The sequence below is a fragment of the Alexandromys fortis genome, unplaced genomic scaffold (genome assembly GCF_014885135.2).
Source record: "Alexandromys fortis isolate MF-2015 unplaced genomic scaffold, M_Fortis_MF-2015_v1.1 scaffold_33, whole genome shotgun sequence".
Lineage (NCBI taxonomy): Eukaryota > Metazoa > Chordata > Mammalia > Rodentia > Cricetidae > Alexandromys > Alexandromys fortis.
Window position 1 is genome coordinate 5,332,227 of NW_026067917.1, and position 144,179 is coordinate 5,476,405.

General features: G+C 37.2%; 2 protein-coding genes across 5 annotated transcripts; one reads left to right on the forward strand and one right to left on the reverse strand.

Annotated features, from left to right (window-relative positions):
• Positions 1-5,813: 5,813 nt before the first annotated feature.
• Positions 5,814-43,606, forward strand: Orc4 (origin recognition complex subunit 4). Of its 4 annotated transcripts, XM_050139949.1 has the most exons (15): positions 6,833-6,975; positions 12,707-12,796; positions 17,543-17,616; positions 20,475-20,551; positions 21,126-21,216; positions 22,715-22,790; positions 23,348-23,433; positions 24,998-25,046; positions 26,910-27,061; positions 30,825-30,998; positions 36,257-36,343; positions 37,095-37,203; positions 37,954-38,049; positions 38,137-38,204; positions 41,479-43,606. In XM_050139949.1, the coding sequence occupies exons 3-15, from the start codon at positions 17,560-17,562 to the stop codon at positions 41,665-41,667; spliced, it is 1,311 nt and encodes a 436-aa protein (XP_049995906.1). In that variant the 5' UTR covers positions 6,833-6,975; positions 12,707-12,796; positions 17,543-17,559; the 3' UTR covers positions 41,668-43,606. The 4 variants fall into 4 exon arrangements, with proteins under 4 accessions (XP_049995905.1, XP_049995904.1, XP_049995903.1 ...); XM_050139948.1 differs by lacking the exons at positions 6,833-6,975; positions 12,707-12,796 and adding an exon at positions 5,814-5,931; XM_050139947.1 differs by lacking the exons at positions 6,833-6,975; positions 12,707-12,796 and adding an exon at positions 6,026-6,142.
• A 426-nt stretch (positions 43,607-44,032) lies between these two features.
• Acvr2a (activin A receptor type 2A) lies at positions 44,033-119,341 on the reverse strand. The gene is made up of 11 exons (XM_050139945.1): positions 119,007-119,341; positions 75,169-75,376; positions 74,328-74,437; positions 74,040-74,194; positions 58,352-58,495; positions 56,531-56,674; positions 55,111-55,256; positions 53,744-53,858; positions 50,870-51,008; positions 48,583-48,713; positions 44,033-47,681 (listed from the first exon to the last, which is right to left on the reverse strand). Exons 1-11 carry the CDS (start codon positions 119,059-119,061, stop codon positions 47,487-47,489), a joined length of 1,542 nt encoding a protein of 513 aa, XP_049995902.1. The 5' UTR covers positions 119,062-119,341; the 3' UTR covers positions 44,033-47,486.
• Positions 119,342-144,179: the final 24,838 nt, after the last annotated feature.

Sequence of the window (144,179 nt, forward strand, 5' to 3'; positions counted from 1 at the left end):
GAAAAGTTCTCTAAGAAGAGGTTTTACAGGCCAACTATGCTAGATGAAAATTACATCATATCTAAAGAAGTATAAGCTTTACAGCTTCTTCAACATCATTAGCATTTTTATTTCCATTATGTCCACTATATTAAAAAATAAATATTAATGTGTGTTAGTCTATAAATATCTCGCCTTTTTTCTCTACGAAGACATACTGAGCTATTCCAACATTAAAGGATTATGTAATTCCTCAAACAGAAATGCTAAAGAGTTAGGATTCTTACTTTTCACTTACTTTTAGGTTATCTAAAAGAATTATTTTGGATCAGACTTATTCTTTTCCATTTTTTTATTGTTCTCATATGTCAGAAATCATTTGTAATTATCTATTCTTACCTATAACAGAAAAACAGATTCTTTTAGCACTTCAAAATGTTCCCAAGGACTGGCATACTGCTTATAGAATGACACTCAAAGTGAGTATACAGTATGAATATGCATTTAGTAAGACAGAACCTCCAGATTAACTCATTAACAAAATAGTAAATTTTGACTTAACTCCTGTTTTTCTTAAAGAAAGCAAAAGAAGCCAAAAAAAAAAAAAAAAAAAAACAAAACCCAAATCTGGTTTACTGCACTAAAAATCATATTAATTTGGTAGCTGCTTTTTAAATAAAAACCCTGTTGTTTTGTGGCATTTCATTAATAAAATATTTGTATAAAAATTGTTAGAAGAAATACCTTGTTACATACTGTTAGATACTGTTGTAATCTCCAAGTTCATTTAGCAAAATGCTAAATATAACTCCATGCCAGTTAAAGGAAGGTCAAATAAAGAATTCTGTCATGTTATGATTCTTTTTGTAACGGGAAGACTGACTACATATGCTTTAAGTTGCACACTGGATTGTATCCTATAAGAGACTTCGATTTGGTCTGTTTTCCCATCCATCCTGTACACTTTGAAAAATTTTTTATCATCCTACTTATAAAGCTATCGGTGCCATCATTTTACTAATTCTTTCCACAGTACAGATAGATAAAACTCTTTATTATGATTGTATTGTGAAGTAAGAAGTACCCTATGTCTAATGCAATACAGAGCTTAGTGCCGTCTAATGGTAAAAGATACTTGACTGGTAAACGATTTCCTCATTTGGAACATGACACAATAATACAAATGGAAAGATTGGGTAAAAATGATATATTCATGAAGGTGCTACACACTTACAATAAGTCCTGAGTATTACTAAAACACGAACAATGAATGTGAAAGAGTTCTGAATTTACCATTTAGAGTCAATTTACTTCTCATGGCATTAAACTAGTCAGCAGAGGCATCCACTCCTTTACTTCAATTGCAAATCAACATTATTCTCAAACATACATGGCCAAAACTGAGAAGCGAATGTAGCTTTTTCTCTCCAAGGTACTGTTCAATTATGTATTAAAGCTATTAAAGAAACTGATACAGGATTCTTTGCTTTTTAAAGAACTCATCTATTGAGAAAATTCTGACTCATTTTATTAAAACTATAGCAGCAGTATCACATAAGCAGTATTAAACATTGCAACTGATTTAGAAATGAAAAAAATTTTTCATCAGGATCTTGAAGAAATATGCCTAGAATATACTAAAAATTCTAAAACTTAAAAAAAGTCAGTACTAAATTACTGGACCTCAATTATATTTTAAGAGTTGCTTAAAGTATGGCACAAAATACTTAAGCACTCAAAATGAAAATGTATACTTTTCTATAAACCATGAAAGATTATCTGCTGTCTGATGTTTAACAGAAAAAAATATATTGAATGCAAAACATTAAATTTGGAGAAAATTGCTTTTTATTTGAAAACATTTAATGAACATTCTTAATAATCTTCAAATTAAAGAATTATATTTAGAATAAAAACTCAACAAAGTAGCCAAATAAATGACTTTCATAGTCTAAAGCTCATGAATTGTGTATGAATTGAAAATCTCTAAAGTACAATATTAAGTAGAAATTTTGTTATATTAGTCTATTCTAATAAAATACAGTAATAATCTTCTGGAACATTCATTTTCTCACCTAACAATATTATTATTATTAATATAAAATTTTAGTTATAAGAAAAATACTTCACCAATGCATCTGTGGGATACAATTAACTCTCTTAACATGGAATTGCAGGTCTACCCTTGTTTTCAGATGCCTACCACAGGCCTAGCAGAAGAAGACATTCTACAGATGTTTAATTTCTAAGCACAATCTATTTATCACAGACATGCAAAAATCCAACAAAGTCTGCAAAGACACGTAAGTGGATATAGGCTTTCTGGCTGACTTCATTGGGTCCCACTGATGACTAGGTGTAAATCTTCATATCCATAGAGAACTGGAAAGCTGATAATTGTCTGGGTAAGGACCAAAAAAAACAAAGTCAGGGACACATGTCACCTAAGTAAGGACTGCGACAGCTTTATAGAGCTGGTGAAGGTGGCCTACTCATCCCAACATCCTACAGTATCATTCGCTCACTGAGATGAAACAAGGGAACAGTGAACAAATACATGTTTAATCAAGTTTTTAAGTAATTGCTTACTCAAAATAAGCCACTTTTCTCAAATTCTAGCCTGATGAGGATTAGAAGGAAATATGTTTTTAATTCTTATTATGAGTACTACATTTTTAACAGCATTTAATTTAACCGTTAATTAGAAAATGTGAGAGCCACAGCAAATATCAAGAAAAAAAAACTCTCAAGGAAAAAAAAAACTTTCATGGTAATGAGAATTATACCAGGCAGGAGGGGGAGAGAGGAAAAGGAATTAATCTCACACTTCTTGAGTGGAAAAAAAAAACAACTATATTTATTTTTAGAATTCAATGGATTATGTCAGCCAGTTGGCCCTACTATGAACCTACCATGTTTGCTATGAATGAGGTGCATACAAGGTCTAATCAGATGAAAAGTTTTGTCCTTACATAGTTCATTAAGTCAAACTCATAAGTAAACATTCATAATTCTAATTGATTTTGTAAATAAGGATTTTCACTTCAAGAGTAAAAATTTATTTACTTAGCTGATTAACTGGGGGTGAGGGGATGAGGACTAGTAGTAGAGAAAGCGAAATGATTCTGAAGAAATAATCCACAGCCAGTGAAATTAGTGCCTCTCAAGAGGCAACATCAAATTACTGCTTTGTAGGTGGGCAAATCGTAGCTCTAAAGCTATGTACCTTAACACTCATAGGAAGGATCAGTCTAGACAGGCATGCTGGCTGCTTGCTTTTAATCCCAGGACTGAGGAGGCAGAGTCGGGTGGATCTCTGTGAATTAAGCTAGTCTGGTCTAGATAGAGCTTTCCAGATCACAGACTCTGTCTCGAGAAAAGTCTCTGTGTAAAACTTTGAACTGCTGTACATGGAATTAGGCATGAAAGTTTTCATTTCTGACCAAAAACCCTTGGTCATAATCTTGGAATCTTGAGTAAATTCTTCAGGTCTTCTAAATATCACAGCTTGGAAAGTGACGAGTTATATAATGTGACCTCCAAGGTATTATCAACTTGAAAAATTATTCTCCTAAAATATCAACAGTACTTAACACTTAAAATATAAGCATTCTAAAAATATATAGAAGGTTTTCAGGCCATAAGCTTTATCTCCTTTACAGAAAATACAGAGTGGTCTAACCATAGTAGGGATTAAGTAAGAACTAGGAGAATAGGAACACTTTCAAAGGAAAATACAAACAGCTGGGTATGGTAGCAAACGCTTGTAATCCCACCACTCAAAAGGCTATATGCAAAAGACCCTGTCTCAAAACAGAGGAAACGCAAACTAAACACAGGCATTAAGTTCCTGCCTGCAAATTCTTACTCAGCTGCCCACTAGACAACTACTATCTCATTGTCTATACAAGGTGCATAATTAACATAGGTGACTTTAATAAGTTCTCCTTCCTATCCATTGTATTATGACTGCTAAGTGTGTAAAAAGACAGAAAAGCTTAGGAGTATTAGTATTAACAATATTACTAATATTTATGATGGGAGACAAAATTGAAACTAGCACAGATTTCTGCTCAAGTGCAGCAATCACATCTCAGAGAAAGGCTAAAAAAGGTGTTCAAATTTATAACAGAAATGAAAGAAAAAGGACCATACTGTATACTGCTACACAGTTCCCAGCCGGTGTGTAAATGTCTATTTTACACACAGTTGATAATTAAAATTTTACTGCACAAGTTTCTACAGATGTACTGACTTTCAGTCACTAAAATATGAGTATAAAATGGTTTGGTTTTACCATTAAGAAAACAAAATAAAGCAAACAAAAAGGATCATCACATTGTAAGACTATATCAAAGATACTATGTCAAATATCATTATAGATTTCTATTTCTTCCATCCTTCTTGCTGATCAAATTGCTATTCCCCTATTGTTGACATAAATTATAGAATCAGAGAAACCAAAGCAGTGTTTAAAAATGGAGAGAGAGGCACAGAGACAGAATAGGGAGATGAATGTGTGCATCCATCTTCAAAAAAGGGGAAAGAAATCCATAAATGAAACAAAATACCACTTCCCAATGTAAGATGCAGCTATGAGGCCTACAACAGAAATGTATTTTTAGTATTTATGAAATAAAACATAGCACTATTTTTGAAATATAAATGATAAATAAATATAAATAAAATACTGCACTATAGAATGAAACCACTAAGAACATACCACACAGAATGCAGAATTTTTATCAAAACTGTTATTCTATAAGTCTAAATCCACATTTACCTTTCGATTTGTATCTAACTATAACATACTAGCTACAACTTGATGATTTTTTTTAGCTCATGAAAGTGAATTTTAAAAATTTATTTTCTTTCACATGTTGTGAACAATTCGGTCACTACCTCTGGATGAAAAACGCGTCTCAATTTACAACAGTGAATAAATAATTCAGTTAAAATTGAAAGTGGTACCAACCCAGCAAAATATTGATGGGGAGGTTTGGCCTTCTATGCAGCAAGAACAACATAAAGTTTTCAATGGGGATGACTTGTTCAGACAAGTTACAAAGATCAGAGTTAAAAAAAAAACCACTTAGTTATGAAATAGCTAATATTCTCATGTTATGGAAAATAAATACCAGAAACGTATGTGGGCAAAGATATTACCAGTGGCATTTAAACTTCAAGTATTTTAAGCTTTGAACTTTATATAGTCCAACATGAAACAAATATTTTCCAAAAAAATACAAGTGTAAAACCCAACCAAAGGCCTCATGAACTAAAATTTGAAATTTGCTATGCAATTCAGACAAAATTTTAAAAAAAATGGTGAAACTAAACACTTAACATGAACACCAGTCAAGTCTTCCAACCCTAAAGTCAATATCCAAGCCACAGACAGAAGCAAAAAGAGAAACACTCAGGTCTACAACTGCATAAGCAGTTCCAATACAATTCACATCCCGACATTTTCCCACTCAGAAACAAATGCAGGCAGCTTTTCCTGGGGAGAGAGAAGAAAGCTCTCGAAACGTAATTTTTTAAGTGACATCTAGAAAGTATGCCTCTTTCTGTCTCTTTCCCTGGCGCCTCATTGGAGGAAGGAGGGGGTTGTTTTTGTAGTCTCCCCCACTGAAGCCAGGCACAATCAGATGGTAGCTGGAGAAACCACTTTTGACAACAGCAAAGGAAAATAAAAGTGTCCTCCCTTCCCTGACAGGGTGGACACCCCACCTCACACACCCCTCCTCACTCCAGCCCCTCCTTCACTCACCCCCCAGCACCACCCCCTCCTCACCCCGGAGCTCCACTGCGTATGAGGTTTGGTGCTCCTGCCGCCCAGAGTGAAAGTCAGAGCTAGAGGAAGGCAATGGAGCCCCCCCAGACGCACTTACCTTTCCTGCCCCCCACTTTTGAGTGCCTTCCCTGGAGCTGTGGAGGATGACACAAAGGGTAATAAAGGGGGGGAGTGGAGGAGGAGGAGGCAAAGGAGGAGGAGGAGAGCTGGGGAAGTGGCTGCTCCCAGTGTAGGGAGATGTCTCCAGCCAGGGCCAAGCAACAGCAGCAGCAGCAGCAACAGCAGCAGCAGCAGCAGCAACAGCAGCAGCAGCAGCAGCAACAGCAGCAGCAGCAGCAACAGCAGCAGCAGCAGCAACAGCAAAGGGTCTGTGTTGCTAAGAGGCTTTTGGTCTCTTTCTCTCCTCCTCTCACGGCCACTGAGAAGGAGGGTGGAAGGGGCTCAGGGAGCAGGCGAGTAGAGGGGCTGAGGGGGTAGGAGTCGTGGATGGGGGTTTTCTAAGAAGAAGAAACTCCTCTCCTCTCTTCGGCTCAATCCCCCACTCAGGGCTCGGAGCTGGAGGGTGGGGGAGGAACTCAGCCGCCTTCCCCCCACCCCCCTCAATTCAAGGTTGAAGTGGGGTAAAATGAGTGTCCTGTCCCTTTAAAAATAGAAATAAAAGGTGCCCCCCCTCTGCCACTGCCTCTCTCTTCATCATCAGCTGCTGCTGCTGCTGGGGTCTCTCTGCTTGGGGGGGAGGGGGGGCTCGGGTAGAAGAGACGGGAGGCACTCACTGCGCATGTCCCTTTCTGACGGGAGGCTGGTTGGTTGACGGCAGGAGGAGGGGGAGGGGAGGAAATGAGATGTTTTCCCAGAAGGCTCCAAGGCGCTGCCGACCCGGAAGACATTGTAGCAGGGGGTAGAGGGGCGGGGGCGGGAGGAGGGAGGAAGTTGCTACTCTTTAACACCCCCAGCCGCCTCCTTCTTCCTTAGGGAAAGCGGAGGGACGGAAGTAGGCGGGGCCCGAAGGGGCGGGAGGTCACGTGACAAGCCGGGGCGGGGCCGGGGAGGCGGTGGGAGCGCGGCGCATGCTGGGAGTAGCGGTGGGTGCTTGGCAGCAGGAGGGGGAAAGCGGAGCCGGGAAGGAGGTGACCGTCCTGGGTCCTCACTGTCGGCGGCGGCCGGCGTTGCCCCGGGGTAGGCAGGCTTTTCAGCGAGAGGTAAGGCGGGTCCCGAGGCGGGGTCGGGTTGGCTGTGGCCGCAGACGGGCGGAAGGAGCGAAGATGTCGGGCTGAGGGAGACTGGGAGAGAGGTAGGCTCGTGCAGGCCAGGCAGGCCCGGAGCCGATGGGCTGCTGCAGGCTCCCGGATCCCCGGCGATGCTGAGGACGGAGCCCCGAGCGGGGCAGAGTGCTGCTGATCTGCTGAGACTCGGTGCAGAAGGCTCGAGGGGGAGGTACATGATTGGCCAGCGTGGAGAGGAAGCCGGGGGTCTCTGCAGGTGACCCCCCCCCCCACTTCACCCTTGTTTCTGAGCCTGGGACCCTTCTGGAAGAGCCAATCCGGATGTGTGAATTTGGATCAACTTCTAGTTAGCCTTGCCGGGGCCGCATCCTGCATCCCCTCCTTTTCTGTCGTCCTAGGGATTTTTGGAGAAGCAGTAGGCAAGGAACGGGCAGGGGAGGATTGAGGGAAGGCTCCCTGCACGCTCTGCCGGAATGCTGCCACACAAAAGGCTGCAGGCTCTGAGGGAGAATGCCTGGGATTGTGTGGTTCCCTCATGCTGAGTTTTGTCCTTAAAGAAGAGACACCTCCAAATTTTCTTTCCTTGTTGCGTAGAAGAGAAAGTTTTTTATCTGGGTGTTTCTTTTTTTTTTAGATAGTGAATTAACGGTTTCTTTTCCACCTTCACATTCTTTACAATTAAAGTCGTTAGTTTTTCATTGCTTTTTATAAAGATACTTTAATGAGCGAAATCCCTTAATAGGATTTTTTTTAAAGAATCGAAGATCCTCGAATTGTTAGTATCAATTTTAGTTCTGCTTAGTATGATTCACCGTCCAAGTTATTTTATTTTACAAATTTTATTTGGTGCAAGTTCATACAATGGACCCTATTCATGTATCCATTACCCTGTGCTTACCTTTTCTTTGTGTGAGGGAGGTAATTATGTCAGATGGGCCCAAAACTTCTTTATTAGAAAATCAATTTTTCTTTTCTCGAGACAAAGGTTCCCAGCTGTCTAACTATCTCTTGGAGACCAGGCTGGCCTCGAACTCACAGAGATCCTTCTATCTCTGTCTCCCTAGTGCTGGGATTAAAGGTGTGTGCCATCAGCGCCTAGCTTTTTCAAGATATATATTATGTGTAGAGTGCTCTGCCGCTAGGAATGGCTGCACTTCAGAAAAGGCCACCAGACCTTATTCAGGTGTTGTGTGCTACCATGTGGTTTCTGGGAATTGAACTCAGGAACCCTGGAAGAGCAACCTGTGCTCTTAATCTCTGAGACATCTCTCCAGCCCAATACAAGCTTTTTAAAAAAAAAGTCACAGTTAGTCTTGATGGATATTAGACTTATGTTCGTTTTTAACTACTTATAAACGATCTAGTTTAGAATATTTATGAATATCTGCATAAATGTTTTCTTATGCACATAGTTATCTATTTTTGTAGATTTGTATAAGTCTGTCTTCAGTTTCACCAAATTTTAAAATGGATATGACATTTTATACTCCTGCCTCAGTGTGTGATAGACTCTTGACTTGTGCCATCTCACCAACGATATTTTAATTTTGCCGATCTGATGAATCTAGTTTTATAATTTGTAATGCCTTGATTACAGTTCTGTACTGAAGACATTTCTTTTTCAGAAACTTACTGGATTTATTCTTTCAAATTGTGGTTTTGTTTTTTGCTTTTTGTTTGTTTGAGAAAGTTCTGGCTTTCCTGTAGACCAGGCTATCTGGAACTCACACAGAGATCTGCCTGCCTCTGCCTCCTGCGTACTGGGATTAAAGATGTGCGCCACCACCACCTGACTCCAGAAATTGTTTTTTTTTTCTTTTTTTTTTATCATCTTTTTAAGTCTTTTGTGTAGTTTTTGTTTTGTTTTTTTTTTTTTTTTAGTTTGCTGTTTCCCATAGGGATTTGTAGCATTGTGGCAGATAGCTAATCTGTTATTGGAGTATTACTTATCTTCTGGATAGTATGTTTAACAGTCTGAGTTTATATGTTGTTATTGTTCCTTAAACTTTATTTTTAGCTTTATTTCCAGGAAACAAGTTTTCTTCTCGTGCTATTCAGTACATTTGTCATCAACTTCATGTGGCTTTTGAGCACTTGAAATGTATGTAAACAGTACAAATGAGTAGGAATTGTTTTTATAGTGTTTATTAAGTATATTAGAAAATATTAAATTACTTGGAATTTACACTTACGTTGGACAGCAGTGTTCTCAACTTTGAATGTTGAGTTAGTTTCCTCATCTTTGCCACTTCTGATTACTGTACTGTCTTTCTGACCATCCTATTGGTATCTTCTTCCTCTTACATCAGTATGTTCTCTAGAAGTTCCTTAATGCAGACAACCACCCACTTTTCTTACTCCTTTGCTTCTAAGCCCTGTTCTGGTTCTGTTTTGAGGGGTTAAGGTTTCTTGCAGCTTTCTGATTGTTTTTCACCACTTTGAAGATAATATTCTGCTGGTTTGTTTGTTTGAGGGGGGTGACTTCTGTTACTGTTTTCCAGCAATTAGCTCTCAATCTAATTCCAGGTACATTGAAAAAGTTGTTTTATTTTTTAAAAATATTTTTTGGAATGATTTTTCAGCCATTTTACTATGATGAGGGGAGGTGGAATTCTTTGTATGCTTTAGAGAGTCCTTGTGGTTTCTGGTATCAATATATCATTGTTGTAAAAACATAAATGAACTGTTTGTGATTACCTCCTGAAAATTGAAACCTTGACTTTGATTTTCATGTATTTATAGTTAATGTGTTGTCTTTTTAGTACAGGTTCTAAATTGATTGTGTTTCTGCTGACTTGCAATGTTTCCTTATTTCTTGGGTATTTGTTCCAGCTGTGGCCTATGGAAAATTACATGAATATGCGGTAGGATAATCTCTTTGTACACTGTGAAGAAGTGTCTTTACTAAGGAGCCTTCTGATTGGTTGTATGAAGAGCTGAATGGCCAATGACTTTATTCATACCAAGATCTTAGGATTTCCCGCTATATGTATAACATTTAGCAGGACTTAAAATTATGCCATTTTCCTTTACCCTAATTACATTGCCCTTAATTTCTCAACTTAAGTTAAGCGATTGTCTGAGTACCTTTGGTGGGCCGTGGGCTCTGATATTTTACCATAATCCAGCAGTATCAAATGAGTCAGCCTTTTTACCAGCCATATCTTTTGTATATGTCATCAGCATGGAAATGACTGGATATGTAACTTACCTCTGATTTACCCTTTTTAGATTTGGGCTTGTAGTTTCAGAGTACTTTATTTCTTTCAATGTCAGTGTGTGCAAGTGAGAGTGTTTTGGCCTAGCAAGATGATCTGTCCAGCCTGCCTCGAACCATAACTTTAAACCTCATGTACGCTGTTTGTTGTTTTATTAAGTGATAGAAGTTCCTGATTTTTCTGAGTGTGTGGGAAGGATACCTTGACAAGTAGCATTTGCTTAGGACTGGACAACTGATACGTAGGCATTACAGAGACATGTAAGTGGTTGGAATATTTGTATTAAAAGGCTAAATCTACATCAGCTTTAATAGTGATTCCTAAAATTGAAAAACAATGTCATTTAAGGCTGTATAATTTAATACCAGAAGAATTAGCCAAAGTAACTGAAAACTGTTCTGAGACAGAAAATACAGACTGTGACAACTATCTTACCCAACACCGTAATTGTCCAATACTAAGAAAAGTGCCAAGTAAAGTCTCCCTGTAACAGAGTTGTGAGGCAGTTTTAAATATAAACCATGGAAAAGTACATCATCTTTTGTTTGTCTATTTTGTGTTTTGTTGGTTTTGAGACAAGATAGCCTATGTAGCCCCAGGCTGTTGTAGCACTCCCTGTGTTACCTAGACTGGCTTTGAATTTACCATGATTCACTTGATCCAGATTCCACAGAATTAGAGCCTGGACTGCCACAAGAAGTGGTCATTTTTACTCTTGAAATCATTACCTTAGACAGGAAATAAACTGCTTAAAAATATTTTCTAGTCTTAATATCTTGTCTTCTTGTACATAGAGGCAAATTTGGTTTCAGAATTAGACTAATGTGTAAGGTAAGTTAAACATGCAATTTTAAACAGGAGTAAGTTCCTACACCCCTGCTTGTCAGCCCTGTCCAGCACTCTCTACTATTGACCTATTTTCTAGTATGAACTCCTGCCTTAGTTTGTTATATTAGTTACAGTTAATGAGCCAATGTTAAAACATCAATGCAAGTCCAGAGTTGACAGTGGAATTGTCCGTGTATTACACACTCTGGGAGATGTCATATGGTATTTCTAGTATGCTGTCATGGAGGAAAAATACCTCTTGTGACTGCTGTCAGTGTTTCTATAGTTTTGCCTGTTTCATCAGCTATATAGTTAGACAGTCTGTAGCATTTCCCACTTGGCTTCTTTCTTAACTTAGGAGTAGCTATCTAAAGTTTATTTCTGTCTTTTCATGGTTTCATAGCTTCTTTTTAGCACAGTAAAAAAATCATTGTAGGACTGTATAAGTTTATTATACTGAAAAACATGCTGCTTCTAAGTTTCCATGGTTACTAGTAAAAATTAATTGTGGATATGGTAGCATGTAGCTTTAATCTCAGCTATTTAGATATTTAGGTAGGAAATAACTTGAATTCAGGTGTACCCAATGAGAGACTAGGCATCAATTTCAAGTAAAATACATATACCATGAGTGTCTTAACTGCTGTTATAAATATTCGAACAAAAGCACCCCAACTCAGCTTCAGGTTCTAGTCTATCATGACGAGAAAGTCATAGCAGCAGTAACTTGAAAAGTCAGGTTACATCCACAGTTAGAAGCAAAGAGCAGTAAATTAATAAGGCCCTGATGCTAGGGTCCTGCCTTCTTTTTACTACTATTGCGTGTTAAATAATACAAGCAGCGTTATCATTAACTCAAAGACTTTCCAGCAATTAATGAAATTGTTGTTTTAAATTTTCTAATAGCTGTGGAGTGATAGAAAACTTTCTGACTATTAATTTCTTTAAGGATATGATATTGAACATCTCATGCTTTCTTGTCACCCTATTTGATGAGATGTGAGTTTAAATCATCGGCATTTTTAAAATAGGTTGTTTTCATGATAGCATTTTAAGAGTTTTTTATGTATTTTGAATCTAATCAAATAGGATCAAATATTTCCTCCCAGTTGGAGTCTTTTTGTTTACATATTCCAAACCATGAAAGAGCAAAACCTTTTAGTTAAGTCCAGCTTAACACTGGGTTCGGGAAACTGAGTTAATTTTGTAATTTGAATATTGTGGTTTTTCTTTTATAGATCTTGTACATATCTTACTGGATTTGTACCTAGGAATGTGTGTGTGTGTGTGTGTGTATGCACGCACAAATAGGCACCCACATATGTATGCAAATGTGAATAGTATCATTTTAATTTGGAAATTATGTTGTGTCATAAGAAAGCAATGGGAAATTTTACATTTCTTACTCATAAACTTAACACGATAGGTATTTGGCAAAGTCCATTTTCCCCCTTCATGTGTATGTCCTTGACTTTTCTTACCTTGCATTTTATAAGGATTTTAATACCATTTGAATAAAAACGGTGGAAACTTTTGCATTTTACATTAAAAGTAAGTCTGCCAGCTCTAGTTCTTTTTTCTTTCTTTTTTTTTTAATTTATTAAAGTTTTCTGTCTCTTCCCCACTGCCGCCTCCCCTTTCCCTCACCTCCCCCAATCAAGTACCCCTCCCTCGTCAGCCCAAAGAGCAATCAGGGTTCTCTGCCCTGTGGGAAGTCCAAGGACCACCCTCCTCCATCCAGGTCTAGTAAGGTGAGCATCCAAACTGCCTAGGCTCCCACAAAGCCATTACGTTCAGTAGGATCAAAAACCCATTGCCATTGTTCTTGAGGTCTCAGTAGTCCTCATTGTCCGCTATTAGTTCTTTTTTTATAAATAGTATTTACCATGTCAGAAAAAAAACCCAACTTTGCTTCATTTTTTTTAATATCATGGATCAGTGTTTTATTTTGTCAAATGTTTTTGAGCATCTGTTTATAAGATCATGATTATTTCCTACTTTAGCATTAGTGTGAGTTTCATTGGTGCTTTGCAAGAATTGGTATGTGTTTGAGGAGTGATGGTAAATAAATCTTTAGTAGATTTTATACTAATTAGTTCAAAGTTAGACTCTGTTTACTGCTGGTTTAAGAAACAGGTCCGAAGCTAAAAGTTCCTCTTGTGTCTTTAGTGTTGTTCCTATATTTTATTAAAGTTTTGCTTGACATTTCTTAAGATCTGTGTCAGGAATAGGAACCCATATAAATGTGTCAAGGTAGGGAAACATCCATTTTCTGCTCCTGCTCCATTAAATTTATATCCTCAGTGTCTGTCATTGATTCTCAAATGTGGGAAGAAACTGTTTACCTTGTTACCTTGGTATTTTTGTGGATCTAGGAGTTAAAATTTGTTTAACATTTTCTTTATTAATATTTGTTTATTATTGAGATTATAATTTTGTTAACATTTCTTGCTTCCCCTCCTCCCTCTAAACCCTCCCATATACTCTCCTATTCTCTTTCAAATTCATGGCCTGCGGTTTTTTTTTTTTTTTCAGGAATTGTTATTGCTGACATATATAGTCCTTCATATGGCCCGTTGAATCCATATTTAATGCTATTTGTATACATGTTTTCACAGTTGACCATTTGGCACTGGGTGACCAGTTGGTGTCCTCCTACCTGGGAAAGACCACTGTGTTCGTTAGAGTTACTATTACTGTGATGAAACACCACGACCAGTGCTACTCTTATAAAAGAAAGCATTGGGAGCTTGCTTACAGTTTCCTGGGTTTAGTTGGTTATCATCATGGTGGCATGCATGGCTCTGGAGCAGAGCTAAGAGCTACATGTTGACCCACGGGCAGAGAGAGAGAGACACACACACAAAGACAGAGACACTGAACCTTAACATTGCACAGGCTTTTGAAACCTCAAAGCCCACCCCCAGTGATACATTTCTTTCAACATGACAGTACCTACTTGAAGGCCATACCTATATGAGCCTATGGGAGCCTTTCTTATTTAATCTACCACAACCACCTCTCACACTCCCAACTTTATTAACTTGCCTATAGTTCTTGTATAGTGTTGAGACCTTGTGGTCCTTTCCCAGTCCAGTTTGGAATGTCCATTGGTATCATTCGTGTTTCAACTTATGTTTCGGCAGTCATGCTGGTGAGACTTTATGAGTATAGCTTCTAATTTTACTAGAAGACATAGTCCTACAGCAAACTTCCTGATCTTTTAGCTCTTAAAATTTTCCCCCCTCCCCTCATTACACAATGTTCATTAAGTCTTAGGTGCCTGGAATAATTTTTGTATATATCCACTAGAACTAGACTCCACGACTCTATATTTTGATTGATTGTGGTTTTCTGTAGTAATCTTCATCTTTTTCAGAAAGAAATTTCCTTATTGAGGTATGAAGACTACACTTATCTTTGCGTATAAAAACCATCGTTTATAGATTTTTTGTTAAGGGATTATTCTGGTCTAGCAAATTAGTGGTTGTAGATGCTTCTCTAATAACCATTATTACTAGTTCTGAGTAGTTACTAGGTTTCTAGTGCTAGGCATGGTATCCCATTTGTTGAGTGAGTCTTAATTCCACCAAAATATGTGTGCCACCATACTGGTCACTGACGTGGTTCACAGGTATCATAGCTGGGTAGGATTGTTGGTTGTTTCCCTCCTTTGGAAGCTTGTGTGGCAATTTCTGGTACCATGAATGCTAGTCCTCGGGGAGAGGGTGTTCAGGTCAGTTCAAGCTCAGATGTCTCTGGGCCCTGTTTCTGAAGTGCATGCTGTCTTCAGCAATAAGGACTTACCTTCCACCTTGAGCTTGTAGCAAAAGACAACAGCTTTGGCTGTATTTGGGGGACTCTGTTAGGCAGCTCTAGCCAGCTTTAAAAGAGGGCTTCTTATGTCTGCTGTTGGGGTTTTTGGCTTCTGGCTACTGTCAGCTGAGATAAGAAAATCAAGACAGTGAAAGACTTCTGTAAGTAAATCTTTAAGACACTGAATAAAGAAATTGAAGACATCAGAAGATCTAAAGGTCTCCTATAATCATGGATTCATGAGATTATAATTCTGAAAATTGCCATTCTACCAAAAGCAATCTACAAATTCAACATAGTCATCATCAAAATCCCAATACAATTCATCACAGAAATAGAAAAAAAGTTTCAGCCTCATATGGAAACATACATACAAAAACAGGATAAGTACAACAATCCTGAATAATAGTTTTTAAAAAAATGTTAGAGGTATCACCATCCCAGATTTCAAGCAAAAGAGTGTGGTATTGTCATGAAAGAAGGCACATTGATCAATGGATTTAAATTTAAGACTCAGACACATTCGTACACACAACTATAGACACCTTATTTTATGACAAAAAAAAAAGCTAAAAATACAACTTTGGAGAAGGGACAACATCTTCAACAAATGATGCTGGACAAACTTGATGGCTGAATATAGAAGAATGCAAATAGATCCGCATTTATCAACATGCACAAAACTCAACTTCAGATGGATCAAAGTCACCCCCCCCAGCATAAGACATGACAACCATGAATCTGATAGAAGAAGAAAGAGTGAGTAAAGGTCTTAACTAATTGGCACAGGGAAAGATTTTCTAAACAGGATACCAATAATATTAGCACAGGTGCTAATTAAGACCAACACACTATTTCTAAGTGTCCAGTAGAACTTACATCGTGGCAATAACCTACAGCAGTCTAATTTGACTTAGAACATGACTTTAACTTGTTTCATTCACTGAACATTTTCTTCCTACTTCCACTATTACAGGTAGTTTTGTTGGGTACAGTAGCCTAGGTTGGCATCTGTAGTCTTTACAACTTGTCCAAGCCTCTTTTGGCTTTAAAAGTTTCATTTGAGAAATCAGCTAGTATTGTGGTAGGTTTCCTTCATAGATAACTTGTTGGCTCTTATTCTTGCTTTTTTAGTATCCTCTCTGTTGTTTATTTAATGTTTTGACTATAATAGGCCATAAGGACTTTTCTAGTTTTACTTGTTCTGTATGTTTCTTGCATCTTGTATTGTCTGGTTTTGTGTATCAACTTGACACAAGCTAGAGTCAACAGAAGAAGGAGCCTCTGATTGAGGAAATGCCTCTGTGAGATCCAGCTGTAAGGCATTTTCTTTATTGATCAGTGGGAGAGGGCCCAGCCCAAGGTGGGTGGTGCCATCCCTGGGTTCATAAGAAAGCAGACTAAGCATGTCATGGGAAGCAAGCCAGTATGCAGCTCCCCTTCATGACCTCTACATCAGAACCTGCCTCCAGGATCTTCCCCTGTTTGAATTATTGTCCTGACTTCCTTCAGTGATGAACAGCAATGCTGAAGTATAAACCTAATAAACCCTTTCCTTCCCAGCTTGCTTTTCGGGCATGGTGTTTCATCACAATAATAGAAACCATAACTAAAACACTGTGTGTGTGTGTATGTGTGTATACATATATATGTATGTATGTATGTATTTTTCCTTAATTTGGGGAAAGTTTCTTCTGTAAGCAGAGTTTCTCATTGCAGCTGCTTCATAATAATCACATTGAGCCTTAATAATAATTATAAATGTTCAGCCAATAGCTCAGGCTTGTTACTAGCTAGCTCTTACAAGTTAAGTCATTTCTATTGCTCTGTGTGGCTTTTACCTCTATCCAATTTTGTATATCCACCTTGTTATCCATATGACTGGCGACTCCTCTGATGCTGCCCTTCATTATCCCATCATTTTCGTTTGACTTTCCCACCTAACTTTATCCTGTTCAGCTATTGGCCTGTCAGCTTGTGAATTAAACCAGTCATACCAACATATATTCACACAGTGTACAGAAGGACCATTCCACAGTGTTCTTCTATATATTTTTAAGTTATGCTTTATTCTACTGGCTTTGGGTTCTTGTCTTCATCTATGTCTATAATTTAAGATTTGGTTTTTTCCTGGTGTTCCACAGTTCTTTCATTTTGTCATCTTTGCTTGCATGGTCCAAGTCTTCTACTTCAAGATCTTATATTCTTTGTTTTTCTTGGTCAATTCTACTCAAAAGATTTTCTCTGAGTTTTCTATCTGGGCTTTTAAGGTTATTCCATCTTAATTTAAGTTTGCATTATGTATATGTATTGTGTTTTCTTGAACTAAGACTTTAACTCTTATTGTGTAGATTGTGTAGTTTTCCTGAGTAGAACAAGAAATGGAAGGTGTTCTGTAAGAAGGATTCCATTGGATGGTTGGACAGGAGAAACATTCTATATGAAAGAAAAAGTACTTGCTTGAATTGTATCTTTAGGGAGAAGGGAGGAATAATCAGGAGAATCATATCAATTGTGAGAATACCATTTAAAGTACATGAACAAATGGACATGTTTGTAGGTTTCTTGTTTGAAAATTTTAAGCATTTTTTACATTTAAGAATTTGTATCTGATTCTATAAATGTAATTTTTAAATAATCTTTTAAAGCAGTATTTATTCATCTTATTTTTAATTTTTTAGGATTTGAGTTGGTCAAAATGAGCAATCGTAAGACCAAGAGTAACAACGTAATACATGCAGAATGTCTTTCAGAGGTTAGTATGTATGTTCCTTAATCTCAGATCCTTGTTAAAGATGATCTTCTGATTTTTTTTCCTTTGCACTTTTTAGACTGCTTTATATTATTAGAGGAGGTATCTTTGTAAATTCCTGAAAGAGTAGCTAAAAACAAAGTTGTCCAAATTGGAAAAATTGTATGTGAAGTGATACGCCATGTTTTTATTGTTAAAGTTCTTAAAGGCTTCTGAAGTATTTTTATTCTGTTGGATGATGTTGTATATGAAACTCTTTTCTTAATTTTATCTTTGTTTAGGTCATCGTTTATAGAAATACTGATATATTGCAGAACTCAATAGATACTATTTTTTACATTATTTTGGAGGTTTTTTTTATGTTCAACATTTTGTTTCATTTTTACATGGGGCAAGTTTTATTTTCTCCTTTTCAGTTTGAATGTGCTTGCCTTAGAAAGTGTGATGCTGAGGATATCACCAGAGCTTTGACCATGGAAGACACATATTGTGCTGAGCTACATGCTTCTGATGACAAAGGGAAAAAGGACATTCTATCCTCACTGTACTTTGTTGAGTCTCTTTACCAATAATTGAGTATTATACTAAATGCTAGGTAGTATCTTAATAGCACATTATTTTCAAGTACTAAAAGTGTGTAAATATATATGTTTACTATAAGAAGCCTATAATCCATGATAATTGTACTCTAGCATGTTTATCAGTTGACTGCAGCTACATTTACTTTTAAAAATCAATGCTAAATTTTGACATACTTAAAAAGATCATTTTTTCTTACATATCTCTTTGTGTTATATGTGTGTATGTGAGGCAGTAGTGGATGCTAAGTATCTTCCTCTGTCATTCTCCATGGTACTATTAAATGGGGTCTCTTGTTGGACATGGCAATTGCCAGTTAGCTAGACTGATTGGCCAGCAAGCTCCAAATTCTCCTGCCTCCACTTTTCAGGTCTGAAGTTGCAGGCATGAGTTTGCTGTACCTGACTTTTGATGTGGATTTTGAGATTCTAAACTAAGGTCCCCATGCTAGCACAGCAAAAAATTTACCAACTGAGCCATCTACTCAATGTTTACCTCCTCCTTTTTTTTTTCTTTTCTTTTTTTCCCCTTGGTTCTTTGAGACAGGGTTTCTTTGTGTAACAGCCCTAAATGTCCTGGAACTAGTTCTTGTAGACCAGGCTATCCTCGAACTTATAGAGATCCGTGTGCCTCTGCCTCCCGAGTTTTGGGATCAAAGGCCTATGCCACCACTGCCCGGCTATCACTCGTTTAAAAGAAATTACTACTTAAAAATAATTAGCTTTTTTTTGTATGTGAAGTGAATAGTTCTTCCATGAATTGATTCTAAACACCTGTTTAACCTACGTTCTGATAACTTTGGAACTTTTGAACTCTGTAAGGTTTTAATAGGTTCATTTCCTTTTTTCCTTTTCCTTATTTTAGGTTTATACATAGTTTTCTATCCAATAAATTTTAATAAGGTTTTCATTTATTTAAGGAAAGGGTTGAGGTTTGTCTTTATTTCTAGTGATCTTAACTAGGTAGAGGAATAGATATAATTCATTGATTCTTTAGATGTCTGTGGTCTATTTTATTGATTAACAGGTATCAACTATTATCAGTATAATCCATGTATTGTATTATAGATAACTGTTTTAATCTTCAGAATAGGCCTTACATAAATGTGTTAATATTCCCTTATTTAGATGTTTAGATCTAGAAAACATTTAATCATTTAATTGTAACTTTAATGATTTTGGCACCAATCCTATTGCTGTTTGTGCTTCATCTGAAATAATAACCATGTGAGTCATTTCTTATACCCTTCCATACACATAAAAAATTCACATTTTATCTTTGGTACTTTAAAATCTGACAGCTTAGTCTGGGAGAAATAAATAATCTTATAGTCTTCTTAGTCAGCTGAGTATTGTCCTTGAATGATTACTATATTAATACCAGATACTGAAAAAGAATAAGTTTATAATGGCTTGGTTTTTAAAAGACTACATGATTATTTTGACATGTTTTTCCCAACTAAATCTAAGACAATAATTCTAAACCAATTTGAAAAATGGCTACTTTTAACAGATTCTTTTCTGGCTCGCTCCAGTGATATCTTACTTTTCTGTTCTTTTTTTGTTTTCACTTTATTTATTTATTTTTGCAGTTATGGTGATAGAAACCAGAGTCTGGGCATATATACTAAGCAGTTGGTTTATCATGGAACTACATCCATGGGCCTGATTGCTTACTTTATAGACCAGTGGAATCTCATTTCTTTCACATAATTAAATAGTGGCTTATAAGTTGATGTAGTACTGTTTTATAGTTTGGTATTTGAATTTGTCATTTCTTTCTGCCTTTTTTGTAGGGTCTTTTTGAATCATATCCCTATAGTGTTTTTATGCTCAGAATCTAATGGGTATTTCAACTACATGAACCTTTAAGTTTAATTTTCTGCAGAATCCTGACTTCAAGGCAGGTACAGATTGATAGTGATTACACTAAGCCATTTTAGATGTATTATTCTCTAGAGAGACCATTGACTGTGTAGTTGCACTATTGGATTGGATTGCATTGTTAAATTTTTCTAGTCTTTGATCTTTTAATGATATAGTAAAACACTTATTCACATACATTAGAACAGCCTTCAGAGTGGTTATATGTTGAAACAGTTCTCCCACTCATTGACATGATCACAACCAAATTCTCATTATTAATCTGAGACTAGATAAATGGAGAATCTAGTTATAACTCACAAAAATGATGCCAAAGCAGTTAGTTCCTGACTGCTATAAATAAGCTTTCTTTTTATTGTATGTGTAATATTTAAATTCGTGTATCTTATGTTTTTTCAGGTACAAAGAATCTTACGTGAAAGATTTTGTCATCAGAACCCACATAGTAACCTATTTGGAGTGCAAGTACAATACAAGTAAGTCTAGCTGTGCGCTCCTCTATTATAAATATATTTACATTTGCTCTCCAAGTTTTGTAAGTAATGCACGGATCTTAGTGATGTTAAAGTTCTGTTTTCTATATAGAAACACTGACCATTGTGAAACAAGAGCATATACCAGTACTTATATAATGCAATGGTCTCTTGGTGTTTCTTACATTTCTTTTCTGTCTATTATCTGATAATGAGAAAATTCTGACACTCTTTTCCTTAACTTCACAGACAATTCAGGTGATGGTGACCCAAGTTATAGTTATCTCTAAGCCCAGGGAATCAAAAAATTAGCATGATTGTCTCTTCTCCTCTACCACTATGGAACCCAATATATTCCAGCCTTCCTGGGTTTCCTCTTCAGGTCTCTAGATATTCTCAACTGGGCTATGTTCTTTTCTCTGTATTCTTCTATCTGGGAAATCTTAGATCCTTCACAGCATAGAAAGCCCAAAGGAGAAAAGTAATGTGCACCTTCCAGTTTAGCTTTTTAAAGCTATGACACAGTAAATTATTATACCCTTATTTTTAATTTTTTGACCTTTTCATATCATTATAGGCATTTAATTGAGCTACTCAAAAGAACTGCTATCAATGGAGAAAGTAACTCTGTACTCATTGTTGGACCACGAGGATCAGGAAAGACCATGGTAAAAGATTTTCAGATGTATCATTGCTTTAATAAACATTTGAAGTTTCTTACATCACATGACATTGGAAATGTTTTTCATTTCATTATATTTCAACCTTCTGTGTTTTTTGTGCCTTTTAAATTGCAAAAGACATGCATAGGTCCTACAAATTTAGGATGTGGTATTGAAATTAATCTTGCTTTTTTTAAAACTCATCATTGCTCAAAATGACAAGTTTTTTTCTCAACATTGGTTCTGTCATTATCATTTATCCTCTGTATTATATTAAGACTACTAGTTGACAAACAGGAAGTCCTGCTCATCTACTGCTCAAAGAGTGTGTGTGTGTGTTTCTGTTTACTATCCTTTTGTGGAAACCAGCAGCTTACAATGTGTGTAAAACTTTGCTAGTCCTTTTGCATAATGTTGTAGTGACAGATAACTTTAATATATTGCAAATGTAAATATGTTTCATTTCTAAAAATAGTTTACCAGTTATGTCTATGTCTTTATTAAATAGTTTTTCTATCTTTGCTTAACTTTTCTATCTACTCTAGTTTACTTATATCTGTCTTCCTGTAGCATTTATGTTTGGAACAGAAGGGATAGTCCTTATTCCTCTTTGAAAGATTTTTAAGTTTTCCTTAATTCATTTACAAATTTAATGGATATGCAGTGGTAATCAAAACAGTTGTATGTGGTGTTATGATAAAACACTACAAATGTTAGAAGAATATAATTATGTGACACACAGCCATTATCCAAAAAATGTGAAGCCTGTAATTAAACATTTTGAGGCTTTGTAATACCTTCTGAGTATATTTCCATAGTAATTATAATTAGTAATCTTTTAATTGCAGCCTTTTCCTTTAACTTTCCTATTATTTTGTGGTGGTAATTTTTGTTTGTTTTATTCGTTTGTTGTGTGGTTTGTGAAACAGAATCTCATATAGCTCACATTGCAAATCTTGATCCTTCAGCTTCTTATCCTTATTAGTATGTTTTATCTCTTTCGTTAGCCATGAGCAAATACTTTATTTTTTTTCTGTTTGATTAATTGTTCTTCCTTGTTTCATGAAGTGTGCAGAGTATTTAGCAGTATTCTGTAGAATTGGCATTGCAGGAAAAACTTTGAAATCATTTATGTTTATTTTTTTCTATTCATTTTAGATGCTTTCAGTGATACTTAGTAGAGAAAATGTAAATAGAAAATGTAGTATTAAAGTAAAATATACTGAGACATAAAGATCACCTAGGACAGGAGTTTAGTCTGTAATGTGTAGAAAACTTGAGGGTTGCTTCGAAAGTTTATTAGTTTGCTAGATTGTTAAGATCTTATAGTATCTATTAGGCTCAGTGTCTTAAGACTTGGACATAATAAATAGGTCCTATATAGTTAAACCTTTTAGCTATAAAGTGATTTCTTTATATTTGATTCTTAGCATTCATGATTTTAAAAAATGATGGCTTCATTTCATCTTTTTCCTACTAAACATTTTGCATATTTTATATTTAGTTAATAAATCATGCTTTGAAAGAACTAATGGAAATACAAGGAATGAGTGAGAATGTGTTACAAGTTCACCTAAATGGTAAGTATATCATCATTTTCCCATTAAGAAATGATGCAAGGGGCTGGAGAGATGGCTTAGTGGTTAAGAGCTCTGGCTCCTCTTCCAGGGGAACCGAGTTCAATTCGCAGCACCCACATGGCAACTCCCAACTATCTGTAAAGTAACTTCAGTTCCACAGGATCCAACACTTTCACATCGGTACATATAAAATAAAGATAAATAAATTCTTTTTAAGAAAAGAAATGATGCAAACTACATAGGTTTGCATATTATGAACATAAATTCATTTGTGTTTTAGATCTGTTCAAATACTATATTTTGAAAACTGTATGGAAGTATAAGGGCCTGTAGAAATTGGAAAGGTTAATAGAACTTTTTAAGAGTAGTTTTTTTCTTAAACAGTACTGTCTCAAAAGAATGGTTGTGTGCCATTTTTTAGAGGAAGTAATAAAAAGTCTGATTTTTTTTCTTTCTACTTAAATTTAAAAAGCACTAGAAAATATACTTACCTGGAAAATAGTCCATGCCAAATACTTACATCATTTTAATTGTACTTTAATTGGGCTATATTTCAGGACTGCTGCAGATAAATGAAAAAATTGCTCTGAAGGAGATCACACGGCAATTAAATCTAGAAAATGTAGTTGGAGATAAAGTTTTTGTGAGTATCATTTCAGATGTTTTATTTCTAGAAAGTTAGGAGAAACATATTAGACAGTTATTATATATATTAGGATTTGTAATATTTTTGTCGTTAAAAGATGTAATGTATAGGATATATTTAGTCATCAAGCATTTATTTCAGAAATTGTCATGAATTTTTATGATTATTCATTGAAGTAAAAGTGTTTTTAAATCACCACTTGTAAATTAGCATGGGCAGTGTGGATAGATACATGCTGAATTTAAAGCTGGCATAGTGGGTTGGTTGACACCTTTGTTATTATGGTTCCCTGGTGATATCAGACTATTAGGCTATTGAATGTTTCTCAATTTCAGATTCTTGTCTTTATTTTGTGTATTTCACAAAATTCTTCTAAACAAGGGAGAAAGCATTAAATTTCCACCTGATTAAAAATATTGGATGGTAGACTGGGTGATTGTGGCGCGCACCTTTAATCCCAGTGCTCTGGAGGCCATGGCAGGTATATTTCTGTGAGTTCAAGGTCAGCCTGGTCTACAGAACAAGTTCCAAGACAGCCAAGGCTACACAGAGAAAACCTGTCTCAAAAATAAAATAAAATAAAATACTGGATGGTATTGTGTTGTATGTTTATTTGTTATTTCATATCCATAACTTAGAGTGTAGTCTTGTAGTCTCAAGACACTGATAGTGCTTCAGACTGACTTGAAGTACTCAGATTTCTCATTAAACTGTTTCCCTGTTTGACTAACTTACATGGCCTAAGAAAAGCAAGAGTCATCCCTGTCTTAATCTGAGTTTGGTTTCAGTACCCATACTAGACAGTTGACAGCTGTCTCTGACTCTAAATCAGGAAACCAGTCCTCTAGCCTTTGTGCTATACCTCATGTTCACATACCTACATGCAGACAGACACACCTACCCATAATTAAAAACAAATTCTTACAAAAAGTTTTAAAATATCTAAATAAAATTCAAATTAATAACTTTAATAAGAAATAAATTAAGGGAGTTTCTGCTCCAATTCTAGAACATCTCGATAATTTATCCATTATTCTCAATTTCTTGTAGAATGTTTAAATTATGTCCAAGAATATTTTAGATTGTTCCAAATAAACAGATAAATTTGATGTAATAAACACATTTGTAATGGATATTCTTGATCAGAAAAACTGTATGATATCTTAAACAAATTTTATCCTTTTTGGGATCTGATTTTAATTTATACTAAGTTTTTTGGTTGTACAAATTTGAGAGCAGTGACAAAATGGAATGCATTTCTTGTCCCTACTATATTTAGAATCTAGCAACTGTCCAGGAACTGTACTCCTGCTAACATTTCTACCAGGATTGCCTAGAAAATAGGAAACTTTACTTATGAGATAGGTAGATTTCACATTTTCAGAGCTTTACCTTTACCTTTGATTTTAAGTTATGGATAATGAATACAGAGATATTCAAGTGAGAATCTATCCCTTGGCTAATTTCCTAGTAAAAGCAATGCATTATTTTTTGTAAATAGTCTTAAGATTCAGCCATCTTCATTTTATTAAAATTTAGTCTTTCTATTTTTGTTATTCAGGGAAGCTTTGCTGAAAACCTTTCATTTCTTCTGGAAGCTTTAAAAAAAGGTACATATAAAAGATATTTGTAAAGCATTGAAATTCAGAAATATCAAAAGAGGTTTTTTTAAGGATAAAATTGGTATCAATGAGATGGCTTAACAAGTAATAGTGCTTCCCACACAAGCTTGACAGCCTGAGTTTGCTCCCGAAACCAAAGATGTAAGGAGAAAACTGACTTCTGAAGATTGTCCTCTGACTCCACACACTCACCGTAACACACCAGTCTTCACGCGGAGATATCATTCTGGCACACTAATAATAAAATTTAAAAGAGTAAAATTATTCACCTCTAATCCTAGCACTTGGGAGATAAGATAGGAAGAATATGTGTTCAAGGACAGTATGAATGAGACCGTGTCTCTGACAAGCAAGAATAAAGTCATTTTGCCTATTATTTGTTAATTATGGTTGTCTTACAACCTGTTATGTAAAGATACTATAAATGATTGTCCATGTGTCTTTGTCTGGATAGGTTATAATGGGTAGAAATTTAGATTAAAAGGTGCCATATTGAAAAGAATATTGCTTACCTGTCTTTGAAATATGTTTAAAAATACTTTTTCTTCCCATAGTTCAGAAAGTTACCAATTTTCATATTTAGGTACCTTGTAGAAAACTAACCAATGTCAGTTTCATTTGTATAATTTTGGTTTTATAATTTGCATGTCCTGGTATGTGGTGATGGCTCTTTATTTGATGTTCTGACTCACCGTTGTGTTGTTTCCTATTGATGCCTCACCCCATTTTGTCTCATACCTATTTATAGAGATTTTTACACTTTGCTGTCTTAAATTCATACTTGACTGAATAGAAGTTTTAAATTTCTGCATGACTATTTTATCTAGAAGATACCTTTATCTCCTTCAAATTTTAAAAACGTTCACCAATATTTCCTTTTAATACACATATTTCTAATTGATAATTTGGTTGGGTTTCTTTTTCTAAAGACAGTAGCTCAGGTATCTCGGGCTGTCCTTGAGTGCACTTTATAGCTGAGGCTGATTCTTAAACTCCTTATCCTCCAGCATTACTTACTTATACCAGTAAGGCCACAGATTTATTTTTATATGCAGTGATTTGACTTTGAATAAACCGTTTTCTCTATACTGAGATATTGGCCGTATTTTACAAATTCTTTTTTCTGTACTATTTCCTAATTTTGCTAGGCTTTAGTATTTTGATTTTTGTTTTATGGCCAAAATTAAACCATTTAAACTCAGGTTATTTTATTACCTGAATAAATAAATAAATCGTCCCTTAATCTTTCCTTAGAAGTTTTACATAAATGTAAATTATTCCTAAATTTGTGATGATTTTTTAAAGTAGTTTATATTCATATGGAGAGAAAATGTATTGAGTGCTACTGAATATTACCTGATTGAAGTATTAAAACTTGTAGTTAAAAATTTTATTTCTTTTTATTGCACCACATATTCTAGTTGGGTGTTTGTAGAGAAATAAGAAGGTACATTTTGCACTTCTCTATTAGCTAAATATGTCTTTCTTGAAATAGTAGTTTTTATTCATTATTGACTACTTTTATATTCGAGAAGTGTTTTGATGGTATTGAAAAGTCATCTTTGTAATTATTAAGGAGCTACACTTATATAATTATAAAGCTGTTTTGCAAATGACTTTCTCAGTTTTTTCATCAAACTCCTGTAACTGGATGGAAACTAGTTTAGAACAAAAATGGCTCTATTTGTCCTGTGGACAACTTTTCATGCACTAGTGAACTTGCATTTGTAAATGCCCTGCCCAGAGTAACTTATTAGTTTGTGTTGAGGTGAATTATAAACTCAAGTATAGCAGTTTGGGGAAAAAAAATATTTGATGTATTTTATTAATTTGAAACTCATTTTTTCTTAGGTGACAGGACTAGCAGTTGCCCAGTGATCTTCATCCTGGATGAATTTGATCTTTTTGCTCATCAGAAAAACCAGACACTCCTTTATAATCTTTTTGACATTTCTCAATCTGCACAGACGCCAGTAGCAGTTATTGGTCTTACATGTAGATTGGTAAGTGTTTTTATTTAAAAAGAAGAAGACATATATTTTAGATTTAGAAAATCCAGACTTAATTACTGGCATAATCTATTTGACTTAAAGTAAGTTTTAGGGTATTTTGAAAATTATCTTTCTTCAATTCTTTATACCTTGGTCTTGCTTCCCACTTGTGGAAAACAAGAAAAGAGTTGCCACCTATATTATAAGTTGTGCTTTAGTCCTCTCAATGAAATCATGGAATAAAACCTACACATACTAATTAGTGACATTTCTACTATATTGAGTAAAGAAACGGTTAAGTAATACCAGTAGTATTTTATAAAGATTGTTAGTTTTTATTTTATCATACAAGATTATTTCCATAATTTGAATATATCTCCAGGAATTCTAGCTATCTTTAACATCAGTAGAGTGATTCTTTGTTAGGGGTTGGTTTTAGAATGATCTCACCTAGATTATAAGTATTTAAAATTTTAGACAGTTGTATTATTCTTTTGTGCTTAGCCTTCCCCTTCTCCCACCCCCGTCCTGAGAACTGAAACCTAGGACCTTATACATAGTAGACAAACACTCTTAGCACTGAATTTATTTACTGTTTTGATAGGTAATCTCACTCGTGGGTTTCCTAGACTGTCCATGAACTCAATATGAATCTCAATATGAATCGTAGGCAGATTTATGATCCTCCTGAGTGGCACAAGTTACTAACAGGGCTATCTGTGTCTACTGTGGTTGCTCTTGTATCCATGTAAAGCCATGTAAGAATCGCCCTTTCTCTAACTTATTATAACTACCAAGTCTCTGCAGATTTCTTCACGTTCCCACCACCCATCTCCTTTCTTCTTAAGCTTAAGTCAGGCTGGCTCATTTACTTATTTTTCTTTCCTACAGCTCTGTCTTTTTCATAAAACTTATTTTTTTCAATTAATTAATCTTCCACTAGTCCTCCTAGTTTTCTACATAATTTTTCATGTTTTTATTGCTTTTCTATGAAATTTCTGTGTTTCACTTCTCTCATACCTAATATACTTTGTGTGTTTTCAGATTATTTTTCCAACAAAGAAGAACTGACTGATAGTTTATACTCTATTTATCCCCAACTCCAAACCAGAAACTATCACCAGGCCAAAAGAAATACATTCTTGTTTTAAAGAAAGGGACAGGAAGTGGGGCTGGGCAGAGGGCTTAGTGGTTATATCACCTGCTGGGTAAGTGTGAGGAACAAAGTTCAAACACCCAGAACCCATGTATATATTCCTGATGGGTAGGGTGTGGCAGTCACCTGCAATTATAGAACTGAAGGCCTACAAATTACCTTTGGAGCAAGCTACCTGACCAGAGTAGCCTAATTGATGGACTTCTGGGTTCAGTTGAACAAGAAAGATGGAAAGCCATGATGAATTCTCTTGACATCAAACTCAGGCCTCTACACATATATACACAGGCACATTTATGTAAAATATACAACATACATGTATGAAAAAAATTATGTGAAAGTAGGAATGACTTTCTCCATAAGCATGAAGATTTAAATTCAATCTCTACACCCATCTAAAAAGCCAGATGTGATGATGGGCCACTGTAATCCATGCCTGTGGAGATGGAGACGGGAGAATCCCTGTGCCTTGTTAACCAGCCAATCTAAATAGGCAAGCCTCAGGTTCACTGAGAAAGTCTCGCCTTTTTTATTTTTTTAATCTTTGTGTATGTGTATATGATGTTAATACATATGGATATGCATGTGGAGGTCAAAAGATAACTTTCAGGAGTCCTACCACGTGAGTCCTGGGGATCAAACTCTGGTTTTCACTCTTGGTGGTGAGTTCTTTATACACTCACGCAGACCACTCTCCCAAAGGAACCCTATCGTAAAAACTAAAGTGGAGAGCAGTGAAGAAGACACTCAGTTTTAACCTTTGGTCTCCACATTACAAACATTCATGTCTACCTTAGGCCTTCAGAGTGATTTTGATTCTTGTTTCTGCATATTTCTCTAATTCTGTGTTTCTTTTGTGAAGAATTGTGCTCCTGTATATTTACAGGAAGAAAACCAAAGCATAGGTGTAAACAGTTTTGTCAGCAAGAAACCCCTCTGTGGAAATCATTCCTTTAGTGTTTGTTGTGGCTTTCTCTTCTTTTTTGTCATTATTGACCACCACAAAACAGCTTCTGTTTTGACTCCTTCCAGTCTCAAATGCAAGATTTTTTCTTTCTTGTAATTCCTTCTTTGGGGGTGAAGTGTGCATGCATAGCAGACATGTCAAGGTCAGATGACGACTTGTAGAAGTTGATTCTCCCCTAGTATATGGGTTCCAGGAACTGAACACAAGTCTTCAACCTTAGCAGTAGGGGCTTTTTCACTCTGAGCCTTTTTCCCAGCTCCCAAGTAGTGTCTTAATCTTTGCAAAGAATATTATTTTCATTGCCTTTCTGCTACTTATACAAATAACTTTTATTTCTCCTTAGTAGAAAACAGTTAAAATATTTGTATTTTTGAATATTACCTGTATTAATTCATCTGTTGTCACTATAAAACTATTAAAAAACATTCTAGGTATTTGTATTTCCCCTTTTGAACCAACACAACTATTAGTCATTGCTCTTTGCTTCCTAAATGACCCATAATTATTTAAAATTTTCCTTCGTATCACAGCTTACTAACCTTTTTGTTTGTTTTCTATTATAAAGATCATTTGGCTTTAAAAAATGCACATTTTCTGGAGCTGCTGTCCTCTTTTTATAAGCAAAAAATTCATTGTAGAAAATACCAATACTTGTTGGAGATAACAGTTTAAAATGAGTCCTGACTCTTCCACGTTTATGCATTGATTGTATAATTTTAATAATTATCACAAGATAGCTTAATCTATACTTATCTCTTCTTTCTCTGTAAAATATTGAGGCAAAAAATAATGTCATTTCGTAATTAATTACTTAGTTAATTTTAAGAAGATGAGAACTTTTCAAACTATTTCTATCAAGTAATTACACCTTAAAAATACTAATTGCATGGAGAATGGCTCAGCTGTTAAGAGAACTTGCTACTATTAGAAAGAGTGAGAGTTCTTGTTCCAACACTGGTTCTTTCCACTGATCATAGCAGCTGAATTCTGATAGCTCAGCAAATAGAACTTTGCTCTGTTACTCATCTTGTTTCTTGAGACTCTTGGTTTTTTGAGACAGGGTTTCTCTGTGGATCTCTGGCTACCCTGGAACTCACTAGGTAGATCATGAATGTTGGGATTAAAGGAATGTGCTACCACCACCCAGCTTCTTGAGACTCTTAAAATCATGAATATCTCTGGATTTTTGTTACCTTAGATTTTTATGAGAACTTTACGGTGTGCAGAATACCACACTGATGTGCTTGTGTTCCTATCAGTCTGGGTCAGGAATAGTCATTGTTTGAGTGTCCTTAGTAGACTTGGGGATGTTAGCACTTGATATCAGGACCAGAGGAATTATTTAGTTCAGCAGTTCTCAATTTGTTGGTTGCCCAAGACCATCCTAGATATCAGATATTTACATTACAATTCATAACAGTAGCAAAATTATAGTTATAAAGTAGCAACAAAAATAATTTTATGGTTCAGGGTCACCATATGAAGTAATATATTAAAAGTTTGAAGCATTAGGAAGATTGAGAACCACTAATTTAGTTCCCCTCAAATTAAAATGCTTACTTATGAATTATAAATAAATGTTCCTGTTTGCTTATTCTCTGACAGTGTATTTTGAACATGCTTCTTACACGGATGTCTTTTTGTTTCCAAAGGATATTTTGGAACTCTTGGAGAAAAGAGTGAAGTCGCGGTTTTCTCACCGGCAAATACATTTAATGAATTCATTTGGTTTTCCACAGTATGTGAAAATATTTAAAGAACAGTTATCTCTGCCTGCAGAATTTCCAGATAAAGTTTTTGCTGAGAGGTGGAATGAGAATACTCAGGTAAGTTGAAGGCAATAATGACATAGAAATGTGTGTCTTTTCATGTTAATAGAGGAATGAAATTTTAAACTTTTTCTTACTTAAGGGCAATAGACATAACTTGTGTCCTAAATTATATCTTTTCAAAACTTCAGGTTAAGCTTTAGCACTCTTGAGTAGCTGAAATTTTTAATCTATATTTGGTTTACATTTTAGGTAATTTTTTTAGTGAATTTACTTAGTTTAGATTTTATTTTATATATTTTGCAATTTGATAAGAGACCATATTGAAAGTTCACTCTTATCCTACACATGTGTTTTTTATTCCAGTTCTCATAGACAACTTCAGTTTGTTTCATTAGTTTATTACAACACTGTACAGGCTGTGGCACCTCTTATGAGTATACTGGGCAACCAGACTACCACTACACTATATTCTAGCCCTACTTATTTTGTACCATTTCAAACCTTACTTGTAAGCTAAAATTTGTTTAGAGTTCAGTGCTTACGTGATTTTTTTATCTTAATTTTGCTCTGATTCATACAATAATTATTGGTGTAACAAAATATATAATAAAATAAATTTAAGGTAGGAAGGGGTTATTTTGAGAGTATGAGTTGAGTTTTAGTTTAAGGATATAGTGGTGCGAAAGACATGAAGACCCCAGAGCTTTTGGTAGATAGTCAACAGCATCTGCAGTCAGAAAACAGAATAATGAATGCTCCTTTTCAAATCTCAATCTCAATCTCTCTCTCTCTCTCTCTCTCTCTCTCTCTCTCACTCACTCCCTCCCTCCCTCCCTCCCTCCCTCCCTCCCTCCCTCCCTCTCTCTCCCTCTCTCTCCCTGTCCCATTTTCAATCCAGGACCCCAACCCAGTGGGATGGTAATTGAGATGGGTGTTGTCTTAGTCACTGTTCTATTGATATGAGGAGACACTATGACCAAGACAACTCATAAAAGAAAACTTTTAATTAGGGTCTGGCTTACCATCTCAGAGGCTTATACCATTGTCATTATTACACAGTGTGACATCAGATAGGCATGGTACTGGTCAAGTATCAGTGATACATCCTGATCCACAAGAAGAGAGGGAGAGACTGGCATAGACTTTTGAAACCTCTAAGCCTACTCCAATGACATGTTTCCTTTCACAAGGTCTTGCCTCCTAATCCTTTTAATATTTCAAACAGTTTCATTCCTTGGTGACTAAATATGTGAGCCTACAGCAGCCATTCTTATTCAAACCACCATGCATATCCAACCTCAATAAACTAATATAGATAATTCTTTACAGGCATGTTCAAATATTGACAGAGGTTTCTGTCCACCCGGTTCCACAGCCTGAACAGTCCCAAAGAAAAACACAGAGGCCTACATTAATTATAAACTGGTTGGCCTATTAGCTCAGGCTTCTTATTAATTAACTCTTACATCTTATTAACCCATAACTCTTGTCTGTGTTAGCCACATGGCTTGATACCTTTTATTAGTGAGGAATTCTTATCTTGCTTCCTCTGCATCTGACTGAGTGATGACTGAAGATTGAGCCTTTCATCTTCCCAGAATTCTCCTATTCTGGTCACCCCGCCTATACTTCCTGCCTGGCTACTGGCCAATCAACGTTTTATTAAACCAACATAAGTGACAGATATTTACAGGGTACAAGACCATTGTCCCACTGCACTCAAAGGCTAACCTAACCTAGATAATCTTCCATTAGTAAGTTGACAGTATTGACCATCACAGCTATTATATGTATACAACACACTTTAAGGTGATTAATATCTTAATTTTACAAATACTTAGTTTTGGATTTTCCCTTCCACTAGACTAATCTTACATGGGACTAGGCAAGTTTTCTCTGATGCTGTGTCTGATTTAAGATCTCTTTCTATAGGAAGATGTTCTTTGTCATTGGTCATCTACATTATTTCTTTTCTTACTGTGTTCTGGATTTTAACATCTGACCATTTGCTTTACTTCTCAATGCCTCACAGGCATTCCCCTTATATAGCTCTTGAGCTAATAGTCTTATTCCATCATGTTTTTGAGAGATTTGAATGCAGTTATTCATATTTAAATGTCTTCCAGGGATTTTTGTGTTTTCATGCCTTTTTATTCTCTTTTCCTTAGGTGACTTTGCAGCCAAGGCCATTGTCCACCTAACTATGTTGCATGTGTGTATCCATCACTGTATAGTTTTAAAGCCATGGGTTCTACATCTTGAGATACAGCCACAAATGAAAATTAAACAGAAAACAATGGCATTTATACTGAACATATATAGGCATTTATTTGTCATTCCCTTAACAATGCAGTTTAATAATGGCCTAGTTCTGTTGCTATAATAAAATGTTCTGATTAAAAGCAACTTGAGATATGGCTTACAGGTTAGAGTCCATCATTGGGAAGCCAAGACAGGAACAAGAAGGCAGGAAGTGAAACGGAGGCCATGAAAGAATGCTGCTTACTCACTTGTACAGTTTGCTTTCTTAGAAAACCCAGAGCTACCTGCCCAGACATGGCTCAACCACATTGAGCTAAGCCCTCTCACTTCAATCATTAATCAAGAAAATACCCTCCAGACATGCTAACAGACCAGTTTGATTGAGGTAGTTCCTCAGTTGAGTGCCTCTCTTCCCAAATGACTCTTAATTTGTGTCTAGTTGGCAAAAAACTAACTTCTACACACACACATACACAAAGCTATTTACATAGCATTTGCATTGTGTTGGGCGGTACAGTATAAGTAATCAGAGATATACAGAAATGTGCATTGGTGATTACATACCCAAACTAATGACCTTTTCATAACAGAGAATAGGATTTCCCCTTATTTTATTTCTCTAAGGTATTTATTTCCTCGACTCAGTTTTCTACAGACACAGTAATGAATATAATTAGAGAATGATAGGAGTTTCTGGTGAAGCACTAGTCTAGATGATTTAAAAAGTGGATGCAATTAGATGACAACATGACTCGCCTCTAGTGTTTATCAGGTAAAGATGAAGTTTAGGTAGACACTGATTTAGCAAAATAAAGCAAAGGGTAATCCAGTACAGAGAGAAACACAAACAGAAAAATGAGGTGGCAACTCTTTGAGTCCTTTCTGATTTTGTGAATATTTATGGATGGTATGATCATGAGGTAGAGTTCCTCATGCTGAACCAGATCTCCCTTTTAGGTTATTTCCTATAAGCCTTTTGAAACAGCCAGACACCAGGCTCTATTGAGGATGCAGGCCCTTAAGTAGCATGTGAAAGTTCCCTGGCACCTTAGTTATTGATAACAAATTTCAACTTGAAGAATATATAAACAGGCACAGAGAGGCATTTGTCCATTGAGAAACACACTTACCAAGACATACCTACAGTTTCCTTCGTTTCCTCATGTCAAGTTGCATCCAAGCAGGATACCAGCTCCTTAGGTACAGCTGTAGTTTTCCTTGTTACCCTCAGGCATGACTTCCTGAAGCTCTCAGCTTTGTAGTTTGTTTTATTTTGCTGTTTTGTTTTCAGACTTTATTGCCCCCAATCAAACTTAAGTGGCACATGGTAGGTGATGATCTCTTTTCTTATGAAAGGCTTACAGCTTTAGTGTTTAAAGGAGAATTGACACTATTCGGGCTTGCAGTTTGATCATCTTGTGCTGCCTCCTTGAGTGTGTTACTAAAATGTGTCAGCACCATGGCCAGAGTCCCCTTCTGGGTGGGAGTGTGGTAAAGGTGGTTTGGGAGCCAGCCACTACTTCAGTGCTGACATTGCAGCTAGTTGTTTGTTTAAGATAAACCTGTAGTTCTTACAAGCTTTTTTTACAGCACTAGGAAGTAAAGATTTAACTAGAAAAATAGATTTACTGAGAGTGTGAAATTTCAAGAGAGAATCAAAAGTTTATTCCTGAAATTTAGATATTTTTGAGGTGAAAGAAGCAAAACATCTCTAGTAGAGATATAAACATGTATTCTATCTGTGGCTTTCATTATTGTTGGGGAGTTCAGTATTTACATTTGTTGGGTAATTTTTTTACAGTGTCATGTAGTGTCTTTTGGTAGTATGTTCTTGTTTTTATAACCCACTCTGTCATATTTTGCTGTCCATATACCCTTGTTTGTAGGGCCATCTGCTGGAGACTGGCCAACCTGCTAGGAACAAATGATTCTATCTCTCCTAGAACCTGTCAGCTGCCCTAGCTTCTCAACCAGAGCTGGGGCTCATGAACCCCTTCCCATCCTGTGCTAACTGGCTTGATCTTGTCCAGATAACCTCAGCTTCCATGAGTTCATGTGTTGTGAGAGTCTGCTTGTTTATCCCCAGCTGCTCAGCTCCAAAATAACCATACAGAAACTATATTATTTAAATCACTGCTTGGCCTATTATCTCTAGCTTCTTATTGGCTAACTCGTACATCTTATTTTAACTCATCTCCATTAATCTGTGTGTGCATCACCACAAGGTCGTGGCCTGCCAGCAAAGATTCAGCGCATCTATCTCAAGCAGCGGCTCCATGGCTTCTCCCCTGACTCTGCCTTCCATCTCTCAGCATTCATTTACGTTTTTTCTGCCTAGCTCTGTTCAACCCTATCAGGCCAAGCCAGTTTCTTTATTAACCAATGGTATTCATATTCATGTGGGAATCCCACATCACTCATGAGTACAGAAGTTCTGTTCTGGTCCTCTCTAGCCCCCTGGCTTTTAGAATCTTCTTATGCCTTTTTCTAAGATAGTCTCTGAACTTTGGAGGAATTGTCGTATATAGATGTTCTATTTCTGGCTGAACACCGATCATTCACTTAGCATCTGCACTGTGGCCAGTTGTGAGTTTCTCCATTAACCACCATCTGCTACACAAAGAAACTTTTCTGATGAGGTCTGAGTGCTATACTAATTACAAGAGAGGAATTTAGAGGGTATAGTGTCCATACAGCAGAATAGTAGAAATAGAGCTTCCTAACCATAGGTACTTGGCTGTATTCCAGTTAGGCTTTCTTTTTCTATGCTGGCCCTTTGCAAATAACTGTGCTTAAGAGATAGGAAGAATTCCTCTTGTGCCATGGTCTTACTTCTGCTCATGTTCTGATAGCAGTTCATAATTTTCCCATTATATTCTTTTAATACTTCCCCTTTTTTCAAGTATAATAACTCTTGATTCTCTGGTTTGTACTACCTTCTGTTCAACCATCCCTCCAGTTTGACTATGTTGTTTCCCCTTATTAGATTAGAAATTTGGGATTAAGCTATATTATCCTTATTGTTTTGTTTTTGTTTGTTGTTTTTTTAGTGTCTCTCAGAAGACTCAACTGTGCGTGAAGTTTTACAGAAACATTTCAATGTCAACAAAAACATGCGGTCATTACATATGCTATTGGTTTGTATTTTTTAACTACATTTATTTTTGCATGATCCGTGAAAACAAAAAATTATGTGTTAATGGATAAGTTTTCATAATAGATTTTTATAAGAAAATGAGTTCTGATACTATCTTCATAGAACTTTCTTTATAGAAAGCTTGAAAAAAATAGAGAAATAGCCACAATGGTCAGAGTCCCAGCTTGTAGAAGTTCAAGGACTTCCAGTCTCTTGTCCTTAACTATTGAGTATCTGAAGTGTACATCTAACCTGATGCTGTCTTTTTGTCTGCTACATTGACAAACCTGAGATATTTCTATTCAATATACAGATTAATACAGTGAAATTGTTAATTGAGGTGAAAACTTAGTCCCAGAAGCTGATATTTGCTTGAGTAGAGCACTAAATGAAGAGAATAGTTATGTCTAAGGTTATAATTGTTTTCTAAATTGCTTACTTATAAACTGTGATTACTTACTTACCTCTACATATTATTTGTAAATATCAGAGTTTTGAATTGTGTTCTTATTTTCAGTTTTTTGTTGGACATTTCTTCTTTTAATTATTTTTGACAAGTAAGATTCAAGTGCACAATAGTAGAGACAGCAGATCTGAACTGAGTCTCTGCTGCATTTTCATGGAGCAGAGTTTGAGGCTAACTCTCTAGTTTCTTTCTTATAAGAATAAACTATACCAATTTTTAAACATTGTTCTTTAATATCTCCAGAATATTCAAGTAAATAAGTTATTTTTAATGTACCTTTCTTTAGATGCTTGCTTTAAATCGAGTAACAGTATCACACCCCTTTATGACTTCAGCAGATCTAATGGAGGTGCAACATTTGTGTAACCTGGATTCTAAAGCAAGTATTGTACATGGTGAGAAACTGCTTTGTTAGTCTTTCTTTTAACTTTTGGATTTTTAAAGTTTAGATTTAGATATTTTCCAAAATTATAATCAGTATGTAGCATAGTGCATTGTATACAGAATATTTACATAGCAGCTTTGAATCAGTACTGTCCAGTGCGTGTATTATCACTGCTCTTTAGAGTGAAAAAAACTGTTCCGTCTCCCATGCCAATAGGAATTCCAGGTAAGGTTATTGACAATGTTCTCCATCTTTGCTCTAAGTGCTACTATATTTGGTGGTATTTGTTCATTTGAGGTTCCCTCTTCCTTTTGAGAATGGAACATTTTTCTTTCCAGTATGTTGGGGGAGAACAGGGGCTATGCACACAGTTTTAGATGTAATTCCCAGAACTTCCCTGCATAAATGCTTCCCAAAGTCATGTTATTTGAAATTGCATGATAATCACAACTTCTTTTATTTGTTGTGGGCCATATAGTATCAATTTTTTCATGCTTATAGCACACCCCTTTAAGTTTACAAAAATCCTTATTTTGCAGATCTCCTACTCCCACCCCCCAAAGAAGCCAGTAACAACTATGTTTGGGGAAGTTAAAAGACTTACTTGTGTTCTTGTAGAAAATAGTGGTTGAATACTTTTAAATACAGGGCATCCCACCCTTCTCTACCCTTCAAAGCCTTGACTAAACAGTAGTTATTTTCTAGAGGACAGTCATTTCAGTGTCAAGCAACTCAAGAGTCCATCTCTCTTTTATTATAGGTCTGTCAGTCTTGGAAATCTGTCTTATAATAGCAATGAAACATTTAAATGACATATATGAAGAGGAGCCCTTTAATTTTCAAATGGTCTATAATGGTGAGATGAAAAGTTTGTCATTTTCTTCTAGATTTCTTCTCTGTCCCTTATTGGGGAGTACTAATATTCTTATTGCTTACTTTGCAGAGTTTCAGAAATTTATTCAAAGAAAGGCCCATTCTGTTTATAACTTTGAGAAACCTGTGGTCATGAAGGTATGGTTTGATTTGCTTGTAGTTTTCATCAGATTCAACTTGATTTTTTTATATATTTCATAACCTTTTGAACCCTTAAGTATTTTATTGTAAGAACTTGTTGAGAGCAAAATTTGGTTAAATTGAAAAATACTTCAAAAATTCTTTAGGCAGCTTGTTTAGGCAGAGTTTGTGAAGATAGGCTGCCCTCTACTGTCTGTTCTTAGTACTTGCATACTGCAAAGGAAGTACATTGCTGTAATGACTCTATCCTTTTTCAGCCCACAAGTTGGTACTTACAAATGTTAAGTTATATTTGTGGTAAGTTATCAATTTACAACTTGACAATGATATCCTATAATACTCTCCTCTGCTCCAAAGAAAATGGGAATCACATTATATAGACTTAGGTTTTCTAGTAGGCATGGGAAATATAAGGTCAAATAACTGTAAAAGTATAACTCAGTCTATTAAAAATATTTCCAAATCTGTGATTAAATAATTTATGAAGTATTTTCTATTATATCTTTAAAATTTGGAATATGTGTACAGAATTACAGCAGATCCCAATTTAATAAATACTCATTAGAAATTTTATCTTTTAAATTTTAAATATATAACTAGAAAAGTAGGTTTACATTTAAAAATTATACCAAATATATTTATTTTACTAAATAAAATCTCAGAGTTTTACGTTCATATTTAATGGAATCTAAATAAAATGTAAACAGGCCCACCCATTTCAAGGGTTTGATTCTCCAGTGTTGGCACAGTGTGGTTGTGGTGGGGACTGTTACAAGGGACTAAACATCTTTATTTTTAAACAGTGGAAGCCTGATTTGGCATTCCTTCTAGAGCATAGCCTGCATTTCTTTCCTGTAGCAGTTTTCACAGAGCAGAGTCTTGCCCGTTCCCGAAGCAGCACCAGTCCTGGCATCCTGAGGGAGGATTCTCCCTAACTCCTCTCTAGTGTCAGGGTTGTGCAAAGGACACCTGGGCATGTTTAGGAATCATTTGTAGCTCATTTGAACATTTTAAAATAGGGTATATTTTGCAACTTGGAAATGTTTTTTTTCAGTTTTGTTTTTCTATACTAAAGAATCTAATATTTTCTCATTTTATAAAATGATTGACATCCGAGCCTTTTCTCTTCCTATAAGAACTTTTAAGGGAAACAGAATTATATTCTAGTGATATTTTTCACAGTGAATTTTAAGAAAAAAATGCTCAAGAATCTACTTCAGTATTTACAGGCAAGGGAGAAGATACAATGGCCAGGATGATGGTTTCCCCAGGGGCAGGCTTACCCATTGCACTCCAGATGTTTGACCCCTGCAGTTTCCCAGATGCAGGAAATTCGACTTCATAATTTGTGAAAGTGGGTGACTGGATTCGCAGTCTCCACTGGAAGGGGAAAGAAAGAATCTACTTCTACTTCCATGTGTCACTGTTTTAGTATGTCATCAGTGTGGTGTTTCTCTTTCCTTAATAACAAACCTCAGCAGTTGTCAAGGTTCTAAAAAACTACTATATGAGTTGTAGAGTAAGAGGAAGCAAACAGTGAAGATTTCTGTTAAGGTGACTTAGAGGAGCATGGACGGGAACTTCATTGGCTGGTGGTAAAAAAAACGAACACACCACCACCCCAGGGTTGTGCCGCCTTACAGGCCCTTTGCTTACAGGACCCGCCCCATAGCTTTATTGTACTCTGGACCTTTCTTAACCTGTGTTACAGTTGTTTAACTTTTTTGTTCTTTAATTTTTACTTATGTTTCTTGAAAGGAGTTATTCTCATATAATATATCCCAATCTCCTCCCTCAGATCCTTCCCACCTTACCCTTCCAACTCCATGCCCTCCCTCAAGAAAACAGTCAAGCAAATAGACAAGGATAAAACAAAATGAACAAACAGACAAAAGAAACAACAAAATAGCAGGGGCAAGCGCATACACAGGCAGAGACACAACCAGAACCCATAAAAACAAAAGCAGAAACCATAATAAACAAGCAAAAGACCAGTTTGGGTGGGGCGGGAAGGGAGCATGTGCCAAAGGAAAGCCATATTTAGACCAAAACTTTACAAATACCTTTGAGTTCATTTTGTGTTGGCCATCTACTACTGTGCACTGTCTCTGCCCTTAAGTGTGGTTTGTATACGCAGAGAGACTTCCTTAGAGAAACTAATTTTTCCTTTATGAGAGGTTGTTAATTGGTGATAGCTTCTTGGTTTGGATGGGAGATCAAGTTTACTTCCCCATTCAGCATTTGAATGGACCCCTTCTGGCTTGGACCTGTGCATGCTGTGTGTGTCACAGCCTCTCAGAGTTCCTGCTCCTTAGTCCTGTTGTGTATGGGAGACACTGTTTCCTTGGTATCCATTCCCTCTGGCTCTTAAAATCTTTTTACATCTTTTACCACAGAGCCCTAAGGTGAGGGGTTTGGTGGAAAGAATCCTAGTTAGAGCAGGGTGTTCCAAGGTCTTCTGCTCTACACATTGTCCAGATGTGGGTCTTTATTGGTTCCCATCTAATGCAGGAGAAAGTTTCTCTAATGGTGAAGTACAACACTGATCTATTGGTATACAGCTGTTTAACATACAATAAAGCTTTATTGAGACTGAAACAAACTGCAAATTTTAGTAACCTGTTTAGTTAGAGTCTTATCAGTTTCTTTGGGTTTTTGTATCAAAGTAGTAGGATAAGCTCAAGCGGAATGTGGAAGGTGCTGAGCATGAATAGGATTTGGGTACAGTAGGAAAAAGAAACCTGTGATATAGAATCAGTCTAGAAACAAAACCTCCTTAAGATTCAGATAAAATTAACAGTGTAATTCTCTGGATTTGAGTAGGCTTGGGTTTTGGGACTACCATTTCTGTTTGGTGGGGCTAGGCCAGCACTTGCATACTACTGAGCTAAGTTCACGTCACTAAAAGTTGGTGTCTTTTCTGTTCTCTTTCTTACTTTCTTCCTCCCCTGTCTGTCATGAACAAAGTTTTAGTTAATTAAGAAAAAGATTATAGAGCCCAGATGTGGTAGCCCACACCTTTAATATCAGCACTTGCATGCAGAAGCAGGCAGATCCCTGAGTTCTAGGAGAGCTGGGGCTACAAGAGAATCCTGTCTTAAAAAATAGTTAAAAATGAAATAAAAAATAAATATTTTAATATAAAAGGTATGGAGAGGTGCACTTGGGGAAAAGATGGTTTAAATGTGCTGAGTCTCTTCTTTTTAACCAATATCTGTCTTAGATTTAACATTTTCCCCCTATTTTCTATGCTCTGTCTTTTATTTTGCAGGCGTTTGAGCATTTACAACAATTGGAATTAATAAAACCCATGGAAAGAACTTCAGTCAATTCACAGAGAGAATACCAGCTAGTGAAACTACTTTTGGATAATACTCAAATTATGAATGCTCTACAGAAGTACTCCAACTGCCCTACAGATGTCAGGCAGTGGGCAACATCCTCACTAAGCTGGCTGTGAATCTTTTATGTACATTTCTGTAAAAAACTAAAAGCTACTACTGCCCTTTAAAAGAGATATATTATTACATTCCTTTGTTTATAAATATTGTTTATGAGAAACTTGAACTTAACTATCTTGCCTATTTGTTGAATCATGACTGCACATACACAAAATTCCATTGATTTAAATTGTACTACATTAGTAGCAATTCAAAAGAATAAAATTTTAGGGATAGTCCACATGATGATGTGAGGCTCTTGAAGAATGTATGTGGTCTTTTGGAAAAGGTGGTTTCAACTAAGTACTCAGTTTACCGAAGGTAATCCTAAGCAGTCAGGAGACAACAAGGAGCAGAAATTACATGATTATTTCAGCTACAGTAGGAACTTGTCGAGATTGGGTTTGGTTTTGCAGTATAAGAATTTTGGGTCTAATCCAAATTTCCATAGACTGGCCCACTTGGGCTGAAGAAAATTTGTGTGGAAGGGGTTGAAAACTCTTGAGCATTTTCTTCTGAGTATCTTATCAGAATCTCGTGTAGGGATTTTTTAAGTGTACATTCTGAGTCTACTTTAGTTCAGAAGGAATCAGAATTTGCTATCTAACATGTACCTTAAAGGATTCCTGGGAAACCGCTTTTACAGATGGGAAGTGTTAGCAGTGTGCTTCAAAAAGTCAGTCAAAGGTCCAGATCATAAATTCAGACCTAAAAGTAACAGGTTGAAGTTTAAAAATGGAACTTTAATCATTCAATTTGTTCAAGAATATTTGATTGCATATTTGGTCATAGTGAGGTTTTATGAAATACATAAATCTGTGTGCAATTTATAAAGTATTTAACTGCAGAACTGAATAGTGTTTACAGACTAGAAAACTAGCACACCAGCGCTATGTCTAGGATCACAGCACGGGAATGTCTGGTGTGACTAAAGCCCATGTTATTAAAAACTGAAGCTCAACCCGGCAATGGCACACACCTTTAATCCCAGCACTTGGGAGGCAAAGACAGGCAGATCTCTGAGTTCGAGGCCAATCTGGTCTACAAGAGCTAGTTCCAGGGCAGGCTCCAAAAGCTACAGAAAAACCTGCTCAACTGCACATTTCTTACTGTTTTACAGGACACTTTCAAGAAATAATTTGGCTGATTTCTGTGCATTAAAGTACCACCTCATAGTTAAAAACCCATATTCTTCTGACACAGCCTTTCCTACAATAAAACATGGTAACTTTTTTATGTCTTAAGACTTTTTACCCAGCCATATCTCATTAAGTCTAAGGCTTGCATAGTGGTTTGATAACATACATAGTTAGCCTACACATTTTCAGCAGTGAACAAATATTTAACAATATTAAGCAATATTACCTGAATAAAAGCAAAATTTTTCCTTTAAAAAACTAGCAGCAGGACAAGGTGTCTGTAGTCCCACGATATAGGAGATTTGTTAAAAGAAAATCAAGCATTTGTTCCTGCAGAGACCAGGAAAGCAGAAGCAGCAGCTGGGAGCATGCTCGCCAGATTTATAGGTAAACATTAGCCCTAGGCAAACCCACCCCCTAAGGGGCTGGACTTATCCCTACATCTCCTCCTTTTTGTCTAAATAAGACAGAACTAAATCTAATAAAAATGACTTCCTAAAAATAACAACAATGTATGGCACGGAAGTGTGTATCTGTAAGGTACAACTCCACAGCTTCAGAGGTGGAGCCTACATAACAGTTCCAAAGCACCCTGAGGAATGGTAACAGAAATTATGACTTGAAGATTCTCTGCAATGAAGAAAAATACTGAAAATCAAGAACTCAAGATTCCCCTGGGCCAACAGATGGAGGAACTACCAAAAAGGACTTAAGACTGTTTCCATGTGGCCTACAGAAACTTGGATCTTGTTTAAAAGGCATTTCTGATTTATATGCAGACACATGTCTCTGAGAAATTAAAATCTGTCATTTAAACTTCCATATGGTAATGTCTTATATGGTAAGGACCTATTACCTACCTATCTAAAGAATTAGACACTGCAGAATATGCTGTGGAAATGGGAGTTTCTGTGGCAGTTGTGTGCATATTCCACCATTGCCTTTTGATCTGACTTAGATGACAGTGTGGGTCCTTTCAGAGCAGCAATCTAAGTTGTCTTCCCCTTTGTCCTTGAGCACAGAACCCCATGAAATGCACTGACTCTACCAATAAGTCTCTGGATCCCTCCCATGGGCAGTAGGAACAACACAGACACTTGGGTAGAAATACAGTCTGATTATTTGATTTACCCTAATTCACAAAAACCCTGCTTTTATAACACTACCCTCGAAATCTTCCATGCAGAAGCTTCAGTGTAAACTACTACCTCTTTAAGAGTGTACATAGCTAAAGAAAAACGGCATGTGCAAAACAATACCATATTCATTTTTTATTTAACATAGGGATGGAATGGGGATAGCATACATTTTATTTGTACAATATTTAACAATCACTTATTCAAGGTGGGATTTTATGGGGATTTTTTTCGTTTTTAGCTTTCTGTTAAATACTTGCAGAAAAAAAATAGCAAGTACAATATGACAGTAGTACAACAACCTGTGCCCAAAACACTGACAAGAAATACAGAGTAAAGCTAAAATAATTGTTTACCAATATTTTGAGAGGTAACAAATAGGGAGATACGGGTTGAGACTGCATAAAAAACGTACTGCTGGTTGAATATCTGAGGTAAATGATGTTTAATCAAGATGCTACTTGTATCTTTGTCCATAAATTGTAAATAATTTTATGCACATTATACCAAATGTTCCTAAAAAGTAATTTTTCAAAAAAGTAAAAAAGAGAAACTGGAAAATATCTGATGAAGCATTTTTTTTTTTAAAAAAAACAGTAACCAGTCTATTCCACTAAACTACCATCTATCTGGTGAGGGTTTGTTCCCAACCATTAGAATTTTACTTAAATGTGACTATTATTGAAGGATTAAAAAAGGGGACAAGCGATGTTTTCATAGTTTTGTGATATATGATTCTAGTTTTAAATTCAAAGGTGTTGGATTTTGTTTTTCCTAGTTTTCAGAATATCACCACGAAAGATAGTGCAAATTCATGGGACCAATCATTGAGGCACAGTCTCTGTTCTGGAATTCACAAGGTACCTGTAATAAAAAGTCCAAACAAGAATCACAAATCACATGCTAAAACTCCTGGCATCTAAAATACATACAAGATCTGTGCAGGGCATAGATAGACTTCAAATAAATTTGAACACTGGTTAATCCATCAGTCCTATGGCAGTTGATCATAAAGCATTTCTCACAGAAGATCTGGGCAAGGTAGAGTAAGTAAGAGCAGCAGTTCTGGTGGGGATCAGAAAGGCAAAGTACAAGACATCATGAGGAGCACCATACACAAAGTTACAGGGGTCTAAGTTTGCCATCTCCCTCAAAAAAAAAATCTTTTCAGTCTTTGATCTTCCTTTTTCAGTGTCCCTAGATCAAACTTTTTATCTGCCCGCTCTGTACTTACTGTAAACCAAACACTAAAATGCCCTGCAAAAGAAAGTTTTAACAAGACTAGGTATAAGGACAGGTAGTCACTGGAACATTCTTACTTTACTGCTTATAAAAAAGGCTTTCTGTAAATGTAGTTCTCAAGAGGATACAGGTTTTTAAATTGATAAGCTAGATTTAAGTACAATACCCAAGATATCTTAAAGCTTCCCTCGAGTGAGGACAGCATTTTCTCTCTTGAACCAGTCTTGACAACATTTTATCTGCAGTGCTTTCCTAAGCCAGACACTCACATAGCCCTCACTTATCACTTGTAAAAAGGTTGAATGTCTACAATCATTAGAAATTTGTTTATGGAGAGTAACAATTTCCTTGTATGCACATTCTCTTATGGTTTTCCTTGATTAGTTTACAAGTGGAAGCAAACCTAAATCAAGAACTTGAGAGGCCAAATGTGTAAAAATCAAAACAAGAACACCAAACTGGGCGATTTTAGGATTACAGTGAGACCTTGGGTACACAGACAGCACAATTCTCTATGGGGTGTGGCATACAGACACAAATGCTATTACTCTCCCCTCCCTGCTTAGAGTCTGTTGACCTATGTATTGTTTATAATTAATTTAGTCTTCCCAGAGATTAGTGTACATTTTGTGTAAAATATAGTGTATGATGTCTTAGCCATCCAAAGATAATGCATTCACAGTGAGCTCCTGATAGTAGTAATGTAAAAAGTTTATAAAATTAATGTATGGATGTTAAAGTGACTCAACAAAAATGTATATAACATAATACTGGCTATTTGTTGGTAATCTAAAATTTCAGGGAATTAAATCTTTCACTTAGGCTTACCTAAGTTTGAGGAAGAAGCCAATTCTATTCTAATGTTCCATTGTTTTTAAAAGTATTCTGGCACCTACTTGCCACCAATTCCATTTTCTTAGCAAGAACTATCTAGAATTAGCTGTAAAGTAACTCGGGGGAGTCTAGGCTGTGTTCCTTATACCACCACTGGTTACCTCTAAATGTCATTGCATATTTTAAGTTATAGGTTCAACTTGGTATCCCTGATTTGATTTAAAGCAGTAATATCTGAAATCTGTGTTTAACGGTCAGTATCTCTATCCTAAGGTAATTCTCTTCATCTCACAGACGTCAAATATTACTCTGACAAGATGGCACCACACAGTATAGTAAGAGTTACATGTCTCAAAGCAGAGTGGGGAATTCTGAGTAATGACACTTCCTGAGGTGATCCTAAAACAGTGATAAGAATATCCCACACACTGTTCGGTAAAAGAAATACACCACAATTTTACATATATAAATAGGAAAAAAAATCTATTTCAAAAGATAAAATGAAGAGCTTTCCAGTGTCACAGCTCACTTAAATGTTTTTTTTTTAAATCATGCTTTATGTTTTCAAATATTTCCCAAACACAGCACACCTTAAAGAAAAAAGTACTACTTAAGTATGTAATACTTTGGGACCTGGATATAAGGTGAAAGGAAAGAGGGGAAATGACACCAGTTTTTTTTTTTTTCTATTTCAAAAACAGCACTTTGTTTTCCCTAAATTACAAGCCAGTACAAGAAAAGCTAAAACACTGCTTTACAAATAGCCACTTACTATTGGCACTAAGCATAGCTTACCATTTTTTCTTAAATAACACAGTGAATTTGTAATACCTTGTTATAAAACATGAATTGATTTATTCAAATTTTGTTAGTGTTTTCAATTTTATAATTTAGCAACCGTGGAACTGAGGTATACCTTGTTGAGGGAGGTTAAAGTAATGCTTGGAAGCCTCTTTACTGTACCCCACTTTGATGACTGTATGTACACAGAACAGCAGCACACTACACATTCACAAGCTGTGTCATGTTGGCATTACAATAGTCATTTATAGAAACAACAGCAAATGCAATAAAAAGTTACCCTTTTAAAATCTGAAATGAAAAGTTTTTGATTTAAAAAAAATAGCAGTAGTTCATTTAAGGAATTAGTGTCTTCTGACAGACATTTAAGAAATCTGATGTCAGTTTTCAAATACTTGATTAGCCAGGTCCAAAAGACCCTTGATTTGGAGAGGGCCACATTCTTCGTGTACATTTTTCCGAAGTTCTTTACAGTTTGCAGCTTTTCCCTTAGACTCCCCTTCATCTGTGTGCTGCAGACGACGCAGTAAGTCTCCCAGAGCCATGCTTTCCACAAGGGGCTGCTTGCGTACATGTCCCGGAGGCATCCTACTCATTTCACACAGAAAATACACTAAGCAGTTTCCGTAGCTTAGCAGCTCCAGTTCAGAGTCCCAATTCTCAGTGTGTACAGAGATGGTGCCACCATCATAGACTAGATTCTTTGGGAGGAAAGTCAACGTTTGTCACCATTGTGACCACTGTTACAATGTCCTCTGTAGTAATGATATTTGTTAGTCTTTGCATCTGGGTAATTCTTTCACCTACACATCCCGCTGATAACCTGGCTTCTGCATCGTGATCCCAGCACTCTTCTATGGTTTCACAGAGCATTGCCATTCCCTACGAGGAGAAGAACAGTCAAACATGATAGCTATTGTTCCCTGACAGGAAGCAGACTAACACTGTCATAAAGAAGTAACTGCTTTCAAGGGTCACAGTTTCAAGATCAGCCAAGTGTGACCAGTATTGACTTTGGCTCTTTTTAATTGACTCATTATATTTGGCCTCAAACTCTTGAGCCTTGTGTCTCAAGCATGTGAAATACCATGACTAGAGCAAAACTCACTTTTATTGAATGTCATTTTATGTGCCAGCAAAATAAGTCACTTTTCTAAGCACTAGGGATCCACAACATGAAAGTTCCAAAATACAGTTCATAAATCTGATCATATGCCTGACCTTTTCAAGTAGACTCACAACAAAGTCTATTGTGGGTACCAGTTTTTATCATTTTCTTAGTTGATACCAGCATTTCTCCTTGGAAGTTAAAAGACCGCCCTTGAATCCATCTCTGACTTCAGGATGTAGTTACTTTTTTCTACTTGGATTTTTAGTTATATTAACACCAAATGGCCAACACAATTCTGTGCTGTTCTGCATGCTCTAACTGTAAAGTGAAGTCTTGAAAGCCTGAATGAAATGAATAAGACTTCATGGAGTAGAGAAAACTTGGTGCTTAGTAAGTGCTAAAATGCCATCCATTAGAAGCATGACTATCCAGGTTTTTTTTGTTTCCTCATGGAGCTTTCAAAGCAGAAAATAACTTGCTTGACCTTAACCGGACAGCTCAGGGAAGATGACTTCAAGCAAAGCCCTAATTCTGCCTCTGAACTCCAGTACAAAACATCTGTCTGTGTGAAGCTCACCTTCCCACCAGAAGAGAAAGGTGCACAGAACTGATACACTATTCCCCTGAAAAATGTTTCCTTGAAATTTCAAATGAAAAAGTGAATAAACTTACTGCATGTTTCTGCCAATAATCTCTTAAAACAGGCCTCTTCTTTTTATGCACAACCACTTCCTGCATATCTTCAAGAGATGGATGCTGGCCAATTTCCTCCTCAAATGGCAACATGTACTCATCTACAGGTCCTGAAATGTAAGAAGAGGAAAACTGTTTTAATTCTTCCTGACTAGTACAAGCTCCTCTAATTCTGCACTCTATAATCAACAGAGAGATGGACCCAGGCTATACTTATAAAATCAAAATGTCTGTTTTTACAAGTTTTGTTTAGGACAGGATCTGGGTAAATAGTTTTGGCTGGCTCCTAACTCTGGATCTTCATATTCAGCCTCAACAGGCTGTTTTGGAACATATAGGCTGAGTGCCCATGTCGATATATGACAAAAATCTGTCAGGACTTAAGAAATCAAAGCTCTAAATGCAGCCATTCGTATCAGAATGTTAACACTCAGAGTTATTAGCGCCTCTGGAGGCTCAGCACTCCAGCTGCTATACTTAGCTGTGGCATACTCAAAACATCCTACATGAGAATTCATGTTCTTTGCAATATTTTGTTTTCTCTCACAAGCATCTTTATATTTATAAATAATGCTGTTTATTTTTATGTTTAAATCACAAGCATAATTCAACCAGAATTCCCATCAAGTCAAAATGTACCCTCATGACAAAATTTATTAAGTAACATAAACAACTTGTTTTTCTTGGATCTCAGATAGACAAGAATGTACACTTAAGAGTTAATAACTGATGTTCTATAGATTCTTATTTAGACTAGACATACTTACATTTTCACTGTTACTTTATATCTAAGTGAAGGTGGTATTTGCTCTATTTTGTAAATTAGATAGCTCGAAGTTATGAGATTTTGCACAGAGGTATTTGACTATTATATAGTAGAGTTGAAATCTAAATCTTATCTGAAAATGTGCTTTTAATCTATATTTTCTCGGCAGTGCCACTGAGCAGAGAGAAGTAGATGTACATAGATGCTTTGTGAAAAGTATAAAAATATATCAAATGCTTCAAACATAGTGTCCTCAACTACAAAAGGCACTGACTCAGCACTCTATGAGTGCTTTAGGAACTGTCTTTTATTAGTAGTACACTTACTGTGTTTGTGTACCTGTGTGTCCATACTACAACATGCAATATTGAGGTCAGAGGACAAGTTACAAGGAAGGGTAGGCTAGACTTGCAAGCTGGATCAAAATCAGGTCATGAGGACTGCCCACTGAACCATTTCCCCAGCCTTGTGGGAACCTTGTGATAGATAAAGGACTACTTAACACTTCTAGTAACCAGTACTAACATCTTAAAATTTCAGTCTTTGGTTCATAGGTCAATAACATTGGCATCAGTAAACTGATGGCTTGTAAGATGCACAGACTTCTTAGGACTTAGCCCAAGCTGTTTTGTCTTTTGTTTTTATTTGTTTGTTTGTTTATTAAAGGGGAAGATTGTTTGTTTTTAATGTGGATGATTGTTTTGCCTGCATGTTTGTACCATAGCCATGACTGATGCCCATGAAGGAAGAGCAACCAATGTTCTTATTAACAAAGCCATCTTCCCAGCCTCTAGCGGCTTATTTTTAACAAGATTCCTAAGAATTTGATGTGCACACTACAGGGTGAGAAATGCTGGACTAACTAACTAGACACAAATTTTAAAGCACCCACTTCATCAATGTGGTCCACTTTTCCTTTGGCCCTGATTTTAAAGGCCAAAGGTAAAGTGAACAGAGTTCTCTTTTAAATATTTTAGAGCATACACAAGGCATTTAAGAAAAGCGGCACCTAACCTTTTCTTTGCCATAAAAATGCCTCAGTAACCCCAAGCCCCACTAAGTAATTCCTAATTTTGATACCACCAACTTACATTTCTCAGGGATGACTGCACCCATGACAGTCACCAAATGCCTTACAGACAAGGTCCTGGAACAGACCACTCACACCAATCTCACTCTGGAGTCCTCTCTCCACAAGGTATTTTATCACCTTAACCATGAATTACTTAACAATAGGGCCTGCACCACCAGGACACCAAGTCATAGTTTGATATAAGGACTCACAATGAAGTGCTTAAGCAATGTGTTTTCTTGGAGTATGTGTTACCTGATCTACTATCTCCAAAGTGTCAATGTCAGTTCCTTTCATGCCCAGCACCCCAAAATTCACATTGCCTCCTTCACCTTCAGCTACCTTTTGGCGTAGTTATTTACCTTTTTGTTTAATCCCTTTCATAAATGTGGTATATATATTTAAAAAAAAATGCTTTTTTCCCTTACCATCTGCAGCAGTACAACGAGAAGCCAGTTCCCACAGGACTAATCCCATGGCGTACATATCTATCCTCAAAAATGCATCCCTTTGGAAGTTTATAGCGCCCTCTAACACCTCTGGAGCCATATACCTCCGAGTACCAACCTGAAAAAGATTTTGAAAGCAAACAGTACTCATTGACTTTATGAACTAATGTTTTTGTTTGTGTTTGTTTATTAACTAATGATTTTTATTGTCTATTTATCTAGGGTAAAGTAACTGAATTATGACTGTAACACCACAGGGTCTATTTCGTAAGGTGGTTTCTGGGTATTCTCACCACAGAGGCTTACAGAGCTTGCCCTCCCTTCAGATCAAATCACAAAGAACTGAGTAATACTCTGCTTCAAGGATGGAATGCAGGAAACAAGGCACTATGCATGTTGTCTGAGTTACATTTTAGAGAACACCTTTTTAGGGCTTCACTAATAAACATTTAAAGCGATGTAAAAATAATTTACCAGGGAAACATTTTTTAAAAATTCTCCTTGTAGAAAATCTTATTTATTCATGAATTCCTCTTTATTTTCATTTGTCCCAAACAGTCTGGTATTTCGTAGTACATTTTGTAGTACTGTAACTGTCACTACTAAGCCACGGCAGCTAGTGCTAGTTGGTCTTGATTGTATCTTTATGTGAATGCTTAGGAGATGTACGCAGACTACAGGACACTTATGTACATCGAAGAAGCAGCTTAGACACTGGTGTTTTCATTCGTAGGTTATGAATGGTGAGTCAAGACTTTGGTGATTATTTGCACATTTAGCAATAGGTTTTTTTAATAAATAAGGACAGATCAGTAAAACTCTAAAGTTCCATTTTTAACTGATTTTATCAGAATATAAAGTAGCTACCTCTCTGGCTCTCGCTGTTCAGCCTAAACATTTTGACTGTGTTCTGAATATCTTTCAATGTCTACTTTTTCACTTACAGGTAAATTTGTACCATCCAACATTACTTCTTTTATTAGGAAATTATAGTTTATCTATTTTAGTCTAAGATATTCTCTTTTATGAATGAAAGGTGGTATGATAGTAGAGAAACTCTTTACCCATGTAGGTAATAACTTCTTTTGCCTAATCTTGTAACCCAATTGTAATAAGGGCATTAAAAGATGGCATGAATGAGGTTTAAAAAAAAAAAAATTTAAGAGGCTGGAAAGATGGCTCAGTGGTTAAAAGCACTGGCCGCTCTTCAAGACGTCCTGGATTCCCAGCAACCACATGGTGGCTCACAACCATCTATAATTAAGATCCAGCAAGCAGGTATATATGCAAAGCGCTCATACATAAAATATAAATTATAAAAAAAAGTTATTAGGTTTGCTATGATACCAAAAGATGAAAGTATTCCATACATACTGTTTTATGGTTGTCAATCATACAATAAGCACAGAAATTTTTCTCTATGCTTCCTACTCCGTTTTTGTAATATTCTCCCTAAAACTGACCCTATTCTCAATCATGTCGGCTTTCCTAGTGTTCTGCAACTGCTGACATAACCTTGAACCAAATCTGAAACTGTTAATTCATGTTGACAGAATTTAGTGCGCCATGACTGCACACAGCTTGTTCCTGGGGATCAAGATATGGAAGGAGTAAGAAAACTCAGAAATAGACAAATAACTCAAATGACTTGAAAGACAGAAAAAATAATAAGGACAAGCCTTGAAAGATCATTTGGCTTTGTAGGAAATGTCATATTTCAAACTATTTTAAGCAAATATTTTATTCTTAATTGTAGAGACAGGGAAGTATCGTGGAATATTCCTTTACACTAGGTGAACACATGTCACTGTGACTCATTTGCTAGGCAGGAAGAGGTTAGGTAGGACCACTGGCGACAGAGAGCTCTGGAAAGAAAAAAGGAGGGTCACTAGTCAAGTGAAGAAGCATGATGGACAGTACAGAGTAAGGGTAACTGAGTCAGGAAAAAGAGCATAGATTTAAAGATGAGTTAATTTAAGCTGTAAGAACTAGTTGGGAACAAGGAGCTAAGGCCGAGCTTCAATAATTAATACGTTTCTAAGTCACTTTTTACAAGTCGGGGGCCCAAGGAAAATCTGCCTACAAGGAGGTTTTTTTATGCACATATGATTGTGGGTGCCTACAGAGTCCAGAAAAGGGTGTTGGGTACCCTCAAGCTGGACTTGCGGGCATTTCTTAGTAGCTTGAGTCAGGAAATGAACTTGATCTTCTGCAAAGGTAGGAAGAACTCTTACTTCCTGGGCCTCTCTCCTGCCCCTACACTGACCGTGGATAACAAAGGTGTAACACCTTTCCTGCTTCACATTTCTCTGAGAATAATGCATGGGTGCTCCCCTCTCCTTAGCCTTCCTAACAGATGCTATTTGTGCAAACCATAACCGGAGCAAGACACCTCACTCCGGCTTTTTCAGGAGATCTGAACTCTAGAAAAAAATTCAAAGAAAAAACATTCAATTCATTAAAGAGTTAATGGATCAATAAAGAGCCAGAAGCAAGAAAGTATTACACAGAAAAAAATGGGAAGGAGAAGTTGTAGTGAGAAATGACCCATTATCCTCCACTGTTAGGGTAATGAATCGGCCAATCAAAACTGAGTTAATCTTAAGAATTCCCTAAAGATGAAATTATTAAAAACGGGTTCTTCTGTGACTAATTATTTTAAAAAACAATTGCCACAGATAAATGTTCTGTGCTTGCCTTCCCCAGAGGACACAGTGTGAAAATGCTGCGTCACTCTTCCTCAGACGGTGACTAAGTCCCGAGCCCAACAACCTCAGATCAAGTCGGCACTGATCTAAGGGAAGAGATGCGCTTATCATTTTCTACTCACACTTTATAGTGGGGCGTTCTTACCTGTCCATGGGTGTCACCTGCTGACTTGCCAGCCTCAAACTTTAACGCCAACCCAAAGTCAGCAATGCAAGCTGTCAGATTGTTTTTCAATAGCACATTCTTACTTTTGATATCCCTTCAAATAGAAAAAAAAAGTATTTTAAATAAGTTATCTTTTAAAATTTTCTATTGAACATGAGAATATGCTATAAAAATAAAGTTTCTTAAAACTATGAAAAGCAAAGAAAGGTAATGGGAACATTTCAGATATTGTAGTTATAAACTTTGAAGGAAACTTCAAAAAAATAAGAAAATTTTGAAAATAGCCTTTGGGAAAAATTTCCACTTCAGAATGGGCCCTCACTGCAGTGGCCCTTGCACTGCACAGGCACTACTGTAGAAAAGCAGCTCTGGGAACACAGAACACACAGAAGCCTTTATCGTAAGCATAGCCCAGTACTTTGGAAAGTCTATCAGCTGTAATGCAGGAAAATATTCTTTCTACACATCTGCCTCATCTGGTTCATATTAAAGACAACTCTAGCAAACAAGAGTTACACTTAGAAGTCATCATATTGACCCACAAAAGGACGGAGGCAGAATCAAATGATCCAGAAATCAAAACATTTTCAGGGTCTGTATAACAACTCTGGGGAGGTCTGGATGATTAGTCTGAATATATTAATATAAGGCAGATTCACGAAGGAAGATGAAAGAAAGCACAGCCCTTTCTGAAGAAGTCATTCAGCTATACCTTTGCTAAATCACTCTCTTAATGGCTACTTTTAAAACAGCCGTTTTAAAACTGAATAGAAGGTGACAACTCCATCACTTGTTCTACCAAGGAAATTAAATAATGGCAAACTAAATCTATTTTCCAGGAACAAACACTTGTCAAAATATGGTAACAGCTTCTTCACTAGACATGTATACTTCTTCACTGGGCAGCTGTCTCCTCTCAAGGATCTCTCCTTCTACTTTAACTCAAGGAATCAATGTATATTCATCCAAAACAAAACAAAGAAAACAGTCTATCCTTAATTTCATCACTGTATCTATTAAAAAAAAGTCCCTTTAAAGTAAATCAAAATTTCGAATTAAAATATTTTTTCCTTTAAGATAGAGAAAATACAACTTTATTCTCAAACATGGTTTCAGAAATTAGACAAATTAAAACATGAGATCATTAAACATTACTAATGAGATGAACATGTATGTATATTACTCAGGATATATCCTAGTCAATCTCAAACCTAATTTTAAAAAATGAAAATCTCTGCCTCTTCAAATATGATTGAATAATCAAGGCAAAAATAAATTTTACCCTGAATAAAGTTTAAATAATAAGCCTGTGAGTTTACGAAAAGAAAATGCAAATATTGCTTTACCTGTGAGATATTGCAGGCTTGTGGCCATCTTTTAAGCCAGGTATATCCTCATGTAAGTATGCCAATCCTCTAGCCATGGTTTCTGCAATGTGGCAAAGTTCATTCCAAGAGACCACGTTAGCCTTAAGGAAGTCAGACAGCGAACCCTAAAGAAAAGAGAGGGGGAAACCCAGAAGCTCTTGATGAAAGTTTTACATAGATGGAAACTTCTCTGGATATGGAGGCAATACATTCCTTTCAGTACATAATTAATCAATCAATCATTCAATAACTGTAGAGTTGCTCAAATTTTCTTCCAACTCATATTAATGAACATTCAACCCCAAGAGACTTGTTTTTAAAACCTTATTACCAAAATAAGTTCATTTCCATGACTTTAGAAGGTTTAAAAAGAGAAAAGACTAGCTGAAAATCTTAGAAAAAATTAACCTTAAAAGTAAAACATTATAGAACAACACTGAAAACATAAACTACCACTAATCTGCAGAATATTTCTAAGGAAATAAGTTGGTTGATAAAGGGCCTGTCACACAACCATAAAGACCTGAGTTCAGATGCTCAGATCCACATTAGTCTATGAGCCCAGTGCTAAGAGGACACAGACACAGGCAGATCCCTAGAAACTCACTGGCCAGCCAAATCAGTGAGCTACAGGATCAGTGAAAGATCCTGCTTCAAAACAAAACAAAAGGAAGGAAACTGAGGAAGAAATCCAAAACATCAACCTCTACATAAGGACCTTACATGTATTCGTGTGTGTGCGTGCATGTGCGCACACACACACAAAATCTTTCTAAAGATATTATGATCCTTATGATCAAATACTAAGTGAAATATAAAACCAGTTACACTTAACAAAGATGACACTCATTGTACAAACCAAGTGTCTTAGCCGGCAATGGTAATGCAAAGCCATAATTCCAGCACTTGGGAGGCTGTTAAGGCAAAAAAAACGAGGCCAGCCGGTGCTACACAAATGAATTTTCTTGAAAAAAAAATTTTAACTGAAAAACGAGGGAAAAACACATGTGCTTTGGCACTAATTCCAAGTTACTGACTCGGGGTTCATCATTAAAGAATTATAAGGCAAAAAATAAAAATAGAAAAAAGCAGCGTTCATAAAATCAAACTGTATCATAAGTAATACATGGAAAACAATAAACACTGTCTATTCTAAAGCAGCCCTAGGAGAAGTAATTGCAGCAGCACAGGAAGGCAAGGCTAAGGGCTGCTCTGTGATTATTGGGTTAGGTACAAAATTGTTCTTTCCTTAAAGTAATTTTGTAAGTTTTTTATAAGTGATATATGATCAAATATTAATCAACTGTGATAACATACTCCTCTCCTGAAATACAACAGCTAACATTAGGTAGGTAGGCCAAGTCCAGCTTAACAAAACTTAAGTATTAAGTTGTTTTACCTTTTCATGAAATGCTGTGATTAGCCACAGGTCAACATCAACACTGGTGCCTCGTTTTTCTGCACCAATGAACTGTAGTATGTTCTCATGCTTCATTCCAGGTAAACTATACACTTCATATTCATTCTGCCAGGACTGTTTGTCCTACAGTTAAGGAAAGAAAAGGGAAAAAAATCACGATAAGAACACAAAAAGTACAAGAAAATAAATCACACTGAGATAGATGGAGTGAGTTCTGAAGCAGTGACAAAATAAGCTAAGAACAAGTGATACAACAATAAAATGAGCTAAATACAAGTGACCTTTCATTGTTTCTATAAACAAAATCTGTAACAGGTAATAACGATAATCCATAATAAATCCTCGTTATTTACGGAATCCTACCCCCATTCCCTCATAATCTACTTTTCTGAGTTGCTACATTTACAAACACAGACATTCATCAAAACACTGCATTTTTGTATTCTACACAGCAACACATTCTGCTTACAAGTTCTGCAAGCACTTTATGGTAGGCAACTATTTATGCTACTAGTCAGTCATCTCCCTAAAAGGTAAATTTAGGTACCACCTTAATTAGGTAAATCTCTCTTCAGTCTGCCCCTCCCTCACTCCCATAGCAAGCTAACAATACCTATTGGTTTTATTTTTCTAAAGACTATCAATTACTCATTCCTGCAGGTTATCTATCTCTATCATATACTGACAAAAGATTAGTTTCTCTTCACTAGGAAAGGTCAATGAAAGTGAGTTACACTATAATTTAATGGTAAGGAAATCTCTGGATCCAAGATGAAATTCTGGCTTTTCCTCTGACTTTTACAAAATCAATTATTTTTCCAGTGAAGTAAAAGAATGATTGTGCTTTGGGTTGCTAAAGTATATATGCATGTATATAGACATAATATATGAACATATAACATGGAAATCATTACTTTGTCCATAAAAGCATGAGATAAAACAGCTGCTCTTATTTCTACTCTTCATGTCTGCATTATTTTCTAACTGTTAAGATTCCCCACACATTACGTGACTTCCCAGAGCTTACTACAAATCTTAGCACAACAAAATGCTTCTCTTTTTCAAAGAGCTATACTGCTGCCAAGCTAGAGAAAGACTCTGTGGGACAGGCTTTAGAGGAGGTGAGAGGCGAAAACGTAGGTAGTTAAGGAAACTGTTTCTGTAGTAGCTTTGTGGTGATGGAGGTTGAGTATGAGTAGCCAAGACTTCAACACCCAGGGTGCCATGCTACAGGAGTGTATTACCAGAGAAAGGGGAAGGTGGAAGCCCTAGTCAACCAGCAATGCAGCAAAACAGCAGCAGTACAGACTGCCTTGGGCCAGGCATTCATAGGAAGTTCAGCTGCATTTCAAAGAAAAACAAATACTTTGGAAATCTGATTCACTGCCTCTGAAAAATTACCAACAAAAACTGAAATAATTATATGTGAACACTAAAACTACAATGAAAAGGACTCAAAGTTTGGTCATGTAGCTCAAACAGCCATTCTAAAACAAATCACACAATCTGTTGTTCTTTCTTGTGAAGGGGATATTAGGACAACGACTCAGACAGGTTATTTTTGTGACTAGAATACTAGTCTTTAGTGTTTATTAATAAAAGATTGACTATATGTTTATTTATTGTGATCATTCCCTTTCTCAGATGTGAGTGCAGCACAGACAGGCTAGACTGCTTTCACCACTCACACATCACTTTAGAATACATAGCTGTGTTTTCAGGCTGTTTATGAGCTATAACCTTCTAAATGGTTACAGCTTTAAAAACACATAGGTAGATAGAGAACTTTAATAAACATACCTGTATTGGAAATATTTTGACAGCCACATATTCATTAAGCAGCTGGGCTTTCCAGACACAACCAAATCTTCCTCTTGCTTTCACTTCTAACAGCTGCAATGGCTTCAAACCCAGTAATGGGGAAGGCGGGGGTGGTCCTGGGTCCTACAGGTAAATAACAATAATACTGTAAATAGGCAGAACATGAGACATCGATTGTGAAATGAGAAAAAAAGTAAGGAGACTGAAGAAGGTACTGACAGAAACTGTGAACACATAAGTGACTGAACGCCAGCGTGACCTTAGCTTTCAGCCTGCAAGAACTGAGCTTTGGGTGTTAGCAGGAACCAATAAGCAGGCCATGTCCAACGACATTACCACTATTGCTACTTAGGAACAGCAGGTGAAAAAACTGCAAATCCAGTCTAACCACTGTTCCCAAGGCTTTCTGTGAACTTCAGAACACTCTCAATAGGACACCATTGGCTTTGTTCAGCTTACACTCTCTTAAATGATGCAGATTTGAAAAGATTCAAAACAGCAAAGTATAACCATTTCTCAAAGAAAAATCTCAAAATCTACTATTTTTTCCAGTGGCTATTTAGTATTAACTTTCTCTTTATTGATTTTGTTGCCAGGTCACTTAAACAAGTATATAAAATACAAAAGCACTTAAAAGAAATGTTTCTATAGACAAACATTTTGTTCGTTCATTCCGATTTTTCACAACACTAATAGTTCATCCCTTTAACTGTTTCCCAAAACTGACTAGAAATAAAAATCATGATAATTGAAGAGAAATATAAAACAAAGAACAAATAAAAATCTCTGAATGTGGTAGTCATAGTTGGAAACTTGTAATGGTGAATAAAGGACAGAGTGATACTATGATGGATTTTAAAATTAAGGCCAGTATAATACATAAAAAGGAGGACTGACTGCAAGGAAAACTCCCTACATCAATAGAATGGCAAACCTTTGCTGAAAGTATCCAATCAATTTACTCTCTGCACCTAAAGCAAGATGTAAGAAGCCTCTGGAAAATAACGGACAAAGCAACAGAAATGTTTCAATGGCTAAAAGTTCTGTGAGAAGGAACTAATACTCCTGGTGGGACCTCAGATACTTGAGAATGGCAATGTATCCTAGATCACTGCATCTCACCCTAACTTTCTTCTCCCTTTTTACAACTCCATAATGTTCAAGACTGTTAGTACTCCCTGTAGCCATCCTTCGGCCACTAGTCTGTGAGTCTAAAAAATTTCTATCAAGCATTACAATGGCCCAAGCAGAGAAACAATGCAAAGTATTACATAGAAAACAACCGCAGCTTCTAGATAATCCTGATTTAAAGGCTTGAAAACTCCTATTTTAAAAAGTAAGACAGAAGACTTCCTGTGACTGATTCTCAAGACATGTCTGTTTTTACATGCCTACCAACATTGCTGTTTCTACCTAAAAATATCACAGGTTAATAAAATCAAAGTGCCTCTCTTTAGCAGAGTGATGGAACAAAGAGGTTGTCTCCAAAGCCTACACGAAGGCCAGGCTCACAGTGAGTCTCAGGGAGAGAAGCCTTTGTCTTCTCTGGAAAGTTGCTATGAGGATTGTGTCCCCCCTCACCAGTCCTTAACTGTCTTCTGCCTTTTTTAAGATTCTACTGACAGGAAAAGGCTGACTGAGGCAACTGGAGAGAAAAGGTGAATACTGCTCTTTCAAAGGCAAGAAAACAATCTAGTCCACAAGGCCCAAGAGTAAGTTATACAGAAATAACTAAATAGAAATGATAAAAATCAGTTTTTCAAAGCAGTATGACTAAAACCTTCAGGTAACACAACTATAACCCTCTCATCTGACCGAGAGTGTCTCTAGAGATCACTAGCACAGATTTGTTCTGTGTTTAAAGGGGCACCAACCATAGACAGGAATCCAGTTAATGACACAAAATTGAGATGATTTCCTTAACATCTCAATAACATAACAGTAGCTCAAAGTATGTTAAATGTTTTCCAGATGTCAAATAAACTTCAAAATTCCTACAGGCTTACTAGGCTTTCCTTAGTAAATTTCTTAATGTAATTTCATTTCAAAGAGAAATCTTGAATCAAGCTTTAATATTACAATTTTACTCAAAGTTCTACTATTAATTGCTACAAAACATACAACTATCAAAATTTCCCAACAATATGAAAAATTAAACAAACACTGGCCAGTTTTCAGAAGGGAAGAAAATGACCTTCAAAGGTTTATTCTTATCAACATAAAAACCTTTTGATATGTAGTCTTAAGTATACTTTAATATTCTCAAATACTTCAAGATTGGGCTAATAAGCAGCTTCATAATAAAATAACTACACAGTACATTATACCATCGACATACCTTTTTTCTTTCTTAAGAAGTTACTAGAATGAAGCTTTAAATCACCCCTAAATTCTGTTTCATTTATTGTATAATAATATTAGAAATAATTCTCAGTTTATTAGCATCATTATAGCTGTTTGATCAGAAAAACTCAGTATGTGTTTCTATGGATGAGGAGTGAATCATTAAATGTATGAACCCTTGAGGAGACAAATGGGAAGTTAACACGTCATAAATGATGGCATCCGAAAGCATGGCTTTGCCTTGCTGCACAGAAACACTCGGAGGGCAGCAACTCTAAGGACTACAGAATTTCTGAGACTCTCTCCTTGAGTTCCCAGTGCTCCTTCAACAACCATTGAATGCATAAAACATCAGAAGTGGCTCTGACTTTGTATTCCTTCTTAAGACATCAAAAGATATGTTGAATATGAAGCTACTGGTAAAACCCCACTGTCCAGAGCACCTTGCCCAGTGACATAACTGTACCCAATGCTGCGACACTATTCAAGAGGAGCAGCAAAGCCATCTGTGATCAATTTCGCTTATTTCTCAATTAAGTATATATTGTAATCCAAACAGCCTTAACCATCCAGGTAGTGATTTATCAAAGATGCTGCTATTTCTGCAGCTAAATCATTTGCTAGAGATGCCATTGAAAAATACAGATTTTTAAGTTAAAAAGTAATGAGCTAGACTAAAAAATTATCTCTTATTTAAATGACTGAACACTGAAATTTAAATATATGAAATATTATTAAAAACTTACAAGTACTGGGTTTCTAGGTCTAATGACCTCCTTTGGTTTTCTCTTCTGTTCAGCTGAAATAGCTCTTTCTACATTCTACCTTAGATAAGTATAAATACTGCCAAAAATTTTTCAAAACCTTTAACTATGCCAAGTGAATCATATTTGTATACGAAAGTGGGAATTTTATGACAAAAATGTAAATAAATTATAAAGGATACAAAGTACAGCAATAATAACAACAAAACTCTAAGGACAAATGTTCTGTGGGCATCCACAAAAGCTTTCACAACCATAAGCAAACATCAATGCATCTTACCTCTATCATTATATGAAAGGCGTGCTTGTGAAGAAAAAACACAGGCAAAAGAAATTACGATTCATATTTAGAATGAAATGAAAAAATGACACATCAGTTACAAAGGTGAAAGAAAGAATGAATTAGTTTTTTAAAAGTTGACAGTGATTCAATGGATTATATTTTTAAGCTAAGAATTAAGAGCACTTTCCTTTTAACCAGAGGAAAGTATTATTATAAAAAAATTGTAAAGGTGAAATCCTTGAATATCACCTATCAGGGTGAAAATAAATAAATTTTTATGTTAAAATAACTTCAAGTTACCTGACCCAATGGGCTTCAAGCCAGCAAGTAAAATAAATTTTAAGCATTACTTATTACTTGAAAGGTTTTAAAGTCTAAATGCAGGAGTAAAACAGGTAGTTGAACTGGGGTGGACAGGAGCTGAAACTGTCTTCTGAACAGCAGAGGGCAGTGTTGCCTTTCACAAACACCACCAAACAGCCCCAAGGAATCCAATTTTCTCAAGACCAGCTTTCATGGGTGCGTGCATGGAGGTTACGGGACAAACTGGGCAGTCATTCTTAAGTGCCATTTCCCACTGGCCTGGAACTCCTCGAGATGGCTAGGCTGGCCAGCAAGCCCCAGAACCCAGTTGCCTCAATCTCTCCAGCGCTGGGATTATAACAAGCATGAACCATCACCCACAATCTGCCTGTCTTCCCCTACCCCTCTTTTCTTTTCTATGGATTCTAAGAAACAAACTTACATTTACATGCTTGTAAACCCTTTGGGAGTTGTAATGTCTCTCGGGTCTAATTTGTTTTTTTGTTATTTGTTTTGTTTTTTGTTTTGTTTACAGCTTACATAAGAACCTCTGAAATTTCCTACTTCCAGTGAGTGACCATAACTCACCTCTCTGGAAGGCAATAAAATCATACGATGAAACACAAAATAATGCTTTGGGTGGCTATGTGTATGCTCACTAAACACAAACTAGGAAGAAAACATACGAGGAAGAACAATGGCCAGAAACCAACAAAACCTGGTGACAAACTAGGTCTGCTATAAACCTCCCTGCCCAGCTGTAGCAACGAGAATGGTGACTTAGTTCATACTTCGAATTGAGCATTTGCTAGCAGTTAAAGTACAATTTTAGTATTAAAGTAACTTTAAATTTAGAAGGTATGTACAACTGAGTACGAAGCCGTGCCCTGGAAATGAGTATCCAGACACTTTCCTCACAGCCTGAGGACAACAGGACAGTAATAGAGAACAAGTCGCCCCTAAAGAGATAACTGCTTGAACATTAAATTAAGTAAAATGCACATTAGCCACTTCCAAACAGATAACCACATTCCCGACATGCCACTCTTTCTACAGAAAACAGTGCCACTAACAAAAAGAAATGACAATCCATTATCTATACCAGTTGTTTGCTGAATTTTCATCCTGTGATAACCATCCAGGACTATTCATGATCCATCAAAAAGCTAGCTTAATCCTACCATACCATGAGTGAACCTAAGCACTCCAGAATCTCTCTTACAGGGAATGCAAAGACACAAGAATTACTGAGATCTTGTTTAAACACAAGAACTTTCAGAGATAAAGATGTCCGTGCAAAAAGATGTTACTTTTATCTTAAAAAGTATGCCTACTTAGTAAACTTCCTAATGAACATAAAAATAAGCCATAAAATTTACAAATCAAAAAAATAATGAGGATAAAAACAAGCTTTAATGTGATAAGAATGGGCAAGACAAAAACCCCCAAAATTTAAACTAACTAAAAGACATGAACAGATTTTAAGTATATCTCTTTGGATATACTTCTCCATAAATGAATATTAGAACAAACAAAAGACACAAGGTAAATGAGAAGCACCAACAACAAGCTTCTTCAAAGGAAAAATTGTTACAATATATGCAGTCAAAACATGCAAAAGAGATCACTGATTATACAAACAGACAAAAGCTAACCAAACAAAACAGTCTGGATTCACAAAATGAAGGGTAGCTTTGAGTACTCTGCATTGTAACTGTAAATAACTAAAAATCAAATCAGCACATTAATGCTGAGTATTCAGGTTTCCAGATCAGAAATAGACTTGCAGTTTATCAAAAAGGAATGAAATTACTGTCAAACATCAGAAAAGAATACAGGACTTCATTCACCCATTCATTTACTCACTCATTCAAACAAGTTTCCTAAATGCACTGTTTGTGTCAAGTACTAACCACTCAGGCTCTCATGAACTTCACAGCAGATGGACTAATTGATGATTTGCACAAACAAATGCATAATTAAACACTAAAATCAGTAGGAAGGAAGTCACGAGCTTAAGCACCTTTAAGACATCTGACTAGTTTTCCCTGAGGAGAGCAGCCTGAAAAAAATGAAGCAGTAGAGGGGACAATTGGGAATGAAAAAACATGGGACACATCCTAGATTTTAGATTACACAACCACATGGACAAATGCTGTATTTACTGAAAACCGGGTTTGGAAAAGACAATCATTATCCTTGAATGGGTAATGTAAGAGATATCCGAGTACAGAAAGCAGTTAACTATGCACATCTAAAATTCAAAGAAATCACGCTAGAAATAGAGACTTTGATATACTATTCATAAATACACATATAACATATACTACTTTACTGTTTTACCCACACACACACACATACGTACAGTTTTAAGTGTATCTAGTTAGATTGATAAGTAATTTCCATTTTTGACACCACATTCAACAACCTCTTCTTATGACTATCAAGTGTCCATACTCTGTGAAAACTGACAAATTCCCAATGTGTCTCCTCTTAGTCATCCATCTAATTATCATATATTCTTAGAAATGTCACAATTCATTCTTTAGAATATCAACAAGCAAGAACAGACATAAAATCCGTAAAGTAAAACAGTAACAATGTTTCTGAGCTAAAAAAAAAAAAAAGCAGGCATAGAGATTAATAAATGAATAAATCTGATACTGTCGAATGCTCAGCCATGGCTCTATTAATTGGATCCCAAGATTCCTTATAGCTTCTCTCATTGTACATTTCCTGAAAGCAAACAGGAAGCAATGTAGATAATACAAACACTGGACAGACTCCCGAGGCTGTCAGCAGCACAGGGCAGCCAGCACTAGGGTACAGAATCCTAAGAGATGGAGGGAAAGCCCATTCTCCTCTCAGCTGCTGTTCAAAAGCATGAGGGTTATGACTAGCTATAAAGAAACCCTACTTTTATTTATTTTAACATTTATAACCTCTAAGTGAAGGTGAAAGAATGGAAATTGATGTGAGAAAATATTTAACTACCAGACTATCTAGGCACAGATAAAACCTATATTCAATATGAAGCAGTGAACTCTAATCAGTTTTCCTTGGTTTTCTATGGACTCCATGTAATTATTGAAATAAGCCATTCAATGAATAATAATTACGAAATAAAAGCCCAGGCACTGTCACTCAGGACAGGATTCTAAGTGTCATTTCTCCTGTGAGCACCCTGATATTTTTTCAATAAAATGAACTTTCTGAAACAGATATTTCAGAGTATTATACCAGTAAGAGTTTCACTGAAAATTATTCCTTCTGAGTTGAAGCCGCAACAATGACAGCAGACAGTTACTGAGCATTTTAACACTGGCCACACTTCAAACAGAGTTCTCTCAGCACTACCGAATATCAATCAGATCTTTCTTCCACTGGATACTCCCTTCGTAATTTCTTTACCTTCATTTCCAAATGGCAAAGTTAAATGAACAGCCAATTTTCATCTTACCTTCACGTAATTGTGAGCCACTAGAGGGCAATCAGGGACCCTCCTGCACCTGTACTAGGTAGCATGCTTAGTGCAGGGCTCAGAGAAGGTACACAAGCACCGAGAAAGATTCACCAAAAACAGAACAGCAGCCCACAGTATTTATTAACAAATGAACTCTTCTACTTCTACTATTTCAAATTAATAGAAAAGGATTCTAGATGTAGCAAGGAATAAAGAAAGACGTCTAGGCTAGAGTTCGAGTAACAAGGAGAGTGCGGAAAAAGTTTTGCCTTCTCCTGGCTACTTCCTGCTCGCCAGATAAAAGACAAATCATGAATTTTGGTCTACACTCATGAGCCCAATTCTAGGCTGACAAAAGGAAAACTGCATCCCAGACGCTAAGAACTGAGTGGCGGGTGGGCACCTACAGTAGTGTGTGTGTGTTGCCAAGGCACGCAAAGAACTGTCTTTAACAAATAAGTGTAATATGTAGCTTTACTCTAACAAGGTTTAACTCCAAGGTTTTTGTCTTCCTCTTATCCCTTTTTGCTTTTGGATATAGAAATTTTAGAAAATCTCCACCTGACTATATTGAAGTAAGCTTTAGAAAATCTCCACCTGACTATATAGAAATTGTAACTAGAAAAAAATCTGTGTGCTTGGTAAGGGTAATTTTTTTCAATTTTTTCATTACTATAGATCAGTAATGTCTAAAATTTTGCTTAGAAGTACATTTTAAATGAGGTTTCAATTTTAATTGCTGATACAAAAACAATTATATACCACAGTGGGACACACAGGAAAAATATTTATAGCAGCCTTGCACCATTCTTAAGAATACACATATACAAAGATGTGCAAGTATTAAATGGCATTTAAGCATGTTAAAACAATATGGTTGAAAAACTTATGAAATGTACATTCTCCTATCAGAAATCTCACATGAACTTTACTAAACTGATAAAATATCACACTGTATACCTTAAACGTACACAATTTGTATAAACACACATTATACTATATAGTATTTCCTAAGCGTACAAAAACACTCTACTAAGTTTCACTTAAAAATACATCACTTGCCAGGCGGTGGTGGCACACACCTTTAATTCCAGCTCTTCGGAGGCAGAGGCAGGTGGGTCTCTGTGAGTTTGAGGCTAGCCTGGTCTACAAGAGCTAGTTCCAGGACAGCTCCAAAGCTATAGAGAAACCCTGTCTTGGGGAAAAAAGAAAGAAAGAAAAAGAAAATGGAAAAGAAAAAGAAAAGAAAGAAAAAGAAAATGTAACAGATGGAGCTAGAGAAAGATATCCAAGGATGCACACCAATCTTAAAATTATTTTCAGAAAGTCATAAAAGAAAAGTGCAGATGACTTTCCTTTTTGATAGAACTCTTTCTAAATAATCTGTGTCCATACAACAAACATAGCCCTGTTTTAAGCAGAGAGGGAAAAAAAATGGGGGAAAAATCATGTCTTAATAAACTCTAGCCATTAATCAATCAACCTAGTTGTGTGTAACAGCTTCCTTGGTAATTGAAACACAGCGTCCTGAAAGGAAACTGCTTAAACAGGAAGATAAACAACTCATAACAGTTTCAGGAAGTCCCTAAAACTGACCAGATTCACTAAGCCTCTTTGCCAGAATACGCAATAAAAGCTGAGAATCCCTTGCAGACCTAACAAGCCAAACCTTAACCAGCTTCGTAGAAGAAGCAGAAATCAGTGAAGCTGCCTGGAAGAGATTTAGAACTGAGCCATGAGGAAAGGCCACCCTCCAACTGCCGGCAGGCTGTGTAGTACACTCCAGGTTCTCGGCTCTGGTGATTCAGCTATCACTGAGTCATTTTTGATAACATGTCACCCATATAGTAAGTAACTCCAATAAAACTCACGGTTCACCAGGCTGGACTTTGGTCTGTTATAGTAACCCCATTTGGGGTGTGTAGACAAGTGTGTTGCATCTTCCCAGGAAAAATTTTGCCACACAATGCTAATTCAAACTGGATCAGACCTAAAAACCTCCTTCATGTGGTCCAGCTTCCATGGTACCGGAAAAATCCTATACAAGTCACCAAAGGAGGGAAGCTGTGACACCTATGAACCACAATGACCAGCATGATGAGATATCCATACAGATGTAATAAGTGGCACTCACATGTCAGTGGTAACCAACAGCTGTCTGATTGGACTTATGGCCCCCTCAAAGGAGGGAAATAATGCCTGAAAATATATGTAGATTCCCAAAGCTAATGAGGCCATGGACCTTAGAAAAGAATCTATTAACACTATTTTGTTAGATCAACACAATTCCTTACCATATTCTAAACCATATCCTATATGCACAGATAGGCGAAGCTACTAACAACTGCCATCAAAGAAGCTTTGTTTTTACAGCAAATGGAAGCCATAACAAAACACCACAAATGGACACAATGCAGAATCAACAGACTGTGGGAGTCCAGCCCCAATACATACATCTACATCACAGTTCCTGTATCTATGGCTCAGAGAACAGTATGGAAGATGGGGTAGAAAAATTTTAAGAGTCAGAGGACTAGGAAGTGGCTACTAAGAAAGGGAACTCCCACAGGATTCAACCCCTAGATAAAGAAGCACAGGCAATTAGTAGGTGCAGAAAGAAGGAAAAATTAGCCTTTCCCAGGGCTAAATCCAATGTAAAGGGGTCATCCCTGAAATCATATACATAACCAACACAATTAGACTTAGCAGGTTATATCTTTACATTTATGCATACATGTATGTAACAAAAAATAGTTTAAGGAAGCTATTAATTCCTTAATTAATAGTGCGGGGGGGGGGAAGATATGGAAAAAACTGGAAGGAGGGAAACTGCAGGAAGGAGGGAAAAGGGGAAAAGTGATGAGGTACTTATATTTTAATTAAAAATGTATTTTAGAAAGTGTGCTTCCATAAATATTAGACTTTTCCTATAATTTAATATTAGCATACTAAACATTATCAATAAAACTTAGTAAGTTTCCCCTACATCTTTACCAAGAAAGAAAGGAGAACACTTTCCTAAATTGACTTGAATATATTACCCCATAATTTGGTTTCTCACTACTTTTCAATGGAGTCATATATAGGCTCATGATCAAGAGGAAAACCCTACAAGGCATTTTCACAGATGACTTAGTTTCTCAGTGGATAGTAATTTGGCACAGCATGAAATGACAACCTATTATTACTTTAATAATTAAGGTCAATGGGATTACTTTGCATGCTCAACTTGGGGATCCCCAACATCTGAAGGCCCTTACTCTACCTCAAACCAACAACTAGACAAAACATCATGATAATATAAACAAAAGAAACTGATGTCACTTTAAAAAGAACAATAATGCAATACTAAAGTTTAAGTTATATAACCTTTTAAAATGAGCAAAAAGCTAACCTCATACCTCATTTAAGGTAAGTCATCTCTGAACTCTAATATTCACTTGATCGAGTGGTAGGTTTTATCAGCATGAGTATGGATCTTAAATAGAAAACTTAAGTTCACATACAGTTTACTGAAACCACATTAACTCTTTGCCACAATAAGGCATGATAGGAGTATACCAAGTGTCTCATATTCATGACTCACTATCACCAGAAAAACCAGTTTGCCTTCAGTTTACTCAGTGTGCGAGCTTCCTATGTGTGGAAAGAGTTTCAGCATAAGCAAAAGAAACGTGACCTATATAATAAAAAGAGGCTCTTCTTGAGTCTGATCGTGTCACTGTCTTATAAAAGCTAGGATACTTCAACTTATTGTACATCTTCCAAAAATACAATCTCAAGATTTATATCAAGGCAAAGCCCTAAAAGTATATGTTTATTAAAGGAATTCCCTTGAATAATGCTATTGTCTCAATATGACTCTACACAAAACAAGCTGAATTTAGCATGCAGTGCTTACAGGATGGTCAGTCCTCACAAACACTGGAAACACGGTTGTTACGTACTCTGTCTTCAAGAGCCGACAAACTAGTGGGATAATAAACTATGAAATAGGATGTATACAGGATACTATAAGTTTTCCTCTCCTGGGATTATTTATCTGAATCACAGAGAAGAGAAAATTGAGTGGTATCTTCTCAACCATCTCAAGTAACAAATAAATACAACTCTAGATGCATATGCTGGATGGTTTCGTATACTATGGAGAAAGAATTATAAGATGGTATATAGTGGACCACACATCATAGGGTGTAAAGCAATAACAGTTTTTGAGTACTTTTAATCACAGAAACAACATAATCCAACATATACAATATTGCTCTAGCAATAGCAGAGGTAAAAGGAGAGCATGCAAACAAGCAGAGCAGCTGTCAGACTGTAGAGGCATCAGCCTCTGGGCAGAAACATTCTGTATACAATACCATCAGAATAAGAGGTGGTGAATGGGGCCTGGAAAATGGCCGGACTAAAAACAGTAGTTTCCCCAATACTTTCATCCCAGATGACTGTGGTAACAGTGATACTAGGACACTTAGAAACACTGTAGCTATGACTTATAAAGAAACATCCACAGCTTCAATTTAAAAAAAAAGAGATCTGCCTTTTTTAATCCTTAATCATGTTAAATTGTTTTAGAATAAATATTTTTGTTAATCATAAAGAATCATAATTAAAAAGAACCAGATTTTGCCAGGAGGTGGTGATGAACATCTTTAATTCCAGCACTTGGGAGGCAGAGGCAGGTGGATCTTTGTGAGTTCGAGGTCAGCTTGGTCTACAGAGAGAGTTGAGGACAGGCTCCAAAGCTACACAGAGAAAATCTATCTTGCAAAATAAATAAATAAATGAATGAATGAATGAATGATAAAATAAAAAAGAACCAGATTTTAAAGTATGTCCTATATGACTTAAAATAATATTTATAATAAAGACGAAAAGTACTCTAAATAAATGGTGTCTTTATCATGACTTCTATTACTTAACTGACAGAACCCACTTACTGATCCTGACAAGGCAAATTCCTTCCAAGATACCAGGTTATTCATAAACCAGCCATTAGCCAAAGATTTGAAAGGTTCTCTAAGTACTAAAAAATACTATGTCATTTTCCTAAAGCACTTAAACAAGGTGCAAAGAAAATGTTCCAGGTACCCTTGGCAAGATTACAAGATCTTTTCCTAATAGGTCTTTTAACTGGGAAGAAGGGACTTTGAGGATGCAGACATGTCCTCCAGACGTTAAATGTGCAGTATATCTCACCTACCCACTCATTTCTACTCCAAAACATCTTAAACAATGAGTGTACACTGGTAGAATCAAACCACTAGCCAGGAATTTCTGCCTATGACTGATTCACATGTTCAAAAATGTATTCTTCATTTTCAAACAACATCTAAAGGAAATCACATGAATATATGTTTTCTGTACAGCTGCATGTATGTTCTTTCATCTTCGTAAGAGGCTAACAAATGACGCTAAGTGCTCACCTGACTAGGTACACATGCTACTCAATACCTAAAGCAGAAGGGTAAACCGGACAATAACACAATATAGAGATTCCACTAATATTACTAAATTCCCTAAATAGTATTCAGAAGTATCTGCTTTCTGAAGAAAAGAAAACAAAAAAGTAAATGGAGCAAACAAAGCTTGAAGAACATCATGGTTTAGACTCCAGCTCTGACAATTGTGAGCTTTTATAAGTCACAGTTTATCTATAACCTAATACTACATGCTAAGTCCTGTGAGATAAAATTAAATTAGTGCTTATCAAATACAATTTATCCACGGCCCCAGTCTAAACATTCAGGAGTATGGTCCAGGAATGTGAATGTCTTAACAAATCCCAAGGATTATCCTTACATACCAGTATCACAATTGAGAAGTCACTGGAAAGAAGATATATATACACACACACACACACACACACACACACACACGTACATACTGGTGTGTTTGTGCATAATTATTCATATGAGCACCCTAGAACAAGCATTTAAATGTTCAGCAAATGCCTGATGAATACTTCTGAATTATTATAATTGTATTATCAACAATTATTTTGAAATTTAAAAAGAGCCTTTTGAAAAAGGATTACAAAATTTGCATAAACCTCTCACCAAAAATAAACTTAAAGTATACAGTTATACCATTTCAGAGAAACTCGGAGGTGACCAGAGTGAGATTCCACATAAAAGACAATGCCATTTTGCACACAACTTAAAATCCAACGACAGTTTAAAATTAGTTCTGTGTTGTATTTTTTTTATAAAAACTTGTCCAATTTGATCACATGCTCAGTCCCAGTCCAGCTGGCTTTGGTGCGCTCCAATTAGCTCAGGCACACTGTCTTAGTTGGTGGACGAACCCCTCGTGGTCCTGACTTCCTTGCTCATCTTCTCCCTCCTTCGGCTCTTCAACTGGACCTCAGTCCAGTGCTCAGACGTAGGTCTCTGTCTCTATCTCCATCCATTGCCAGAAGAAGGTTCATATTCATCTTTTGGGGTCTGGGTTATCTCATTCTTATAGTGTTTTCTAGTTCCATCCATTTGCATGCAAAATTCAAGATGTCATTGTTTTTTACCCCTAAGTAGTACTCCAATGTGTATATGTGACGAGCATGTGATCAAACCGGACTCTCTGAATGTGGCTGACAATGGGAGTTGACTGAGAAGCCAATGATAATGGCACTCGGATTTGTTTCTGCTGCATGTACTGGCTTTTGGGGATCCTAGTCTGTTTGGATGCATACCTTCCTAGGCCTGGATGGAGAGGGGAGGGCCTTGGACTTCTAATGGGAGGGAGGAGGGTGAGTGGGGAACGAAGGGAAATGGGAGGAGGGGAGGAAGTGGAAATTTTGAATGGTATTGTTTATAAAGCAATAAATATTAAAAAAAAAAAAAAACTTGTCTAGGCCAAGTTGCTCAACCACAAAACTGATCCCTTATTTTCCAGCATTCCTAAACACATACGAGAGTATCAACAGCAACAAACATCTAAAACCCAGAGGAGAATACTTATCTTTGGTTATTATTTATAAATATTAACGGTGTCTTTTCTTCTTTAAAGAATAAAGTGTTAAACCTTTCAATTAATTATTACTTCCTATGAGAATCATCTAATGTATGGGCTAATATAACACACAACAAACACACACGCACACATGCATACTTAAAAACATCTTAACTACTCTCTCATACCAGCATTGGATATACCTCAATGTTCTATCAATAACATTGTATTATTGTTCAAAATTTCCTCTAGCAAAAATTCTACTAAATTACATACAAATTTTACTTAAATGTGTTTTTAGGCTATTTCTATCACATTTATAAATGTAGGGTATTTTCAGAGAATTATTAGAGCACGGAGTACTTTCTCTTCTAAAGTTAGATACTAAAAAATAAATTTTAAATTAAAAATTTTAAAGTGACACTAACAGATGTTATTTGTCACTGGGTTTATTTTCCACATACATCTTTCTAAGATTATAGAAATCAATGAGCTAATTCAACAGATTGCTGGGTGTGCTATGTAAATAATGTTTGTATCCAGTTATAATGTGAGTATCCAGTTATCTATTCTTTATAAAGTAAAAAAAAAAACTCTTCTAGACTTCTGGTACGAAACATCAGCAGAAAATAAACAAACAAACAAACCAGCAAGCATCTGATAAGATTTAATGATAAAAAGAATTGTTCTTATCATTAAAATACCAGATTTTACTGTTTTCTTTTATTAAATTTAACCATTTAGCCTACTAACATCAGAAAAACACAGTTAAACCAAAAAACCCAGAAGGCTCAAGGTATTCTAAAGAGTTTAAAGAAATACAGTAAAAATAAGAATTGAAAGATGGCTCAAGGAAGTATAAACAAAAGTTACCAGCTTTCTTGAGCATGTAGAATATTAGCTACTTCCATGAAAAGTTCTATGTAGCACTAGACCAATGGCAGCACTCTAAACAATAGATAATAAAGAAAACTCAGGGAGTTTAATCTGATTACCTAGTACAGCTGTTTTCATAAATATTTCTGAAGTGAGTGAAAATCAAAGACATTTTTAAAAAATTTTAGTGTTCAATATACATTTACTATGCTGTAAACAAATCAACACACCTGAATTACCAGTAATACATTGTGAGAAATATTTCTCTGAACCTCTTACCTAGAAGAGCTTTACAAATATATATATATCCTCCCATTTCCACACTTTCTTGGCTAACTCTGGATCAGTTCTAACAATCAAAGGATATTTTGGCAAAGGGTATTTAAAAAGGCATCAAATATGAATAGAGAATAGTAAGGAAAAGACAAAGGAGGTTCCGAGACTACTTCATCATTAATTACTTCAAGATACAAGCAGAGACCATTCCATACTGGAAGAACAGTGTGACTGCAGAGGAGACTAGGGAAGTCTGCAATTAGCTATAGTTACCATAACAATAAACATTCCAAAATGAACTCAAAAGGAAATAACTGGCTAACATGTTACTGTGTTATATATACCTCAGTTAACACTTCTTTAAAATATAAAATGCACAACAGAGAATATAGGACAATAACTTACTTGAGTAGGAACAAGTACTGGAGGGTAGGCCATCTTGTGATGTCTATACACCCAAAATGCACAAATGACAATCCCTGCAATTAACATAAGTGGTACCAAGGAATACAGCAAGATGTTGTAATAGGGTGGCTTCGGTGTAACAGGATTTGAAGTGGCTGTGGAAGAGGGAAGAGGAAATGGTTCGGATTTGGTCTACAATTCTATCATATGTAGTAAGCATAGAGTCAGATTTGGGGGGAAATAAAATATAAGAAAGTAGTAGTAAAACAAGCATGATTTTTTACTTACGCTGTGTGACTTCCATCTCCGGAAAATAAGAGAACTTTTCATTACACATATTGCCCTCACAGCAACAAAAGTACACTTCAGGGCTGTCTTTTTTTTCTATACAATCAGTCCTGTTTGGGGAAAAAAAAAATTAACACCAATATTATTATACTGACCCTACAACAGACGTGTTTCTTCTAAGACAGACATTCAAATTGAAGATATTTGTTGAGTATCCAGTTATCAATTCTTTAAAGTAAAAAAACTCTTCTAGACTTCTGATATGAAACACCAGCAGAAAATAAATAAATAAAGCCAGTGAGGCAATTTAGTCTAGGAGTTGCATTAGCTCATGGGAAATGGAACTTACCCATTTTGTGAATATTAAAAAATGAAAGCTAAATAAACGTACACGTACATTAAGTGATGTGAGCTTGTATCTCATGAATGGAACATATTTCAACATCAGAGACCCAAACTAGCTTTGGGAATGTCATGTTTTTCAAAGTAGTACATTTACAATTCCTGAACAGATAAGCAAGGTTGTGATTTTAAAAATAAAAATGCAGAGAATGTGAACAACACACACTGCGAACTGATCACAATCAGGCTGACTAAATTAAAATACAAAGCAGCGGCCTTCTACACAGGAACTAAGTCATTGAAAAGACATGGAGTTAGCCTCGAGAAACAAGTTCCATTCAACCACTAAGAAACAGCTATATCTGTCTTTTTAAAAGCAACTTTAAATATCAATGAACCTAAAGACACAGCACACAACTGCACCAAGGTTTTAGTGGCATTCAGCAACAATAAGGCTGAGACAACTCCAGGAAAGAGTTGAAGATGCATACATTCTTACCTGTCATAGCAGTTGATGTCATCCAGCCAACAACCTTGCTTCACTATTTCTATGGAACCAGAAATATTCTTCCAGGTCGCAAAACAATGTCGCCGTTTATCTTTATCACCATAACAAGGCTCAACACCAGTCTGATTGGTTCTGTCTCTTTCCCAATTAGCATTAAAGAAAAGACACTCCTGAGTTTCTGATCTACCAAGTATAGCACCTGTAAGATAACAGAACATCTTAATGTAACTATACAGCTCTTAATATCTATGCTCGGAATAAGGCGGCCACGTAAGGCACTCTTGCAAGTTCCCTAGTGTTGTAACTTTGCATTTATGTTGCTAGGTTAATTCCCATACTTTAAATATAAAAATAACCACAATCATCTGAATTAGCCACATATATTACAAGATTTCTCTTGACAATGTCAGCTTCATTTAATTTAAAAACACAAAAAAAGCAAAATTGTTTTCAACCCTCCCACAGACATTTTTTAAAAATATTTTGTACGACAAAAGACAATCTAAACAAACAATTCTCCTGTATTGTAGTTCCCTCAACTCTGTAGACTAAAACAAAGCAGGGCCATGCAGACTTTGGAATCCAGACTCTCAAAAGTGAGTCTCTTTAGTAAAGCAATTTGCATTAATATGCATCACCAAGGGTAAAATTTTAATCTGTTGGTAAAAACAGGTGTTGTGGAAGACCTGTACCTGAACTACATTAGGATAACAAAGTCATAGTGAGGTCAGTGGTAATATTAACAAATGTGGCCGTTGAATTCTAAATAGTAAAATGAACCAACATCCAGAAGATCCATATAATACAAAGAATCAATAGTTTCTAAAAAGAATTAATGTGCTGTTACAAAAGCACTCATGTGTAAAAACCCATTAAAAGTGAAAGGCAGCTCACCAAAAGAAGAGACTATACTTCTTGAATTTTGGTATTATATCAAAAATACAAACATCTAAATAAATTATTCCTCTTCTCTAACTACATAACTGTGTATGGCTAGATGAAAATAATACAACAACCAAAGTAACATACAACAGCAGTTGAATGAAGAAACAGAATGAAGTAGGAACCCCACTGTTTCTACTAAGCGAATAACGAAAGTTACAAGAAATATCACATTTCTTTTTGCTTTAGAAAATATTTTTCATAAAGATTTCTTCTTTTACTAACAGAATAAAAAACACTTGCTATTTTTAAACAAATAGCCATTTTAAAATATCTTCATTTCTAACATGGAAAACATACAATCTACATTCAAAATCAAAAAATTCTCTGGAGCAGTTGTGTTATGGACAGGAAATATCGGTCCAAAATGCTCATATGTTGAAGATTTGGTTCCCAACTGGAGGCATTATTGACAAGTGACTAGATCTTGAGGTTTCTGACCTAATCAATGAGTTAATCCCATAATGGAGCTTGTAGGAAGTAGGTCACTTGAAGTACAATATCCCTTCTCCCCAGTCCTCACTCTATTTCCTGTCTACCAGGAGGTGGGGTTTGACTGGACAGTTACGATGTTCATAGCAATGAAACCAACCCACAAGTGACTGAGACAATGAAACTGGGATCCAACATAAGTCTTTTAAGTCACTGATGGTCGTATGCTGTCCTAGCAACAATAAACTAACACGAGTTCCTTAATTTTATGAGCCTAAGTCTTGAGAACAGCTGTTCTACAATTACTAAGAGAGATGTACTTAGGAGTTTGTAGTGTCTATGTGCAGAAATGCTGTCATAAGATGGCATACTGCAAACTATACTGACAACTATGTCATCTGTATTCTATACAAGGACTGCTACTACTATTTATCTGTACACATTAGCAGTCATTTTCTAAGCTACTTCTTTTCTGAAACTTCTTCAAAACATGAGCAAACCAATTTCTCTTGTACAAAATATTCTAAAAGCATGTACTGCCCACACTCTTATCTTAAAACAGGGATGGCAAACTTTTTTGTAAAGGTCCAGACAGTGTGTATTTTAGGCTTTGCAGGCCATATGGTCTGTTGCAACTACTCTGCTTGTGAAGTACAAAAGTATCCATAGACAGTAAATGAATGAACATAGTTTGTGTTCCAATAAAACTTTATTTATGCAAATTAAAAACTAAACTTTTTGCAATTTTTGCATCTCAAAAAATATTATCCTTCATATTTTCTCCAAACACTTAACGTAGAAATTCATTCTGGGATACATTTGGCCCACAGGTTGTGTGATCAGCAACTCCCTCTTAAAGCATTGCCATTATTACTATTCCAACAGGCTGGCTAATCTGCCTTTGATTTGCTAGAGTTGAGTGTCCTATGTATTTCTGTCCATTTAACTCACACAATAAATAGATAGATGGATAGATGGATGGATGCATGGATGGATGAATATATAGATGAATGAACACTGTGTAACTATTTTCAGTCTTCAAAGGAAGAGTCCACTGCAGCACAGGAATATCTTAAACTAAATATGACCAAAACAAACATTGCTTGTAGCCTTAGTAACAAATGGGCTACACCTTTGGTTTCCAGTCAATGAAAAAGGTTTCCTTAAGTATTCTGCTGAGAGTGAGTCTGAAGATTTTCTGAAGAGGATTTAGTACAAAAGAAATGACAAAAAGGGGGAAATATTTGTTCCTCCTAGTATAGACAAAAGACAAACTAATGATCACTTTAATCACTTTAAAGTACTTCTAAAATTTATCTTTTAAAGTTAAATAAATTTTCTGTGTAATTTTCTAGATCTAGATTATCATTTATTTTTTTCAGAGGTAAAGAAAATTGCTTGAGGAAACTTGTGACAATCTTCTTCACTTGTCCTAAAGTTGGTCTGTAGGTACTCTTTGTCTCATACATTCCATAATAAACAATAAATAAAATAACATGATACTTATAGAAATAAACTAAATGTATCTAAACATATGTTCTTACACTCTAAAGTTCACACTGTGACTTTGAAAGTGTAGTTCTATGAAAAGATGCTATTGTTCAGATGCTATAGTTTAGTCTAAAGCTTTCTTAAACACTAAACCTTTATACCTAAGTTTATTCTCCCAAAATAATTCTAAATAATTAAAACTATCATTTCAAAAAAAATTAAGTAGGCATAAAAGTTGTAGGGATAAGTCCCACCCCTTAGGGGGCGTGTTCGCCTCAGGCTAAAGTTCTCCTATAAAATTGGTGAGCGTGCTCCCAGCGCTCTCTTCTGCTTTCCTGGTCTCCGCGGGAACAGTGGTTCTGTAAGTCTATTCCTCCATTAAAGCTGTCTATATCTTGACAATCTGTCTGCATTCGCTTACGCCGTTACAAAAAGTCTGCATGTAAGGCACATTCTTAAATCCTGTTTCTTTCATTCTTGTAACTCAGTGTTACTTTCTATGTCCTATAAAAGAGATAGCTAAACAGTGTATTTAGAGGATATATACATGTGTACACATATTGCACAAACACATATGTATACACACATGCATACTATATATTTATATAACCATGTATGTGCTTCTTTTCTTTTTCTTCTGCAAATTCTCAGGGACGATCTAATGATCTTAACAACCCCTAGCTTAAAGACTGGCCTGAACCTACAACCTCTTCTGTGACTTTGAACAAGCAAACAAATCCTTCGCTACCTCTTTCTACATCTATAAAATGAAGCAGGCTCATTCTGGGTCCAAATTTTCTCCAGAATCATAATTCAGTCTAATTATAGTAAATCAAAAATTCTAGTCACAATCAACTATCTAAGTAACTTATGTAATATTTCTGTATAGAGTACTTGTATTGATGACTAACGCTAACTGCTTCATTTTCTTACCACTAGGGGAAAAAATAAAACAAACTATAAACAGGACTCCTGAGACATAACCCAAGACAATGAATCAAAAATACTTTTCCATGAAAAAGGAAATTTCAACTAAAAGATGGCAGATAAATAGAATTTTATACACAATCTCCTCCAGATACAACAAAAAAGATCCAGTGCTTCCTCATTCATTTCAAAGTTAAAATTAATTTTAAACAATTAATTAATTTCAATACAATTTTAAATTGTAGTATACTGATAAAAGTAACAGCAGGCAAGGAAAAAGACCTTCTTTTCACTAACTTGAATGCAAAAATTCTCAACAACGGGAGGCAGAGGCAGGCGGATCTCTGTGAGTTCGAGGCCAGCCTGGTCTACAGAGCTAGTTCCAGGATAGGCTCCAAAGCCACAGAGAAACCCTGTCTCGAAAAACCAAAAAAAAAAAAACAAAAACAAAAACAAAAAAAAAAACAACTCAACAAAATTTTAATAAATTAAATCTATAATGTTTTTTTAAAAAACAAAAAAGAGAACTAAGACACTATAGTTTTACTTCAGCTATGCAAGGCTAGTTCAGTGTTCAGACTTAACTCAATGCAGTCTACCAAATAAAGGAAATAAAAGTGAAAAATAGTATGAACACATACACCAAAAAAGATGAAGCACCAGACAAAATTTAACGCCTGTTTATAATAAAAACAAACTGCATACTAGGAATAGAAAAGAACTTCCTCAACGTTATAAAGAGGGTCTACCAAAAGCCCACCAATGACATCATATTTAATGGTCATATATAATGAGGAAGACTTCAGGCTAAGATAAGAGACAAAGCCAGGTCATCTACCACACTCCTCTTAATCATTTAAAGATAGACTGAATGTTCTGATTTCTGACACAAAACAAGAGACAGAAATTATGGGTATAATGACGAGAAAAGAAAAATAAAACTGTACTTTCAGATGATACTACTTTTCTAAAAATTTCCAAGAATTTTAAATAAAAGGAAATCTGTTAGAATTAATAAGTGACAAGATAAGAACAAAATCAGCTGCTCTTCTATATACTAACAATAAGCAAAATGAAATGGAAGTCTAAAAAGTACAAGACAAGATACATTTTATGTAAAAAAAATGTTTAGAAATTAACATAATCTAACAAAACACAAGTGTTGTAAAATTGTTAAATGCTAATGGAATAAGAGATCCAAACATTTGAAAAGACATCCAATTTTCATATATTAGAAAGTTCATCATAACAAAGATGACAGTTCTCCCTAAATTTATGTTATGTACAGCTTTATTTAAATTCAATCAAAATCTCCATAAACCTATTTGTAGATATAAACCAGGTTATTAGAAAATAGTTTTTTGAAAAAATAAAACTGGAGAGAAGTCACTCATCACTTTTCTAATGTTAAGGTTTACAATGTGGCTAAAAACATCAGGGCAACATGACAGATAGTACAGAAAGATTCCAGACATGTGTGATGCAGACAAGAAGCCAGAAATAGATTCAAGCAAACCAGACCACTTTTAATAAACGAACAAAGCAATGCAATGAGGAAAGGTAGCTTTTACAATAATAATTGCTAAAGGGATTATATACTCTATGTAAGCAACTATACATTTAAAGAATCCCTTCCATCACCATGGTCAATTTAGCAGTTCCTAAAAGGCCAGCTATTTCATGAAACTTTGCAGGCTAAATCTCATATATGTATCTATTTTCAATTTTTTTTTGGTATAAATAGCAAAACCCTAAAAATCTGACCACCAGTACTTATTCGTTCTCTCAAGTGTTCACTGATCCAATGTAAAGTAATTAATATCTGTTGATTTATTTGTATAATTTAATATTTACTATAAAAACCTTCAAATATAAAAACTGTCAAAAAGTATCACACGCTGGTATCCTTTACTGTTACTATTTTTGTGTTTTTACAGTTCGGAGGAACAAATCTAAGGCCTAGCACATGCCATTGAGCTGTTTTCCCTGGCCCTGTTTGCAGATTCTAGTCAGTCTGTGTGTGCACGTGTGCATTCACGCATGTATGCATGTGGGCATGTATCCTTTTCCATGTCAGGATGGCACTGAAATTTAGATTTTAAATCTATGAAGTAATGCGTGTAAATTAACATGACTTACCCATTCTATAATGTGTATATTATTTCAAAATATGCTGTAAGTGCTAAATGTACACAACTTTTTTTCAAAGAAAAATTAATTTATAAAAAAGGCATAAACAATCATGACTGGGAAAGCTACACTGCTGAAACGGCATATTTTCATTTAGAAAGGCAATAAATAAATGGTGATGGCTGATGTGTCTTCTGTCAAACTGCCAGTTTTGACTTTTGTTTTTGAGATTTTGTGTGTGTGCTGACAAAAAATTCATTCATGACTAAAAACTCGTAACTAGCATAATACATGAGAGTCAACTTTAGTGAACTATTGCACAAAAAAGGTATTTAGATGCCTACATAATATCTAGATATCACTTAATATGAAATTGAGTAATTATTTAACTGTTTCATGCTTCTTTAATTTTATTTTCAACAGTTTCTATTTGGTAAGCTTTGATTTTTGTGAAGTATTAATTAGTTAAAATGTGTTACTCTCAATATGAAAAAATATTTAACCATTTTATAGAGCTGTATGGCCAGTAGTTCTGAGTAAAAATAATACAAACGTACTCTTCAAAAACATGCTTGGTGTAAGACTACCCATCTTACCTGCCCTCCTACATATATGAGTGATAAAAAGCAAAATATAATGCAACAACTGAATAAAATCTATCAAATACCAAACAGGTGAGATTGGAAATAAAATATCATTTGAGATTACAAATTGCATGCTATATTTTTTCTAAATTAAAAACATTGCGACCAAACTCATCCTATCAAAATTTTCCTATGTTTGAAACAACTCTTTAAAAAAAAAAAGTTAGGCAACTTAAAAATCTGAAGTTCATTCCTACACAAATAATATTTCCTGAGGTTATGAACAAGTTCTAAAAATACACACACAAAAAAAAAAAACACATATGCTAGAGCCGGGCCTATGCTACTGAGAGGGAACATACCTGCCCCTCTCAGAGACAGCGACTGATTCTTATCAGTTATATATGGCACTGGGGGTTACATGTTAAGTCTGTGCAGGAATACACATGTAAATTGATGTATCTTAGCCATTCCACAATGTGCACATACTTCAAGACATGTGACATGTTGTGTCTCCCATAGGCAACTTAATCTACCAGAAAAAGCCAATGATGTTTAAAATGTAATAATTTGAGAAGCAATCTCTATTTCCCTTTCACTGTTCCTGTCACTCTGGAGACAGACCAGAACTCAAGAGAATCAGCTAAGGAAGACAGATTGAAGAAACTGAAGTCTTTTCATTCAAACAATCTTATTGTACAAATTAAAAAATCAAATAGTATCAAAATATTCTGTGCAACACTATACAAATGAATGATTTTAGGATGTTCAACACATTAGGAAACCTTGTGTGTGTGTGTGTGTGTGTGTGTGTGTGTGTTTGAAGCACCACTGCTCTTCCAGAGAACCCAGGTTCAATTTCCAGCATCAACATGGCTGCTAACAAATAACTGTAATTCCATCCCAGGGGTTCTGATGCCTTCTTCTGACCTCCTTAGACAGCACACAAGTACATAGTTCACATATATACCTGCAGGTAAAATAGTCATACACATAAATAAAAAGCTATCATAAATAAATAGAATACTAATGTCCAATATGAAATATTCCTAATTTCTCCCAAAAATATTTTTAAATTTTTTGACAAATGAAAAATAGACAGGCCTAGCGAGATGGCCCAATGGGTAAAGGCTCTTATCACCAAGGCTGACAACCTAAAGTCCATCCCTGGGGACTTATATGAAAAAAGAAAACAGATATACAAATCTGTTTACCTAATTATATTCAATGTATACTAAATTTGTTGATTTTGCTTTACATTTCAGAATGATAAAAATATAAATTGTTTTACAAAACAGTCTTATTCAAATGACATCTTCAGCAAGTGTTGTCTTACTACTTTCACTTTGACCACCTACAGCAGCTCCCTCACCAGGGTAATTTTCACTTTCATTTCAGTTGTTGTTTGGTGAACAACACTTTAAAAATCCCATTTAACACTGTCATTAAAAAGTTCTTTCAATGGAAGGATCTATCTATCCACATAACGTGAAGATCTTAACTATTCTATGAACAGTGTGATCTCCATAACTACAGGTCTGAATCCAAAATGCTCCGAAGTCCAGATGTAGCATCACAAATAAATAGAGAAAACACGAGTGAGAAAGTAGGCACGTTTCTACAACCCCAACACTCCAGAGGCTGAGACAGGAAAACTGGAAGTTCAAGACCAGCCTGAGCCTCTCAAGAAGATTTTATCTTTTTAAAAGAAAGGTGTTTTAAAGATGCATCAAAAAACAATGACTAAACTGCGCTGAAATAGAGGTGGGGGAAACTCCAAGAGCCACAGTAAACTAATCCCATGAAAAACTATGGGTCTCTTAAGTCTACACTGACAAATGTCACAGCACTGAAAGGACTGACACATAACACAGAGGCCAAGCTCTGCTTTCCTCAGTTCTGTAACATAGCAAAGTAAGAAACCAGAGGTATGATTTATTGTATTAGGTAGCTGTCTGCTTCTAAATGTTTGTCTTGTACTTCTAAGATGCCAATGCTTGTCCCAAACTTCCCTGCTTCTCTGTTAAACCTTCATGGCTTAGTCTCACTGTCCAGCATAAAACTTTGCTTTAAAGATAAGCCACACAGGAAACTGCTTTAGCCTATAAATGCATACCTGGGGGATTCTACCTATAAAGTAAGTCAAGTCACGAGAATCTACAGTTCTCTGGCAATCTTTCAAAGGATGATTTATATCAAAGAGCTAGGTAATCAAGTTTTATCAAGTCTTTAAAAGGAGATTTCTAATATGAGATGTTCATCTTTGGGGAATGGACTTGTGTTCTACATACAATATTCAGATTAAAATTCATAAGCTATTTTTAAAATGCACAATAGTGAAAATTGTGCATAAAAGAGATGAAGTGTAAATTCTAAGAATCATAATAGAGCCTTTTTGATGTTTTTTTTTTCCCCCTTGGAAGATGTAGATCTTTTGTGCTGTTGTTGTTAAACTCATCAAGCCTCTGTTAAAAAAAAAAAAAAAAAGTGAAAGTGAGAATGAGAATGAGTGGGGATGAAGGTGACCATGACAGAGACAGAGGTAAGGCGAGAGCAACAATGATGGTGACAGTGGGAGACTGAGGGGAGAGCAACAGTAAGGGACAAGGGAGAGTGAGGATGAGAGTGAAGGTGGAGTAGAGGTGACTGTGCATGATCTTGAGAGGAATCACTTCTGCCTGTGAAGGTGACGTGCAGCACCACCCTAAGGACCAACACAGGCAGGGAACACAAAAGGTACAAATGAACACTTCCCTCAAAGTACTATCTATCAGCTTAAAACTGCAACTGAGAGGCTGATGGCTCAGCAGTTAAGAGCACTTAGTGCTCTAGCAGAGGAGCTGGGTTCTGTTTCCAGCACCCAAATGGTGACTCACAACCATCTGAAACTCCAGTTTCAGGGGACCCAACATACTCTTCTGCCTTTTTTAAATTCAAGGCACCAATGTGGTGGTTCACAAACATACACATGGGCAAAATATCCATACACAGTAAAATATAAATGCATGTATAGATGACAGATGTATGGATAGGTGGATGGATAGATTAGATAGATAGATAGATAGATAGATAGATAGATAGATAGATAGATAGATAGATAGACAGACAGACAGACAGACAGACAGACAGACAGACAGACAGACAGACATAGAATCATCAACAGCTTTTTCTATCTTTAAAACTACATTTCTTTAATTTTCAAGCAACAAAATTTCTAGTGGTCAAAAAACTGAGTAACTAAAAGCCCTGGCATGACATTACAAACTTGTTAGTCGGGAACTTGAAAGTTCAAGGCAAACATGGGTTTCATAGTGAGACTTTATCTGAAAGAAGGCAGAGATAGGGAAAAGAAGGAAGAAGATGGGATGCAGGAAGAAAGGGACAGAAGGAGGGAGAGGGAGCGGGGAAGAATTGAGAGGAGTAAGGAAAAAAGGAGACAGAAGGGAGGGGATCTAAAGGTTCAGTTTACATTTTTGTTCCAGGAGCTCTTTCGCACTTGATCCAAGTGGAAGTTACAGATTCCCGAGGATCAGGACTTGGCTGGCCCAGTCAGTAAATGTCTATATACCAGGCATTAATTTCCTCCTGTTGAACTGGCCTTATGTCCAATTAGGAAGCTCTTTTCCCAGACTTGTTTTCATACAAGTATAAATATAGTATAGATCTTTTAGTATCCTGTTTTCTATGTTAATGCACATCAAGAAACTGTCACCTTCCATACTTGGCCGCTGAGAGCCTTTTTTAGTTCACTGTTGTAAAGGCTGTTCCCAGTAGACAGAAGTTCGTTGAGATGTATGGCCTTTGGTTCTGATTAACTTTTATACATTTTTTTTATTTGCAAGTTCTTTAGAGGACCAACCACTGCCCAAAATTTTTATCCCCAAAGACTTCTTATAGATATGTTAGATATATGACTAAAGGGAATCAATTCTCAAATATTATTTCTGCATTGTAGTGCAGCATTTGATCTCTCTCTCTCTCTCTCTCTCTCTCTCTCTCTCTCTTCTCTCTCTCTCTCTCTCTCTCAAACCAAGCACCTTTTTACCGCCAAACAATCACTTCTAAGGAAAACACAAACATTTTCTGGCATGCTTCCCAGAAATATTGGGGATTTTGTTTATTTTGTTTGCTGTGTGTGTAATTTCCATACTTAGCACTTATTATCGGTTTAACAAAATATTACAAGATCTTGCAAGTAATATGTATATAGTATCAAATTTTTAAAAATACAGAATATGCTTAAAATACAAACAGTGTATGTTGTGGCACTAGATGCTACACACAAACATACACATTTTATGATGAGCACAAGCACTTAGAAGCCCACATCTAAGCACTGATTATCCAACAGTTCTTTATGTAAATTCCTGACAATACCAAAGTAAAACCAGGATCTTCAGGGGGCTGAGGCAGAAGAAAAGCTGCTTGAGTACAGCACAGATAACATAGTATAAGTACAAAGTAGAGCAACTTCTCCCCATACAGACAACACCAAATAAATATAAAGACCAAAATTTGAAAAGGTACTCTCTTAAAATGCTGTAACACAAAGTTGTAGAGCTTCAAAAAGATATCCTTTGGCCAGGCATCTTTACAACTTGCTTATTTCTTTCTTATTCCTTAATTCACTACTAGAAACAGAACTAATACAAAGAAGAATGGATTTTTTATTGGTAAAACTTGTACAGGAGCTCATCATTTAAACTCGTATCCAAACTAGTCTACACAGGGCTGCTCAAGAAAAGGTGCTAAAAAGGCAGGAGGAACTATAAATGGTAGTAAAGCACCAGATGCAAAAATTGCATAGCAGAACATATTTTTAATGTATAATATACACTAATTTAAAAAACAACCAAGATGGGAGATGCTAACTGACCTGAGTTCAAATTCTAAAATACTCAATACAACAAAATCGATTATAATGTTTCCTCCAAGATGACTTAAAAGAATGAAAAAGGTTGTAGACATTTTGATACACAATCAAGAAAAATTTAAAAAGACCAGTATTTGGCCTTCATCTTCTCACACTTAAGAAATGACTTCCATCCAGCAGTGTTTTCCCTCCACATCTAGGCTTTCCATCATTGCCAAGAACATCCAAGTAAGCCAATTATGAGGGCACACTACACGGAACTTTAAAGAACACTGCATCTTTCACACAGAGCACTGTCTGCCATCAACCTGAATGCAGAATTGGTTAGTATGTGCCAGGCACTTTAATATTTGGCATTAGACAGAAAGACTGAAAAAGAACATAATTTCAAAACATCTTAACTTCAAACCAATTTTCAAAACAGGGCATAGGAAGTAAAGGAAACTCACAAAGCAAGTATGGAGAGTTAACCCAGTCCACAGTATTCGTCACCCAAGCATGAGGACTTGACTGCTAGGACTCACTGGCCAGCCAGTTCAGACAATCAGCAAGAGACCCTGTCTCAAAATTCAGTTGGAGAGTAACTGGGGTAGACATCCAATGTCAACCTCTGGCCTTTACACACAAGCACGTGTGTGTACGCACACAGATACATTAACATAAACAAGTAAATAACTCAAAAAATATTTGATTCTTCTGAAGATCTACTGAAGTCTTTTCTAATTTTTCATGTAAAGTGGCCAACAAGGCAGGAATGATGAACATAAATGAAGAGCCTGCATGCATCCTTATTAATGCATTTTACTAAAGAAATGTCATGTAGGATGTCTACAGAAAAGTAGGATTTTGTCTTGAACACTACTTAGAAAATCAATAAGCTATGTAAAAGTTAAGGAAAATTTTCCCACCCTAGCACATGAAACACAGTTAGTTGTCATTGTTGCCTGTTTGGCCAGTGGCCACACTGACTTCTTGCCGGAATTAGTTATAGGGACATAACAGAATAAGCCTCTGTAAAGACACCAAAGACACTCATGCTCACCATGAAACCACCTGTTCATGTGAGTGCTCGTCAGTAAGACATACTACCTAAGGCTATCAAATAAGAATTCCTAACAGAAGCTCCCTTCTTCCTAAAAAAGAATAAAGTCAATCCATCAATAATTTAAGTTATAAGCAATACAATTAGAAAATCTAAGCAAATTCCTTTTTTGTTGCTGCTGCTGTCGGAAGTGTTAACAGAATTTAAAAGTCTTATCTGTTTCGTCAGCTTCCATTTTCCCCTATTCAACCAATTCTTCATCCAGAAACCAGACAAATCTTTACTAAAGCCTCCTCTGACTTCCAACTGTTCAGCCGCTTCCCACCGGTGTAGTTCTCACAATAAGATCTCAAATGAAGCTCACAAGACCTTTCATCATCTGGCCCGTGGTCTGCTGCAGCTCACAGCAGACTTTCTTTACACATCTCTTCTCTTGGGCCACGGTACACTCTTCCCGCTTTCCTCATCACAGTGCTATTGAAGGAGAAGCCTGGAAAGGTTTGTAGGTCATGGCTTGAATTCCAAAAGTTCTGCTGGAAGATACTGGGAGGTGGGGCCAAATGTGAGCTCTGTAGGTCACATTTTCCACTATCATAAAAAAATGGCCCTTGAGAGTGTGCTCTTCCTCTTCCTCTGTGCCAAATAAACATGTAGTAGGAAGGACCACACTAGATATTAATAATGCTCTGATCTTGAACTCCCAGTCTCCAAAACTATGACAGAATAAAAAATAAATATCTGTCCTTATCCTACCCAGGCTCAAAAACTATTACTGCACAAAAAAAAAAGCCAAGGCAAATTTGAAAATTATCAGTTCATATATATATATATATATATATATATTACCTAAGAAAATTATCAGTTCACAAACTACCCTGAATTTATAAATGAAATGTCATGTTTACTTCAATTGTAATCAATAACTGATAAGCTGTACTGTATAGGTGAACAAACTGCTTTCTAATATGTTCCCACCTATATAAAACAGAAGCCAGAAAAATCGTGCTTACTAAGCTAAGATAATGAAAAGCTTTTTGAATCCAGGAACATGATAATGTGGAACCACAGAAGTAAGTAAGACTTTTAAATTTGATAATACAAGATTAACAAAATGATGGATGGCTTCCAGGGGACCAGACTAAGCTTTACTGTACCTTTCCAATATTAATATAAGTGCTGCCTTAATAAAAACGTTTGCCTGTATTTTAAATGAAATGTCTTATTAAAAAAAAACTGGAACTTTGCTAGCATATCTTAAATATCATCCTGCGTTCTCCATACAAACCTCTGCATTCAGTGCTCTTGGAAACAAAGATTCAAGGAACTAAAATTAATTCAATGAACTAGAATTAATAATTACAGGACTTATGAAACATTTCAACATGAAGCAAACTTCTGAGATAATAATACTGGAAGGAGGTCCAATGATAAGATGCTTTCTTACAAGGTAAAAATTACTGAGAATGCCAGAATCTAAGTGAGGATCACACTGTTAAGATCTCTGCTCAGGTATTCCTGAGCACAGAAACCTGGGATCAAGAGTCAGAAGTCCCTTTTCATACTTACACTGAGGAGAAGGGAAGAGCAAAGAAGAAAAGGAGTGGAGACAAAATGAGTTGAAAGGACATGGAAACAACTGTAGCCATCAGTCATTCTCAGTTAAGCAGCTGGCTGGTGGGTGAGTCAGGGGTCAACAATTCTAACCCTTGGCTTTCGACTAAATCTAAAAAGCAATTCCTAGTGGAATTCACACACCCTCTTCCCACTTATCACTTAAACACTATCTGCATCAATTTCCAATAAACAACAGTTTTTTTCATGCATTTATTCATTCATTAGTTCACTCATTTTGCATTTTGTGAATGTGTGATGTATGCATGCACATGTGTTTGAGTGGAAATGTCTACACACGTGTGTGGAAGCCTGGGTTCTGAATCAATCATTCCCCACTATATGACGTGAGAGTGGGTCTCTCACTGAACCTAGAGCTCAAAGATTCAGTTAGGCAGGCTGGCCACACAGAAAGCTTCAAGGATTTCTTGTCTCTGTTTTGACAAGGCTGGGGTTATAGATATGTGTCACCATATCCAGCCTTTTAGATGCTGTGGGTGCTGGATATCCAAATACAGGTCTTCATGCTTGCATGACAAGCATTTCACTAAGTCATATTTCTAGCTCCAAATTAAAGACAAATTAAGAAGAGGAAACAACTGAAATACAAGTTTGGACCCAACAAGAATGTGTTATCTATAACTATTACCAGCCTCACTGAGTCAGATAACAAGGACACAGGCTCATGAGAACTGTGCCCCTAGGTGCCATAGAGTATAAAGCTAAGTCTCCAATGTTTGTATCTCTAAATATAAACAAATAAGTTATGGTATGTACCTAAGCCTTCAAAAGAGGCTTTAGGAGAAATATCTATCTAAGAAATAGCAAAAGCACTGGTACAAATAGAATGGGTAATATTAAAATCAAGTATTAAAGCTTTTTGATAACTTTGGCACCTAGGTATTTAATTTTTTATAAGCTACTTCATTCATTTTCAAATTATATAGTATAGTAAAAGGGAAAAGCAGGACCAATAAACTGAGGAGCAGAAGTAATAAGCAGTAGACTGTTTAATGAGATACAAAGACAAAAAAAAAAAAAAAAACAAGACGCGTGCACAGGAATAAAGAAAGACAAGCCTAAGAGATGCGCATGAACGTTGTTGAAGATGTTCCGCCAGGAAGAACAATGCCAAGCACACAAAATTCAACACTTTCACTCAGCAGAAACGTCAGATAATTGCCTGTCACTTCTGTTTCTGCTTCTCTGTTTCACTATATAACCTTAACCATTTTCTCTAATAACTATATCATACATTTCCTGGACCCTCAAACTAACATTAAAAAAAGGAGGTTGAGGGGAGAAAGGGAGAAGGGGATCTTTTCTAAGGGGCCAGCTGCTTCTAAAAAGTTGATCTTTCTTTAACATCTTTTTTTTTTCCCTTTTAGACTTTCACACTTGAGTATTTACATCATTATCCACCCCACACTTACCCCCTCAATTCCTCCCATACCCCTCCCTCTCAGAACCTTCTGATTTATTATTATTACATATTGCTACAAACAAACAAACTGCTGAATCCCTTTAGTGTTGCTTAAATGTATATATGTATAGGGATGATGACTTGGGATTAGATTCTCAGTGGAGGTTGGAGGCCCCAGAGAAGAACAATTGGCAGTCATTAATTGTATCTCTTCATCTAGAGATGGAGCTTTATGACATTTCCCGCACTCATGGTGGTGCTGTCACTGTTTGGGTCTTGTTTAGGTGAACATATTGTTAAGATTCCATGGGTACAACTCCCTGTCATAGACAGAATACACTGTCTTGCAGCCAGCACCCCAGTCAACCTCCTCTTCTGTGGCGTGCGTTCTCTGAACCTTAGGCAGGGTTATGCTGCAGATGTGGATGTGTATCTCATGGCAGCTTTTTACATGCAGAGAAAAAGGAAGACTCTACTGTCACGCGCAGGAATCCAGAAAGAATATTTTTCATGCAAGAAAATAAAAGTTCAAGAACAGTCTGCTCTCTAAAATGGAAGAAAATGGGAAATATTTCACAACCAGAAGAAGCATTCAAGCAGAGTGGCGTTTGTTCTAAGTTGGGGCTTCCTTATGTTGAGGGTTTAAACACTTAAGTAATAATAATAAAAAAAAAAGGTAATCAAATGGTAGATTGTAGATAATTCTTAAGTAAACTATCTAAACAAAAATAACAGATTGTGGGGTGGGGGGGGTCCATCATACTGACAAGCTGTAAACCTCTCAATTTAAAAATTAAAACAGATAACAATCCTCCTTTTAAAATTGTATGCAGTCCACAGTATCTCTGTGGGAATGCTTCCAGAACATCCCCCTGTGAAGAATATCTAAGTTCACAGAAGCTCAGGTATCTTATAAAAACATAAAACAGTTTTTATACATAATCAATACACATCTCCTGTAAACTACAATTTGTCTCTGGATTACTCATATCAAATAAGACATAAATAAAATATAAATGTAAATATAATGTAATATATGCAAACAATCAGATAATGGGTTGTTCAAACGATGAGTAAAAATAGATACCTATATAGAAAAGTATTTTTTAGTTCAGCGTTGGCTAAAAACAGAGAGGTGAAACTCATGGAGATGGAGGACAACCATATTCCTTTGATTTGAATGTCTAGAATCCCACTTACCTCCTGAGCTAATAAAAGATTAAAAATTAATGGGGACAAAGGAGAGAAAATCTGACATCAAAAGCTACTTGATGAAAACTATAATCCAACAAGACTACAGAAATCATAGACAGGAATCACTGCCATTTAGATTAACGGAATCAAAAATTTAAATATCTGTTCACTAAATCCAATTTTTACAAACTAAGAAACATCTCATTTGATCTTCACAATTATATAGAGTATATGGAAAGAGACAGTATTCCTATGGCACTTCTCTGAACAGATGTATACTTGAATGAACTCAAATCTTATAGTCATCCCGTCTATAGTTCTCCAAATGGGCACTCTTTATATAACAGTTGTGCATGAGAGTGAACCAAAACTTCCTTTGCTCTATCATGAGCAACTGGTTCAGGAGGTCTGGAACGGAACTTAAGAACCTACACTTTTTGAACCAGTACCCATGATGATTCTGATGCTGAAAGGTCTTCAAATAACAGCTTGAAAGACAATTCCACCTGAGACAAGGAAATGAGGTCATCTTAGAGAGTAGCTGAGACTCAATCTCAGACCTCTGTCCTCCTTTTCATTATCAACTCCATTCATAAATGAAATTTAGGAAGTTTTTTCTTCCCCTGACAAAGTATGTATGTATAAAGAAGTTTTCACTAAGCACAACTCAAGAGGTTTTACTGAGCTAAACATACTTCCCATCCCATATCAGAAACTAAAAATCAACCAGAAATGTGTCACACTAGTAAACTGCACATGCTTTTTCTATTTCATCCATATAATTCTGTAAAGAAGGTATTATTTCTGCAGGGTTTGTTGCTGTTGTTGAAGGTATTATTTCTGCAGGGTTTGTTGCTGTTGTTGAAGGTATTATTTCTGCAGGGTGTGTTGTTGCTGCTGCTGCTGCTGCTGCTGCTGCTGCTGCTGCTACTGCTGCTTGTTTGATTTTATTTTGGTTTGGTTTGGTTTCTCTAGAGAAATTTCTCTGTGTAACTTTGGAGCTTGTCCTACTAGCTCTGTAGACCAGGCAGGCCTCGAACTCATAGAGATCCACCTGTCTCTGCCTTCAGAGTGCAGGGATTAAAGGCATGTGCCACCACCACCCGGCTATTTCTGCAAATTTTATGGGTGAAAAAGCCTAAAGCTTCACTGGTTGTAACTTGCAAAGGAATACAAAATTAAGTGGTCGGTACAAGACTAAGATGGAGAGCTGAGCCTTTTACCACAGTTACACAATGGCCAATGTGCCTATCATTAGGGACTCTAATTCACTGCCTAAGCAATAAATTTTAATACAGTATCCTGCATGATCTTTCATCTGCTCTTAGGTCACAAAGAACTTTGTTCAGTTTTCACTTCATAAAAATCAATCATTTACCTCAGACTCTTCCTCTCTCCTGTATTAAAGTAAATCATCCTCCCTTCCTCCCTACCACCCACATTATGCTTCTGCAATCAATTTTATCTGATCTTAGTGGTTTGTCCTGACTGTCACTGTAATAACCACCTCTCTGGTCCATATGTAACAACACACAGCCTAGGCTAAGAAGTTCTGGGTTGTGAAAGATGGTTTTCTTGAAAAGGCATCAAACTGTTCTGATCTTCTTATGGGATACTGTGAGTATCTGCTCTGCCTTTCTGTTTCAGACTTCCAAACCCCTGCTGCTCTACTTAGGGATAATTTGCCCACAATCTACCAAAGCTTGCTGTCACAGGAGTATCTGATCCCCACTCACAACAAAATAAATAAATAAACAAACAAACAAACAATTGACATATCTTTCACAGAGAAAACCATTAACAGGCCTGTAAAAGATTCACATTTGTTCCTCTTACACCTTCACCAATTTTCTAACATCACCACAATTTTGTTAAATGCGTATACTTGAGTTGCCCAGTAGTGTGTAGTGTGGCTAGCCTTTTGCAGTTACTAAGCTTTAGAAATGTGAACAGTATAAATTGAAATGTAAAGCATAGTCTGAATTTCAAAGACAGTACAAAGAAATTTACAAAGAATTTTCACACTCATCATAAGCTAAAATGATATTTGTATATACTGGGCTGAGTAATGTAAAAGTTAAAATTAATTTTACTTTTTAAAAAATTTTAAATATACTTGCCAAAAGATATAAAATTGCATTTTGTGGTTCACATTGTTGCTTGCATTATATTGTATAAACTCCACTCTAAAGACTTCCAAATTCTAAAGCTCTCATTATAACAGGTTCTCCCAGTCGATCTGCCCAATCACTTCAAAGCATGAAGCATACATGCTCAGTTACTTATTTTGGAAAATCAGACTACTTGTTCTATAGAGAACTTTAATCTCACTTAGAGAAAATTGAGCTCTTTTCACACGAATTATTGAGCTGCATATAGCAAAACAGCTCTGACCGTATGCCAAAGTAAAGCATCTATCAATCATATCATCTGATAATAAAAATTCCAAAACAATGTTTCAGCAAAGTAATAAGTATGAACATTTGAAGGAATACTTCTGAAAATAAATGAAGCTACGGGAAACATCTCCAAAGCAGTTACAAATTAGGTGACAAATGCACTAATCAAAGGTATATAAACTACTCCACCTACCCACAAGTGATGTTACTCAGGACTTTAAAGTACTCTCTTGACCTTTTCTTACTGATTTCTTTTTTATGTACTTAAAAACGTGCCCCCAAGGTGAGATAACAGTTATGTCTAACTTAACAAAAGAAAAACCACCTGAATGGCTCATAAACAGAATGTCCATCACTATATGTGCCGAATACACTTAACATGCCAGAAGCTAGAAGATTAAAGAAAAAATCATTCTAATTTTAGAAAGGATGCACTGAAAATCTGACCTAGGCGCAGCTCAACTGGGTGACCTAGGGACCAAGGTAGTCAACTCAAACGTCTACCGTGGTCAGCCAGCAGCACTCTTTTCAAAGAAGAGGTAAAATCAGTAATGTCTGTAGTTGTATAAGCCAAGAAAGAAAGTGATGATAATTTGTCTGGGTTTGTAGAAATGACAGTGATAAGCCAAAATATCTGAAGAAAAAGACTGCAGTCTGTTGCTATCAGACAGAAAAAGAAATGAGAAGGTACTGGGAAATGAAGCATGATACAGTGTATCATATCAGGGCTTTAAATCAATGTAGAAGATTCAATGAAAACCTTTTCATTAATGCATGGAAGCTTTTTACACTGAGGCATGTCTGGACTTTTCGTTTGTCTTTACATACTATGTTTAATGCAGAAGAGATACTTTATAACTTGTTTTTTGATAGATGCAAAACTGAAGTGGGGCATATTTTAAGTCAGATATTGATGTAGTGGAATGCACACATTTGACCATGTTTTCACTGACTCAGAGGAAAAGACAATTAGTACATGATCAATTTATCTGGTGCGTAAAATAACTTTTTTCCTTCACAAACTATTGCCATATCTGTTATGAAAATAAACTTACAATTAAATATAGCACAGGCTGCAGAGGCACATAGGCTTAGATCTCATGTGAATAAACCGAAGCACTCATGGATTCAGAGTCCCTGCACAGTACTAACTCCTGCAGGTGGAACTTGGAAGGAAAAATGCATAAATACTTGATATTTAGTGCCAACTTCAGCCTGGGTAACACACAAAGGAAACAGAGATCCCAGAGAATTATACAACAACACGGTCTCTAATAAGAGCGTCTCAAGATGCTCTAATAAGAAGAAATGAAAAATGTATGCTAAGCTACTTCGGGTAAGATATGCTTTATTCAAGGAGGTGCAAATATGCAAAGTTATATTAAAAGTAACATTTTCATTAAACAAAGAACAAAGAAAGATGACCACAAGAATATCAGAGGAAGAAAGAAGTCAGCAGTTAACCTGAAACTACAAAACATCAGACAGTTTTCTAATACTTTTGTTGGTTTTAGTCTGAGTATCTCAGTCTCTCACATCCTTCTCTGGACACTTTTACTCACCTAGCTCATATTCCTTCACATCTCCAACTCCACATGCCTCTCTCCACATCCTTCCTCTCCTACCACCATTAACCATCTTACCTATCCCAAAGACATGACATACCCTCTTCCTCCTTGTCTACAATGTTAGGTCTAATCATTAAAACACAAGCACTGTATTCTTATCCATATCCTCAGACATCCACACCACTTTCCCATCTCCCTGAATTTTTACTCATTTTTCAAGGTTCACTGATAGCCCATTTTCTTTATGACGCTTCCCAAGCTACTTTGCCTCTTGATTTTTCATTGTCCTGGGTTTCCTACTTACTCAGCTAGTATTCAGCTGCCTTCTCATGCAATTCATCATTTAACTATAAACTATATTGTAACATTTACTATTGATTTATATGCAGAATTCTCTCTACAACTAGAGAATAGCAGACTCAAGCTTTCTGTTTTCTTGACAGCAACATAAGAAGCAGTATATCTCTTTTGAACAGCTCTTAATTTCATACACCATTCCCTGCCTTCCCCTAATCTTGTTTCATAGTTCCCCGAATACATTCAATCCCTGGATTTCCTCCCACAAATCCAAAATACCGTGTTTTAATACACCCACATATAACGGGGAGGGCCTTTACAAATCATAAATTGGATCTATCTTTGGAAAAAAAGAAAATGTTAGGATGAATACTTCCTTTCCTGCACAATGATACAACATCAACTTTAACACTGTTTACAAATACCCTAGGGGGACACATGAAGAGCAAAACATGAAAATTTAAAGATTTCCTCAAGTCATTCTGGACATCCAATTACCAACCCAAAAGATAGCAACTTTAGAAATTTCTCTAAGGGGGATAAAAATATGTGAATGTTACTGTTCAAATATTGAAAAAAAAACATAAAAATACCAAATTAAATAATTATATCTCAGAAAGACCCTGAAAACTTTTTTAAGGATTAAAAAAGCAATGACAAGAAGAACTTATGTAGTCAAAATAGGTCTTATAATCTCTAGAAAAAAGTATAACAAACTAGAAAGCATGAAAGCATTTCACAAAAGAACAGGATTGTCTACATTTTGGATACTCCCCCAAATTATCAAACCTTTCCTCAAAAATTCAAAAGTTAAGCATTACTTCCCATAGTAGCAATTCATAAGGGCTGGATGCCCATTGCAACAGTAAGAAAAAACCTTTTAAGAATGAAGATTCCACTAATTTGTACTCTAATTACTTCGCCAACCCATCTTCCCATTGTAAGTTCTACTCATCTATCCAAAAGGAGTATTCAGCATACTGTTTATATTATCACACATACTATCTAAAAGCGCTTACATATGCTGCCTATTTTGCATAGAATGTTCTATGGAGAAATCTAATGATTTCTCCCAGGTCCAGCCAAATAACACAACCTCCATGTATTATTTTTTCATAATACAATGAACATGAACCAAACACGAACTCCACTGGCATTAAACCAGGTACCAAGGTACAGAGATAAATCAGTAATAATTCCTACAGATGTCATGTGAAGAGAAAAATAGAAAAACATCAATGACACAGAATAACGGATGAGCAAAATGTACTGCATCAAGAAAACATCCCTTAACAATTTACTAAGGAAGAACTACGGGAGAAGGCAACTCAAGAAATACAAAGGACAGAATATGGAAGTAAATATCAAGTACATGGCAGAAGACATGTCATTGGGTTTTTGCAGCATTAAAGGACCAAAACAGGAAGAAGTAACTGACAGGAAGCGACAGTAGAAAAGGATAGTCCCTGTGGGGAAATACAATAATAGCCAAATGAGAAAGCTGGCCACAAGAAGTCAATAAAGAGTGTTAGGTACATGGGAGGGTTTGAAGGGAAAACAGGAAAGAGAGAAAAAAAAGTAAATATAATTTTGAGAAAATTATCACAAAGGTTGAATGTTGTCAGAATCAGATTTGTCCATTTATAGATCCCAGTTTTTACAAGTTCCACAATTTTTCCTGAAAAGAATGGAAGACGGACTTTTTTTCTAACTTCCTTTCCCCTCTTATGCTGAAGAGAGAAAGAGAAGTTCTGATAGGTCAGACAAGGAAAGTGAGGGTGGAATACTGAGGATGAGAATGGAAACAGGTACAGATCAGAGCAGAAGGTCAAATCTACAGCATTTAGTTATTGCTTAGATTTGATAGTTAAAGAACAGTGGTAGTTTCTGGCTTCAATTGAATTTTATCTTTTCTGTAAGCCTGTTCTTGAGCATCCCTCAAGCAAACATTTTAACCTAGCTTTCATTTAGATCTTGAAAAGGACAGAACACAGCTGAATCTACCCTTATCTACATGTCAATCATCTCTTACAACGTAGTATTTGTCTTCATTACTCCATAGAAGCATCTCCCGCTGAAGTTACCAACAATGTGCAAAGTTTAAAATCATCTAAAGTTACAAATAAATTGGCAAAGTAGCAGTGATTTTTCTGAGACTGTCTTGATTTCAAACTGTCGAATAACCCCTCTATCTAGATTTCTTATGAAACGATATTTATTACTGGACCCACCTTGGTCTTCTACACAAGCTCTTCCTTCTCCATCCCCTGCTAATGTTGGTATTCTCCTGACTTTGGCCTTTGGTTGGTTTTTCATTCTTTCTGCTTAGCTTATTTATTAGATATATATAATACATGTAATGGCTGGACATTAAAGTAACTCTCTTCAGCTTGGACCTCCATCTATGATTTATTTGACATTCAGACAAACACAATATTAATGGATCTCTTCTAACGTGTCAATCTAACTGCAACACTGTTATTCAAAAAGGTCCCTCCTCAACCCTCAGCAAAAGGTTCACACTCACTAGCAAATCAAGCCTTTTGTAATCTGACCCTTACCTATCCTCTTTAAAGACTCATCCATCCTCCAATGCCTAATCACTGTCTCATATATACTCATGATATAGGTTTCTTGTGAAGTACTTTCCTAAAACACATAGCAATCACATACATACTCATATAAAATGTTTCCTTTGTCTACTCTTAACTTCTTAAATCCCTTTCTGCTGTAAGTATCATCCCTGAAGACAAAGCAATGCCCCAGTCGTAGCAAATCAAACTCAACAGTTTAACAGTATCTTGTGTGTATATAATGCATGCCATGATATGCATGCGGGGCAAACTCTTGGAAAAGCTATACTTTAATATTGTAACCACTATTCCAAATGCACTATGTAGCAAGAATCCAAAAAAAAAGGGAAAATTGAGTATACATCACTGTCTGAGCCAGAGTCCACATCGTTCCCTTACAAACACTGCTTTGAATAAGTAAGGACTGTTGAAAATGTTGTCTACTCTCCTGTTCTCAGTCATCACTTTCCTTCTGGAGTTAATGATTGACACCACTTTGCAGGCATGACATTGACTGGTTATTCCCACCCCTGCCTAAGGCTCCCAGGACTTGGAGAAGTTGCTACACTAAGCTTTCTCACCACCAGGGAGCACTGACTCCAGGCTTGACAGGAAAAACACACACACACACACACACACACATACACATGAACCACTCTTTCCCCCCTTTTCACCTGATGAATTTCTAGTCATTTTGGGGGATCACTTCAAACATTACTGATGGAAAGCACAAACAGATATTCTCCAAATCAAACGAGGCCATCTTTTACTTCACTCTATAACTGCTAGTTTACTAATCATTCTCAACTGAGGCTGTGAATCCCATAAAGACCACACCGTTTTCACTTTCATAGTACAAAACCTGATATATATTTAATGCTTACAAGATGACTAGTAGATATGTATGGAACTTAAGAGGGAAGATCAAAATAAGATATGGAACTCTGAGCCTCCACATTTAGTTAAAACTGAAGATGAGAAGTGACATTATTTCAGCAGAAGACAAGTTGAATAAAAATTGTATGACCAGTGATCTCTGGCAGGGGAAAAAATACAACACAAGAAAGATGGGGAGAATGAATGATAGGGTGGCAACCGACAATAGCCAGAAGATGGGAAGGCACTAAGGGAACAGGACAAACTCTTAAGGAATACAGACAACATCATCAAACTCAAAGAGAAATCAAGTGAAATAAAGAAAAATACTCTTTAGATTAGGAATCATTAATCAACTAAACATCATTAATCTTCGTGAGAATTGTTTGATGTTATCAGTAGGATAAAGAGAAAACAAAAGATACAGAGAGGATAAAGACTCCTTCCCATTAATTTATTCAACAAATATTCATTGAGTCCTGAACACAAGGAATGCAATGACATACATAAGGACCACAATCCTTATCCTTAAGGGGTTTTTATTTAGTAGCAGTAAATTCCAGAAGAAACATGGCAAAGAACTCAAAAGACTAAACCAAGGAGAATCTAAAATACAACTCTTAACTACTGAAAGTCTTACTAAAAGGTAACTAAAGCACTAAGTAGAAAGGAGGGAGGGAGAGAGGGAGGGAGGGAAATTTGAAGCATTGAGGGGTAAGATGGTTCAGTGGCTAAGAACACTTGTTATCAGATGTCAAGTGTGCCTGGCTGGCCATAATGGTGATGGACTCCTATCCCTCTGGACTGTAGGCTCCGATTAAATGTTTCCTTCTTTCTATAAGCTGCCTTGGTCATGCTGTTTTATTACACCAATAGGAAAGTGAGACTACATAAACAAACACACACAAAACTATAAACAAAAAAATACATTATTGGATGCCAGAAATCGCTAATTTTAGTAATCAATGTATCTAATATTTATATCCTGCACTCTGTTTTATAATGTAAGATTTAAAATTCCAGTGACTACATTCTTTAACTTTGATAGGCTGTACTAAATCTGGCAAAATAAAGGGGTACATAGTAGATACCTCTTAATTATTGGCTGCTGTCAATTATAACTAAATGAAACACAGATTAGGTTTTCTATAAATTCAGTCATCTAAATTCAAATCCAATTGACTAAAGATTAATTGTCTCTAATATTCACATGTCAGCTTTTATTCATACTTACTAATCTAAAAAAAGAAAAAGGAAAAAAAGGATTTTCCTCCAATGTTCTTTATTTTATTTTACTTTCCTTAAGCTTAACTGACATTGTAACAGTTTAAAGTCCTTAAATTTGGGCAAACAGAGCATGTGTTACATCTTTTTTTATCAATATACTTTAATATAAATGAAGAGAAAACCAAATCCTAATAACAGAACCAGCATAGATAACGAGTATCAAGAAAGCAATTAATGATCATAACTATTAAATGACTTTCCAAATAGGAGGCAAAAACAACACAAACTTGTTTTCCTATACTCTGACTCGAGTCCACCCCTCTAAGATGCCCTCACTTCAATCCTCAGCTCACTAAAGACTCCAGTGGTAACCAGAGCAAATGAATGCTGACCTGGTCCTAATCCTGGTTTACTGTAAAACCAAAAAGAACAACCTTTTCTCAGTCTTTACACAGCTGTATTTCCATCCCAGAACTCTATCAGTCACAGGGACGACAACAGACCATCAACACCTCAGCTTGGTAACAGCATTTCTGGCTACATCATAGGTTTCAAGGGGCGCCAGCAATAGCAGCTGCTCATAGGATCGGAGCAGGAAGAAGAAACCTTGGCACAAGAGGTTGGAAGGAAGGAACCCTGTTCAAGAACCAGTAATTCATATTTTAATTTCTAATATGTATTTTAGAATATCTGATTCAATAAAAGCAATTTAAATCCTTTAGCTTTAACTATCCCAGCTGTCCTGCTAATTCAGTCTAAGTCTCTGAGTCTCCGTTTCCTCATCTATGAAATGGGAATAATATCTATCTTCTAGGGTGAATGATTCATGCATGCATATTAAAATCAAAACTTAAATTTTAGCCGACGGCATACTTCAAATGGTGGTTGTTGATGATAGTTTAAATAAATTATAATTATCAGCAATACTATTATTTTGAACCCAACAATATGGCTGGGCTGTGACATATCTTGAAAGTTGTAATTTTGACTAAGGAAATGTAATAACAAAATCAGGCACATGTGCATAAGACTGACCTATTAGAAAAACAATTCTAAACATTCCTTATCAAAAAACAAAATGAGTGAGAAAAGTACTTCAGCAATAAAGGGCAGATTGTACATATTATTCCTTCTAATAATAACCAACACCTATGAGTTTATGGCTGCCATCTTGCCAAACAATAGCAAAACATTTACCCTAAATTTAGAACTCACCGTGGTGTGGCTTATTGCTGTATTTCTATTTCTGACTCCTCAGGTCCTAATCATGGTTTCTTCAAAGTGTGATACAAAGCAACCACTGCATAAATTACTGAAAACATTTCTCCCACTAAGGCTGGAAATAGTAGGAGTGGATTAACCTCCAGTATATACTCTTTATACAAGAACTCTGAACTTAAGTCAGGGCTATAGTTTTAGCCTGGCAGATAGATTAGTGATTTCAGACAAATTACATCATCTCAAGTTTGGACTAAACAAAGATACAAGATTTACTTCAAATAAACTCAGAATCAAACAGGCACATAAGATGAGTTTTTAAACTTAAATAGATAAAAGTCATTTTCCCAGAAATACTGGTACTCGAATCCTGAAAATTAAAACACAACTCACTTTTAGAAATGTCAGTTACTCTCCTAACAGATCCACTCCCTTTATCTCATCTGCAAAGGAAGTTCTGACGCATTCACACTTGGAAATACTGAATGAAAAAAGTATTTCATTCTCTAAAGCTCTTAGTTTTTGTGTGAATACTACTACTAAATCACATACTTGAGAATGTGAATACTTTTCTCTAAAACTCAAATAATGTTATAGAATTAAAGCAGAATCAAAGAAATATTACTAATAAAAAACACACACAAATATTATTTATGTTCTGAACAAAACAAGATGGCCAACCACCAAAGTACAGTCTTTCAATAAATATACTGAAATGCCCTCAATATTCAATTTTGGCTCGTGTGTATTCAATAAACAGTTTAGACACTGCTTAGTAACAGCAAGCAGCATCAGCAATTAATATTTATTGAGTTACAATGCTACATTCGCGAAATCATTGGAAGCTCATTATAGCAACGTATACTTCACAACAATACATAAAGTAGGTAGAACCATCATCTCCATGTCTAGATGAGAGTCAGGCCATCTGCCTCTCCTGTTGTCAGTAAGCTCTAAGCTCTTATTTTAAAGAGAATGAACCTTAAAGAACTTAGGGTACGCATGAAGACAAACACATAAAAGTAACAAGCAATTATAACATGGAAAGGCAAGCACATTATGAGAGGAGGCTAAAAGACAAGCGATGGGGCTAGAAGATGCTAAAAGTTGGGAACTCTTAGCTGAAACTTATTGCAGATGATTGATAATTTCACTGCAAAAGAAAGAATCCTATCCAGCCTAGAAAAAACAGGATACATTTTAGGGCTCTGTCAACTTACCACTCTACTGAAATATGTATGTGTCTTCTATAGTTTTCTTACTTTTCTAGTAAATAAAAATAGCTTGTCCGTCAATCTTTTTCTACTCACAATTCCAAATCAAGTTAGCGACCAGAGTCAGTTAATTTTCACTTAAATTGCTAATTTAACATTAAATAATAGAAAAAAAGTCTCAAAGATATTTACTGTGTGTGATTTTTAAGTGCTTAAAACAGGTAACTAACCCAATGCTGCTTCCTTCGTGAGTCTTTAAAAAAGAGCTATCCAATCAGCATATCAAAGGTACCAAAGCCAAGACTTTTACTTAACCCAGGCCCTGTTCTACCTGCACCCACTTGTAGGTGCCACCTCAGAACCGAGGCTATCTGGGTGGTCAGATGCCCTTCTACTTTATTTTCCCTCCTAATTCTCTTTTTAGTCAAAAACATGATTATATGACTCTGCCTCACCAATTTTCATCCTCAGTTCCCTGCTTTTTCTAGCATAAGTTCAGTAAGGGGGCCGACCAAGAAAATTCAAAATAAATAGAGAAAAACAGAGGGAAGAGTTTCTTTTCTTCCCACCTTACCAGTTGCCTATTACTGAAGCTAATCTGTACCCCAGGAATCTGGTGAGCTGCCATGAACTGGCATGGCTTTTGTCCCCTAAAACACAAAGGTTTTAGGGCATTTCTTTGGGCCTCTGCTGGGAAGCTTGTTGTCCACAACATCCTGCATTCTCTTAGGTAAAAAGCTAACAGTCTCATACGGAAGCTTATACAAGCAGCATACAGAGGAAACCAAGCAAGAGGAATCTGTTTGGGAAAAAAAAAAAAAAAAATCTCAAGATCAGCAACCCAAACTCTCCACACACAAGCTATGACGATACACTTGTCATTGCAACCTAATACACAACTACAACTGATATTTCACAAAACATCTTCATTATGAGTGACTCGTTATGATTATGGTTTCTGTCTTCTATTAATGTAGCCATGCTACATGGATTTCAAGACGCTCAATGAGCTGTTCCCTATAGTATGAAAACTGCCTTGCATTCTTTTCTCTCCCCAACTTTCTTCTCCCAGTCTCTTCACCCCAGCCACATGCACAAGGCTCTCTTAAAACCTTACCATAGGGCCATACGGGATAACCCAGAACAGGTTTGAGGATGCAAAGTCTGGGAGGCAGAAGAAAGATCAAGAAAGTCTGAAATTCTGATGATAACAAGGACACTGTCTTCTCATCTAAGAAGGAATACTAAATCCTTCTCTCAGAGTCAGTGTTATTCTAAAGGGTAAAGTTTTACAGTACTGTCAGAATACAAAATAGGTAAAATAGGAGTGTGGCTGGGTCTGGGGTGGTAGCCAACTCATGTTGACAATAACTTTGTAAGTTCAGGGCTGACTTAGTGGTTAAAAGCACTGGCTGCTTTTCCAGATGATGCGGGTATGATGCCCAGCACCCACATGGCAGCTCACAACCCTCTGTTAACTCCAATTCCAGGGGACCCAACACCCTCCCTCCTCTGGCCTCTGTTCTGGCTTCTGGAGCACCAAGTCATGCATGTAGTGAAAAGACATACAGCAGGCAAACATCCACACACTTAAAACAGAGTAATTGGTGGGGAGAGTAAAGAAAATGTGTCCTAGGTTCAAAAGAAATTTTTGTTTAGAAATAATGTATTTCTAATTGAGGGAGATGGGCCACCCATAGGTGTCCAACAGACTGGTAATCTACAGATCAGATTCAGCTTGTGCCCTGGTTTCACTCAGTCTCTGCACAATGATTTTACACTTTTAAATGGTTTTTAAAAATTGAAACAATTATTTTATGCCATGTGAAAATTATAGAAATTGAAATTTCACCATACACAAAGTCTTATTAGAATACATTCAGTGATTTATTTATGTCATATTTGTGAGTACTTCTGTTTTAAAATAGGTAGAGTTTAATAACTCTAAGACACTGCTTTAAAATATTTACTATCTGGCCTCTTAGAAAGAAAAGAAAAGAAAAGAAAAGAAAAGAAAAGAAAAGAAAAGAAAAGAAAAGAAAAGAAAAAAACAACAAAAGCCATAATAAACAAATAAATAAAACTTTACAGAGCCCTGTCCTAAACACCTGAAAGCACTAGCCACTTACTCACCAATATTAAGCGTGTGTGTAAGCCACTGGGAACTGTATAGTGAATAATGGTCCTCTTATAAATTATGAAAAATAAGGGATGGGAAATTTAGAGAACTAGAAAGTAATTGGTAGGAACAATATGGCAAAAGATGAAAGTGGACAGGGGTCACTGTAAGAGGTAAGCATTCCTTTCATAGTTGATACTAAGTTTCAAAGTTGATACTAAGTTGCTTACTGAATTAACATCTTTATTCATTGGCAGCTTACAGACAAATGTCTACTCATTAAGAATCATAAAATTCTAAATTATAAGTTCTCTTATAGCTAAACCTTTACATTTCTCTGTACACCTTTAAAAACAATACTGTAGTATTTACAAATATCTGGTGGCCCAATTCAAAATTTTACATTTTATGTATACTTTTACATGTGAATGTGAGTTTCTGTGTGTAGTCTTAGATTTTCAATTAATCTTGTGAGTTGGCCACTACAAATTAAACTTCACAAGAAAAGCAACTGAGAGGTTCTAGAACTTCTCCAAGTACACAGCACACTGCCCATCATTGTAGAGATAAGTCCCAACACCTATGTTTCCTTCCTGCCAAGTGTCATTTTTAAAATACTAATTAGAGGATTGCATAAAATTACTTTTGCTAAGTTTCAAAATAAGGGAAGTTCTTACAGTTACCAAACAACATTTATGCCAACAATACTGGTTTTTATTTCTTTTAACTAGCCCTTATGGAGTACTATGCTCTAATGGTAAAAGGATTCTAGAGATGTAAAGGCAGGGCCATCTAGTTCTCTAGTTTAATGATCTGAGTTCCTTTCATGACATCGATACTAGGTTGTTAACTATAAAATGTCAAGGTTGACAAATACATGCTGTCAGTCTAAACAGAACTACAATTTTGATTTGTGGCTATTCTTGGGCTACAGTAAGAAAGCCTTAGTAAGAGCTAAAGCTCAGCTTCACTAGCTCCATTAGAAATGAAGTCTGCCTACACCTCTAATCCTAATCTCTGCTTCACTTCAGCCTTCAGAACTGGGGCCAGCACAGGTGTGTTCCCAGGTCTACCGTCCTGATCATTTATTAGACCCTGCAATACTCCAAGTCCCCTATTTTAACTGCCTCTGTTAGTTCTAGCCCTCTTGGCTAATAATTGTAAATAGCAAATAATTCCCAATTCAACACCCAAACCAGGCTTATATAATTTTAAGGACTAAAGAAAAAAATAAGAGGGCTGGAGAGATGGCTCAGTGGTTAAGAGCATTGCCTGCTCTTCCAAAGGTCCTGAGTTCAATTACCAGCAACCACATGGTGGCTCACAACCATCTGTAATGGGGTCTGGTGCCCTCTTCTGGCCTGTAGGCATACACACAGACAGAATATTGTATACATAATAAATAAATAAATAAATAAATAAATATTTAAAAAAAAAAAGAAAAAAATAAGAAAAGGTTATCACCAAATAAGATTTGTTACATAATCACTATGTAGAATAAAAGGATGGTGAGGGCAGCGACCACTTGACTTTAACCCTGGTAAAATGCCAGCCTCCTCTGGCTTCATCATTCTTCCCTCCTGTGGAGCACAACAGGTTTCTCCTAGTCAAGGATGAGGATGCTGAAGCTCTGTCCTAGGAAGAGCTGGTCTCTTTCCACCAAGCAAACCTGCCTCCATCCAACAGCACAGGCTAGAAACGTCTCCAAATAAAATACCAGACTCACCATCTAGTTAGAGGCTGTAGCCCTGAATAAAACCATGAGCCTAAAGTACAATTTATTCTTTCACCATTTAAATGAGATCTTCATAACCTGAAAAGATAAATTTTGAAGTAAATAAATGTCTAAGAAGATAGATGTATACAAATGAAGACATAAAATGCACTTGCATTTTCCTCCTGAGTCCTCAGTTGTGTCAATAAAACCATATACTACATGCTTGACACAGGAAGGAGGCAGCAATTTGAAAGGGGGGCATATGAAGAAAAAAGTAAGAATATAAAACAGCATACAGACAAAATCTAAAGACAGGAGTGTCACAAAAAATACAATAACCTAGCCTAGATTTGATCATCTCTTTTGTGGGTTTGTCTGTTCAATGAGATGCTACATAGAAAGAATTCATATATATAGAAAGCCTGGTTGATGGGTTTGGGTTTTGATTTTAAGTAATACAAATTGGGGGAAGGGTGCCGTTAAAAGTACTGGTAGCTGGAGACTCCCCAGCTTACACTATATGGGAACCTGCTTACTGGTCTCTCTGCTTCTATATATTTCATCATACTTTCCAGACAGGTAAGAAAAATGCTAACATCTAAACCAAATCAGTTACTACTTAGACCTTTTTACTTCCCAGTATCCTCTGCATTTCACTCTAACTCCTGCCCCTGTGAGAGTCCTGTCCGATCTTACCCCTACCTCTTTCTGGAGCTCCTTCCTGAATTAAGTGTCTACTGAATTTCCACTTTGTGTCAGGAACTGTGCTATTTTCTGGGGTACTGTGATGAAGGAATGGAACCTCCTCCTATACTGAGCTTGCACTCTAGTAGTGGAATGTACAAATAATAAACAGGCAAAAAAGAAAAAAGCCAAGGTAAATAATTAGACAGCAATGTGTATGACACAGGCAAATAAAGTGTTGGGCTCTCAGCACCTCTTAATTTCTGACGGCACATACAGTAATATATAATTACTTGATTCACTTCACTCTATCTATACCACAGGAGCTCCATAGGACATAATCATGCCTGTATTGTTCACTGCAGCACCTAACCACCTAGCACTGAATTCACCATGTATCCACACTTAACTGTAAAATGAATAAGTTATCAGTAGTATCCACTTTAATTTAGGAATAAGTAAAATGGCATCTTGATGTTATTAAAGGTCAAAAAAGAGTCAATAGAAAAAGAATCTGAGTAGCATACTCTTTAAGTCCTAAATAAGCATATATTTAGAATACTGACGTTTGCATGGTGGTGGTGGTACTCACTTTTAACTCTGGACCAGGGGAGGCAGAGGCAGAGGCAGAGGCAGGTGGGTCTACAGAGCCAGTTCTAGGACAGTCAGAGTTACAGAGAGAACCCCTGTGAGGAAAAACAAAATTAGATAGATGATAGATAGACGAGATAGAGAGAGAGAGAGAGAGAGAGAGAGAGAGAGAGAGAGAGAGAGAGAGAGAGATAAAAGTGATGTTTTGTTTGGTGATAGTCTCCTATAGCTCAGGCTAGCCTCAAAGTCATTACTAAGCCAAGTACTGACCTTGAGTTTCTGATCCTCCTGCCTACCTGGAGTAGATTATAAGCCTGCACCATGACTTTCTGTGGCACTAGGGAATTGAACTCATGGTTCTATGCTTCATGGGAAAGCACTTTACCAACTGAGTTACAGCCCCTTCAAAATATTTATTTTTAAAATTCAAAAGCCAGTAGGACAGAAGAGACAGCTCAATGGGTAATAGAGCTTGTTCCACAAGCAAAAGGGCCTGACATGACTGCAAGTGCTCCAACCTCCACACAGCAGGTGAGGTGGGCTGTAACAGACAGATCCTGAGAGCTCTCGGGCCAGAAAGCATCTCTGAAAGATAACAGTGCACACCTGAGCATCTGGGTCACTGTGAGACAAACCCAACCAGTCTCAAAGCAAAAGATGACAGCAACACAGGAAGAAACACGAAGATCTACTTTGGCTTCTACATGCACACACACTAGCGTGCACATCCACACTCACAGAATTCTCCATACACTCTCCATGGAGCACATACATATAAATCAAGTGAAAAAGCATTAACACTGTAGAGATAGAATCAAAAAGATCAGGAGTTCAAGACCATTCCCAGATACATAGTAAGTTTGAGGACAGTTTAGGCTATATGACATTTGTGTGTGTGTATGTGTGTGTGTGTATGTATGTATGTATGTATGTATGTATGTATGTATGTATGTATATACCAACCATGTTTTTAAAACATAAGTAGTTGGTACCTAAAAGACTTGAGAAGCCTTCCAAATTTACTTTTGCAAAAAAAGTCTGAAAAATACCTAATATTTAAACATAGTTGTCCAAGAAAAGTATTTTAAATTCAATCATCAGCTGAGATAGATTTACCTCCATATTTTGTTTTTATTTTTGTTTTTCTGAGACAGGGTTTGACTGTGTGGCTCAAGATGGCCTGCTACTATGTAACACAGGAGGACCTCAAACTCACTGCAATCTCCCCTACCTCAGACTATGCTACAACAAGGGGACTGTTTAGAACAAGAAAACCTGGTTTAAAATCAAAAACAAAAACTGCTATAACCAAAGATTCTAGGGAATCATAGCAACTCTCTGGCACTCTATACTTACATTTCCTTTGGCTGTATCATTGTTAGAATATTATTTTGCTATAATTGCTCAGTAATTTAACTAAAAATTTAAAAATATCTCCCAAGAACTGAACCTATATTTTAAATATCTTAAACACTGTGTCCTTCTAAAACTAGACTCAAAGATTACAAACATATGTTAATGTTATTCTGAAGCAGCTACCATGTTACAGAGTGTATTTCATTTAATACAACTTGGTTTATATATTTGAAAATGTAATCTCAGAGTTTTAGAAACTTGCCAAGCTCTAATAACTCATCTATTCCAAGCCATCTTGGAATGTGTTAGATTACAAATGTGATGTATCACCTAAAACTCATAAAGATGTGAACAAAAGATTTCTTCTTCCTAATGGAAGTAGAGTAGAGGCAGAGTTTCACTCTGAAGCCTAAGCTGGCTCAGAACTCACTATATAGCCTACACTGGCCTTGCAATCATGGAAATCCTCCTGCCTCAGCTTCACAAATTCTGGGACTACATGAGTGAACCACTACACTTGTAGTATTTGTTTTGTTTTGTTTCTCTGTGAAGCCTTAGCTATCCTGGAACTCACACTCTGTTGACCAGGCTGAGCTCAAACTCAAAGAGATCCTCCTGCCTCTGTCTCCTGAGTGCTGGGATCAGAAACGTGTGCCACTGCCAGACAAGTGGGAGTTTTTTGTTTTGTTTTGCTTTGCTTTGTTTTTAGTTTTTAGTATCAATCTTATGAAAGATAAATTTTAAAATCAGTAATCCTAACTAGGAATGAAGGCTTAAAATGTTTAAAGCTCCAGGCTTTGTAAGAGGCATATTTTATTATAATATATAAAGAGTTGACATGTTCTAAAACAATCTGTCCCCACATGTGCAGCCAGTCCTTCAAGTTACTGTCTTCCTGCTTTGCATGTGCTTGTTTCAGCAACACAGGAAAATAAAGTCATACCCAGTAATATTCTAGACAATTAGAGAAGAACTGTTTGAATCTCGGCCAGAAGAATGGCCTGCGGGACAGATAGGCTTCAATCATGAATAACACATACAAACTTCATCACACACCTTAGTCTACTTGGGGACAACAGTAGTGCAGTAATAAAATGCCTCACAACAATTAAAAACATAATCTAGATAATCAATAAGAGTAAAACTGTAACTATTAGACGGTAACTATTATTTAACACCAACATTTAAAGCCATTAATGCTCAGAATCATTACTCGACAACACATGGAGATAGATCCATCAGGGTCTCCCCTTGTAAAATATCATTACATTTTCTCATGGAATTTAGTGCCCTTTTATTTTTCTAAATTTACATGTGTATCTTCATTCACGTTTGCCATCTAAATCCACAGCCACCTAAGACACTTACTTAGCCATACAATATGTTTCTATTTACTTCTGGCTTGTTAGTTCTTTACTACTTGTTTTTAGTAATGCCTTAGTCTAACTTCATCTTCACATTGTTACTCTGTTCTGTACTTCACATACAAGGACCTGTATCATCCAGCCCAGCCTCACCTCAGTTCCTACTCTTCCATCTGGATCTATGTCCTCAGTTGAAACTGTATCTCTCTAAGCAAGCAGAGCATTCTTCAACACACCAATCCTTCCCTCAGTTTAGGTCAGAAATCCTCCATCCCACCTTGTCTTCCAGTCATTCTCAAATTCATGATCAAGTAACACCTATGTTTCTGAAGATCTTTTGTGGCTTTTCCTTCACATTCCATAAATATCCTTTTAAATGTCCTTTTAAGACCTTGTATTCCCAGGATTAGGACCAATTTCTGCAAGAAGCATTTCCTGAGTGAAAAACTCTGAAATCTCCCAAATTCAAAATGGTGCTAAAACAGAATTAGACTAATTTAAACAACTGGGCCAGAGGAAAGAGAGTTCAGAAAGTCAACTCCAAATTCTCCCCTGAACAGTCTGCTCTCTACCCCACTCACTGGCTCATAATCTCTGCTGGAGGTTAATTTTATGGCCATATTCTTCTGCACATGGGTTTCTGGTACGTTTTTCCATCTCCTTCAGACAGCACAGGGCAAAGGGAATGAGGGAATTGATGAACTAGATCAGTGTTTTAACAATTACAGTCCTTTAGTTGGTCACTGACTCAATGGAGCATACTCAACATTTTTTAAATGTAATTTATTTATATGTATGGGTGTTTGGTCTGCATATAAGTCTGTTTACCAAGTGCATGCCTGCTGCCCACAGAGGCCAAAAGAGATTGTCTGATCCCCTAGAACTGTGAGCCACCATGTGGGTGCTGGGAATTGAATCTAGGTCCTCTGGTATATCAGCCAGTGCCCTAACTGCTTAGACATCTCTCTAGCCCTAATACTTATCATTTTTAAAAATGAAACAGAATATAAAGATAAATAAAAGTATCCTTCCTATACACAGTAAGGAATTCATGAAGCTTTAATCTGACATACACATAGAGACACATGGGAACTAAGTCGTGATACAATGTATAATTCTCATTGTGGATTATAGTTTAAAATTTATGAACATGGCTGAACTTGAAGATATGGAAGCATCTTTTGAAATCTACACAATTGAAATTCTAATAAAATGTTAAGTGAACAGAACTCTAGGATATCAAAACAATCACTAGCAAAATGTTTTTTCTTAATAAAATGTCACTATTGTCAACTAATCCTAAGAATCAGAAAGCTTTAAGCGGCCATCTAACCTGAGTTCAGCATTTAATAACATAAAAGGAAATGTATGCACCAATCATGTAAAGAAATTCCATTTCAATCACTAAATAAACATTTTCAGAGCACCTACTGTGCGCCAGGGTTGACACCTAGTTCAACCTGTGGTTAAAGGGAAACTCTTAAAAAATGAAAAAGCAAGGTAAGCACTGTAGTTTAAAGAGGAAATGGGAAGGTGAACATTTGCAGCAATTACTGAAGCTAAGGTCACTCAGAAAGTGTGAGTGAACAAAAAGCTACTACCTCAATAGTGGCTAGGTGGCAGAGAAAATACTTCTAAGGATAACACTTCTCAGTCTTAAAAAAATTATAGGAGTTAGCCAGGTAAAGGAGGAAGAACAACGCTCACAAACTCTCAAGGCACAGCATTCTGAGTCTGTATGACTGGAGCACTGAATTCATGAGAAGGAAGACTGAGGACAATGTAGGAGAGCTTGCCAGACCCTCCTGAAAAAGGAAGGTGGACCTCTGTGAGTTCAAGGCCATAATCTGTGAGATTATGAGCCAGTGTGTGTAGGTAAGAAAAACGGGGCACAAGAAAATGAGGTCAAAGGTGAAGATGTGAACCCTGTATAAACCAAGGAAATCTAAGTATGGAATGCATAGCTTTAACCACTATACCAAGGTTAGAAAAAGCAGGCAAAAAGCAAATGATGAAGGCCCGTATATGTCACTATGCTAAGGTAACTAAGCCAGTGAAAGTTTTAAGCAAGAATGGCATTCATTCATTCATTGTTTTTTTTAATAGTTCTTTTTGCTTTTATTTAAAATGAATTTGTTCATACAATATATTCTGATCACTGTTTTTCCTCCCCCAACTACTCCTAGATTCTTTTTTTTATTTATTTATTTATTAAAGATTTCTGTCTCTTCCCCACCGCCGCCTCCCCTTTACCTCCCCCTCCCCCAATCAAGTCCCCCTCCCTCGTCAGCCCAAAGAGCAATCAGGGTTCCCTGCCCTGTGGGAAGTCCAAGGACCACCCACCTCCATCCAGGTCTAGTAAGGTGAGCATTCACGAAACTGCCTAGGCTCCCACGAAACCAATAGGTACAGTAGGATCAAAAAACCCATTGCCATTGTTCTTGAGGTCTCAGTAGTCCTCATTGTCCACTATGTTCAGCGAGACCGGTTTTAACCCGGGCTTTTTCAGACCCAGGCCAGCTGGCCTTGGTGTGTTCCCAATAGAACATCACCCTTGTCTCAGTGTATGGGTGCACCCCTCGCGGTCCTGAGTTCCTTGCTTGTGTATGTAAACCAAGCCAGCTTGGAACTTGCTGAGATATCCCTGTTTCTGTCTACCCTGTGATAGGACTACAGGCATATATACTACATATCCAGCCTCAAATTTCTTTCTTAATGAGAATAGTTTGGGGGGGGGGGGGTAAGTAGTAGCTTGGGGAAAAAACACATAATTAGCTAGTCTTGTTTGATAAGATGTTAGAGTTTAGGTAGGAAAGCCTGAGAGATGAGCTAGCACCCGAACCCAGGTATAACCACAAGGACATTTTTGTTCACTAAGCATAAAAATCTCTCAAATTTTTTTCCTAGGCCGACCATTCTATCAGTTCAAAAATTTCAACCTCAGAAAAGAACATAATTCTTTTAAGTCCCTGTATTACACAAAGCATAAGCACTAGATGCACAGATATCCATGAAAGTGACTAAGGAATCTGGTCAAGAATGACAGAATGTCAACTGCTATCTACAATAGTTTTCTTGCCTTCTTCCTCTATACTCTATTCCTGGAACTTTCATCTTCAATAGTCAATTTTAAATCAATGTTCTGTCTAGACATGACTGTTATAACCTAACAGAATTAAATCTACCGCAGAGGAAGTCTAATATGGGCCCATCAGTGGCAATAAATCCACTCACAGGTCTAGTCAAATCTTGGCTTAAACAGACAATGAATGAATAACAATAAAAGATTTCTCAAAGGCATCGAAGAGTTAAGGAAATCTCTGAGTATGACAAGAAAGTAGAACAATCTGAAATTCAAACCATTTGATTCGAAGTTAAAACCAGGGAGGGACACTGTGTATTATGTGTATATGTATTATACATACATGATAGTCCAAAATGCAGCAAATGAAAACATAGTGGGGAAAGACGGGGAAGGAGCTGGAGAGAAAGCTCAGCAGTTAAGAGCACTGGCTGCTCTTCCAGGGGACCAGTGTTCCATTCCTAGCACCCACATGAAGCCAACATCTTGTCTGCAACTCCAACTCATGCACACATACCCACATGCAGACACACATATCAATATATAATTAAAAATAACAAAAATAATTTTTTAAAAAGACTAGCCTCAAACTTTCTGGATTGTCTTCTGAATGGTGTAATACTACATATTTTAAGAGTGTCACTGTGATTCTCATCTTGCCTAGCTAGATTAACTTTCTTAACCTAGAGTTCAAAACCAGGTATTTATTAATTACAATCAGGATTTAACCTTAAGAAGGACAAAGGTCTTTAAGGGACCATAGAATAGTACTTGGTGTGTCCTAAGTGAGCAATCATAACTAAAAGCCAGCTAATTATTCTCAAAAAATGATACACTCAAGAAATCATTTTTAAAATGTTAAAGTTAGGTAAAAAAGAAATACCCTTGGGATCATTCAGGGAATGCATTTATAGATATACTGCATGATATAAACCTTTCAAGCACCAAGTTTAGCACACACAGCCCACAGCCATGCAGCTCTGGGATGTCAATAAGGATAAAAAGGAAAGAACCTAAGAGGTGAGTATTATGAAAGAGAATACCAGATCAAAAACAAATATAGCTCAACATGATGCCATGACCACTCATTCGTCATGGCCATGAGCATCAGTCTTCATAAACAGTCAGCAAAACACTGCAAAGGAACAATACATACAACTAGAACATATTTTCCTAATTCAATCATTCTAAATTTAAAAGACAATGAAAACTCTAACAGGGTCACCTGGAGATCACCAGCCTCCTGCACTAGTAACACTTAGATGACTGACTTCAATAGGAGGGAGCCCACAGCTCTTTAACTAACATAGTGAGGCTTTTTTGTAAAAATGTATTTATTTACATATATGAGAATGCTGTCTTCCTGTAGTTCTACATGACAGAAGAGGGCATCAGATCCCGTTATAGATGGTTTGGAGCTACCATGTGGTTGCTGGGAACTGAACTAGGGACCTCTGGAAGAGCAACTAGTGCTTTTAACCATGAGCCATCTTTCCAGCCCACTCCTCATATTAATGCTTTTAAAGCTTAGAATTTAAAAAAAAAAAAAAAAAGTGGTTTCTCAATCTGAGCACTGCTGACATTTTGAGCTCCATAACTCTTTGTTGTGGAAGCCACCCGTCCTGTACAGTATCCTGTCCTGTCTTCTACCCAGTAGGTACCAGCAGCACCCCCTCCCAAGTTTGGACAAAAATTTCTCTAGATATCTCCAGCAAGAGACAAAAATCACTCCAACATGAGAAAAAACACTAGCTCAGATCATAAACACAAAAAAAATTCAAAATGGGAAGAGAGAGGGAGAACTTGTTTTGGTTTTCATCTGGTCTGTAAGCTATGGATTTGATCACATATGTGTAAGAGTTTTCTGCCTTTAAGAAACAAAGCACTGGGGCTGGAGACATGACTGGCACTTAAGAGTACCAGAATTCAGTTCCCAGCACCCACATAGGCAGCTCAGAACTAATTCCAGGGGATTTAACATCTCTGACCTCCACGCATTCAAGTCCACTTACCCACGTGCAGACACACACCTACACATAATTAAGACTAGAAATCCACCCCAAAAAAAGAGAGAGAGAAAGAAAGAAAGAAAGAAAGAAAGAAAGAAAGAAAGAAAGAAAGAAAGAAAAAAAAAGAAAGAAAGAGTACTTACTACCTATCACTTGCTAGCCAACATTCAGAAGTCCTGGGCTGTCCTATCAGCCACACAGTGATAACTAGCTATCAATACTCTATTTCTGCTCCTTTCTTGAGTATACTGACCATGCTGCTGCCAGTTCACACACGATCCAAAAGAATCCTCAACTTGTAGGCCACTCAAATACCACAGGAACGTTAGCACCCTAGGTGGGATAAACCTCAAAACTGGGCAATGTTAAACTCATCCTCACATTTTAACAAATTGTGAGAACAGACACAAATTAACCATGATGTTTCAAAAAGTAAGAAGCAGATTTGTGTTTTGAAACAGACTCTGAAGAAGGATAAAGAGGAATAAAAAAATTAAAAATCATAGGGAATCTGAAGGCATTCCAGGATGAGGGCAAAACTTGAAATGTTTCTCCTGGAATGAGAGCAAGGAGGAAATTATACACTTGGCCATATCCTACAGGAATAGTCTGCATAATCAGTCTCCACAGCACATACCATGGGATGGAAGCTGAAAAAAACCAGACCACAAAACACTTAAAAAAAAAAAAAAAAGCAGCAAGGATCTGTCTTTCCTGAACACCTAGAATAAACACGTTCCTTACTACTGTTTCCCATTTGATTTTATTTTAAAGTCAGATACCCAGAAACAAACTGGTAATTTAGTAAATTACTTAATTCTAATAAAAATAGCCACCCTCTGCTTCCAGTGCCAGATTACACATTACACAGAAAAATCAATTAGAAAACACACACACACATACACTTTTTCAGAGTGCATTTGCCTTGTAACAAAGTCCTTTTTTAAAGACATATCAGACATTTTAAGCAAAAAAAAAAAATCTTAATGTATCAGTATGGAGTATAGCTTTCTAATTATTTCAGTGGATTACCTATATGTTCTGTAACAACAAAACCACTCTATTTCAAAATTTTCACTATTAACCTGCAAGCCCAGAGAAAATAATAGTGATCGGAACTACTGCTCAATTCTTCTTACTCCCAAGGCAAGCAGGGGAAGCAGTAAGATCTGTAGTGTCAGCCTGCTTTCCAATAAGTGATACCTTGCGCCTGCTCAAGAATCACCGCCCTCATCAATTAATGAGACTCAGGTGGGTTTGGGAAAGAATAATGTCTACAGTCCCTTGATCAGTGGCCATGATGCCCCTCCTCCTCGAGGGCAGATCAGAAAAAAAGGGGCTCTGCCCTGGAGTTCACCAGCCAGACACAGAGGGTCAGGGGGAAGAAAGAGTACGATGGGAGTGAGAAACTACAGGGTTAAGTCATTTCACAAAAGCAAGATGTTTAACATTATCAAAGCCTTCATCCGTTTCAGACACCATTGTTTAGCTTGCTCTCCAAACCGAGCACAAAAAGAACTGTCCGCCTGCCTTAAGCATGTTCCTTCTTCCATTTAAACAGACATGATTCTTTTGGTTAATCTCTGGCAATGATCGCCATTTCACAACACATTCAGCCCACCCGGAACTGATCAATACCACTACAGACATAAGACTAGACTTTATCCATTTATTAACCACAAGGAAATGTAACATTCAGCAAAATTCTATACATTACAAAAGATCCTATTAAAAGGGGGGTGGGGTGGGGAAGACGGACACACACAACACACACACAACAGAGAGGTACACAAAGAAAAGCCTAGCACCTTCCAATTTCCCTGTGACATAGGAGGTAACGACACAGCCATGAAACCTGTCAAACTGTCCCCCCCACCCCTATTCTTGATCACAGTCTAGTAGATATACACTGAATATTTACAATGAAGGCATTCGTTGTGACTTTTGAAGTGTTTCCTCCTCGAACTAACTCTCCTGCTAAGTGCATCCGCACACCTTGCAGCTAGACGTGGGCATTTCCAGAATTTCAAGTACAAAAGCCTAGCCTTATTTCAACCACTGGTTGCAGCCACACAACGTCCTCACACAGTCAATTTTTTTTTTCCAGATATAAAATGGCCAGAGGATTCTCCTAACCTCGAGCTAAAATACATCTCACAAGAAGAGCCCCGTTTAACAGTGAGCACAATCTCACGTGCCCTGTTCTGAACGGAAAACAATGCGTCGGTACGAGGCGTTGAAAAGAAGTCGTCGGTAGGTAAGCAGAATCTCCGGCTGAAAAGAGCACCCAAATGGTGGGCGAGCGCCAGCACACACCAACACACAGCAGCACTCCTCTTCTGCACGGGGATACGGCTAATACTCCGACAACTCCAACTATTTTTAACACGACTGGACAATGAAGTTGGAGAAGACGTGCGAGGAGACCTAGATTAAAATCCTGATAGGATGCATTGTTTCTCACAGTCAAAATTAAACACCAACTCACTCGATCTCCGTCTCGATATTCACCGGTGAAGCACTAATTAGATGTCGACCAGAGCCGGCCCTTGTTTTGGAAAAGCTTAGGCTAAATGACATTTCGGAATACTCGTTTTGGGTCTCAACCTTTACATAAAATTTCACTTGTGGTATTTGCGGCTTAACAGCAACCCAACCAGCGCTGTCATCGAGTGTTATGGCCACAAACCATGACTTTCTCACTTCCACAACAACACAGCACTCAATCTATCAGTTCGCCAAACCAACCCAAAACAAGAGGGATTCATGGTGGTTTCCAGATTATCGGGGCTGCGGAGTCGGGCGCGGGAAAGCCTCGGCCGCCCGAGAAGCTGCCCGGCCGACGGCAGCCGGCCACAGCCCCGCCGCGCCGGCTCCTCCACCTACCTGAAGAGCAGGAGATAAGAAAGACGGCGAACGCCAACTTTGCAGCAGCTCCCATTTTCCCGAGGCGCCGGGGAAGCCGTAGGAAGTTCTCGCTAGATATCCAGTTCCCCGGGTCTTCCTCAGAGACAAACCTCCTGGTGTAAAATCAACCGTCATAAAACATATTCGGAAGCCCCGAGACGGGGGGTGGGGGGGTTGGAACAAAAAACGTTCACGGGGTTTGGGGGGGGAAAAAAAGCACAACAATTTAAAAAAAAAATGTACCACGGAGGGAAAAACCGCCACACACACGCACAACACGGAACCAAACAACGAAAAGCCAACAACAACAAAAGCGGGTTGAAATCACTGTCAAAATCACTGTCAGCTCCGCTCGCCTCTCGCGTCTCTGCGAACAAAACGCCTGGCTGAGGCGACGAGGCGGCGGCGGCGCCCGCAGCCGCCCGGACGGTCCGGGAGCCGAGCTGCTCCGACGTCCGGACCGACCTTCAACCCGGACACCCAAAGTCCGCGGACCACGCTAGCCGAGCTTGCGGCGGTGGCGGCGCGAGGCGGCGGTGAGGAGACGGCGGCGGGAGACGGCGGCGCAGGAGGCGGCCAAGTTCTGGTCCAGGCTGTGGCTCCGGCTCCCGGCTCCCGGCTCGGCCGCGTTTTTCGGTCTCCTGGCCTCCGCCGGCCCCGCCTCCTACACTTCCGGTTCCGGCCCGAAGCTGGAAGCCAGGCGCGGCGGTGAAACGCTCGGCGGCGGTGGCGGCGGGAGCGGCGGCAGGGCGCAGCGCGCGTGCCGGGCGGCGAGCGCGAGGAGATTGCCCGGGAGGCGGGGCGAGCCGGAGGGGCGGGGCCGGAGCCCGAGCCCGAATCGCGCTCGGCGAGGCCTGCGGGACCGGAGACCCCGAACCGCCGGGACCGGGGACCCTGCAGGTCCCGGCCGAGGCCCGGAGGCGTCCGGCGTGCCCAGCGCTGTGCCCGCCCGAGCGCGAGAGCCGTGGCGCCCGAGCGGGTTGGGCGACGCCGAGGCCGGCTGCGGCGCCCAGCCTCTCCTCTGGGGGACGCCGAGGCCGCGCCGAGCTGCTCCGAGTGGGCGGGAGCCGCACCCGCTGCTGCCGGAGCGAGCTAGGTGGTAGCGAGCCGGCCGCGCCCCGGCCTCCCAGCGTTTGTCTTTGGGCTGCGAGAGAAAAGCAGCAAGGGCTGTCCGCCAGGTCAGGACACCCTCGCCAGTGAGCGCGGTGCACGTTTCCTATCCCTTCCACCATACCTTGTGTACACAAAGCATTGTGTTGCAAACAGGTTTGCTCCTAATTGGTTTGAAAATCTTGAAGTGAAAACTGCAGATTTCGATCAGTCAGAGAAGTGGATATTATCAAACCTTAGCCTCTTGTGAGACCGATTTTTTTTTTATCCCGTAAGCCATATTTATCGGGTGTCCAGTTAATCACCGAAACAAATACAAAATGTTAAAATGTGACCCCTCCCTCCAGAAGCTCGACTCTTTGGGGATGTTAGAAGTTAACTGTATCATGCAAAAACAACTGATAGAGTCAATAGGTCATCATTTACCACAATTTAGTAAAATCAAGGGGAGATCTTGTTCTTTCCCCCCACTTTTTCCCAGCGCCTGAAGAATCTGACAGGAATGCTGTCTTAGATTAATTCCAAGACCGTCACCTTTTTTCTTAATACAATAGCCTCTGTGTACTATACAGTGTTTGGAGATTATTTAATTATTATTAAAAAGGAAGCAGCTTTAGGATGAGTAATGAATGTTTTAGCCTGCACTGATTCCCACATTTTTTTCCACAAACTCAACCTTCTCTTTTGCATTTCTGTTTTCTTTTTCTCTTCCCATAAACTACTCTGTATTTCTGTCTATTAAGTACATCCAATAATTACCTGCCTATTTCTCTGACTTGTCGGGGTTAACAATCACTGTGGCTCTTTAAACTCTCTCCAAGATTTCCCAATTCTCAAGCCCTGCTCAGAATTTGATTGTATTATGCAACAAAATCCCAAATTGGTCTTGAAGATGCCTCAGTAATCTCATGTAGTTCTGCACACATTTTGAGCTGGCCAAAAATTAAGAGCTGCAACTAACAGTTCTGAAATGGAAGAGTGTATTTGCTTTAGAACCAACTGCTCTCTATTCTTTCAGGGATTTGATGGCCTGGCCCTACTGTTGTTTTATCGTTTTCATATTTCTTGATTGCTAAAACAAGTGGAATAACTAGTAATCATTGAAAATATACTCTTTATCTTGCCCCTTACTTGCTATATGAGTGAACATAAAATTATTTTCTATAGTAATTAAGAAGAACTTCAAGAGAAATTCATAACTAGAACATTCCTGTTTAACAAAGAGTTAAACCCATGGGAAAAATTGCTGACATCCTGTAACAACAGCTACGCATTCTGTTCTTAAACGTGCTTTGGGGAATTATTGGGGCAGGACCTTGAGTAGCTCAGAGTGACTTTGAACTCCCAAGATAGCCTAAAATGACCCTAAACTTCTGATCCTTTTGTCTCCACTTTGTAATTGCTGGAATTACGGAAGTACACTACCATGCTGTGTTTATGTGGTCCTGGGCATCCAACCCAGAACCTCATGCGTGTTTACTTAGCAAGCCATCCTGAGCCCAAAAATGTGTATTTTTTTAAATCTAGAAATAATGACTTTAAAAGATTCATTCCTGCTACAGTTCCAAAGCTCAGATTGAAGATAGAAGTAGCTGAAACTATTAAGTCTGCCTTTCTTTGCTCCATATTGTATTTTTTTAATATTGTTTTATTTTTGACAAATTTCTACAAATACGGTGTATTTTGATCATACCACCCCTAAGGCTCTCCTCCCACTTCTCCTAGGGCCCATTAATAAATGACTCTCCCTCACTCATGTCTTTTCTCTTAAATACAGCCTACTGAGTCCAATTAGTGCTGCCTACATAAGCATGAACAACCTACCAATAGCTACATCCCTGAAGAAAAATGACTCCTCCTCTTTCTAGAAGCCTTCAGTTGCCAATGGCTACAAGAGTCCCTCCCCCATCCATCCAGGTTGGAATTATTGCCTGGCTTGGTCTTTCCGGGGTCACGGTAGCTGCTGTCACTTCCAAGTCACGTCTAGAAGATAGTATTTCACAGCACTCCGTCCTCTGGCTGTGCCATGGTGTTCCTTGAGCTTCATGGGGTTGATAGAGATGTCCTACATTTAGGGCTGAGCAACCTGCAGTCACCTACTCTTTAGCACTTGGACTAATTACAAGTCTCTGTTATTGACTGCTGCCTGCTGCAAAGGGAAACTTTGCTGGCCCAAGTTGAGAGCAGCACTAATATGTGGGTATAAACAATATTTAGAAGGGGTTGACGGCACTTCCGTTTAACAAAGCAGCAGGGCTAGGTTGTTCCAGTACCGCTTGGGTCCTACTGGACCACGGGCTTTCGACTAGTTTGCAGTCGTCATCGTTTATGCCCCAGCAATGCTTAAGCATGCATGGCCAGCCCGTTTATGGTGGTTCTCCAGTGGTTCCTATCCTGGACAGTCTTAGATGCTTGTATTATTGTCATACCTAAGGTTCCACAGTCTTCCTTTATGCTGTCTACAGAAGGAAGTCAACTACAGGATATGGCAACGGTGCTTGAGATACTCTGGCCATGTTAGGAGAATGAATGACAGCAGATGCCCGAAGATAACACTGCTTAGAGGGGTGTACGGGATAAGGTGAACAGGAAGGTCCCCCAAACGTTGGATAGTCAGCATAGTTTACAATACTAGGCATGAATTCAGTGGCTCTTAACCTTCCTAATGTATTGACACATGTTGTGGTGACTCCAGCCATAAAATTATTTTTGTGGCTACTTCATAACTAATTTTGCTACTGTTATAAACGATAATGTAAATATCTGTGTTTTCTGATGGTCTTCAGTGATCCCGGTGAAAGAGCTGTTCAACCCCCAATGGGGTCGCAACCCACAGATTGAGAGTTGCTATATTAATTCTTTTTTTTTATGGAGCAAACCTCAGATCCAATCAGAAAGTGGCTAATCATCTCCATAATATTTATTTCACTATTGCACTATACATCTTGCTTAGAAGATGAGTAATGCAGCATTGAGGGTTTACTGTTAGGTGATATCATTGGAGACTCTTGGCCCCCAGTAGCCCTCTGGCCCAGTGGAAACCAGCTGGAGGTGGTTTTCAGATCAGTGCCAGTTTGATGTCTCTATGTCCTATAACCACGTTGTGTTGTGTCTTCAAAAATAGTCTTTCCATCTAGTAAGATCAACAACAACAATAGTCTATATTATTTGGAGAAAGGGCTCTAGGGCCTCCCTGGCCAATAACATGTAAGGAAATATCCCATAGCTGGCGCTTCCTTAAATACCATTGATAAAGTTCACTATACCTACATATACCTACACAATTATACATATATACATATATATATAACTTTCTAAGCCAATGTTTCTCTGTATAGGGTTTCTTCATGTAGTCCTTGCTCTGTAGACCAGACTGCTGTCGGACCCAGAGATCCACCTGCCTCTGCTTTCCAAAGGCTGGAATTAAAGGTGTGGCCTACCACCACCCAGCTAAAAGTTATATGTTTTTTAATTGGCTTACAAAATATGGATTCTATAAAACTTTTTCATACATCCTCAGTTTTTTTATTAATCTACCTCCAACCCAACTGTCTCCCCATTGCCCATTCCTAACCTTACCCACGCCCTTAGTCCATATTTTCAGACCACATGTATTCTACTATACCCTTGACACTGAAGGCGTCTTCCTCTCCTTCGATCATAAGACATTTTCTAGCTTCCTATTTCAATAAGCATAGATATTTAAAATTAAATGTACAAATTAGAGTTTCAAGGCTAGAATCTACATGTAAGGAAGAATACAGCATTTGTCTTTTTAGGCCTTAGTTACCTTATTTAGTATAACACTCTCCATCTGTTTTTCTATGAATCTTATAATTTCACTTGTAGAGCACAATGCAATTGTTCTGATAATTCACTTAAATTGTCAGCTTAAACTAGAGTCATCTGGGAAGAGAGTTGCAGTCAGGGATTGTTGACATTGGGTTGACCTGCAGACAAGTCTGTGGGAGACTTTTCTTAAATCCACTGAAGTGATGGCTTTGCTAGTGCCAGAGGCACTCTGCAGACTACTGGGGGAGAAAAGTCATCAATAGCCTTACTTACCTGGGGCATTGCATGCTACACTATCAACCTCACAGACAAAATGTGCCGACTGAAGCAATAGTGGCTTATGGGGAAAAAAAAAAACAAACAGTAACTCTTATGGTGGTAACCAACTGCATCTTGACTGGTTTTGAGCCGCATTCTTCCAGAGGGATTTCATGCTTGGTATGTGAACCTGGTCAAAATAATATAGCTTGAGGAAGTTTGTAAGCCCTAATGGAGAAAGTACATCCGTTGTTTCGATGGATGGAAATGTTGTGCCCATCAGAGTGCATTCTAAATACTGACTTCTACTCTCATAGATTAGTGCTGCAGTCGGCTTTGGGTCAGAAACTCTTTCTACAGTGGGAGGTAGTTACTGCAAAAACCCACATAGGGATAAAGTAATAAGTGACTCTTAAATACTGGATCCTAGAACCCCTGTGTCATCCCCTCCTAAGCTCGTGGAACATTGCAGAAAAGTTGAACAGAAGGAATGTGCTAGAGTAAATGGTGAAACGTTATGGTATGCAGTCCTATGGGCATGATTCAGCCTTTGTACTCACGAACTCAGAGCAGCAGTGACTACCTTAACAAGACCTACACATGACTGAGCACATGATTGGCATTCCATCATGAAGAAAAAGGGTCCCTCTCAAGGATCTCCTGCAGTTAGTGGAAAAGAGGGAAAGACACTTTCTTTGGTGGTATAACTAAAAAGTTACCTGTACTCCTGAAAATAACCCTACATCCATGATCCTACAATGACCCTAATTAAATGAACTGGGTCACAAAAAAAAAAAAAAAAAGTGGAATGGGGACGAGTTGGAAGAGGAAGGGATTTAATAGGTCTTAGAAGAAAGCAAGAAAGGGGAATAGAGTGTTATTCCTATCTGGTCAAAATACATTGTTTATATGTATAAAATAATATATTTTATTATCTATAATAATACACTCCAATAAGCTTTAAATATAAAAGAAGAAATGATGGAAGTGGTAGTTTAGAGGATTGACACTATTCAGATACCTCATTGATATCTTGGCAGATGCTTAAGGAGATGAATTAGAAAGACAGAACCTAGTATCAAAGAATAAAAGTTAAAGTGTTTTTAAGACTTGTCCAATAGTAATGAAGCTGAAGACTAAATGGTTGCAATGATTGACAAAAATGGCCATCGGTAATAAGGAAGACCATGTCTACCTCTTTGTGTGATGTGGGATTCCCCTCTGTATGCTGAGAATATGCTTTATTATCATTGGTTAATAAAGAAGCTACCTTGGCCTATGGCAAGGAGGGAAAACTAAACTGAATGCAGGGAAAAAGAAGGCAGAGTCAGGGAGCCACATAACTTCTGAAGGAGAAAGAAGCCGGAACCTTACTGGTAGGCCACAGCCTCATGGTGATGCATAAATTAATAGTAATGGGTTAATTTAAGATGTAAGAGCTATCTAGGAATACACTATAAGCCATTGACCAAACAGTGTTGTAATTAGTATGGTTTTTTTGTGATTATTCGGGTCTGGGCAGCCAGGAAACTAAAGTGCAATCTCCATTTATTTGTGTACATCCCTATTTGACTTGCCAGTTTTAAAGAAAGCTAAGCTGCATAACACTATAGTTTTATAAAAAGGAAAAACTGAGTGTCAAGGATAAAGCAAAGAATAATAGTTCTAAGTAGACACATTCTAATTCATTGTCTTCTGTTTCAAAGATTTTTATTACTTTTTAATTACTTGTATGTTCATGTCTGCATGTGGGCATATGCACATGAGCAGAGGTGCCTGCAGAATTCAGCAGAAGGTGTCAACCTTCCTGCAGCTGGTATTAAAGGGGGTTGTGAGCCTCCTGACATGGTTCTGGGAGTGGAACTCTGCAAGAAGAATACTGACTCAACTTCTGAGCTTTCTCCCTACTTTAAATTAGACTGATTCATTTGATAAGTTGGGGGGGGGGCTACTTATTAAATATTTAAATCTATTCTTTTTAAGGTTTCTTTTCATTGCCTCTTTCTTAAATGTAAGTTACTTTAAATATTCTATAGATAAAGAACTTTAATCTTCCTTTCAGTTCAAATGAAGACAAAGAAATGATCTGAATTTTTTTTTCTCCTTCATAACATGGGGAGAACATTTTTTTAAATCTGTGCTGGGATGAAAAATCTGGTTATAATTATTTCAACGATTTCTAAAGAAAAAGAATTTAAAAAGTGTTATTAATTGTTATTTTGTTTAAAATGACCTATGTTTCAGTTATACAAAAAGGAAAATGTGTGTGTGTGCGTGCGTGCGTGCGTGCGTGTGTGTGTGTGTGTGTGTGTGTGTGTGTGTGTGAAGAGAGAGACAGTGATAACACATTTTGTAGTTATAAAAAGCCTGTGGGCAGAGAGAAAGGATTATTTTACTTTCCACTTTAATTTTTTTGTTTATTTTCTCAGACTTAATCGCACCTATTTGAGCATGCAAATTAAAAAAAAAGAGCCACTTTTCTTTATTGTCTTTAACTTAAATCAGAAGAAATATAACAAGAGCAGCAGGAAGGTTTTAGGAGAAACTAAACTGTACAAGTGGTTACCATCACTTTAGTAAAATACACTACAATGCCTTTATTTGTATGAAAAAAAAGACTTTTACTAGAGATTCTTGCAAATAAATGATTCTATCTCATTGTTCAGGTGGACTAATACAAAGGTTAAGCTCCTTGCCCACGGGCACTAACTGAATCAGTAACATAAATGGGATTATAACTCTAAACTACTGACTCATAGCTCAGTCCAGTGAGCCATGCTGCTTCCCAAGTAGCAAGCATATTAATTACCCCTAGAGCAGGAAACAAGGCTATTAATGGAGCATGCCCCATCCAGAAGATCAATGTAACAAAGGGAAGACTGGGGGCGGTGGAGGGGAGGGGGTTCCGAAGTAAGTCATTATAGATTGGAAAATAATATGAAATATGTTACAAAGTAACTCAGACTGCCCTTCTTATAAGCTCATTAGGATGTTTGTTTTGCATTTTCAGTGGTGAATTTAGATTCAGGACCATGAAATGGCCACATTTGCTAAAGAACCCACATGCCTAGATCATTTAGGAACCAATTTCACATTTGTTATCTAGACTAATCATATAAGAATGGCATTTTTATAAATATTACTCAGTAGATGAATATGTGATTTCTTGGCTTCATCAGTCTTATTTCAAGTGCACCCAAGCAGCACATACTTTTCTTTCCTTGGTTTTGATGCTGTGCCGTGCTTCTTTTTTTAATGGATTGTTCCTCATGGTTTGCTCAGTCTGCTTTCTCTCCCACCCTCCCTCCCTCCCTCCCTCCCTCCCTCCCTCCCTCCCTCCCCCTCCCTCCTTCCCTCTCTCCCTCCCTCCTTCTCTCCTTCCTTCTCTCCCTCCCTCCCTTCCCCCAGTTCTCCTCCCCCCCCTCTTGTATTTACAATACAATTACAACGTTTATCCTTTCCTTTCCTTCCTTCCAGACCCTCCAAATTACCTCTCCCCACTCTCTTTCAAATTCATGGCCTCTTTATTTTTTTTAAAGAAAAAAAAACTGTTATTGCATTGCTTGCTTATATGTGTAGCTACAAACATCTATATTTCTATATATGAACTGTTTGGTCCATATAACGTTACTTGTGTGTATCTTTGTAGAACTGACTGTTAGGTACTGGATAGCCAATTGGTTGCTCTTTCTGAGGAAGAACACCTCTCCCACTCCTAGTTCTCCTGAGTTAACACTGTACTTTTAATACAACAATTGAAGTCTACATTTACCTATGCTTTTTTTTGCCTTGGCATTTCCAAGTTCTTGACATAGCCAACAGAAAGACCAGAAACATTGTAGGCTTATGGATATTTCACTGGGTTAGAGAGAAATAGATATTGGAGTTGGCCACTGCCAATATGATTTGGAGCTGGCCAAGTAATAAATTTGATAAAGAGCTGAGCCAAGATTTTGAAGAATGCTTAAAGAAATGAGAATTTGGAAACCACCATGGAAGGAGAGCCCAAATAAACACCTTAGGCCTTCAGCGAAAAACTCAAGAAGACTATTCTTAAAAATTAAAGGTTAAGATTTAAGATTTAGAACAAAGTGAAAGTTTAGCATTGAAAAGGAATCTGAAATCCAGTTCTGAATGGAAGAATATGGCAAGTTCATAGACCATATGACTGCTGGAGCAAGTCAAAGCCTCTCGGGAGAAAGGGAACTTCATGCAATCTTTGCAATTTTTCATAACATCCAGAATTCAATTAAACAATTACTGGGCATTTAAAATAGGACAAATCGAAGTGCAAAAGCCTAAAATTACAAAAAGTAAAATGAATTTTAAAATTGGATTTCTAATAAGTTAGGCACGGCAGAGAAAATTATAATGAATTAAGAGAAAGAGGACGCTGCAGAAAGTATTCAAATTCCAGCATAGAGAACAAAAAGGATGGAAATATAGAAGGGATGATAATAAAAGGTAAAAGAGAAGATTAAACCAAGGTTTAAACTAATTAGAGTCCCAAATGATGAGAGAGCAAAAACTGAACAAAAGCAACACTTGCCAAGCTATTGGTAACTAAGTTCACACGGCTGATGATAGAAAGAAAAGTTTAAAAGCTTTGCAAGGTGCATGCTCATAAATTTAATGAAATTTCATCCAGATAACTATCTTAAATATATTTAAAACAATGATTAAAATACTTAAAGTAGCCACAGAAAAATATACACATTACTTCCATCAAATTTTCAGTGGAAGGGATAGAATTTTGAAAACAATGGAATATCTTTGAAGTTCTAAGGGAATACAATTCCAAGGAAGAAGTCAATGCTCATGAAGACATTCATCAGAATGGAGTCGAAATATTTTCAGAAAAATAAAAGCAGAGAAAATGTATTTCTATGCAATTTACACTCAGATCTAAGGTGGGTTGTGGGTTGTTTATTTTTTTATATTAAATGAGGATTGAATGATAAGATTAATAACTCGGGAATGCTAAATATATGAGTAAATCTAAGCATAAGCAATAGCAGCAATATGATGGAGTTTACAAGTGAATATGTAAGGATAGGAAAATAGCTCAGTGAGTAATGTGCTTGCCACACAAGCATGAGGACCCAAGTTTTAGCCCCTGAAGCTACATAAGAAGCGTGACACAGCGTCACATGCTTATAGTCTCAGAGTTGGGCAGACAGAGACATGTTGATCCCAGGGTCTCTGGCTGACTGCCCTTCCTGTAAGAGACTATGTCTCAGATAGATAGATAAATAGATAAAGAAGGTTTGTCCTTAATGCCCATGACCTAGCTAGTCTCATGTTCTTGGCCATTTTAGCAGTGTCAGATATATGTTACATCTGATGGAGTAAATCCAATTAAGATTCGATTGGTTGCTCTTATAGCGTTTGTGCCACTATAAAAACAGACTATCTTAAAAGAAGAAGAAGAAGAAGAAGAAGAAGAAGAAGAAGAAGAAGAAGAAGAAGAAGAAGAAGAAGAAGAAGAAGAAGAAGAAGAAATAGACTATCTTGTGGGCAATTACTCTTACAGGTCACAGGGTTTGTAGTTGAATGATATTGATGATTAGATTTTTTTGTGATTTTTTTTTAGTTTGTCTTGATTTTTGTTTTCATTTTTTGTTTTTGTTTTATTTTGAGAAGAAAAGAGAGCGGAGAGAGAGAGAAGTTGAGTGAGTAGGGAGATTGGAAGGATCTGGGAGGAGTTGGGGAGGGGAATAGATATGATCAAAATAAGTCAAATGAAAATTTAATTATATATAAAAAAATAACCAAGGTGGCTGGCTCCTGAAGAACAATTGGAATCAGTCTCTGGCTTCCATATGCATGCACACATACATGCACCCCTACACATACACACAAGCCCATCTGCACACACAAACACGCTCACAACAGATACAGAACTAAAAGATATGAAAACAACATTTTTTTTTTCAAGTGAAAAGAGAATGCCATGGTTTAGACGTCACAACAAAGCAACATAAACTGAGTTTCTTTAAAAACAAAACTTAGTCACTAGTCTCACAGTTCTTCTAGATGTTGACAAGCCCATGGACAAAAATGCCAGAAAAGTCTGTTCCTAGTGAAGATCTACTTACTGGCTTGCAAATAGTCAAGTTTCACTTTGCCTCACATCAGGGACAGCAAGTGAGACAGCTCTTGTCTCTGATAAAGTCTCTGGTCCTATCTGGGCACCTCTTTATCATATCTAAAGCTAGCAACTACTCAAAGGACTCACCTTCAAACACCACATTGGAAGTTAGAACTTTAGTATTTGAATTTGAGGATGAGGGGATTCAATTCAGTCCATAACAGTAAGTAGAAGTAGTTCAAGTGTTGCATGGCACTGGCAATATCCAAGAGAGATGAATTCAATGACTTGAGGCGGACTGTAATAATAGAGCATGATATTGGTAGCTATTATTTTAGGATAATGAATATGGTATTTAAAATCTATAACCAACAGTTCTACCAGCTAGGACAAATCAAAATACTTGATGACTCAAATGGAAAGATAGAGAGACAAAGAACAGGTCTTAAACTAGGAAATATAAAACACAAATTTGCATCTAAATTCAGTAGCAATGCTTACATTAAATAGGTTAATTCGCTGATTAAATTAAAACAGTGGTCAGGGTCAGCAAGAAAAACAATATCCAACCATTTGTTGCTTATGAGAGATGCACTTTAAGTATAAGAACTCTTCAGAGGTTGAAAGTAATAACCTGAAGTTATTAATGTTAAGCCATAACCAGACTGAATACACAGTGCTGTTCTGTGCTCATGGAGGAAGGACAGGAATGCTGTCGCTGTAGGTAGAGAGTTCTATAGACGTCTGATCTAGTCGGTCTATGCTTTGTAGTCTTCTATTTTACTGTCAGTCTTCTTCCTTTTTGTCCTTTCCACTGCTTTACATGATGAATGAATGGATGTTCCTAACCATTATTTTTTTAGTGGTATGTTTCTTTCTTCAATTTTGCTGTCTTTATTCATTCCATGCTCTGTACCTAAGTGCATATATGTTTATAGCTGTAGGACCTCCTAAAAGAGCCACACATTTATTGCTGTAAAATGTAATATTTTTTTCTGTCTCCAGTTGCCATTTTGGCCTTTGGTTCTATTTCACCTGACGTTAGTATAGCCAGCCTTCACCTCTTCTTCTTCTTCTTCTTTTTTTTTTTTTTACCAGATAGTGTTGACTATATTTATATTATCCAAGGAAATTTTTCTATCTTTTTCTTTCAGCCTCTTTTTCTTTTGAATATAAAGTGTACTTACTAGACTATATATAAGTGCATCATGTTTTTTAAAATCCACTTACCAATCTCTGACTTTTGACTAAAGTGATTAATCCACATACACCAACTGATAAGGTAGGGTTTATATCTGCCATTTTGCTGTTCATCGTCTGTATATCACGTGTCGTTCCTCAATCACAGTGTCCTTCATGTTTACTATTTCCAATATAGCGTTTGAGTTCCCTTATTGTTTCTTGTATGATATTATTTTCAGTTTTTTTTTTAACTGGTTGCAGTGGAGATCACAACTAACATATTCACTGAAAGGAAGGTGCTTCAGGAGCTGGCAAGATGACTCAGCAGGAAAGTGCTGGCTGCCAAGCCTGGTGAGCAGGGTTTGCTTCCCCAGCCTCCACATGATGGGAAGAGAGAACTGACTCCTTCAGGTACTCCTCTGACCTCCACACACAAAATCAGTAAGTAAGCATAAAAAAAATTAACGACAATGTGCTTTAGATTATACTACCCCAATTTCAACGGTGAGCTAAAATTTTATTACAACTTTATTTTTCCTTTCCCATTTTAGCGCTATCATTGTCATAAGACCCGTATTTCATCAATGAAGGCCCATCAATGGAGTTCCGTGATGACTGTGTTATGCTTTTGTCTTTTAAATCACATAGAAGGAAGGAAATTCAATTTTCCTTTGTTTTTGTTTATGTTTTTCTTTTTACACAGTTCCATTGCTATTGTCTTGACATTAATATATGTTCATCATACTTTGGGTTTATAGGGCTTGAGTTTCCTGGGGATTAATATTCCTCTTTATATATGGGAAACATTTGTTCATTATCTTTTCAAATTACAGATCTATTTACTTACATATTTCATGGTGGTATATGATGTGGTTTGTGTGTGTATAATATGATGTGTGTGCGTGTATATGGTATGTGTGTGTGGTGGGGTATGTGGATAGAGTGTGTTGGTGTATGGGGTGGTGTGCTGTGTGTGTGAGTGTATAAATGTGTGTTTGTAGTGTGTGTGCATGTGATGGGGGATGCCTTTGGTACGCTAGTGTTTTATGTACCTTCCTCAGTGTAGTGAGCATAGTAAAAAAAAAAAAGCCTTTTACACATATAAAAATAGCTTAGTTAGGGTCTTCACTACACCCAAGGCTGCCCCTGATAACCAGAACTCAGTGACATCACTCACTCAAGGTAATCAGACATAGTCTTAGTTACCATGACACCCATGGGACAGTATATAAGCAGAGACCAAGAGCACATCTGCACATGTGCTCTGGTCTGCACATCTGGAGAGATGCTGTCTTGATCTGCGCTGCATCTGGACAGTCTCCCCCAAGATCCTGACCCTTCACTCAGAGACTTATTTCTGTTAGAGACTGGACATTTAGCTAGGATACATCACACAGGTGAGCAGCCTTGGGGAGATAGGCGTAGGACCGTAGTTAGGAATTTTTAGTGTGAACCTAGTGTGTTGTCCCTTAACATAATAATATATAACTTTTCTTATACCGGGTGTATCTACTTTCTCTCTCATGACACTCAGCCTTCACTTTTTGCTTGCACAGTGACTAAGCTGTCCTGGAGGTTGGAGGAGAGATTCCAGCCAGACCTCTGTGTTGGTTCTGGTTTTCCGGCATGTTTTGGAGTTTTGCCATGTTATCATGAACTTATTCTTCAGATTGTCTTTTGAAATCCCCCCCCCTCCACTTTCTGGAGCAAGCATCTATTTATCTAAGACACTATTTTTGCTTTTAGGTATCTATGGTGTTGAAAATTTTCCACCTAACAATTTTAACAACTATCCTAAGTATGGAATTCTCCTCACAGAGCGAACTCTGAATCAGGTCAAGTGAAGATGTGCCCTTCCAGTTTGTTGCCAAGCAGCTCAAATTCCCACAATTCCCATCAGTTTGTCTGTCAGAGTTTTGGGCTGGCTCTTCCCTCTTCATAGTCTCCTAGGATGGCTCCAAGTACCCAGGTGCCTTCCTGATATATTGGTGAACACAGCAGCCTGCTAAACCATGGTATAAAGCTAGCACTTTTGAATGCTTCTGTAGATCTAAGGCAAGGCCCATGAGAAACAGATGAATAATGGCAAAGGTTTGCATTTAATTGAGGATTTTTTTTTCATAACAAATCCTCCTCACACTGCTGTTCTTCATTTCCGGTTTTATGAAAAAGTAAATTTTGACCATTTTTATTGGTGCTTTGCTTTTAGGAGGTTGATTTTTCAGAAGTTCTTACTTTTCCATTCTAGAAGGAATTCTGATGAGGTATCTTCCTCACCATAGAATAGGTCTACATCAATAAGAAGGGGAAGTCGCTGCTTCCTGCTTCAGCACTGATGAACCTCACACACACAGTGTTGAGACAAAAAGCCAGACACAGAAGAAGACACACACTCTGGTTTTAATTTTGTGGACTTCTGCAAACAGCTAAAAGCCAGAGTGCTAGCTTCTGTGTTCTGCCGCTTGATGGTAGCACTTATTACAATCCCTTGAGAAATACATTTTGTGACCTTTTTGAGTCTTTGCACTTGTAAACTAATTTAAATGCTTAAACTCGGGGCTTTTATTTAATTCTTGAATACTTTCCCTTGCAGGGTTTTGTTAAAGTACTGAGAGTTTTATATTTAAAGTTAAAGAAATTATGTATGACCCTTGAACATTGGAAAAATTTGCTTTAAATAGCGTTGCCATTAATAATAGAATTATGTATCCACAGTGCCTTATAGTTTTTAAAAGTGCTTTAAATTATGATTTTTATATGTACAACTGTTGAATTTCAAATGTATTTTCCAAATGAGGAAACTCATGTAGAATCACGGAATTTGTGTAGAATGAAGATTGTCTTAAACCATTTATTATGGGTTTCCACCATATTTATCACTGTGATGGTTTATTCAGAATACTGCTAGTCACCAATTTATCAAAATTAGATGCATGCCCAAGACTCAGGAGTTCTCTGCTTAAGTAATTCTTATGTGATATTAAAATGTGTTTATTGAAGGATCCTAGATCTCAGGATTATAGTGGTGGCAAAAAATATAAATGTTCTCTTCTCAGTCTTTATGAGAAAAATGTTTGTCATTCCAACTCCAGAATCACCTTAGATTTCAGTGAGCTCTCCTCACAGTACCACACAGCTTGTATGATAGTTGTTGTCTCTTGGGGGCCTGCTCTTTTCTGAAGAGAAATGGAGGGGGAATGGACCTGGGAGAGGCGGACAAGGCTTGGGGGAACATAAGGAGGGAAAACTGGTCAGGACATATTCTACAACTCCTTCTAGACTTCTAGACTACACTCAAACAGAGTTGAGTCACCATTCTATTATTGTTTTCATGATATTCGAAGAAGTCCTAGCTAGTCCCTGGCCCAGCTGCTGGGTCCTGACCCTAACCCCAGTGAACTTCTGCCACTGAGGCCCAGACCACGCTAGCCAGAAAGAGTGAGTGACCCACAAGCCATCGGAACTGTACCCCTCCCCAGACTCTGTCCCCTGTGACCCTTTCCCAGGCCCACATCATCCCAGCTCCATCTGGCACTGCTGCTGCTGGGCCTTACCCCTAACTCCAGTGGTTCTCTGCCACTGAGGTGCAGACCACTCCAGCCACAGCTGGTAAGTAACCCTCCTGTCCTGTGCACCCTCCATCTCAGCGCCAGTACCACTGCTGGACCCTGCCCCCGATGCTGGAGAAACCCTACTGCTCTGGTGGAACCCTCACCAATACAAGAGCAGGTGAGTGACCTGCCTCCCAATTGGACCGCCACCACCCCCATATTCTGTTCCCCTCAATACCCACACTGCTGCTCAACTCTTCCTACCTCATCACCCTCCCCGTGGCCAGCACTTCCTCAGAACTCCTGTAGACTCCATAGACCTAAACAGAGTCCACGGCAGTTGGAAGAACAGCCCAAGCAAGCAGCTCTACCAGAGGCCAGGTTGGACCTAGACACCCTAGAAGAAGATTCAGTTTCTCAGAAATTTAGGAATCAATCTACCTCAAGACCCAGCTATACCACTCTTGGGCATATACACAAAGGATGCTCAATCATACCACAAGGACACTTGCACAGTTATGTTCATAGTAGCTTTATTTGTAATAGTCAGAATCTGGAAACAACCTAGATGCCCCTCAACCATAGAATGGTTAGAGAAAATGTGGTAATTTACATAATGGGGTATTGCTCATATATTAAAAACAAGGACATCGAGAAATTTGAGGGCAAATGGATGGAACTAGAAAAAAAATCATCCTGAGTGAGATAAACTAAACAAAGAAAGACAAACATGGTATACACTCACTCATAAGTGGATATTCACTGTAAAGGATAACCATTATATAATCCAAAGCCCGGGAGAGGCTAGGTAACAAGGAGGGCCCAAGAGGGGGACACATGGATCTCCCTGGGAAAGGGGAAATAGAAGAGATCTCCTGGATAGGCTGGGGGTGGGGTGTTGATGGGAACTAGGATGTATCCAGAGTGGATGGAACAGGGGAGTACTGAAAGAGATGATTGGAAAGGGGGTGCATTTTGGGGTCAGGTAGAAACCTGATGCAAGGGAAACTCCCATGCATCTACAAAGATGACCCCAGTCAAGACTTCAACAATAGTGGATGTGTAGCCTGAACTGGCCATCTCCTGTGATCGGATTGGTGACTACCCTAATTGCCGTCAGAGAGCCTTCATCCAGTAACTGATGGAAACAGAGGGCAGAGACCCACTACCGAACATTAAGAGCTTTGGGGACCCTGTTGAAGAGATGGAGGAAGGGTTGTAGGAGCCAGGGGAGGTCAAGGACATCACAAGGAAACCAATAGAAACGACTAACCTGGCTCATAGGAACTCACAGAATCTAAACCAATAATCGGGGAGTCTGCATGAGATTGACATAGGCCCTCTACTTATACATTACAGTTGTGTAGCTTGGTCTACTTGTGGAACTCCTACAATGGGAGCAAGGGCTTTTCCTAATGCTTTCGGCTGGCTCTTGGGAGGCTATTCCTCATACTGTGTTGTCTTGCTCAGCCTCAATACAAGGGGGAGTTTCTTAGTCATACTTTGTTCGTGTCCATGGGAGGCCTGCCCCTTTCTGAACAGAAACAGAGGAGGCGTGGATTGGGGATGGGGAGGAGATGGGAGGGAAATGGGAGAAGAAGAGGGAGGGAAAATTGTGGTTGGGATGTAAAATAAATAAAAAATAAGAATAAATAAAATAAAAATTTAAAAAGGTATCTGAGGAATACTAGAACCATTGCTTTAGTCATGTCCATAGCTTGTGTTAGCATTTCATCCATGATACCAGAATCTTCCTGAGAAACCATAAAGCTGAGCATTTAAAACCCAGAAATCATAAATGCTCCAAAATTCAAAACATCTTTGGTTGCTGACATGATGCCACCAGTGAAAAGATTTCTCTCAAGGACCATCTTACATGCTGTGGTTAGAATGCAGACAAACAAAAAAAAAAAAAAAGAAAGAAAGAAAAACATCGTATAGGCAAACTTCCCACCATGTATTTAAGACGTAGGTGAAATAAAATAAATTCCTACTTGAGTACCTTGTCTAAGGTATCCCACTGTATACACACAAATGTTCCAAAGTATGGGGGAAAAAAATCCAAGTTTTCAACACTTCTCCAGCATTTCTGATTCTGAATTCAGGTATTCAGCCCGTACTGTGATTGAGATTTGGACAGTGATCCATATAAAGATTTTATTGCCTTTTTATTATTTCTGATATATTTCCAACATGACAACTAGATAATATTCTTCCATGTTCATGTAAATTTCTGTGCCTGTGAGTTTTTGCCACCTTTATACAAATTGGAGTCACCTGGGGACCTCACTTGAGGAATGGCTTTTGTCAGGTTGGCTTTTGGGAATGTAGTTGGGTCATGGACTTGACTGTTGATTGATGTAGGAAAGAAAAGTCGCTGGGCAGCCTTGAGAGTAGAGTCACAGAGCAAGCCTGAGAAGGCAGAGCCACAATCAGTGTCCCTCCATTTTCTCTGCTTCAGTCCCTGCCTTTGACTTCCCTTGATAATGGACCATAACCCGCAAGTTGCTTTGGGGACCTTTCCTCCCCAAGTTGCTTTTGCTATGGTGTTTATTACAGCAATAGAAATGTTGAACTTTAAAAAAGCAATCATTTTGTGTGTGTGTGTGTGTGTGTGTGTGTACATGTGTGGGGGTGCATACGCAGCACAGTGTCTGTAGTGCTTAGAGAACAAGTTGGAGAAACAAGATCTCTTTTTCCACCAGGTGGGTACTGAGGATAGAACTCAGGCTTGGTTGCAAACGCCTTAATTAAATGAGCCATCTTGATAACCCCCACTTTGAGACTGATATTTCTACAGAGCCCAGGCTGGCTTCAAATACTCTCTTGTCTCAGCCTCCCAGGCACTAAGATTACAGGTGTGCATCACCATACCCAGCTGTTTCTTTTATTTCTTTAAGTGGTCTAATTTGCAGTCTTCTCCCTCTCTCCCCATTAAAAATCATTGATTTGTGTTGATGACTTATAATTCAATCATTTTCTCAAGTAATATGCATGTCAGACAATTTTGCATATTTGGCTAGCTTAATAAGTACATTCTCAACATAGATTCTGAAATCACAGATGAGAATAATAAAGTAGGACCCACAAATCTGTTATGTGTTTGCGGAAAGCTACTAGAAAGCCTTATTTTACTTTCTAGGCAAATAAAGACTAGCACACAAGTGAGAAAGTGATGGTGATAAAGAGAATAAAGGCCTTGGACCTTGGATTTATGCTTTTGTCATTGCGTTCTAAACGGTTGCTGCAACAGCGCTCTCAGAACCCAAACAGAAAACACTTTTAGCTGGATTCTCTGTCCTTAATCTGGAGCAAAACCTTACCTTTTCAACCACTCAAAAAGTCAGAGAGTGAAGGGTCCCCAGAGTCTCTTCCAAATGCTTCTCTCTAGCCCTGTCTCTCCAGAGCATACCTTTTCTATTATAGTCGCCAAAATCTAGTTCACAGAGTCAGTCTCACAATGAGTAGCACTATCCTCTCCGGCAATCTGAGGAACAAATTATAGACAGATGAGGGGAGCTGCTGTTGAATGTGGCAGCATCAGCGTGGGACAGCGTGAGAGCAGATCCCCACTTCCACACCCCATCAGGTCTCTTATTGGCTGCTCCCTCCTCAACTAAACTCTTGAATCAAATCGCCACATCTCTTTCTTACCTACAAAGAGCAATCAAGGTTCCCTGACCTGTGGGAAGTCCAAGGACCACCCACCTCTATCCAGGTCTAGTAAGGCGAGCATCCAAACTGCCTAGGGGACTTGATCGGGGGGAGGGGGAGGGAAATGGCAGTGGCAGGGAGGAGGCAGAAACCTTTAATAAATAAATAAATTAAAAAAAGAAAAAAAGTTTACCTACATCAATTACTTAGCCAAATGCAAACAAGCCCATTTTCTTTTATTATCTGTTGTTTTAAAGAAAACTTGATCTTCTTGTTGTTGTTCTGAAAAATATTAAAGATATGCTGTGGAAGTTTGAATGAGAATGACCCCGCAGGCTCATATGTTGGAATATGGTGGTGGAACTGTTCAGGAAGGCGTGGCCTTGTTGGAGGAGGTGTATCACTGGAAGTGGGCTTCGAGGTTTCAAAAGTCCATGCCGTTCCTAGTTAGCTCTCTCTGCCTCGTGTTTGTGAACCCAGATGTTAGCTCTCAGCTACTGTGCCAGCACCATGCCTGTCTGCCTGCTCCCATGCTCTGCACCATGATGGCTATGAACTCTTACCCTCTGGTGCCATGAATCCCAAATTAAACACTCTCTTCAATGAGTTTCCTTGGTAATAATGTCTCTTCACAGCAAGAACACAGTGACAAAGGCACACACCCAGAGAGGAATGTAATACAGGAGGGCTTCCAGGTACCTACCACCCAGCCTTTGCAGCTATAATCTGCTTCAATTTCTTTTTAAGAGAAGTAGTTTTTGGCTACTGTATCTTTTTAAAGATTGCTTTCTCAGGAATTGTTTTTCACCAAGATCAATTTGATCTTCATTTTAAATCTAGGCTGGAAACCAATCTATAGCACTAGTGGAAAAAATAGGGAGATAAAGAAAGTCAAATAAAGGAATAAGATTCTTCTAATCCTCAGGGTAGCTCTTTTATATAATCAAGGAATAAGATTCTTCTAATCCTCAGGGTAGCTCTTTTATGTAATCTTTGCCACACAAGGCAAGTTGCAACACAAAGTACATTCTAAATTCTTTGAAACAATAGCTGAAGGGAATTCTAGATGATTGGAATTTACTTTTTTTTCCATCGCACAGCTGTTGTCATGGTTACCGTACATTTTGGTCTTTGGAGAAACCTTTGGCTAGAAGATTGGCTTAGTTTCAATAGAGGCTGGTTAAGGTCTGAGAAGATCTTCTTTTGGTAATGTGTTAGCAACGGCTAAAAGAAGCTTTCAAAGGACTGAAATGTACAGCCTACTTCACGCCACCTCTTGGTGCCTGAACAGCACGGTAAAGTTGTGTTTAGTTGTCAAAGTGCTTCTGGAGGTGGTAATTAGTGAAGGTTGTAGTGAGGATGGAGAGAGGGCTTGGCTCTCCGCTGTCTTGCATAGCTCCATGTGGGTAAGCCTTCCATTAGGAGAGTTGTGTTATTGTGGTATGGGCAGGCGTTGGTATATTAAAGGAGTAGAATCTAATAAGAGATCTTCAGGTCACTGGGGTTGGGCCCTTAAAGGACCCCTCCCCTTTCTTTTCTTTTCTCCCTTCCTATCCACGAAATGAATGGTTTTGTTTTGCTGCCCTCTCTCCATGCCAGGCTCCAAAACAGCAAGGTTAGAGACCATGAGTTGGAATCTTTGAAACTGTGAACCAAATAAATACTGTCTCTTTATAAACAGATGATCATAGGACTGTTTTTCTATGTACATTTGTGTGTGGTATGTATGCATGTTTGCATGGATGGGATACATGTATGTGTGGGAGTCTTTACGCTCACTTTCCACTTAGTTTTACCGTGGCATTGTCCTTCATTGAACACAGTGTTCTTCCATTCAGTTAGTCTAGCAGGTCAGCTTGCTCCCCAGGGATCAGTCTCTGCCTCTCAAGCACCAGGATTATAGGGGGCTACCAGTTCCTGCCCAGCTTTTTATGTGGCTACTGTAGATCTGAACTTAGATTATCACGCGTTCATGAAAGCTCTTTGTTCATGAAACTGTCACAGAAAGCTAAGTAGCATAGTATGTATAGTTCTTTATGGAAGTCCTGAAGGAAGAAGCCAGGATATAGTGTAGATACCCACTTGACTTAATTAAGAAGTTTGTGGATATTTTTAGTGGAGAAATGACCTGGGTAAGTTTGCAAGTTTAGTCTCAAAAGAATGTGAAATCATAGTACGAGGCAAGTCTTTAACATAAAAAAATTTAAAAATTCAGTCCAAGAAGTAATCCTTGTACCAATTTTTTAATAGAAAGACTTAAACAATATATCCATCTTGATTAGAAAATTTTAAAATTTTCTGAGGACTATAAATGAACTTTTATTTAGCTTTCTCTCTCTCTCTCTCTCTCTCTCTCTCTCTCTCTCTCTCTGACACACACACAAAATGACTTGGACACTTATGAAAGTTTGGCCTTAGCTTAGGCTTGTTCCTAAATAGTTCTTATTTTTCCTTTTTTTCCTTTCCTTTTCCTCTCTCTCACTCTCTCTCTTTGATTTTTCAAGACAGGATTTCTCTGTGTAACAAGTCCTAGCTGTTCTGGAACTTGCTCTGTATACCAGGTTAGCCTTAAACTTGCAAAAATCTGCCTGACTCTGCTTCCTAAGTGCTGGGGTTAAAGGTGTGCACCATCACTGCCCAGCCTAACTAGTTCTTATAACTTAAATTAAGCCATATCTTTTACATGGTTCAGTTACTTGTATACTGTATGGTGGGTATACTCTGTATTACTCATTCTGCTTCCTCTGATCTTGCTAGTAACTCTGCCCTTCTTCCCAGTGTCCTCTCTTCCCAGAAATCCTGCCTTGCTACTGGCCATTCATCTTTTTATTAAGTCAAACAGAGTAACACATCTTCACAGTGTACAAAAAGATTATTCCACATTTTCCTCTTTTGTCTAAATAAAAAGGAAAATTTTAACTTTAACAATGCAAAACTATGTACAATAAGAACAATTTTCAAGTAAGAAATACATTCATAATGTTCAATCCATTTGTATTTGGCAAATTCAAATAAAAAAATCCCATATCCCATTACTTATCCTATCTTAATGAGTCCAAAGTTTTGTACCTAATTTATTTTCTATCAAGACTAAGGAAAACTGTAGCTATAACTATCAAGTTACTTCAATGCCATCAAAGATCCTAGAAGGATTTAATATTATCCAAGTAAACAAAGTGTACGGCAAGCCTCTTCCAAAATGACAGCGATATCTGGCTGCCTGAACAGTCACCCAAGTTTCCTCTACAATGTTGGAGCATTCATTTTTGGCCTACAGACCTAGAATATCCGGTATACTTTTTTGTGAAGCTGGAATTCTGAAGGACTGCCCCACCTTGTTTTGACAAAGTTCAGCAGTCACTTTCCTGCGTGTCCTACAGAACATCTGGCAGGTTTTTCTATGAAGCATGTATTTTGAAAGACTGTCCCCCCCCTTATCAAAAGTCTTTTTCTTTAGTGTTCTTCTTGTCCAATTTGTACAGCATACCATCAGCAATCAAAACAGTAGCAGTTTCTTACACAAATGACTAGTTTTGCCGCATTAAGTTATGGAGTTACTTCAATGCCCATCATCTTTTCTGAAGTAAATTGGTGTTACCAGTAGCAGACATGTCTCTGGTGAAAAGCCTTAGTTATTAAAACTAAGTTTTAGATGTCATATTCTATAGGCCTTTGAAGTGTGTGAAGATCATCCATTTATCTAAAATATATCTCTGTGTGACTAACTACTAGCCTGTATTTCTTTATTATACTAAATAGCTTTCATGAACTAACACTTTACTTTTTTTTCTCAAGACAGGGTTTCTCTGTAGCTTTGAAGCCTGCCCTAGAACTAACTTTTGTAGACCGGGCTGTCCTCAAACTCACAGAGATCTGCCTACCTCTGCCTCCTGAGTGCTGGGATTAAAGGTGTGTGCCACCACAACCTGGACACTTTACATTTTTAAATGAGGTGTACAGTTACAATACCTTAAACAAGAGTAGAAAAATATATACAGTATAACAAAATAGCCTTAAGTTTGTATCAGTATACAAAATTCCATACCAATGTAAAATATTTGAAACTAGTGGATGTTCAAAGAAGACTCAATGATCCACACTTTTATCCCATCATTTCCATAGAATATCCCCCATTTTCTCTTCAGAAAAAAAATCCATGACTCTAATCTTTGTTCAGCTTTTTTCTGACCATGACCAATAACAATTTGTAACCAACTCCCCTAAACAATGACAAACATGATAATCCATTGAACTATCTGAAACGACCCCTCCCCACATCTTGGGAATGTTGGAGTCATGTTCTCTAGGCTGCTTTCTGTTGTTTCAAGGCAATCACATCTTTGGGGAACCCTGAGAAAACTGAGATAATGGTCAAGACCTGGGAGAGCTAGTTGCTGTCTAGTCTCAATATGATGGGAAAATGTAGGGCTTATCAGAAGTGCAGCTGGTTTCTTTCAGGCCCTGTATATATTCAGTTCAGTCATTTCCTGTCATTATGGAGGAAACTCCTTCCCAGGTCAATTAGAGAACCTAATGCTTACTGTAAAAACAAACAAACAAACAAGCAAACAAATCAAAAACAAAACAAAACCATACTGCTCTGGATGATAGAAAAGCTTTAGAAAATAAAACAAAAATTTCAGGAGAAACCAGAAAAAGAGAGACCTCTTAATTAGAGGAGATGATAGTTCATCAAATAGCATGACCATTCAATCTAAACTAAGTTTAATTACTGCCTGTATGTATTACATATAGTTATTATACTTACTGTATATGGTTTTTCTTATATTAGGTATAATCTTTTTTTATTTTAGACAAAAAGGGAGAAATGTGGTGATATTTTGTTTGTGCTCTAACAAATAAAGCTTGCCTAAAGGTCACAGGGTGGAGCTAGTCATTAATTAACCATAAAGACCAGGCAGTGGTAGTATACATCTTTAATCCCAGCACTAGGAAGGTGGAAACAGGAAGTGATATGGCTGGGCAGAGAGGAATATAAAGTGAGAGAAGAGACAAACTTAGCTCTGTTTTGGTCTGAGAATTTTGTAGAGGTAAGAACTCTAGTTGCTGGCTGCTATGCTTCACTATCTTTCAGCTTTCACCCCCTAATAACTGACTCTGGGTTTTTATTATTAAGACCAATTAGAGTTTGTGCTATACATGTTTTCACTGGTATCTGTCTTAGTTTAAAAAATGGATACTACAAAGCTACCCATTAGTTTTTACCACCATTACTAGCAACAATATCTATGATAGATTCGTTTAAAAGATAATAATGTTTAATTTTAGTACAACAGTAAAACAACAACAAAGGCAAAACCAAGCTGTGTTGGAGGAGGGGCTGCTTGTTGGTTCCCAGCCTCCCAGCTAGCTTAGACTCAAAATAATTACACAGAAACTGTATTAATTAAATCACTGCTTGACCCATTAGCTCTAGCTTCTTATTAGCTAACTCTTACGTATTAATTCAACCCATCTCCTTTAATACATCTCTGTGCATCGCCACGTGATAGT

What these genes read in the sequence shown, in the direction of transcription:
- Acvr2a (XM_050139945.1), bottom strand. Translation starts at nt 119,061, where the DNA reads ATGGGAGCTGCTGCAAAGTTGGCGTTCGCCGTCTTTCTTATCTCCTGC. An exon ending in AAGCCTGCAATATCTCACAG is followed by an intron (nt 53,859 to 55,110) that starts GTAAAGCAATAT and finishes TTCTATTTGAAG; the next exon opens with GGATATCAAAAGTAAGAATG. An exon ending in ATTATTGGCAGAAACATGCA is followed by an intron (nt 47,682 to 48,582) that starts GTAAGTTTATTC and finishes TTCTCCTCGTAG; the next exon opens with GGAATGGCAATGCTCTGTGA.
- Orc4 (XM_050139948.1), top strand. Translation starts at nt 17,560, where the DNA reads ATGAGCAATCGTAAGACCAAGAGTAACAACGTAATACATGCAGAATGT. An exon ending in ATGCAGAATGTCTTTCAGAG is followed by an intron (nt 17,617 to 20,474) that starts GTTAGTATGTAT and finishes ATGTTTTTTCAG; the next exon opens with GTACAAAGAATCTTACGTGA. An exon ending in GAGGATCAGGAAAGACCATG is followed by an intron (nt 21,217 to 22,714) that starts GTAAAAGATTTT and finishes TTTTATATTTAG; the next exon opens with TTAATAAATCATGCTTTGAA.